General features: G+C 35.9%; 2 protein-coding genes across 3 annotated transcripts; both read left to right on the top strand.

Annotated features, from left to right (window-relative positions):
- Positions 1-86,199: 86,199 nt before the first annotated feature.
- Positions 86,200-92,562, top strand: LOC148947282 (zinc finger MYM-type protein 1-like). The gene is made up of 2 exons (XM_089096552.1): positions 86,200-86,384; positions 91,827-92,562. The coding sequence occupies exons 1-2, from the start codon at positions 86,200-86,202 to the stop codon at positions 92,560-92,562; spliced, it is 921 nt and encodes a 306-aa protein (XP_088952678.1).
- A 4,299-nt stretch (positions 92,563-96,861) lies between these two features.
- LOC148947281 (protein jim lovell-like) lies at positions 96,862-142,683 on the top strand. Of its 2 annotated transcripts, XM_089097364.1 has the most exons (8): positions 96,862-96,934; positions 109,813-110,026; positions 116,285-116,470; positions 124,653-124,931; positions 130,941-131,142; positions 137,928-138,025; positions 139,881-140,090; positions 141,808-142,683. In XM_089097364.1, exons 2-8 carry the CDS (start codon positions 109,835-109,837, stop codon positions 141,988-141,990), a joined length of 1,350 nt encoding a protein of 449 aa, XP_088953490.1. In that variant the 5' UTR covers positions 96,862-96,934; positions 109,813-109,834; the 3' UTR covers positions 141,991-142,683. The 2 variants fall into 2 exon arrangements, with proteins under 2 accessions (XP_088953490.1, XP_088953491.1); XM_089097365.1 differs by lacking the exon at positions 116,285-116,470.
- Positions 142,684-144,179: the final 1,496 nt, after the last annotated feature.

Raw genomic sequence — 144,179 nt, 5'->3', positions numbered from 1 at the left:
CACAGAGTAACTCCTCTCCCCCATGTCCCTCTCATTGAATTTATCGAGCGAGGATGATCAGTTTCTATTTAGATGTGAGCGAGTTGACATTGGAAACTGAAAAATTTTCTATACATGTCCATTGTGCATGTACACTCTTGGCAGTTGGACTCAGTGTGAGAATTGCACAGTTATTGATGACCAAAACGAAAAGTGTAAATTATATAATCCTTGCAAATTACATAGAGGCTATGCAGTACAAATTCGAGGATGTAATTCATGTCTTGAGGAGGTGTGTGACTCGCATTTTGGAGGGCACCAGTGCTCCAATTGTCACTATGATAAATGTGATCAGTGGGAGTATACTTACCCTGCTATGATTGGAAAGAATCCCAAACGTGATTTTAGTTTATTTCTACGAGATTGGTATCGTCGTGGATTTAAATTATTCTGGGAAGAGGAATCGGGTCTACTATTCAAATGTTGGGGTAACAAGGCAATTTGGTTTCTACGTCATTGTTGTGATGACACTACCTACTATGACTATAAACCAAGTGATTTTTATTTGGCTGTGACGGAATGTGATTCACCATTTGAAAACATTTTATGTGATATTTCTTCAAATAGAAAGATTGAAACTCGTGAATTTCATAATATGAGTGCAAATTGTATCATTGACTATACAAAGAGATATGACAAGAGTGAAGTTACATTGTACTGTTGAAAATGTGACCCTGACTTTGCAGTCAATCAAGATCAATATACAGTGAATCCAGATGATTTACCAGCATTAGTGGTTCACGACAGTTGCCTATACATCAAAGATGAAGAAATCTAAAGTGAACATTTAGAAACATTCTTGTATATATGCATTTTATTAATAAACAAATTCACAATCATTTTTTAAGCAGTTTACTCTTAGGGCACCGAAATCAATACTATATAGGTCAGAGAGGATATTTTCCACTAGAAAGTCATTCAGACGTGGATTGTCAACATAAATGTGGAGAAACTGCTTGTAAGTATAGCCACGACATCGGAACACAAAATATAGTAGTGCATGGAAGCCGCAGCTTTTAGTCGTTAAATCCTGAACCCTCTTCCGATTTTGAATAATAGTTTTCCGACTACTCTCAATATAGTTGCTGATGTGAGGTGTGTAGAATGTATAGGGTAGACCAAGAGGATCAAAATATTCAATCGTCTTCATTGTTTGAAAGATGCACAGCTAATGACCCGTCAGTACAGTCGACGGACTGCTATTAACAATAATCAAGGTTTTGTTGACACTTTGAATTTTTCCAAGAAAGTCCGAGGGCAGACAATAGGATTTGTACTGGGACATGTAGGGGTCCATATTAAATACATTGATTATTTGACTGGTGTTAATGGCGCCTAGTCTAGTAGAACACTGCCTTCGTGAGTGATTTCCCAATAGGTTTCATATTGATTTAGTGAGATTAGTGCAATACTCTCAGCCAATGAGTCGGCAAATGTACACTCTAAACGCACACTCCCCGTACGTACTATACTCATATCCTGTGTACCTGACAAATCCAGTACAATGATACCATGTGTTTTAGCATACATATCTTCGGTTATACCATTTTCAAATAGTTGAGAATTATGATCTAGGGTTTGCATGATCAACTCGCACAATGTTCTACAGGATTTATCAAAAGATAGATTGTAGAGTGGGATGCTGTTTACTTTGCACACAAGAGATGAAAGTCCAAACATCTCGACTTTATGTGGGCATTCAGTCCATGATCCTATTTCACTAGCGCTTTTTACAAAGCCCAAAGCCAATTTTGAGGGGATTTCGCCATTGATAAAGGATGAATCTGTGAAGGTGCGTGAGCCCATTGAAATATGACGCTGATTGGTGATTGTATGAGGAACAAGTAGTTTAATATTGTTGCCATTGGCTCTCAGTTTTTCCACGGCCAAAGCAAGAGAACTCATGACCTGTTGTTTGCGTACATGAAGTATTGCCGTAGTGAGGGAGAGACTTACATCAGGATTGGCAGCAAGTTCTTTTCTCAATATGAAATTGGAGGGTGCAAGCGTTAGTTTTATATCCACTTTAATATTGGGCGGCATCCATTGGGGTATATTAAATATTTCATGATATATTTTTCCAACTAGATGTAATTCACTAGTTGTAGCATTTTTAAGTGCATCTGTACTATCAGTATTAGTAATATATTCATAACCATTGGAGGTGCCTCTCAATTCCTTGTATGACTTGGGTGTCATCAGCATGAATTGCATTTAGCTTGTATAATTTGAGAGATTGTTGCTCGTGCTCACCAGCGTGAAATTGATACAGACAATGATTTGAAGAAATGGATTATGTAATATAAAATTTTCCTAGGATATCCTTTCAGCTCGAAATAGCATTGCATCATCAGTTTTACAGACTTTCATTTGCAAATCTATAAATGTAGAAAAGAAATCCATAAAGTAGTCTTCAATGAAATAAATTTGAAAGTGGATATTATCGGGGAGGGGTTGTTGTGGATAAAATTGTTCATAGTAGCCATGCTTGACACTCACATCAACATTTTCAGCATTGAATAGATTCAATGAGGCGGTGATTGAGGGTTGTAAGTCCTGTTGCGGTAGGTAGGAAATCTTGGGAGAAAACATCGGGGGTTTATCTGAAAATTTTCTTTCCTGAATTTCTAGTTACAGATTTCGATGACTATTTCCGTCTGGTCTTCTCCACAAGTGGTGATGTTGTTCACTTCCAAACGGAGTAGACACTGATGAGTGGTTCGTTGTTTCTTGTCCTTTTTATGAATCTACCACTCTGTTTTATTCGTTCGCCAAGGGTTCGTGCACTGGACCTAAGATTTTCCGAAACACTATTTTTTAAATCCTTGCCTGAGCTCCAATCGTATAGTGTAGAGGATGCAAAATCTGTTGCAGCCGGTACAATATATTTTCTAGCCAGAGGTAGTGAAGAGCGAAATAGCTTAGCAAACCAACTGCCAAGACCGTAGCCAGACATTGACTAGTGACCCTTGTAGTAGTCCATTCCATTGCCCTGTTGTCTTGGGCCAAGAGTATTAACATAGCAGTCAATATCAGGACAAGTGAATACCACTTTTTTATTAAACATCTTGCTTTTGAACGATGGGTCGAAAATGGCATGTAATCAGAGCCAAACCTTTTGAAATTGCTATGGGATCACCCAATTCGGTTCTTAGTGTTAACTGACAGAGTTCCAAATAGGAAGTGTTTACGGGAATATACTGAAGATGCTTTATATTTTAGTGGTGAATATGTTCTTGATTGGTTTTTCGTTCAAGAACTCATAGGAGGGAAACATTAGAATTACAAACCCGAGATGTTTCCACAAATGAAGCGTAGAGAAATATACAAGTGTCTGTGGTGAAGGCAGGAGGGTTGTCAGCAAAAATGAAATTAGTGTTTCCGGCACTTTTACCATTGATTATATTGAGCTTAAAGCCAAGAACATCCTTTAGGTTATCGTTGAGAATAACCTTTTCATTGGCAATAGGTGAACTAATATAGATCTTACCCTCCTGCTTTGAATAGTTGAAATGAAAAGCTCCTTTTTTATGAGCGGAAATTCTTTTATTAATAGAACGACATAATTCGTTCATACAGGTGAGTTCCTCATAGGGTAATTCAATGTATGGATAATCCATCCAATTGATTTTATGAATTTGTTCTTGATCACTTGAGGATGGTGGAGGCAGCCAATCATAGGGTCTAATTTTTATTTCATATTTACGATCTTTTCTCAGGATGTCATAAGTATTTTTGAGAATACATTCAACAAGAGCCACTTCATACTTTCCATTGTCGTCGAATTTTATGGTGGGGGAGAGTTTCGTCCAAAAATCACTTGTTCTATTCAAGTCATTGTAGAGATGATCGGAAACATTGGACATGAAAGTCACATAGAAATCATTGGGCATTGTCAATATCTTCAGCACTGACCCAAGAATCAAAATCTGAGTTGTATCTTAGCCAGCGAACAAGCAACTGTCACTTGCCCCTACGAGTACGACTCTTTAATATCTTTTCAATTTGATACATTTCGCTAGTGTTTCTAACTTTTTGCAGTTCATATTCATAAAAACCACCGAGAATCTCGTCATCTTTGGTATCTCGCATTCGATATGTCGTGGGCTCGGTGTCCAGGATTTTGGATACTTTAAAAAGTTCTGTGCTCCATAAATAATTCCCCTTTTCAAAAATATTGGTGGTTCTATTAATTCGAACAGTATCACCAACATTGAATTTCTTCTTTTTTTTCTCTTTTTCACCATTGGATTTTTGCTATAGAAAAGCATCAAATGTATTTTCATTGTAGTGAACATCCTGAGGGCATGAGTTGGACAGACATCGATGGGTTCGATGGTTGTATATCTGCATGATTTTATCTAAATCATGAATAAAAGCCGATGTATTTTTCAGGGTACAATATCTTGAAATTAATAGACGAATCGTTCTTATTAATCGTTCAGCCAATGCAGCCTTTATCGGGCTGTGACTATGATAAAGTATTGTATTACATTTCAAAAGAACCTTTCGCACATGGGAATTAACAAATTCACTGCCACGATCCGATTGAATTTTTCTATATGAATCCTGTTCTAGAATACTTTCAATGGACCGAGCAACTTCAACACCTCTCTTTGACTGCAGTGGAATGGCATAGGCATAGCGACTAAAGACACTGATTGCCACCAGAATATATTTGTGGGGTGCATTGTGACGCCGTTGAACTGTGTCTAAAGTTAATAGATCCATTTGCATTATATGCAGAGGGAAAAAGGCTTTAGTTTGTCGATATTGTTTGGTGCGAAGCCTGTAATTCCGATGCAGTGTGTAACTCGGTTCATTCTCTAGATACTCTTTTGCATTTTTCATTGCGGTGCCGGAGACTTTGGAAAGCGTTTTGGGAGAACTTAAACTTCCCACTTCACCAGTATTTTCATAGACACCTTTCAGAACTTCATCCATTTTGAGCGTAGACACGTAGTGTAATGTCCACTCCCCTTTTGCACACTGGAGGGTGAATCAATTCGTCTTCGCTTTTGACTAGCAGCCACAGGTGTTGTAAAATCAATGATGCTGCTAGTATCTTTCAAATTCTGAATCTTCTTCTTCTTTTTTAAATGGTGTTGTTGGAGGACTATATTCTCTTAGTTTCCTTAGAATTTACTTATTGCCAATAAGACTTTTTGGGAAGTTTAATATACTTAGAAAAATGTATAGATTATCGTCAAAGGATAAGAGTCCTTTACGATTCGTTACCATTTCACAAATTAAATCAACTAGATTATAACTTTTTCCCCGTATTATAATTCGTTTCCCTGTGCTGTCGACTTGAACCTGATGTTCATCCGTTTCCAACATGAGATAAGATAATACTCTTTTATTCTGTTCTCGATACGACAGTGGCAATAGATTTCCAATTTTCAATACAATTGAATTCAATTCCTTCTCCTTTGATTGCGCAGAATCTTGAGATGTTTCCTGTTTAGAGGGATCGGCGACGGGTCTCTCACGATAAGGTTTATGTTTGTCCATACGTCGCAATGCATCCTGAAGTAAAAGCAGTTTTTTATCATCGGCAATATTCTCATCATTAATGAATTTGCTTAGATTGTCTTCAAAATGCTCGACGGGCGAGAGTACAAGTTCATATGGTGGCAATTTACAGGGTTTTGCCATTCTCAAGAGAAAACTGTTTACAAGTCCTGCAATTATCGGTAGTAATAGTGTGAAAAAGCTACCACCTGCTTGAAGGAGCCTTGTTCTTTAAATATTTTTGAACTTTTTTTTAAAAGCCAAGGCGCGGACACTGGAAACCGGTTTGGTATTATGTTTTGAAAAACCTTATTACAGTTTAAAAATTCCCTCAGTTAAATTTAAAAAAAGTTCAGATATTAGATTAATTACATCACTGTCAACACCATGTTTGAGCATAGCCTTCCTAAGCACTGGTTTTGAAGTGCTTAAAACGGAAAATAAATGCCGTTAATCATGTAGTTTCTTCAGTGTCATAATGACGACGAGTAATAGCCTTTTTTACTGTTCACCGGAAGATATACTGTAATTTCTTTGTTGAAAATGTCGGTGACTACACGTAGATCCTCGGGCGTGCTCTGATTAAGATCCAGTAAAATGTACCCATAGGGCTGGCTTGGGGCGTTAGTGTCCGTTGAAAACATAATTTTAGGGATGCGGGGTTATATGGGATTTTTGAGCTTTTGGAGTGCGCTAGAATACCTAACGACTCGATAGATAAAATAGATGGTGCAATTCAAAGCAAGGGTTCGCATACATTTGCCCTGATGAAACAGATTGTTTAGGACCAGAGTAACGGAAATGTGTTCATGATGGGAGCGAATGGTGAACAGTTGTAACATTTCCTGCGAGAACTGTTCAATGGATTCAGCCAAATCATCAATAATCAACCCCGAGTTCGATTCAATACTATTGAAAACATCAAGTCCCCGTATGAATTGTATTGTTATGGTTGTGGCAATCGCTTTTATTTTATCATAGGACTCCTGCCAAATACTATAGCAATAGTAGATTTGTTTCGGCTTTTCCAAAAACATTTTATCGCAATTTTGAATTATTCTAGCTAAAAGCGTTGTTTTCCCCGAAATCGAGGGACCACACAGAAACGATCTGAAGGGTGTTTTAAATTGACACATTCTGTTGATAATACTCGGACAATGACTAACTGTAAATCATATGTGCTCAATAAATAAGTAGTAATTTCCCCATAGATCTATCTATTCAAGAACAACAAAAACAATATTTCATGGCAACATTTATTTCGGCATTGCATGAAAACAAATATTTGTTCAACATGAACTGCAACGATAAAAATAACACTTGTTCAACAAAAACAGCTGACATAATTTCAAGTTCAAAATGAAAACTCTATTTGTTCAGCATGAACACGGCAATTATAACACTCTATGTACAATAAAAAAAAACACTTTTGTCCCTCATAAGAAATTATTGTCTTTAAACACTTTTCGGTACATCAACAACAGCAACACTTATTGTATAATTAAAAACATTTCTGTACAAAAAAAAACAAAACACTTTCATATACAACAACAACAAAAAACAGAAAACAGAAAACACCCATGAAAATACACGAACAATAGCAGCACACTTGAACATTACGGTTAATTTAAAGGTGGGACCCCCCCCCCCCCAACCCCGGGGACCGCGGGGCCGAAGGCCGGCCGGCCGCGGGCGGGACCCCCCCCCCCCTGGGCGGCCGCGGGAAGGGACCCCCCCCGGGAGTCGCGATGGAAAAAACACTACAATAGTTGTCCGGTCACTGCGGCAGGTTAGGTGAGTGGTTGGGTTAGTGATGGTTAGTGCTTGGGTTAGATGAGGTTGAGTTAAGGTGGTTAGATTGTCAGGTTAGATGAGGTTGAGTTAAGGTTGGAGCATTTAATTTATGAATGGGTTGGTGGTTAGTGGTTGGGTTAGTTAGTCAGATTAGGTTAATTTATCCAGACCAAGTTGATTGCGATAGTCTATGCATTCAACTCGGTCTGAAATACGGTAGTGGCCATGAGGTAGGACACTCACACCATTCTCGAGCACATAGACTTTGTCGGATATACACGACATTGCATTCTTTTCCACTCTCACAGTAATTTCTGTACTGTAGAGAGCGAATTGCAAGCACTTGTGCTCTCGGCACTAGGCTACTTTTTACACAGTCTCTGTACACACTCATGTTAAAATTGCTCTTTAAAAAGTGTGTAGGCACCCCCCTTTACACGCCTTCTTTTCTTCCCCACTATGAGTTTCAACGCAATAGACTTTGGGGCCCGGGAACACCCCCCGGGATATCAAATCAATCCCCATCTCTGATTTTAACATTAATAGTTGGTTGGGGGCTTGACGTTTCACCAGCTCGGGGTAGAGAGATGGATTCCAGTTGTTGAAATCCATCCGCGAGATGATGTGCGCCCCCTTTTCTAAATCACCCAATAAATCTTCAGACCCATTTACCTTTAACAGCAGAGAATCTGTATCACCATAGTAAACATGAACCTCCCCCTCCCGTGGCCAGTGAATCTTGCACACATTGTAATAGAACAATTACATTAGCTTTTTTTAAATTTCCAGTACTGAACAGCTACCTGCGATATTTTTGTTCAGTACCACATTTTGCCTTCGCCTGTGTAGAAGAACCGTGCCAGTCTCTATGCTCGTGAAAGATGTAAAATTGGAGTCGGCAATAATTCGTGCACACTCTAGAGGGTCAGTCACGACGTCGCAGCAAGATCTATTACGATCGCTTTCACACATTTTGCCAAACGCTGAATTTAGAATGAGCTTATACATTTCCTTCTCCACCTTTGAATTTGCCCTAGAGCGTTTATCGACAAAGGTGTCGATAAACGTTTTCAAATATGGTCGCTGATTGAACTGCAGGACCCTGTGTATTTTGGTGATCTTGAAACCATTGCTCACCATCCAGTGCAAAAGCACATGGTGAACAACAATATTCTCCTTAGGGTCCAAATAAGCAATCAGCAAATTTGGAGGGAGTCCAGTGTTTCCCCATATCCTCAACCAATGATCGATTGTAGGGGCTCAGAGAGTCCCTGCTCACCGGCCGATTGATACAGAGAAAGACAAACTCTTTGACTGAGTCGTGAAGCGCCAGTGGAATGTGACCGTCAATTTCAAAGAAACATCCTGGTGGCCCGTTGTCCTCGACGGTGTTACTGTCGGGGACCTCACAAGGATTCTCAAGCCATTGATAGTTCCCTCACGGCAAAGAGTAGTGTGACATTGCCGAGGGATACAATGAGTTCATGTCCAAGAACACTGCATTTGACTTTGCACCGGTGTTTTGTCCGCTCGGATCGGTTGATAAGACGCGATCCCCATGAAAAACATACCCTCCCCTCTTTGAACGCTCTACAAAAAGGTGCTGATCTACATCGGTGATTAGGCCTATTTCCTCCCTGCTAATTTTTAAAATTAAATCCATCACTAAATGGGGTGTGGAGAAATAATATCCTATATCTAACCCGAACTCTGAATAGATTTGGTCTGTGTTCTTACAGACTATATCCAACAGAGCTAGAACGTCACTGGCCAAGTACAGTCTACAATAATCCCCCCCATTTTTACAGTCCCCCTTAGACCACACCTTCTTGGCAAACTCATACTCCTCGGCTGTACATTCACTGTTGGTCAGTGAATTGTAAAAAGCTTCAATTGGAGGTAGTTTCACCTCACTTAAGCGTGCGCCAGAACAGTAATAGTCTTATGCGTATATACCTTTACAGGTCAACAGATCATACATTTCACCGTCTGGAAAGTGCTGTTTAAGCAATGGAAAGCTATCAAAATTGTCGCTTTTTTGCACTTGAATCAATTGACTCAATGCCTTGGGAAAAAATCTAAAGGAATCTAAAAACCTGATTTTATTCCAGCACGTATGTCCATTATCCACTGCCTGCCATTTCAGTTCGAGAAGCAATAACTTCTCGGCCGATTTGGGAATTATGTTATTGGTAAATGAACTATTTACCCATGGACAATCTACTCCCCCTCCCTCCCTATGCATACGTGCCAGTGCCGGTAAAATAAATTTTAAGTCCTAATTAGAGTGGTGAATAAAAACAGGGTTAAAAACTGCTGGCTAACATTTAAATTACACGATTGATGCGCAACCCCCCTAAAATTACTACCCCCCGAGGCTATTTCCTGCCACAAGTGATGATGGTCTCTGACTTTCACCCTCCCCCTCTTTTCCCTTTAGTCCCCTTATCCCTCTCCTCTGCAAACTCCCCCTTACAAACCCACCATATTTTTTTATTATTAATCGCGAGAGGATCCTCTGAGGACAACACCATTGGATAATGGGTATTTCTCAAACGATAAATATCACCATTAGCCGTGCCAATCAGTTTAGTCAGTGCCTTGACCATGCAATCGGACCCCTCATCCAATGTTTCTACTATTTGTAACAACCGCATGGTTTTAGAACTGTCTCTTTGCGCGTGGGCATAGGACACTGCAATAGCCTGATATTCTTTGACCCGATTTTGAAACTGGGGATCGTTCACCTCCACCAGCTTAGCTTCACAGTCCAAGGATATTTTGTTGCACTGGAGACGTGTGTTTTGAAAATTTTTGAATCGTAAAATAGCCCTATCCCCAGAAACTGTCTCCACTGTCTGATAGTCATGCCGTCTACAATACTTCATATGATTCCGTAGTTTTATATCACTAAGGAATTCTGAGAGGCATGTTGGACAGTAGAAACGTTCCCCCCTATGCTTACCACCCCCCAGAACTCTACTAATGTCGGTAATCGGATTAAAATGACCAATTGAATTGGCAGGGTCACTAAGTGGTGTGTATAATAACCAAACCCAGTTTCTGACCAAATCAACTGACGGGCCCCTTATAGGGAAGACCACCCCCTTCTTTTTTAAACGAATCCCATCTTCAAATTCAGTTTCATACTGAACCACAGTAACGCCAATATTTAAATGGATATTAGCCCTTTGAAAATTATCAATGGATTATTGTGCTTATGGATAGTTCCCCTCTCCGCATGAGAAATCTACAATTGGGAAATCAGACCCTTCCTTGCCATGCATCCTCAACTGGTCCACATTATTTATACTAGCGACACGTGCTCGAAACTTGTAAGGTGAGATGATGAAAGCATATTGGAAACACATTTGACCTGTTTCAAAACAGATCTGCTGGACACCCTTACAACCTACTAGATCTGGATTATAATTTAAAACTATCTCCCTTTCCCCACCCTCTCTTAAAATAAAATCTTTCTTAAATGTAAATATGTTAACACTTAAATTTTCAACAAAAAGAACTAGAGACCCACTACCGTTTTCATTAAAGTTCTCAAGATTCGTTATAATTTGATCGACCCAATCTATGAAAACTCCCTCAAAATTTTCCAAATTCGAATAAACCAAACGCATCTCGGAATGTACATAATGATAGTAAACTTCACTTTTCCCCTCATTTAAATAGAACACCTTTAGAACAATAGAGACCTTAATTGATTCCCTCCCCCACAATTGAATTTGATTCTCCAGAAGTGCACGAATTTTATCTACATAGGCATGCACAATTTCTACAGGGTCAAAAACAAATTTTCCCCCCATAAGAGTATTAAAGGGATCACCAAACGTCGCAGTGTAAACAACTATTGCATTTAAAATTCTGTTGGTTAATTGAAAATCGGGGAGAGTTGTACCCCCCTCCCCCTCTTGTATATTATCCCCTCCACCAAGTTGTTCAACAATATCTGGCGAATGCTCCACTTCAGTTGTTTGAAGTGAAGTCGTTAGGGTATCGAAGGATGGAGGAGGAGGGTTCCCTGTGAAATCAATTAAAGGCTGTCAGTGTATTTTGGCTCAAGTCTACCAGCTCAACTGTGCTAGCTTCTACATTAAAAAAATCAGCTAAAAACTCATCAATATCGAAAGGTACTTCAATGCTATCGTCCCATGTTTCATTATCTTGAAACTCCGCTGGTGGTTCCTCCCCTTCTTCACTCGATGGAGAATATGGAACCAATGGTCCTCCAATCTATAAATGGAAAAAATAGCTTATTTCAAAGTGTTCAAATCACCCATACTGTTTTTAAAATTTAAATTATTGCTTGATAACATTTGGTTAATTCAACTTAAAGTTCCAACTTAAGAAAATCTGAGATATGACATAGAAGCGCATCCTGCAGCGCTTTTCGGTCCCGCAGCGCATCCTGCGGTGCTTTTCTGGCCCTCGGCACATCCTGTGGCGCTTCCCTGGCCCACGGCACCTTTTGGACCTGTAGCGCTTCATGCAACGCCTCCCACAGCTCTTCCCAGCCCCCTTTACATAATGCCCTTCAAAAGTTGAAATATTTCTAATTCCATATTTCTAATTCTCGCACGAGTGTTCCAGGATTGAACCGTTAACTCGCTTTCCCCTTCACTAAAATCTTTGGCAAGGGTTTGTAAGATTGAAAGCTATTTTAAAAATATCCTTGCGCAAATTACAGGATCCATATGTGACAGATAGATAAATGGGAATAATCTCTCAGTTCCCTCTCTTAAAACTTTGTGATATTCAATTGTGAAAAATAGGAGATTTTGAGTTTCAAATGGTGAGCATTAATTGACTAGAAATTACCCATGAAAAATATTCGCTTATGAGATAGCGGCGAAGAGATAGGGGTGAATGCATAGAAAATAGCTAAGATTAGAAAAAGAGGAGCGGTTTCTTAGCAAAAAATTACATTTAGATATGTAATAGGGGTTAATATCACGCTGCGATAAGTTTATATTGGGATTGAAAAGGACTAAAACATTGGAAGCAATAGATAGGTAGGAAAAAAATGCTTACATTTGCATAATCCGTCTGGGCTTGGGTGCCTGAAGGCCCAGGCGAAGCATGCTGTACCATAAGCGGACCTTGTGTTGGTGGGACATCGACTTTACCAGGAGCGGAACTCGCCATTGTGTAGGAAGCTGCCCATTCACTTTTGAATTTCCTGCTAGTGGATGGACCATCGATGTCACAATCCTGCGAAGATTGGGCTGCGGCTTGGTCAGGTAACACATGTTTAGGAGGCTTCGGCCAGCGACCATATTGGACAACTGTCGCCTTCGCAGGGGGCGTATTATTGGCCCTCGCTTTCTTAGCGGGTGGCGGCGACAAGCATTCTTCGCTATTTGCGCCAGTCATAGGTCTCATCGATGTAGGGTCCACAAATTCTTCATAATTTGCCTTAAAGAAGAGAAAAAAGTTAGTAGGGAAAATAATTTCTCCCTTTTTAAAGAAAGAAAGTTAGTACGCTCATCCATATAATTTTGTCTAGAAAAGCATTTATCACTAAGAAAGCACAACGTAAAAAAAATTTCGTGAAATATACTAGTCGCATCCTTTTGAATCTGAGAAAGAAGAATTACGGCTCACTGAGCCGTTCAAAATTCAGTCTATATAAGTCGGCCTAATTTCTTATTTTTAGGTGTTTCTGTTCTTTTCTGGTTTTAATCTGCATTGTGCATGAATTGTTTGATGCATTTAAAGTATTAGCGGTTTTTTTTTTATCTTTCCTTATCCTTTTTCGGTAGCTGGTATTTACTCCCCCCCCAGAAAAAACAGCCCGAGGAAAATATTACACACGGACAATATCCCTGCGACAAGACATGGAAAAATACCCCCTCCCCCCCACCGGAAGATATCGCATCCTTTTGAATCTGAGAATTACAGCTCACTGAGCCGTTCAAAAGCCGGCCTAGTTTGTTTGAACAAAGTCCCCCCTAATTCTAAACGTTGAAAATGTGAATATTTAGTCAAATATCGAAGCATTGATCCGAGCTATGGTTCTTTTTCAGTTATCCAATAAATAAAAACATGTTTTTAGTCGCATCCTTTTGAATCTGTGAAATCTTTGGAAACTAAACTGCTAATGAGCAGGAAGTGCTTTAAAAAGGGTCAGAGCTAATTATATGCCTCGCGTAGAGCATTATGTCAAAACCAGAGCGGCATTTTCATTAAAAATTGACAGAAGTCAGTGATCGCTTTAGCTGGAAATATAGAAGGAAGGAATTTAACGAAAGGATAATTATTTCTTTTTGCAAGCGTTTTGTTGTAAAACAGTGAGGGGGGGGGTGAGGTTTTGAGGGTAAAAGAAAATATTTTATGTTTTTAATTTTGACGGAGAAACAGGTCCTTTGGACTTTGGCTGCCGCGTTCGTAAACACATAGGAAAAGGGTGACAGCTAATTTTAACCTCGCGCTGGAGCATTATGTCAAAACAGAGCGGCATTTTCATTAAAAATTGACAGAAGTCAGTGATCGCTTTAGCTGGAAATATAGAAGGAAGGAATTTAACGAAAGGATAATTATTTCTTTTTGCGAGAATTTGATTGTAAAACAATGGTGGGGGGGGGGATTAGGTTTTGAGGGTAAAAGAAAATATTTTATGTTTTCCATTGATTATAATGATGTTTGTATGGTTTGGGGGGGGGTTTGGGGATAAAGGAATATATTTACGTTTTAGCTGAATATACTGGAAGATGTCCAAGGAAAATTCGTTTGAAAATAAAAATGCATTTACATTGCTAATTGCGGCTGCCAAGGCCTCAAGCTCATCAATTATGTTAATTGTTTTATCCATTGTCTCACAATACTTTCTGATAATTGAATCGCATTGCATGCCCGTTATATACGAAATCTCAAGGTCAAATTGTTATGTAAACAAAGCCCTCTGATTGGCTGAGAAGGAAACACGTGATCTAACTGTTTCCGGGAAACTCATAACATTGCCTAGAGCAACAACAACAAATACTATTTCTGGATCATAAAATTCGCCTCGAGCAACAACAAGAAGGAAGTGTCATTGACCTGCCCCCATTAGACTCAATAATCCATGAACGGGACAAAGTTTCTGTTTTTCAAATTCTCACTGACAAAATCCATAAGAACATCAAATAAATCGATCAACACACATAACCATCCATGAAAACAGACATAAATGTGACAAAGTTCCTGTTTTTTCAAGTGAGAAAATTCCTGTTTTTTCATTCTCAGTGAGAAAACCATAAACCACGTGGTCCTGTTCGGAGTAGCGCCCCCCTCTCTACTTGTTGGTGCAATGAATTATTTATTATTTTTTCCTTTAGGAAAGGCACTTCGTATCAGAGAAGTTGTCGTAGAAATTTCAAAAAGGGATCATTCAATTCGAAATTAAAGTGGTTTGTGCCCTTTTTAATAGTCGAAAATGATTGAAGGGCAACTAGCCCCCTCCCCCCTACGCCTGCCATTCCCCCAAACACATCCAATCAAAATTTTGAGATAGCTATTTGTTCGCCGTAGTTGATTTCCAGGTATAAATTAAGTCTTGGAGGAGGACACTCACCCAAAGCCCTCAGGGCAAGGGTTGTAAGTTATGCCCTGAGCGAATATAAGGTTTTTATAGAAAGCATTGTCGTAGGAACTTCAAAAAGGGCTAATTCGCTTGGAAATTCAAAGGACTAGTGCCCTTTTTAATAGTCGAAAGTGATTAGAGGGTAACTAATCCCACTCTCAGGACAGCCTTTTCCACAAACACAGCCAATCCAAATTTTGAGATAGCCATTTTATTCAACGTAGTTTTAAGTTCTGGAAATTAGTCTTTGAGGATGGCAACCCCCCCAAAGCCCTCAGGTTTGTAAGTTATACCCTGGGGGATAATAAAGTTTTTATTGAACGCATTGCCATAGGAACTTCAAAAAGGGCTAATTCGTTTGAAAATTGAAATGGCTAGTGCCCTTTTCATAGTCAAAAGTGATTGGAAGGTAACTAACACCCCTTCCATGCCTACCATAGTAGTAAGCTTGTATAAGATTCGAAAAATACATGAAAAAATACATGGAATTGCACAAGAAAACCCACGGCTGAGACACTATATTTACACGTGAACATTCTAAAAAGCTGTCAACGCATGGTATTTGGAAGATTTCCTTAAATTGAGAGTAGTTTATTATTAAAAAAATGGGTGTTGCAATCATAATTGTTTGATTGACATATGCAAAAAAGGGGTAATGGATTCGTGGAATAGGAGTTTTACTAGACAGTAGTTTGTTATTAAAAAATTGGATGATGCAATCAGAATTGTTTGATTGACATTTGCAAAAAAGGGGTAAGGGATTTGCGGATTGGAGTGTAACTAGAGAGTAGTTTGTTATTAAAAAAGTAGACGCTACAATCAGATTTGTTAGATTGACATTTGCAAAAAAAAGGGGTAAGGGATTTGCGGATTGGAGTCTAACTCGAGAGTAATTTGTTATTAAAAAATTGGATGCTACAATCAGAATTGTTTGATTGACATTTGCAAAAATGGGGTAATGGGATTTGCGAATTGGAGTGTAGGATTTGCGAATTTGATCCTATTAAGGTGGGAAAAAAAGGGGTTTAGCATTTGCGAATACTTCGATGTGTACTGTATAATACACAAGTGATGTTTGAACAGCGTTGTCAATTTAAAATAGTTTAATGTTATACTATACGAAGAAGTTGATACTGAGAGAGGTGTAGATGCCAAGAAAATAATTGTAGTAACGAATAGCTTTACTTCTTCAATATGTTCCGTATAATACATAAGTGGTGTGGTGATGGCAGAAGGATCTCTTAGAGTACTTATAGTGCTGTACTGTGGGCCGACTTGCTAGCGAAAAACCCGTGTGATTGACTTGAAATAAAAATTTTTAACAAGAAATGGCTGAAAAGTGTTTTGGGGGAGATGGGATGATTGTGTACTGTATAAAAGCAAGTGAAGTTTGGATAGTGTTGTCAATTTAAAATAGTTTAACGTTATACTATACGAAGAAGTTGATACTAAGAACGGTATAGATGACCAGAAAAGAAGTGTAATAACGGATGGCTTTACTTCTTCTATAGGTTCCGTATAATATATAAGCGGTGGGGTGATGGCAGAAGGATCTCTTAGAGCACTTATAGTGGTGTACTGTGGGCCGACTTGCTAGCGAAAAACGCGTGTGATTGACTTGAAATAAAAATTTTTAACAAGAAATGGCTGATTGGATGGGATGGGACGTCTGTGTACTGTATAATACACAAGTGATGTTTGGACAGTGTTACTAATTTAAAATAGTTTAACGCTATACTGGAAAAAAAAGTTGATGCTCAAAAGGGTATAAATGACCAGATAAGAATTGTAATATCGAATAACTTTAATTCTTCAATAGGTTCCGTATAATACATAGGTGGTTGGGTGATGGCAGAAGGATCTCTTAGAGCACTTATAGTGGTGTACTGTGGGCCAACTTGCTAGTGAAAAACCCGTGTGATTGACTTGAAATAAAAAATTTTAGCAAGAAATGGCTGAAAAGTGTTTTGGGGGAGATGGGATGATTGTGTACTGTATAATACACAAGTGATGTTTGGACAGTGTTGTCAATTTAAAATAGTTTAACGTTATACTATTCGAAGAAGTTAATACTAAGAGGGATGTAGATGACAAGAAAAGAATTGTAATAGCGGATAGCTTTAATTTTTCAACAGGTTCCGTATAATATATAAGTGGTTTGGTGAAGGCAGAAGAGTCTCTTAGAGTACTTATAGCGGTGCGCTGTGGGCCGAATTTCTAACGAAAACTCCGTGTGATTAACATGAAATAAAAATTTTTAACAAGAAATGGCTGAAAAGTGTTTTGGGGGAGAAGGCATGATTGTGTACTGTATAATGCACAAGTGATGTTTGGACAGTGTTGTCAATTTAAAATAGTTTAACGTTATACTATACGAAGAAGTTGATACTAAGAGGGGTGTAGATGACAAGAAAAGAATTGTAATAACGGATAGCTTTACTTCTTCGATGTGTTCTGTATAATGCATAAGTGGTGGGGTGATGGCAGAAGAATCTCTTAGAGTACTTATAGTGGTGCGCTGTGGGCCGAATTTCTAACGAAAAATCCTTGTGATTAATTTGAAATAAAAATGTTTAAGAAAAAGTTATTTTGATGGGTTTTTAGGGATGTGGGATATTTGTGTACTTTATAATAAACATCTGGTACTGTGACCGTTCAGCTCATACATAATAGTATTACGCTATACCGTACAAAAAATTTGATGTTAAGAACGATATAAATTACCATATAAGATATGTTATATCGGATAGCTTTACTTCTTCGATGTGTTCCGTATAATACATAAGTGGTGGGGTGATGACAGAAGGATCTCTTAGAGGATCTTTTAGGTTTTATTTTCTTGTCCCAAAAACTATTTTTTTATCATGAACCACTTAGAGACCAATTTGATCAACTTGGAGAAAGTTCAAATAGAATTCCAACAACCCCCTGCTCTGAGTGTTGAAAATGATTTCACGACATTATTTTAGGTTTTTTTCTTGTCCCAAACTATTTTTTTTATCATGAACTCTTTAGAGACCAATTTGATCAACTTGGAGAAAGTTCAAATAGAATCGTTACTGATATTGATATTAGTGCGTAAACTACAAACTGACAAAAATATCCAGAACTTTTTTTTCTTATAGCCTTGACTTTAAAGACATTTCTTCATCTTAATTGGCTTTAGAAATATCATGCAAAATAAACTAGCCAAACCGTCGTTGCTTTGTCGAATTTTGAGCAAACAAAAGGATTGTAACGCCTGATTAGCTCGTTTGTATGCAATTTCAAGCCAGTGAAAAGAATGAAACGTCTTTGAGTCACATTTAAAAAAAAAGTAAATTCGTTGTTTCTCTATGATTCAATCCTATTAGTGCGTAAACTACAAACTGACTCAAAACTAGAGTTTACGGTCAAAAACCCTTATTAGCTTAGATTTTTCGCTAGCAACTCGCCCTGCACTATAACTTCGCTAATACATCCTTCTGTCGGTCGACTCATACACCAAAGAGATACCTGAAGTCCAAAGAGACACAAACAGCCGAAAGAGACATACACAGTCGACAGAGACACAAATAGCCCAAAGAGACACATACAGACCAAAAAAACTCAAACACCCCAAAATGACACACAGTCCAAAGAGACACCCACAGACTAAAGAGAAATACACATCACAAAGAGACACCCACAACTCAAAGAGACACATACAGCCCAAAGAGACGCACACGGCCCAAAATAAAAGCACACATCCAACAGAGACACACAAAGCCCAAAACGACACAAACATCTAAAAGAGAAACACACAGACCAAAAATATTCAAACTGCCCAAAGAGACACACAGCCTAAAGAGACACAAACAGCCCAAAGAGACACACACAACCCAAAGAGACAAACACAGACCAAAAAAACTCAAACAGCCTAAAGAGACTAAAATTTTTTATTTCAACTCATCCACACGGGGTTTTCGCTAGCAGCTCGGCCCATAGTACAGCACTATAAGTACTTTAAGAGATCCTTCTGTCAACGACCCACCACTTGTGTATTATACGGAACACATCGAAGAAGTAAAGCTATCCGTTATTACAATTCTTTTCTTGTCATCTACACCCCTCTTAGTATCAACTTCTTCGTATAGTATAATGTTAAACTATTTTAAATTGACAACGCTGTCAAAACACCACTTGTGTATTACACAGTACACAAACATCCCATCTCCCCCAAAATACTTTTCAGCCATTTCTTGTTAAAATTTTTCATTTCAAGTCAATCACACGGATTTTTCACTAGCAAGTCGGCCCAGAGTACAGCTCTATAAGTACTCTAAAAGATCCTTCTGCCATCACCCCACCACTTAAGTATTATACGGAACATATCAAAGAAGTAAAGCTATCCGTTATTGCAATTCTTTTCTTGTCATCTACACCCCTTTTAGTATCAACTTCTTCGTATAGTATAACGTTAAACTATTTTAAATTGACAACACTGTCCAAACATCACTTGTGTATTATACAGTACACAATCATCCCATCTCCCACAAAATACTTTTCAGCCATCTCTTGTTAAAATTTTTTATTTCAAGTCAATCACACGGGTTTTTCGCTAGCAAGTTGGCCCACAGTACACCACTATAAGTGCTCTAAGAGATCCTTCTGCCATCACCCCACCACTTATGTATTATACGGAACCTATCAAAGAAGTAAAGCTATCCGTTATTACAATTCTTTTCTTGTCATCTACACCCCTCTTAGTATCAACTTCTTCGTATAGTATAACGTTAAACTATTTTAAATTGACAACACGGTCCAAACACCATATGTTAATTATATAGCACACAAATCGGAATTATCCTTAAGACTAAATTACAATAATGTTTCGCAAAAATTTTTTATTTTCTATCCATAACACTAATTTTTTGTTAGAAGGTCGGCCTACCGTGCACCACTGTAACTTACATCAGAGATCCTGATCTCGTCCCCCAACTACTTATGTATTATACGGAACCCATCGAAGATGTAAAGCTATCCGTTATTAAAATTCTTTTCTTGTCATCTACACCCCTCTTAGTATCAACTTCTTCGTATAATATAACGTTAAACTATTTTAAATTGACAACACTATCCAAACATCACTTGTGTATTATACAGTACACAATCATCCCATCTCCTCCAATACACTTTTCAGTCACCTCTTGCTACTTCGGTATATTCAAACCATTTTAAAAATTGCGATACAATTAATTATTTTATGTATTTTACCTCTTGATTTTGTTCTATGCAGCTTAATACGCCTATCCAATTCTTCTTGAAGGGAAAAGAGAGGGAAAAGTTTTCAGAACATTAAGACTGAAGACATTTTTTCTAAAGTGTCCTATTGTCAGGACATACCTACAACCCTCACCGAAAAGGGGTCGGCTGAATTCTCTCTTCAACCACACAAATGTAACTGATCAGTGTTGCCTGAAGTTGAAACAAAAAATAAGCCAGAGCCTTCAAAAAAACACCAAAAATACGACAGAATCTAGTCTCATGTAGCCTTTTGCTACGTAGAGAGAATTAACGTAATAATTGATTAAGACTAATTCAAAAACAGAAAAAATGGGGACAAAACTGGGGATAAAAAAAGAAATGGGGAATATGATTCATCAATACTTGGTGCACATTATAAAGTAAGAATTCCATATTTTGTTTGATTATTTTCCCTGGGGACTTTGCCCTGGGGACAAAGAAGTTTTTATTGAAAGCGTTGTCGTAGAAACTTCAAAAGGGCTCATTAAATTGGAAATTGAAAGGGCTAGTGCCTTTTTTAATAGTTGAAAGTGATTGGAGAGTGACTGACACCCCTCTCATGCCCACCATTTTCCCAAACAAATCCAATCAAATTTTTGAGATATCCATTTTGTTCAACGTAGTTGAAAGTTCTGGAAATTAGGTCCTTTTAGGATGATAACACCCTCAATACCCTCAGTGCAAGGTTTGTAAGTTATGCCCTGGGGGAATATAAGGTTTATATACAAAGATGTTGTACAAATTTCAAAAAGGGCTCATTTGATTGGAAATTGAAATTGCCCTTTTTAATAGTCGAAAGTGAGTGGAGAGTAATTAACCCCTTCTCACGCCCAACATTTCCCCAAAAATATTCAATTAAAGTTTAGAGATAGCCATTTTGTTCAAAGTAGTTGAAAGTTCTGGAAATTATGTATTTAAGGATGACAAACCCCCCCCAGAGCTCCCAGGGTAAAGGTTGTAAGTTATGCCCTGGGGGAATATAAGGTTTTGATAGATAGGATTATCGTTAAACGGAAAAAAGGGCTGATTCAATTGGAAATTGAAAGGGTTAGTGCCCTTTTTAATAGTCAAAAGTGATTGGAGGGTAACTAACCCACCCCCCCTCCCTCACTCCCCCCCATTCCTCCAAACACATCCAATCAAAATGTCAGATAGCTATTTTGTTCAACGTATTAGAAAGTTCTGGAAATTAGATCTTTGAGAATGACAACCCCCCTTCAGCCCTCAGGGTAAGGGTTGTAAGTTATGCCCTGGGGGCATATAAGGTGTTTATTGAAAATTTTGTCGTAGAAACCTCAAAAGGGCTCATTTGATTGGAAATTGCAAGGGCTAGTGCCATTTTTAATAGTTGAAAGTGATTGGAGAGTGACTAACGCCCCTCTCACGCCCACCATTTCCCCAAACACATCCAATCAAAATTTTGAGATAGCCATTTTGTTTCACGTAGTTGAAAGTTCTGGAAAATAGGTCTTAGAGGATGACAACCACCCTAACAGCCCCTTAGGATAAGGGTTGTAATTTATGCCCTGGGGGTATATAAGGTTATTTATAGAAAAATTTGTCGTTTCAAAAAGGGCTCATTCGATTGGAAATTGAAATACCTAGTGCCCTTTTTAATAGTTCAAAGTGATTGGAAGGCTTGAAATCTTTATAGTAAACATCGATGTGGGTAAAATGTATAATTTTTTGTTGTTGTTGTTGTTTAGACCAGGGCACTTTGTATAGAAGGAGTTGTCTGGGTAACTTCGAAAAGGGCTTATTCAATTGAATTTAAAATGAGCTGATGCCCTTTTTAATAGTCAAAAGTGATTGGAGGGCAACTAATCCCCTCCCCCGCCCAACCTCCCACTTGCCCATTATGTTTAAAAACTAAATGTTGCCTTAAGATTAAATCAAAATTTACTGTGTTAATTATAATTCCCAATAAGGCATCTCAGTAGTATCCCAGGAACGACTGAGAGTATTATGTTCAAACTGCCGGCGCTACTTCTGCTCTTAAAATTTAACCAAATCAAAATAGCGTATCCGAGTGTATCCAAGCTATCAAAGAAAGTAACCAGATTTTTTGCGAATGATATCAAGTTTTCGATTTCAGGTCAACTAGAGGAAGTATTAAACTAAATTAAACACTACTATTTGTGTCCAGATTTTTAAAAGGGTGTATATTTTTAAAAATTACTGAAAATTTGTCTCCAGCATACAAACAGCAGGTCAAACTATATGGTCTTAAAAAACGAAAAAATTTAAAGTATTATTTTCTTTTTCCCTGAAAAGACTATGTCAATATAAAACAAACAGAAACTAATTAAAAAAACTTTTTCCAAAAAATAAGTTTATCAAAGAAAAGTAAAGAACTCCATTAAACAAAAATACGCAAAAATAAAATAAAATAATCTACCAAGCGTGAAACTGCCACAAATCAGCATCAATAAATAAATGAAACCCAAAACGAACAGAAATTACAATAAATGACCTAGTCAAACTCCAAACGAGCAGAAATTAACATAAGTAGGGCTCAAAACCCCTATGCCTTCCCAAGGGCAGAACAAAATTTGCACTTTACTGATAAAAATACAAATGAATGTGCATTGTCAGTTGAATATACATATTCCCCTCCCCATTTAGAATCCCTGGATCTCTGGACAACGGCATCTGCAAAGGGCTGCCTCGACCCTTTCGGGGTACTTGCAAGACTACGGACCTTGCGGTCAACTCTATATTCCCACTTGAGTAGTGGCGCCCCTCGGAGGAAATTATAGCCTAGTAAAGGACACAGCACTCGCACGGGATTCTGACTAATGGACAATTCTTCTGGGCTTGGTATTCTTTGACGGGCGTCTTCGGGCTGCAAAACCTCTTCCTACCTAATTTATTTGTTATGGGCTGCCTCCCCGTAGTAGCATAATATTTGTAGGCATGAATATATAATGAGTCGTAGGCAATAGGCTTGAGATTGTCTGTGCAGGATTTTGACTCTTGTTGATAGAAGAGCATCGCCAAGTGCTGAAAACCATGTTGTGACCAAAATGGGCCCAGGATTGCACAAAACCTCCATTCATGGAGGTCCCAGGGACTTCTTACTGTCCGGTTCTAAACCGTCTTAAGCACTTCGGTGTAGACTTGAGAAGATATGTGATCCCCGTCTGCACTGGTATCCGGGATCATTGCTTTTACTGAGGCGACAATAATTTCAATGATTTAAAGAACATGAAAATTGGAACTTGGAATGTTACGACGTTAAAAAATGACTATCGTATCGACATTTTGACTGACGAATTCAGACACCTCGAACTGGATTTATTAGGAGTTTCAGAAATTCATATCCCAGGGGTAGGAAGCATGAAATTAGGTGATATAGAATTTGTTTACTCAGGTAGGAAGGATGGGGTAAATAAACAGGGAGTAGGGCTCATGATGAATAAGGAAGCTGCTAAGTCTTGTTTAGGCTTGGAAGGTATTAATAATAGAACACTAATTGCTCAATTTATGACTAAAAAGTTCAGGGTATCAGTTATAGTAGTATACGCCCCCGTAAAACCGAAAGACGGAGATACTAGTGACTCAGATGAATTTTACTTACAGTTAAAGGAGCAATAGACAGGGTCCCAGGTAGGAATATGATGTTATTACTGGGAGATTTTAACGCTCAGGTCAGTAGAAATAGGGATAGATGGTATCCTAGTCTAGGTAAATTTGGTGTAGGAAAAGAAAACAGTAATGGCTACAGACTTTTGCAATTTTGTAGGTAAAACGATCTAGTTATAACCAATACGGTGTTTGGTCATAAAACTGCTCATAAGTTGCCATTTGCTCATAAAATGGCTCAAGCAGCTGACCCCCCTCACACCCCCACCTATTCCCCAAACACATCTAATATAACTATTAATATTGCCATTTTATTCAAGACAGTTGAAAATTCAGGGAATTAAGTCTTTGAAAATGACAACCCCACAGCCGTCAGGGCAAGGAGTATAAGTTATGCTCTCGAGGCATTTACGCCTCTTTTAGAAAGCTTTGTCGCAGAAACTTCAAAAAGGGCTCATTCGATTGAAAATTGAAATGGCCCTTTTTAATAGTCGAAAGCGATTGGAAGGTAAATAACACCGCTTCCACGCCTATCACTTTTGACTATTAAATAGGGCACAAGCCACTCCAATTTCCAATTGAATGAGCCGTTTGCGAAGTTTCTACGACAACTTCTTCGATATAAAGTTTCCTGGTCTAAAGGAAAAAAAAATTTATTTTTTGCCAACATCGTTCTTATATGCCCCAGGGTATAACTTATAATCCTTGCCCTGAGGGTTGTGGGGGAGTGTCCTCCTCAAAAACATATTTTCTATCTGGAAATCAACTACGCTGAACAAAATGGCTATCTCAAAATTTTGATTGGATGTATTTGGGGAAATGATGGGCGTGGGGGGGGGGGCGAGTTGCCAGCCAATCACTTTTGACTATTATAAAGGGCAGTAGATGTTCCAATTTTCAATCAAATGAGCCATTTCAAGTTTCTACGGCAACTCCTTCGATACGAAGTACTCTGGTATGGAAAATTTAATACTTACTAAGGGCAAAAGTAATTTCTAATATTATTATCTGGCAGAAAGATAAGTGTGTATAGGTATTGCATTCACTTATAACGTCATACATGGTTATAATATATGAATATATCCGAATATATCATTCTTATCCATCCTAATCTATTCAAAGCCTCCCTCTTAAGAGCCTCCAAAGAAATACCCACTTCCCCTAAATCTTTCCTTACGACATCCTCCCGCCCCATTCAGGGACGATCTTCTTTTGTCTGGCCCTAGATGGTTGGTCGAAAAGGATGATCTTTGGCAAGCTGTCAGCCATCATCCGCAGCCATCTCAGCCTTTCTCTTATTATGCCACGAAACCTATAACCTTAACAACACCTTTCTCTCATATTTGTAGGATACATTGCCGTAATTGAATGTCTACCAAATGACTACCGTATGCATTTGCGGATCCAGGTGGGGCAAGGGGACGCCCCCCCCCTCGCATAGTCTAAAGTAGTTTTATTTACTTAATTAACTCAAGGTTGCGTTTATTAAACTTGCTCCTAACGCAAGTTTATTGGATTAACTTATTTTTTGCCTATTTTTGGATCACCTATACGGATATATCGTCATTCATCAAGCTTGTACACGAAAATGCAGTTTTTGTAAAAAATGATTCTATTTTTAAAACTATTTTATTTTTAACCAAAAAAGGCACTAGATATAGAAATTCCTTTAAAGAGAGCCATTATACAGGTCTCTATGTATTTCTAGTGCCCAGCTAATATAGGAGGAAAAGAGCGGAAAAAACAAAAAAAGATGCCGTTTACGCAAAATATCGTAGTAGCTGGCACTTTTCTTGATTTTCAAGCCAATATATTTTCCTTGTTGTTCAAGCCAAGGGACAGTAAGTTTCCTATATAGAGGTTTCGGACAAGGCGGTTCTAATGGTTAGCTTTTTGTTTTGATCTGACTCCATTTTTAGGAGCTATGGGCTATTATATATCTTAGCATTGAATGTGGTCGTCTCTTACTAGGTTGCTAGCTACCGCTGCAACCCAGACTATGTATTCTAAGACCCTCTTTATACAATCGTTTATGAAAGCATAGGCGTCTTGTCATTCTTTACTATATGAAAACTACAAAATTAGTTTTGGTTTTGTTAGGTTCAAGCAATTCGAAACGTGATTTTATAAGTAGCGTAGACCAAATACAACTGATTTCATCGATATATGCTAGCAAAACGTTTTTTAAGTCTAATGAAGATTTAACTGATGTGTCAAAAGTAAGGTTGCAAGTCAACGATTTTGTTTTGACCTTATTATAATTGGTATGATGAAATAATAATATGCATATGGTTCTTAAATCAGGCTGTTTTATAGTCCCATATGGTGTAGCGGATAGGATAGCTGGCTTTCATCTAGCAGGCCCGGGTTCGATTCCCGGTACTGGAAAATTTTTAACACTATAATCTTCGAACATTAGAAGCTCTAAACGTTTTCTAATTTATAATGAACCACATCGATCCTTTATGTAAATGCAACCCGGATTACCCCTGGAACCACCTTATATCAGTTACTATGGGGGAGAGATCGTTCTTTACTCTAATTAAATAAAAAAAAACAGGTTTTTTTAACTGAAAGTAAGGAACGACGTTAAAACTTAAAACGAACAGAAATTATTCCGTATATGAAGGGGGCTGTCCCCTCCTCAACGCCTCGCTCTTTACGCTAAAGTTTTTTTATTGTTAAAAAATAGAGTTGTGAGAAAGTCAAACTTTAGCGTAAAGAGCGAGGCGTTGAGGAGGGGACAGCCCCCTTCATATACGGAATAATTTCTGTTCGTTTTAAGTTTTAACGTCGTTCCTTACTTTCAGCTAAAAAAATTTGTTTTTTTTATTTAATTTTTGAACGTTTTTGAATTAATGCAGGTTTTGATTTTGGCTTCCCATTCATTAATAATTAAAACAAAATTTGTAAATTAATTTTCACGAAACTTGTTTATTTTTATTTACGAACGTTTTTATTAGTAATAAATATACGTAACTTAAAAGTAACTTACGTAACGGACTTTTATATTCATAAATAAATTTTTAACACATATATTAGGGGGTTCGCCCCCTAGTCAATACCCTGCTCTTTAAACTATGTTCGAATTTTTTCCAGTTCTTTAAAAATGACCTCTTAATCACAATCAGTTGATCAGTTGAAAAACTTGTTTTTTTTAATTTAATTCCTGATCTTTTTCTTTAATAATGCTGGGAAATCCGGCGCCCCCTGCCTCGCACTGTCCCTGCCCCCATGACAACTTCCTTCATGGCAAGATCCTTCCATATAGCCCCCAACCCTCTCCTTCCCCCACCTACCAGAAAAAATCTCCTCTGAAAAAGTCTGTATACATCCCAATAACCAATACTATATGTTAACATTGAGTAAAGTTCATAACTTTCAGCCCTCCCCCTGGGGACTTTGGGGATCAAGTCATCCTAAAAGACAATTTTATCATATTTTCGACCATGCTGAACAAAATGGATATCTCAAAATATTAATCGGGTGACTTTGGGAAAAAAATGAGTGTGGGACGGGGCCTAGTTGCCCTCCATTTTTTTTGATCACTTAAAAAGGGCCCTAGAACTTTTCATTTTCGTTCGAATGAATCCTCCTGCGACATTCTAGGACCGCTGGGTCGATACGATCACCCCTGGAAAAAAAAACAACAAAAAACAAACAAATAAACAAACAAATAAACACGCACCCGTGATCTTTCTTCTGGCAAAAAATTCAAAATTCCACACTTGTGTAGATAGGACCTTGAAATCTCTACAGTAGGGTTCTGTGACACACTGAATAAGATGGTGTGATTTTCATTAAGGTTATATGACTTTTAGTGGGTCTTTCCCCCTTCTTTCAAAAATCAGGCAAATTTTCTCAGGCACGTAACTTTTGATGGGTTAGATTAAACTTAATGAAACTTATATATTTGAAATCAGAATTAAAATCTGATTCTTTTGATGTATCTATTGGTATCAAAATCCCGTTTTTTAGAGTTTCGGTTACCATTGAGCCGGGTCGCTCCTTACTTACAGTTCGTTACCACGAACTGTTTGAAAAATATAAATACTGTAATCTTAACTATAGGGAAGTTGCGTATGCAAGTTAGTATAGGGAAGAGTTTGATCTTTATTATAATCGTTTTTTATTGTAATATTCCAACGATTGTCTTTTAATGTGACTACCATTGCAACCCGGAATATATTAAAGATTTGAGTTAGTATAAGCAAGGGTTCGTTCTTTATTATAAAATCTATATCGTTATCATACCGTTCCTTGCTCTTTTGTTTGGCTGTCTCAATTTTCCCTTCTCGATACCCCTGATCCGTAACATACCTCTGTTTTGCTCTGTCATATTTCATTTTCTTAAATTCTGGATCACAAGAAATCTTAGTAGCAATCCTTACGCGTTCTCGAGCTTTATTGCGTTTGGTGGCATTTTTATCTCTTTTAAATAAACTTTTCTTATATTTCAGGATGTTAGCTTTATTTTTTGTGTAGTAAAGATTTCTGTTAGTAGAAATTTGGATTGCTCTATTTTGATAGTTTTTTTGGTTATTCTTTCTTTTTTTCCACTCGCGTGAGACCATACTTTTTCAAGGTTTAAAATTATTAAGTACACAATACCCCGTGTCGTGTATCTAAAACCTAGCATAAAAAAAAACTAATTTTTAAATTTTCAAGTGTTTATCTTGTTTGAATTACAAAATTAGTATTATTGGTTAGACACCATAAATATTTTTGCAGTTTACATAATAAGTTTAGCGATTCTGGACTGAAAACTAAAATAATTGCAATTATAAGACAATAATACGGAGATACGTACTTTACGGGTTACAAACCAAAAAAAGTTTGGTTCCAGGATACAATAATAACTTTGAACTGAGATAAAAAAAAATTTCTTCCAGGAGACAAAAAGTAAAACTAATTATAAAATTTTCATGTATTTTTGTTGTTTAAATTAAGAAATTACTATTACTGATTAGGCATCATAGATATTTTTGCAATTTACATAATAATTTTAGCGATTAAGCCAAAAAAGAAAATTTTGGTTCCATGAGTTTCGGTTACTATTGAGACAAGTAGCTATTATTACTATAGAGTTCATTACCATGAACTGTTTGATTGCTTCAAAATTGAAATATCTTTGAAAAGACTGCATCATGAAAATACATCAAAAATGCAATTTTTTTGAAAAAATTTGTTTCTACTTTAAAAAGTATTTTATTTTTAATTACAAAAGTGACTAGATGTTGCAATTTCCTTTAAAATGAGCTATTATACAGCTCTCTATGATTTTCCAGTGCCCAGCTAGCTGAGAAGAAAAATCAAGTGGAAAGAAAAAAATATCCCGTTTGTGGAGAATAACGTGGTAAAAGTCAATTTTCTTGATTTTCAAGCCAATATATTTTCTTTGTTATTCAAGCAAAAGGGCGGTAAGTTTTCTTAATAGGGGTTTCGGACAAGGTGGTTCTAATGGTATACTTTTTGTTTTGATCTGACTCTTTTTTTAGGAGTTGGGGGGTTTTATATTTCTTTACATTGGAGGTGATCGTCTCTTACTAGGTTGGTAGCGACCGCTGCAACCCGGATGATTACAAACAGAAAAAAGCCTACGGCTTTTTCTTCTTTGAAATAGTAAGAGACGAACCTCAAACAATCAAGCAGCTAACTAAGTCCAATGTATGCAAGGGTTTGGTATTGCAATGATCGTCCCTTGATGTAATCTCTTACTAGGTTGCTAGCTACCGCTGCAACCCGGATAAAGTTAAGTGGCCTATGAAATTTAGTATAGGCTAAAGGTCGTTCTTTATTATACAAATTTGACATAATTCAATATCCGTCGGATAGAGCTTGCAGATATCAGGGTGACATTGCCAAGTAACCTGCTGCCCAATTTTTGGTTTTGAATGTTTACTCAGATTGTTATAGGTGACTTCAGCCATCATAATTTCCTTGTCAGATCTAGTTTTAGAGCATTTTTTCAATAGTTGTCTCGTACTTTTCAGGACAGTTTGTTCTACTATACAGAGAATTTTTTGCCAAATATTCAGTAGAACTAAACGAACTGTTTAAAACACAGTTAGAAATGCTTTTTTCTTGAGTCGGTGTTCTAGGATTTTATTCTAAATCATTAGTCTTACAAACACATTTACTAATAACCCTAACAGGCTCGTTTTCGCCATAATTGAAAAACATTGCATTTCCTTCGCTGTTGATAGGTATGCTTGTATATATATTTTTATTGCTGCTACATAAACTGCAATTGCTCCTTCCAAAATTAATATACGAATTTTCTAAGAAGTACGCCTCCGTATATTCACTGTGTTGTCGAACATTTTCCATTGCATCTATAAACTGTTCCGCAGTTGCCAATCCATACCTTGGAAGCTTTTCGTTAAACTGACAAAATTTCTTTTGGATATTGCTATGAAGCTTTGCCAAAGCATTTCTAGCCAACTTTTCAGCAGCATCCGCTCTTTCAAAGAGAATTTTAATCTGTAATTTCGAATACTTTTCGTGATCCCGATAAAACATGCGTAATATGTTTCTCAATTTACAAAGATCAGCCTGCATTTTTGCCATCTTCTTGTATTTCTGAATGTAATTTTTCCCTTTGTCCTTATGCGTTCTTCGGTACAACCTCGCAGAGAATTTAATTTTTTCATTATAGCTTTTGTCACCCCAGTATCTACCCATTATTCTGGTAGCAACTTTTTTCTTATGTTTGTTTCGGTAATCTATATCGTTATCATACCGTTCCTTGCTCTTTTGTTTGGCTGTCTCAATTTTCCCTTCTCGATACCCCTGATCCGTAAGATACCTCTGTTTTGCTCTGTCATATTTCATTTTCTTAAAACCTGGATCACAAGACATCTTAGTAGCAATTCTTACGCGTGCTCGAGCTTTATTGCGTTCGGTGGCATTTTTATCTCTTTTAAATAAACTTTTCTGTTATTTCAGGATGTTATTTTTATTTTTTGTGTAGTAAAGTTTTTTATTAGTAGAAATTTGGATTGCTCTATTTTGATATTGTTTTTGGTTATTCTTTCTTTTTTTCCACTCGCGTGAAACCATATTTTTTCAAGGTTTAAAATTATTAAGTACACAATACCCCGTGTCGAGTATCTAAAACCTAGCATAAAAAAAAACTAATTTTTAAATTTTCAGGTATTTATCTTGTTTAAATTACAAAATTAGTATTATTGGTTAGACACAATAAATATTTTTGCAGTTTACATAATAAGTTTAGCGATTCTGGACTGAAAACTAAAATAATTGGAATTATAAGACAATAATATGGCTTACGGGTTACAAACCAAAAAAAGTTTGGTTCCAGGATACAATAATAACTTTGAATTGAGATGAAAAAAATTTTTCTTCCAGGAGACAAAAAGTAAAACTAATTATAAAATTTTCATGTATTTTTATTGTTTAAATTAAGAACTTACTATTACTGATTAGGGATCATAAATATTTTTGCAGTTTACATAATAATTTTAGCGATTAGGCCAAAAAAGAAAATTTTGGTTCCAGGAGTTTCGGTTACTATTGCGACAAGTAGCTATTATTACTATAGAGTTCATTACCATGAACTGTTTGATTGCTTCAAAATTCAAATATCTTTGAAAAGACTGCAGTAGGAAAATACATCAAAAATGCAATTTTTTTGACAAAATTTATTCTACTTTAAAAAGTATTTTATTTTTACTTACAAAAGTGACTAGATGTTGCAATTTCCTTTAAAATGAGCTATTATACAGCTCTCTATGATTTTCCAGTGCCCAGCTAGCTGAGGAGGAAAAAAAAGCGGAAAGAAAAAAATATCCCGTTTGTGGAGAATAATTTGGTAAAAGTCAATTTTCTTGATTTTCAAGCCAATATATTTTCTTTGTTATTCAAGCCAAAGGGCGGTAAGTTTCCTTTATAGAGGAATTGGACAAGGCGGTTTTAATGGTGTACTTTTTATTATGATCTGACTCTTTTTTTAGGAGTTGGGGGGTTTTATATTTCTTAACATTGGAGGTGATCGTCTCTTACTAGGTTGCTAGCTACCGCTGCAACCCGGATTTTTACGTCATATATGGTTATTAGTAGATAATCGGTAAAATATTCGTTCTTTATTATAACTACCACTGCAACCCGGATCAATGCTACGAATAGACTTCGGTCCTTACTGTAATGTACTTTTTGTTTTGATCTGACTCCTTTTTTAGGAACTGTGGGTTTTTATATTTCTTAACATTGGGACGTGATCGTCTCTTACTAGGTTGCTAGCTATCGCTGCAACCCGGATTAGAAGGAAATAAGTTTTTTATATTTTAAGTACATATTACATATTACTCACGGTACAAAAAGTTTACTTTAGAACCGCCTTGTCCGATACCCTTACACAGGATTTCCTATAATTAACAAAATAAACCATATTACAAACAGGGAAAAAGCCTACGGCTTTTTCTTCTTTGAAATTGTAAGAGACGAATCTTAACACATCCAGTAGCTAACTAAGTTCAATGTATCTTACTAGGTTGCTAGCTACCGCTGCAACCCAGACTAGTTTTCAGCCATCTCTACAGCCATGATACTGAGGGAAATTACATAATCCCTATTTATGTTTCAGTTAATATGGGCTAGGTGTCGTTCTTTATTGTATGATCTGACTCTATTTTCAGGAATTTTGGGTTTTTATATTTCTTAGAATGGGACTGATCGTCTCGTGCTAGGTTGCTAGCTATGCTGCAACCCAAATTATAAGAGGCAGCCTGGCCGGGTGGTCCAAGGCACTGGTGTTAGCCACCAGTCTCTTCGGAGGCGTGGGTTCAAATCTTACCGCTGGTATACGATTATGTTTGAAAGACTGCAGTGTGAAAAGACATCGAAAATGCAGTTTTTGGTGGAAAAATTTAGTTCTTTTAGAAATAATTTATTTTAGTTACAAAAGGTTTTTAACCCAATTAATTTCCTTTAAAATGAGCTATTGAACAACTCTCTACGATGTTCCAGTGCCAAGCTATCTCTGGAAACAAAGAAAAGAGAAAAAAAGAAAAAAATATCCCGTTTAGGCAGAATATTGTAATAGCTGCCACTTTTCTTGATTTTCAAGCCAATATATTTCCCTTGCTATTCAAGCCAAGGGACAGAAGGTTCCCTTTACAGGGGTTTCTGACAAGGCGGTTCTAATGGTGTACTTTTTGTTTTGATCTGACTCCTTTTTTAGGAACTATGGGTTTTTATATTTCTTTACATTGGACGTGATCGTCTCTTACTAGGTTGCTAGCTACCGCTGCAACCCGGATGACTACAAACAGGAAAAAGCATACGGCTTTTTCTTCTTTGGAATAGTAAGAGACGATCGTCAGGCTGCTAACTAAGTCCAATATATGCAATGATTTGATTTGATTTGAAAAAATTGATTTGATTAAAATTAAAAAAAAATTATATTACAAATGGCACTATATCTAGTAATTTTCTGTAAAATGAGCCATTCAAAAACTCTCCATGATATTCCAGTGCCAAGCTATGTGTGGAAAAGAAAAAAAGAAAAAAAGATGCCGTTTGGGCAGAATGCTGTAGTGGCTGCAACTTTTCTTGATTTTCAGGCCAATATATTTCCCTTGCTGTTAAAGCCAAATGACAGAAAGTGTCCTATATAGGGGTTTTGGACAAGGCGGTTCTAATGGTGTAGCCTTTGTTTTGATCTGACTTTATTTTTAGAAGTTATGGGTTATAATATTTCTTAACATTGGACTTTATCGTCTCTTACTAGGTTGCTAGCTACCGCTGCATGCCGGATTCGAATCCCCGTCGGAAAGAATATATTAATATTTTGAATTTACAGCAATATCAGTTAAATTTAAAGTTTAAAAACGAAACTCAGTTTAGCTGTCTCCTATCTAAACATAATAATTTTAGTATAAATTAATATAGGCAAGAGGTTTTTCTTTATTATATTTCGTGTGAACTTTTTCTTCATCTGTGCCAATTTTTTCCAGTTCCTTTTTTAATATCTGCCGGCTTTTTCATTCATCTGAATCTATTTTTTGGGTATCTGCCTGATTTTCCCCTTATCTGAGTCCATTTTGTCAAGTTCGAAAACTTCTTCAGCTTTTTTTTGTTCAGAACCTCAGTTTCTTTATTGACTGACACTGCATGACTGTCTTGACTGTCTATGACTTCTTCTCTGCCTTCATCATCGTAACTATAATTTTCAGCATCTTTCGATTCAGCTTTGATAATCTGCCTCCTTTTCTCTGCCTGCTTTTTTTAGGCTCTGAAAAAATGGTCGCGGAAGCTTTGAAGCCTTCTTTGACTTTCTCCCAAAGAAATTCAAAAGAACCTAGAATAGCGTAGCCTTCTTCCTTTCAAAATAATAAAGGGCGACAATCGAAGCAGTAGAACTCACTAGTGCTAGACTTATATATTTCAATTTTACTAGACAATCCATAATGTAAAACATTAAATCACGTATCAAGTAGCTAAAACGTAACAAAAAAACTAATTAGAATTTTGTAGGTATTTCTCTAGTTTGAATTAGTTTGTGATACCTTGGATGTGAAGGAAGATTTGTTTTGTGAGGAGGAATTAGCAACAGTACTAAAAGGATTAAAAAATAATACGGTTCCAGGTGCTGATAGGGTGGTAAATGAGTTTCTTAAATATGGTGGCTCTGAGGTTAGAAATATGTTATTGAAAATTATGAATATGATTTTTGAAAAACGGGAAGTACTTAACGATTTGAGGAAAACGTTAATTAAGCCACTTTATAAGAAAGGTGATAAAAGTGAGTGTGGTAATTATCGAGGCATTAGTCTGGTTTCTGTAGGTAGCAAATTGCTTAGTAATATGATATTTTTTAGACTGAGAGATGCCGTAGACAAAGTTTTAAGAGATGAGCACTGCGATTTTAGAAAAGGTAGAGGATGTGTCGACACATGTTCACTCTTAGGCTAATAATTGAGAAGTGCCTGAGTTTTCAAACACCTTTGGTCCTCAGTTTTATAGATTATGACCAAGCGTTCGATTATATTGATAGAGGGGTTTTAGTAAGGGTTTTATCTTTGTATGATATACCAGACAAATACATTAAAGTGATTTGTACTATCTATGAGAATAACACTGCTGCAGTAAAAGTAGGAAATGAGAGTGGCAGCTGGTTTTTTATTAAATCAAGGGTTAAGCAGGGCTGTGTTCTATCTCCCTTTATATGGATTATTTTGATGTACTTTGTTTTAAGGAGCACAGGAAAGGCAATGGGAGATCACGGAATCAAATGGTGAGGAAAAAGTCTCCTGGACTTGGATTATGCTGATGATTTAAGCATCCTAGATGAAAGTGTGAAAAAAATGAATGAAGTTTTGGAGGTTTTGCGAGTTCATGGTGCCAGAATAGGTTTGAAAATTAATGTTAGGAAGACTAAGTCACCAAGGCTAGAAATAACTGAAAATAAAAAGGTGACATTGGGTAATAAAAAGATTGATCAGGTGGGCACCTTCACTTACCTTGGTAGCATTATTAGTAAAGATGGTGGGAGCAGTGAATGTGTTAAAAATAGAATAGCTAAGGCTCAGGGTGTTTTTTCACAGTTAAAAAAAGTCTGGAAGAATAGGAAAATAAGTCTGCAAACCAAGATTAGACTATTAGAAGCTACAGTGATGACAGTGGTCAAATATGGCTCTGAAGCATGGATGCTCCGAAAAAGGGATGAAGATTTTCTAGATGTTTTCCAGAGAAATTGCCTAAGGATTGTTGTGGGTACCCGGCTGACTGACCGTATTTCAAACAATAGGCTATACAGAAAATGTGGTTCAATACCGCTCTCTAGGTCTATAATGAAAAAAAGGTTGAGGTGGTTAGGGCATGTTGTGCGGATGAAGGATGACAGTTTGCCGAAGATTGTTCTTTTCGGCCAACTATCTAGGGCGAAACGGAAAGCAGGTCGCCCCCGTCTGGGATGGGAGTACGTCATAAAGTAAGATTTAAAGGATATGGGAACTTATGGGACGGATATAAAAAGGGAGTCTTTGAACAGAGTGGGGTGGAGGAGGAGCGTGCTTAGCTGTGTTGGCCTCAGGGGGCTTGGTGCTGCGGTGAGTTGTTAGTAGTTGAATTACAAAATTAGTATTATTGGCTAGACACCATAAATATTTTTGCATTTTACATAATAACTTTAGCGATTCTGATCTGGAAACTAAAATAAATTAAAAATTATTTTTTCTTTGATAATATAGAGCAAATTTATTGAGATATGTACTTTAAGGGTTAAGCCGAACAAAATTTGGTGTCAGGAGACAAAAAACAAAACTAACTTTAAAATTTTCAGGTATTTTTCTGGTTTGAATAAAAAATTAGTTTCATTGGTTAGACACCATAAATATTTTTTCAGTTTATACAATAACTTTAGCGAATCTGAACTGAAAACAAAAATAACAAAAAAGATTTTTTTTTCTTTGGAAATATAGGACAACGCTATAGAGATAGGTACATTATAGGTTAATCCAAACTATTATTGTGTTTCCGAAAGATAACCGTACATAAATGTTACAGTCACTTATTACCTCATATATGGTTACAACCTACGCGATTATAACGTCATTCATCAAGCTTGTACACGAACATGCAGTTTTTTGTCAAAATTGATTCTATTTTAAAAACCATTTTATTATTAATAAAAAGAGGAACTAGATGTAGCAATTTCCTTAAAAATGAGCCATTATACAAATCTCTATGATTTTCCATCGGAAAAAGCTGAAACCTAGTAAATGAAAATTATGCAGTGAGTAGAGATGACCCTAAAGGTCCGAAAAGGACCACGTGGTTTATGGTTTTTGTCAGTGAGAATGGAAAAACAGTATTTTTCTCACTTGAAAAAACAGGAATTTTATCACATTTATGTCTGTTTTATGGTTTTTGTCAGTGAGAATTTGAAAAACAGGAACTTTCTCACTTTAATGGATGTTAACAGCAATTTATGTCTGTTTTATGGTTTTTGTCAGTGAGAATGGAAAAACAGGAACTTTCTCACTTTAATGGATTATTGAGTCTAATGGGGACAGGGTCAATGACAGTTCCTTCAAGATCTTGTTGTTGTTTTGGTCATGTACATAATCGACGCGAATGTTATGAGTTTCCAGGAAACAGTTAGATCCCGTGTTTCCTTCTCAGCCAATCAGCGAGTCGGATACATATTAGCGGCGGAGGGAATATGAGGAAAGGATTTTTGCTATAGTTTTATTAGTCTGTGAATAGAATTCAAAGGAGTGAGAAGAACAGTATTGACTTTACTCATTTGGATATATATTTGTGACGGCGATGAGTGGAATGTTTACCCTATTAGAATTTGATAGTGGAGTTGATGGCAATAATACAAGAGCACCAAACATTGCGGTGGAAATCACGAAAGGATCACGGCTTTGTCTGGAATGGGATGAAGTATATGCAAGATATGTGATATCCTTGAGCAAATTTAAAATGGAGGATCAAATATGTTTCGCCGCATAAGTTGATATAGCACATGTGAATAGACTTCAATGTGCTTTAAGTGCATTAGTGAAACATATTGAAGACAATAAACACTATCGCTAATTGTATATGCTTTTCTGGTTAGGGCTGACGAATCTGGGTCAGTCTAGAGTCAGCAGTCAGAGTGAAAGGACAGAAAAATGAATACATTTGAGAAAGAGAGAATTAGATCAAATCTAGTGTTTATGGAAAAACATTTGATTTTGGATGATGATTTTCTCGAGTTATATCTTCAACGCAGGATATTCTCTTCTCAGGGAACACTTAACATTATAATTAAAACTGATTCCCCCCCGTTAGACTCATTTTTTAAACTTTTGAAATATGGTTCAAATGCACATAGTCATTTTATTGATATATTAATTGGAACAAGGCAGAATCATATTGTGAACGCATTTTTGAAATCAATGCACATGTATTCAATGTAGATGGCCCCCCACCTAAAAGAGGTGGTATCCCAGTGTTACTCCTCGCCCCATTCCTGTCACTGAATTTATCGAGCAAGGACGATAAGTTTCGCTTTACCTTTGAGACAGTGGACATCGGAAACCAAAAATGCTCTATATATGGCCATTGTGCATGTACACTCTTGGCCATCGGACTAAATATGAAAATTGTACAATTATTGATGACTATAGTGAAAAGTGTAAATTATTTAATCCTTGTAAATTAAATAGAGGCTAAGCAATACATATTAAAGATGTAATTCATGTTTTGAAGAGATTTACGACTCTCACCCTAGAGGACATCTGTGCTCCAATTGTCACTATGATAAATGTGATCAGTGGGAGAATACTTACCCCGCTATGATTGGAAAGAATCCTAAACGTGATTTTAGTATATTTCTACGAGATTGGTATCGTCGTGGATTTAAATTATTCTAGGAAGAGGAATCTGGTCTACGATTCAACTGTTGGGGTAACAAGACAATTTGGTTTCTATGTCATTGCTGTGACGACACTGCCTACTATGACTATAAACCAAGTGATTTTTATTTGGCAGTTACCGAATGTGATTCACCACTTGAAAATACTGTATGTGATATTGCTTCAAATAGACAGATTGAAACTCGTGAATTTCATAATATGAATGCAAATAGTATCATTGACTATACAAAGAGATATGACAAGAGTGAAGTTACATTGTACTGCAGAAAATGTGAACCTGACTTTGCAGTCAATCAAGATCATTATACAGTGAAACCAAATGATTTACCAGCATTAGATGTTCACGACAGTTGCCTATACACCGATGAAGAAATCTAAAGTGAAGATTTAAAGACATAGTTGTATATATACATTTTATTAATAAACGAATTCACAAACATTTTTTAAGCACTTTACTCTTAGGGCACTGAAATCAATGCTGTATAGGTCTGAGAGGATATTTTCCACTAGAAATTCGTTCAGACGTGGATTGTCACTATAAATGTGGAGAAACTGCTCGTAAGTATAGCCGCGACATCGGAACACAAAATATAGTAGTACATGGAAGCCACAGCTTTTAGTCGTTAGATCCTGCACCCTCTTTCGATTTTGAATAATAGTTTTCCCACTGCTCTCAATATAGTTGCTGATGTGGGGTGTGTAAAATGTATAGGGCAGACCAAGAGGATCAAAAAATTCAATATTCTTCATTGTTTGAAAGATGCACAGCCAATGACCTGTCAACACAGTCGACGGACTGCTATTAAAAATAATCAAATTATTGTTGACACTTTGAATTTTTCCAAGATAGTCTGAGGGTAGACAATAGGATTTGTACTGGGACATGTAGGGATCCATAGTAAATACATTGATTATTTGACTGGTGTTCATGGCGCCAAGTCTAGTAGAACACTGCCTTCGGGAGTGATTTCCCAATAGGTTTCATATTGATTTAGTGAGATTAGTGCAATACTCTCAGCCAATGGGTCGGCAAATGTACACTCAAAACGCACATTCCCCGTACGTACTATACTCATATCCTGTGTGCCAGACAAATCCAATGCAATGATACCATGTGTTTTAGCAAACATTTCTTCGGTTATACCATTTTAAAATAGTTGCGAATCATGATCTAGGGTTTGCATGGTCAACTCATGCAATGTTCTATAGGATCTATCAAAAGATAGATTGTAGAGTGGGATACTGTTTACTTTGCACACAAGAGATGAAAGTCCAAACATCTCGAATTTATGTGGACATTCAGTCCACGATCCTATTGCACTGGCGCTTTTTAGAAATGCCATTGCAAGTTTCGAGGGGATTTCACCATTGATAAAGGATGAATCGGTGAAGGTGTGTGACCCCATGGCAATATGACGTTGATTGGTGATCGTATGAGGAACAAGTAGTTTAATAGTATTTCCATTGGCTCTCAGTTTGTCCACTGCCAAAGCAACAGAACTCATAACCTGTTGTTTGCGTATATGAAGTATTGCCGAGGTGAGGGAGAGACTTACATCGGGATTGGCAGCAAGTTCTTTTCTCAATATGAAATTGGATGGTGCAAGCGTCAATTTTATATACACTTTAACATTGGGCGGCAGCCTTTGGGTTATATTAAATATTTCATGATATATTTTTCCAACTAGATGTAATTCACTAGTTGTAGCATTTTTAAGTGCATCTGTACTATCAGTATTAGTAATATATTCATATCCATTGGAGGTGCCCTCAATTCCTTGTATGACTTTGGTGTCATCAGCATGAATTGTATGTAGCTTGCATAGTTTGAGAGATTGTTGCTTGTGCTCACCAGCGTGCCATTAATGTAGACACTGATTTGACGAAATAAATTATGTAGTATACAATTTTCATAGGATATCCCATCCGCCCGAATTGGCTTTGTATTATCGGATTTCCGGACTTTCATTTGCAAATCTATAAATGTTGAAGACATGTCCATAAAGTAGTCTTCATTGGAATAAATTTGAAAGTGGATATTATCAGAGAGGGGTTGTTGAGAATAAAATTGGATAAATGAAAGCATTCATAATATCCATGCTTGACACTCACATCAACATTTTCTGCATTGAAGATTAAATGAGGCGGTGATTGAGGGTTGAGAATCCTTATGTGGCTGGTAGGATATCTTAGGAAAAAAAATCTAGTTTCTATCTAACAATTCTTTTCCTGGGACTTCTGGTTACACTACGTGTCGGCTCTTTCTTTCTTTTCTTTGACAAGAGGGATGATGTCTTTCGTTTCCGACCTGAGTGGAGACTGATGAGTGATGCATTGTTTCTTGACCTTTTTAAGCCTTTACCATTTTGTTTTAATCTCTCGCCAAGGGTTCGCGCACTGGACCTAAGATTTTCCGTAGCACTTTTTTTTAAAATCCTTGCCAGAGCCCCAATCGTATAGTGTAGAGGATGCAAAATCTGTCGCAGCCGGTACAAGATATTTTCTAGCCAGTGGTAGTGAAGAGCGAAACAGCTTAGCAAGGCAGCTGCCAAGACCATAGCCAGACATTGACGAGCGACCCTTGTTATAGTCCATTCCATTGCCCTGTTGTCTTGGGCCAAGAGTATTAACATAGCAGTCAATATCAGGACAAATGAATACCACTTTTCTATTAGACATCTTGCTGTTGAACGATGGTTTGAAAATGGCATGTAATCACAGCCAAACCTTTTGAAATTGCTATGGGATCACCTAATTTAGTTCATAGTGTTAACTGACAGAGTTCCAAATAGGAAGTGATTACAGTAAGATACTGAAGATTTTATGTATTGTAGTGGTGAATATGTTCTCGGTTGTTTTTTCATTCAAGAAGTCGTAGGTGGGGAACATTTGAATTCCCAACCCGAGATGTTTCCACAAATGAGGCGTAGAGAAATATACAAGTGTCTGTGGAGAAGGCAGGCGGGTAGTCAGCAAAAATGAAACTAGTGTTTCCGGCACTTTTACCGTTGATTATATTAAGCTTAAAGCCAAGAACATCCCTTAGGTTATCATTTAGAATAACCTTTTCGCTGGCAATAGGTGAACTAATGTAGATATTGCCCTCCTCCTTTGAACAGTTGAAATGAAAAGCTCCCTTTTTACGAGCGGAAATTCTTTTATTAATAGTACGACATAAATCATTCATACAGGTGAGTTCCTCGTAGGGTAATTCAATATATGGATAATCCATCCAATTGATTTTTTGAATTTGTTCTTGATCACCTGACGGTGGTGGCCAATCATAGTGTCTAATTTTTATTTCATATTTACGATCCTTTCCCAGGATGTCATAGGTATTTTTGAGAATACAGTCGACAAGAGCCACTTCATACTTTCCGTTAAATTTAATGGTGGGGGAGAGTTTCGTCCAAAAATCACTTGTTTTATTTAGATCATTGTAGAGAGGATCAGAAACATTGGACATAAAAGTCACATAGAAATCATTAGGCATTGTCAATGTCTTCAGAACTGACCCAAGAATCAAAATATTAGTGTTATCTTAGCCAGCCAACAAATATATGTTTCTTGCCCCTACGAGTACGACTCTTTAATATCTTTTCAATTTGGTAACTTCCGCTTGTGTTCTTAACTTTATACAGTTCTTATTCATAAAAACCGCCGAGAATCTCGTCATCTTTGGTGTCTCGTAGTCGATAAGTCGTGGGTTCGGTGTCCAGGATTTTGGACACTTTAAAAAGTTCGGTGCTCCATAAATAATTCCCCTTTTCAAAAATATTTGTGGTTCTATTAATTCGAACAGTATCAATAACATTGAATTTCTTCTTTTTCTTCTCATTGCCATTGGAATATTGCTTTAGAAAAGCATCAAATGTATTTTCACTGTAATGAACATCCCGAGGGCTAGAGTTGGACAGAGATCGATGTGGTCGATGGTTGTATATCTGCATGATTTTATCTAAATCATGAATAAAAGCCGGTGTATTTTTCAGGCTACAATATCTTGAAATTAATAGACAAATCGTCACTATTAACCGTTCAGCCAATGCAGTCTTTAGTGGACTGTGACTATGATATAGTGTTGTATTATATTTCATAAAAACCTCTTGCATATGAGGATTAACAAATTCACTGCCACGATCTGAATGAATATTTCTATACGAATCCTATCCAAGAACACTTTCAATGGCCCAAGCAACTTTAACACCTCTCTTTGACCGTAATGGAGTAGCATATGCATAGCGACTAAAGATACTGATTGCCACCAGAATATATTTGTAGGGTGCATTGTGATGCCGTTGAATTGCGTCTAGAGTTAGGAGATCAATTTGCATTATATGCAGAGGGAAAAAGGCTTTAGTTTGTCGATATTGTTTACTGAGAAGTCTATGATTCCGATGTAGTTTGTAACTCGGTTCATTTTCTAAATACTCTTTTGCATTTTTTAATCTGGTACCGGAGACAACTTTAGACAGCGTTTTGGGAGAACTTAAACTTCCCGCTTCACCAATATTTTCATAAACACCTTTCAGAGCTTAATCCATTTCGAACGCAAACACATAGTGTAATGCCCACTCCCCTTTTGCAAACTGGAGGATGAATCAATTCATCTTCGCTTTTGATTAGCAGCCACAGGTGTTGTAAAATCAGTGCTGCTAGTATATTCTAATATTTAATCTTTTTCTTTTTTATATGGTGCTGACGTTATTGGAGGACTATATTCTCTTAGTTTCTTTAGAATTTTCTTATTGCCAGTAAGACTTTTGGGAAAGTTTGATACATTTAGAAAAGTGTAGAGATTATTGTCAAATGATAAAAGTCCTTTACGATTCGTCACCATATCACAAATTAAATACACTAGATTATAACTTTTTCCCTGAATTATAATTCGTTTCCCTCTGCTGTAGACTTGAAATTGATCGCCAGTTTCCAGCACGAGATAAGATAATAATCTTTTACTCTGTTCCCAATTGGTGAGTAGCAAAAGATTTTCAATTTTCAGTACAATTGAATTCAATTTCATCTCCTTTGATTGTACAGGATCTTGAGATGTTTCATGTTTAGAGGGATCAGTGGCGGCGGTGGCTCTCTCACGATTAGGTTTATGTTTGTCCACACGTCGCAATGCATCTTGGAGTAAAAGCAGTTTTTTGTCATTGGCAGTATTGTCATCATTAATGAAATTGTTTGGATTGTCTTCAAAATGTTCAACGGGCGAGAGGACAAGTTCAAATGGTGTCAATTTATAGGGTTTTGCCATCTAGAGAAAACTGTTTACAAGACCTGCAATTATTGGCAGTAAAAGTGTGAAAAAGCTACCGCCTGCTTGAAGGAGCCGTTTTCTTTTAAATTGGTTTACCTTGTTTTTTCAAGCCAAAGCACGTACAGTGGAACGTTGTTGCTTTGTATGTTGTCTAAAACCTTCTGGCAGTTGAATATTGCCCACGGTCAAATTTAAACTGATCTTAGACATTATATTAATGAAATCAATTTCGACCCCATATTTTAGTAAAATTTTTCTAAGCGAGGGTTTGATACGCTTAAAATAGACAATAAATGCCACTGTGCGTGTAGCTTTTTCTGTGTCATGATGGCTACTAATAGCCTTTTCTATTGTTCACCGGAAGATATACTGTAATTTCATTGTCGAAAATGTCGGTGACTACACGTAGATCTTCGGGCGTTCTCTGATTAAGATCCAGCAAAATGTAACCATAGGGCTTGCTAGTCGCCTGAGTGTACGCTGACAATAGAAATTTAGGGGCGCCTGGGTATATCTGTTTATTGAGAGTTATGAGCGAGATAGAATCACGAACGACTCGATAGATAATATAGATAGTGCAATTCAAAGCAAGGGTTCGCATACATTTGCTCTGATGAAACAGATTTAGTAGAACTAGGGTTGTGGAAATGTGTTCATGATGAGATCGGACAGTGAACAGTTGTAGCATTTCCTGTGAGAACTGTTCAATGGATTCAGCCAAATCATCAATAATCAGCCACGAGTTCGGTTCAATACTATTGAAAACATCAAGTCCTCGTATGAATTGTATTGGTATGGTTGTGGCAATAGCTTTTATTTGATCATAGGACTCCTGCCAAATACTATAGCAATATTAGATTTTTTTCGGTTTTTCCAAAAAACATTTTATCGCAATTTTGAATTATTTTAGCTAAAAGTGTTGTTTTCCCCGACATTGAGGGCCCACACAGAAACGATCTGAAGGGTGTTTTAAATTGATACATGCTGTTGACAACAGTCGGACTATAACTAATTGTAAATCATACTTGTCCAATGAATAAGTAGTAGCAATAATTTCCCCATGGATCTATCTTTTCAAGAACAACAAAAAAAACAATATTTCATGGCAGCATTTATTACTACACTGCATAAAAACTCTTATTTGTTCAACATGAAAAACGATGAAAATATGAATTGTTCAACAAAAACCTGACAATATTTCATGGTCGACATGAAAGCTCTATTTGCTCAACATGAACTGCAGCGATAACAAATTTTGAACAATATAAATAAAAACACTTTTTGTCCATCTATAACACTTATTGTCTCTAAACACTTTTCTGTACAATACTTTTGTCCATCAGCAGCACTTATTGTCTTTAAACACTTTTTGTACAACAACACTTTTCTATACAAAAAACACTTGGAACATGAACTAGCACAGTTGAACATTACAGTGAATTTAAAGGTGCCCCCCCCCATGGAGCCGGCCGCGGGAAGGCCCCCCCCCGGGAGCCGCGATGGCAAAATCAATACCATAGTTGTCATCACTGCTACAGGTGAGTGGTTGGGTTAATTGAGGTTAGATTAGTTAAGTTATGAACAGGTTGGTGGTTAGTTAATTTATGAGCAGGTTAGTGCTTGGGTTAGTCAGATTAGGTTAATTTATCCAGACCAAGTTGATTACGATAGTCTACGCATTCAACTCGGTCTGAAATATAGTATTGGCCACGAGGCAAGACACTTACACCATTCTCGAGCACATATACTTTGTCAGATATACATGACATTGCATTTTTTTCCACTCTCACAGTATAATTTCTATACTGTGGAGAGCGAATTGCAAGTACTTGTGCTCTCGGAACTAGGCTACTTTCTACACAGTCTCTGTACACGCTCATGTTGAAATTGCTCTTTACAAAGTGTGTAGGCACCCCTTTACACGCCTTCTTTTCATCCCCATTATGTGTTTTAACGCAATAAACTTTGGGGCCCGGGAACACCCCCCTGGATATCAAATCACTCCCTGTCTCTGATTTTAACATTAATAGTTGGTTGGGGGCTTGACGTTTCACCAACTCGGGGTAGAGGGATGGATTCCAGTTGGTGAAATCCATCCGCGAGCTGATGTGTTCCCCCTTTTCTAAATCACCCAATAAATTTTCAGTCCCATTTACCTTTAACAGCATAGAATCTGTATCCCCATAGTAAACTTGAACCTCCCCCTCCCGTGGCCATTGCACCTTGCACACATTGTAAAAAAACGACAACATGAGCTTTTTGGAAATTTCTAGTACTGAACTACCGCCTGCTATATTCTTGTTCAGTACCACATTTCGCTTTTTCCTGTGTAGAAGAACTATGCTAGCCTCAATGCTTGTGACCGATGTAAATTTGGGATCGGTAATAATTCGTGCACACTCTAGAGGGTCAGTCACGACGTCGCAGCGAGATCTGTTACGTACGCTTTCACACATTTTGCCAAACGCTGAATTTAGAATGAGTTTGTACAATTCCTTCTCCACCTTGGAGTTTGCCCTAGAGCGTTTATCGACAGAAGTGTCGATAAACGTTTTCAAATAAGGTTTCTGATTGAACTGCAGGACCCTATGTATTTTGGTGATTTTGAAACCATTGTTCACCATCCAGTGCAAAAGCACTTGGTGAACAACGATATTCTTCTTAGGGTCCAAATCAGCAATCAGTTTTTGCTTAGAGGGAGTCCAGTGCATCCCCATATCCTCAACCAATGATCGATTATAGGGGCTAAGCGAGTCCCTGGTCACTGGTCGATTGATACAGGGAAAAACAAAATCTTTGACTGAGTCGTGAAGCGCCAACGGAATGTGACCGTCAATTTCAAAGAACCATCCTTGTGGCCCATTGTCCTCGACGGTGGTAATGTCGGGGAACTCACAAGGATTCTCATGCCATTGATATTTCCCACACGGCAAAGAGTAGTGAGACATTGCCAAGGGGTACAATGAGCTTATGTCCAAGAACGCTGCATTTTACTTTACAAAGGTGTTTTATCCACTTTGATTGGTTGACAAGACACGATCCTCATGAAAAATGTACCCTCCCCTCATTGAACGCTCTACAAAAAGGTGTTGATCTACATGTGTGATTAGGCCTAGTTCCTCCCAACTAAATTTTAAAATGAAATCCAACACCAAATAGGGTATAGAAAAGTAGTAGCCTATATCCAGCACAAAATATGAATTGATTTGTTATGTATTCTTAAAAAATATAACTAGTAAAATCAAAACACCACTGAAGAAGTACATTCTGAACAAATCCTATGCATTTTTACAATTCCCCTCGGCTCCAAACTATCGTGTACACTAATACTCAGCTAACGTATATTTACGGCTTGTCATCTACTTGTGAAAGACACCAATTGGCGGAAGTTTCAATTCGCTTAAGCGAGTTCCAGAACAATAATAGTGATATGGGTATATAACTTTGCTTGTCAATAAATCATACATTTCACCGTCTGGAAAGTGCTATTTAAGCAAGGGAAAGCTATCAAAATTGTCGCTTTTCTGCACTTGAATCAATTGACTCTATGCCTTGGGAAAAAAACTAAAAAAATCTAAAAACCTGATTTTATTCCAGCACGTATGTCCATTATCCACTACCTGCCATTTCAGTTCGACAAGCAACAACTTCTCAGCCAATTTGGGAATAATGCTATAGATAAATGAATTGTTCACAAATGGTCTGTTTACTCCCGCGCCCTTCCGGTGCATACGTTCCAATGCCTGAACAATAAATTTTCAGTCATAGTTAGAATTGTGAATAAAAACTGGAAAAAAACGGTTGGCTAACGTTTAAATTGAACGATTTATGTGCTACCCCCCTAAAATTACTACCCCCAGATGATATTTTCTGCCACAAGTGATCATGGTCTCTGACTTTTCCCCTCCCCCTCTTTTCCCTTTAGTCCCCTTATCCTCCTCTTCAAACTCCCAATTACAAACCCAACATATTTTTTGATTTTTGATCGCGAGACGATCCTCTGCAGACAGCACCATAGGATAATGGGTATTTCTCAAACGAGAAATAGCGCCATTAGCCGTGCCAATTAGTTTAGTCAGTGCCTTACCATGCACTCGTCCCCCTCATCCATTGTTTCTACTATTTCTAACAACCGCATGGTGTTAGAACTGTCTCTTTGCGCATGAGCATAGAACACTGCAATAGCTTGGTGTTCTTTGATTCGGTTTGGAAATCGTGGATCATTCACCTCCACCAGCTTAGCTTCACAGTCTAAAGATATTTTGTTGCATTGGAGGAGGGTGTTCTGGAAATTTTTAAAGCGTAAAATAGCCCCATCCCCTGAAACTGTTTCCACTGTCTGGTAGCCATGTCGGCTACAATGCCTTATATGATTTTGCAACTTTAATTCAGTCCAAAATCTAGAGAGGCATGTCGGACAGTAGAAACGTGTCCCCCTAGTCTTACCCTCCCCCAGAACTCTACTAATGTCGGTGATAGGGTTAAAATGGCCAATTGCATTCGGTTCACTAGGTGGTGTGTATAACAACCAAACCCAGTGTTTAACCAAATCAATTGACGGGCCCCTTACGCGGAATACCATCCCCTACTTTTTTGAACGAGCCCCATCTTCAATTTCAGTTTCGTATTGTACCACAGTGACGCCGATAAGTAAATTGACATTAGACCGTTCAAACTTGTCAATGGATTGTAGCGTTACTGGGTATTTTCCTTCTAAGCAAGAGATATCTACAACGGGAAAATCGGACCATTCCTTCACATGTACAGCCCAAGGATCTAAAATCGTCTTGGTAGCGTCACGTGCTAGAGGCTCGAATGCTGATATGAGGAAAGCATACCTGAAACATTTTTGACCTGTTTCAAAACAGATCTGCTGGACACCTTGACAATCTTCTATATCTGGATTATATTTTAAAACCATATCCCTTTCCCCACCCCCTCTTAAAATAAAATCTTTTTTAAATTTACAAATATTAACGCTTAAGTTTTTAATAAATAAAACCACAGAGCCGCTCCCATTTTCGTTAAAGTTCTCGAGATGCGCAATAATTTGTCCTACCCACTCTGATAAAGCACCCTCAAAATTTTTTAAATTTGGATAAACCACGTACATCTCGGAATACATAAAATAATAGTCATCCTCGACTTCGCCGGCATTCAGTCGGTATACCTTTAAAACACTGGAAACTAGTACTGAATCACAAACCCCCAATACTAGACTTAGGTTCGACGGCAGTTGACACTTTTTATTTCAAGCGTCAAGATTAATTTCTTTAGGGTCAAAAACAAAATTTCCCTCCATAAGTGAATTAAATGGGTCTCCAAACGTCGCAGTGTAAACAACTATTGCATTTAAAATTGTGTTGGACAATTGAAAATCGGGAAAAGTTGTACCCCCCTCGGGTATATTACCCCCTCCCCCAAGTTGTTCAACAATATTTGGGGGCTGCTCCACTTCAGTTGTTTGAAGTGGAAGTAGGTAATCAGTGGGGGATAGAGGAGGGTTCCCAGTTAATTCGTTTGTAAAATCCTCTAAAATTTGTAAGGTGTTTGGACTCAGCACTGGCAAGTCCGCCTCTGAACTAGGAAAATTACCTTGCTCAACTGTGCTAGGTTCTACATTGAAATAATTACTTAGAAAAGCATCAATATTAAAAGGTATTTCATTGGAATTAACAATACCATCCCATTCATTGATATGTGAATTGTCCTGAATGACACGAAATTCCGTAGACGCGAGTTCTTCCTCTCCTTCACCCGATGACGATGGTGAATAAGGGACCAATGCTCCAACCTATAACTGAAAAAAAATGGTTTATTTTCAAAGTTTTCAAATCATCCCTACTGTTTTTAAAATTTGGATTATTATTTAAATTCATCGCTTAGTAGTATGCACATGGTAGCATTTGGTTAATTCACTGCTTCCCCCACAACTATTGATATTCTGAAAGCAGTCAATTTCCAACTTAATATAATATATTTACAATCTAAAAAATCGCTTTACATAGAAGGCGGCATTTTTTTCAAAAAATAGTTTATTTTCAATGTGTTCAAATCAGCAATGTTTTTTTGCGGCGCTTTTTGGGCCCGCATCGCATCCTGCAGCGCTTCTCGGGCCCGCGGCGCACCCCGCAGTGCTTCCCGCGACGCTTCTCGGGCCCGCATCGCTTCCCACGGCGCTTCCCGGGCCCGCACCACGTGGCTCCCAGCCGCCTTTACATAATGCCCGTCAAAAGTTGAAATATTCGCTTAGACTGCATAAGTCGCTATTTCTCTCTAATTCCATACTGGTTCGGTGTACTCATCACTAGCCCACAATTATTGCAACCTGTCGCGCGCGAGTGTTCTGATTTCCAAGACTGAACTTCAGACGAGGAAAATACAACAATTAAATGTCGAAAACCGTTAACTTGGTTTCCCCTCGCTAAAATCTTTGGCACGATTGAAAGCTATTTAAAAATATTCAGTGTAAATTAGAACACCAATATGTGCAATAGATAAATGGAATAATCTCTCTCTCTTAAAACTATGTGATATTCAATTGTGAAAAAATAGCATTCACAGAGTTTCAAAGTCGCCTAAAAATATTATTATGTGATAGCGGCGAAGAGATAGGGGGAATGCATAGAAAATAGTATAGATTAGAAAAAAAGAGCAGTTTGACAAGCAAAAAAATTTTATTTAGATATCTATGTGTGGATGGAAATGTTAAATTTAAAATAGGGTGTTGGGGGGGGGGAGGATGGGAATTATAGTGAAAAGAACATTTTAATGTCTTTGAAAAGCTTGTATTAGGTTGAAAAATCGGTTTGTTTTGATATTTCTTGGTCTTGGATAATAGAAAAAAGTGAAAAGACAAAAGTAAAGAGTAAAAGACTCTCTAACAGCTAAAAAATAGCTTATTTGTTTGAAAAAAAAATACTCACGTCTTCAAATTGATCAATCACTTGACAGGAAGCTGGAGGCTTGGCCATTACATGATAGGTAGCCATTGGTTGGTCTATGACTTGCCTGAAGGAGCCAACCCTTCTATCTTGCATGGAAGGCTCAGGACTTGACGGAGACAGTTGAGGAAAGTGCACTGGCGCTTGACGGGGAGCTGATAGCTCAGATATTATGCGAGAAGGAGTCGATGTTTGGCCTATGGCTTGTCTTAAAGGCCCAGGCATTGTATCTTGTCCTGAAAGCCCTGCCGTATGACTGGGGTTCAAATGAATCATATCTTGTCCATTACGATCTTTTTCAGCTGGGCTAGCGATTCACTGGGCTCGTGCAGCCGAGGCTGCAACTTGACGAGGCAGCATTGAGGCTCGATTAAGAGGGGCTTGCACAGATGGCTGCACTTGGGCAGGCAGCGTGGAGCTGGGGGGTTTCGGCCAACGGCCATATTGAACAACTGTTGCAGAAGTTATACCTTGACCCTGTGCTTTCTTACTGGGAGGTGGGGCACATTCTTCACCATTGTCCTTAAAAAAGAGAAAAAAGTTAGTATGATAAATAATTTCTCCCTTTATTTACAGAATGAAAATTAGTACCCCCTTCTACAGAATTTATTGTCAGACATAATTTGTCTAGAAAAGCATTTATCTCAAAGAAGCCCCCTCCTCCACCCTTTTTCAGCAAAGCAAAAAGTAAAAATGCATATAGGTTTACCCTCTCATTGAGTTAATCTTGTGATATATTCAAGCTAAAGGCATATCAATAAAGAATATATCTTACTGCCTTTTATTCAAATGCTATACTTAAAATCGCTAAAATATCAAAGAGAAATGGTTTGACACTGAAATAGAAAACAATTAGGATAAAAACAATTATCTTTTCTATTTTGTCACCATTAAAAAAGTTAACCCATTCCCCAACAAAAATCCTGGATTCACGCCCCCTCCCCTAAATTTAGAAAAATTAACCCGCCCTAGGTCTACCCTCTCATTGAGTTAATCTTGCGATATATTCAAGCGAAAGGCATATCAATAGAGAACATATCTTTCTGCCTTTTATTCAAATGTTATAGCTAAAATCACTAAATGTCGAAGAGAAATGGTTAGACACTGAAGTAAGAAACAATTATCTTTTCATTTCTATTTTGTCACTATTAAAAGTGCTAACCCCCTCCCCAACAAAAATCGTGGATTCACGCCCCCTCCCAGGAATATAAACGAAACTTTATCGAAAGAAAGCTTGAAATAGTCCCGTTTCACTCTTACATGGAATTCCAGTGTCCTTAAATATCTCTCGGTAATTTTTCAGAAAAAATTGGCTATCCGCTATTTTCAGACCAACACAGAATTATGTAAAATCACTGAAAACCTAGTTTGCCTAAAACCAGCTAATGTATACAAGCAGGAAAGGGTTGACATCTAATTTTAGGCCTCGCACTGGAGCCTTGTGTCAAAACCAGTGCGGGTTAATAACAACAGCGACGGATGTCTCAGTTAGAGAAAAGAATACAATAGAGAAAAGTCAAACTTTAACGAAAAGAGAATTATTTCTATTTGCGAGGATTTCGATTGTTAAAACAATGAGAGAGGGGGTTAGGTTTTGAGGGTAAAAAGAACATATTTTATGTTTTCTATCGAGTATAAATATTGTATGGTGATGTTTGTACTAGAGTGGGAGGGGGGGGGATTTACCTGAATATACTGGAGGGTGACCATGTAAAATAATTTTATTTTGAAAATAAAAAATGTGCTAAATCTGAACTTACATGGTAAATTGAAGTTGGCATGGCTTCAAGCTCATCAATATTATCCATTCTAGTTGTTTGCACTGTGTCAAAATAGTTTCTGATAATTTAATCACATTGCATGCCCGTTATATACGAAATATCAAGGGCGAATTGTTATGTAAGCAAGCCCTCTGATTGGCTGAGAAGGAAACACGGGATCTAACTGTTTCCTGGAAACTCATAACATTCGCGTCGAGCATGTACATGACCAAAACAACAACAAGATCTTGAAGGAAGTGTCATTGACCCTGTCCCCATTAGACTCAATAATCCATTAAAGTGAGAAAGTTCCTGTTTTTCCATTCTCACTGACAAAAACCATAAAACAGACATAAATTGCTGTTAACATCCATTAAAGTGAGAAAGTTCCTGTTTTTCAAATTCTCACTGACAAAAACCATAAAACAGACATAAAAGTGAGAAAATTCCTGTTTTTTCAAGTGAGAAAAATACTGTTTTTCCATTCTCACTGACAAAAACCATAAACCACGTGGTCCTGTTCAGACCTTTAGGGTCATCTCTCTCTACTGCAGGGGTATCATTGCATATATTGGACTGAGTTAGCTGCCTCATAAACGGCATCTTTATTTGACGATATTTTGCATAAACGGCATCTTTTTTTTCCACAGATAGCTTAGAAATGGAACATCGTAGAGAGTTGTTCAATGTCTCCTTTTAAAGGAAATTGATGGAATTAAAAACCTTTTGTAATTAAAACATATTATTTTAAAAAAAGAATCACATTTTCCACTAAAAACTGCATTTTTATGGCCAATCAGAGGCAACGCTGTAGCGTTGCCTATAGTAATGGCCATAAGGCTCCAATGTTTTATTAATTTTTTTTTCCCAGAAGCACTTCATATGGAAGGGATCGTCGTAGAAACTTCAAAGGGGGCTCATTCGATTGGATATCCAGAGTTCTAGTGCCTATTTTAATAGTCAAAAATGATTGGAGGGCAACTAGCCCCCCCCACCCCCAACGCCCATCATTCCCCCAAACACATCCAATAAAAAATTTGAGATAGACATTTTGTTCAGCGTAGTTGATTTCCAGATAGAAAATATACTTTTGAGGAGGACACTCCCCCACAACCCTCAGGGCAAGGGTTTTAACTTATGCCCTGGAGGCATATAAGATTTTTATAGAAGGCGGTGTCGTAGAAACTTCAAAAAAGGCTCATTCGATTGGAAATTCAAAGGGCTAGTGCCCTTTTTAACACATCCAATAAAAATTTTGAGACTGCCATTTTATTAAACGTAGTTTTAAGTTCTGGAAATTAAGTCTTTGAGGATGACAACTCCCCCACAGCCCTCAGGGCAAGAGTTGTAATTTAAGGATTCTCTGAATCCTCCCCATTATTTCTTATGGAAGGGATGCTCGTATAAAATTAAGAGAGGGCTCATTTGACTGAAAATTGAAAGTTCTTGTTCACTTTTTAAGAGTCAAAAGAGATTGGAGGGTAACTAGCCCGGCCCCCTCCTCCTCCACGCCCTAAATGCATCAGATAAAAATTTTGAGATAGAAATTTTTTTAAAATGGTTCAAAAATCTGATAACTAAAAACTCCGGTGTCGACACAGCCCATCAGGGCCCGGGGGTAGGCGTTTTAAGTTATGCCCTGGGGCATAACTTATTAAGGGGGGTTTATAACCTATGGGAAGGGGTTTTGTATGGAAAGAACACATAGGAAATCTATTATAATTATCCAATTATATGGTTAAAATACTCTGAGATAGATGTAAAATTGCTTTGGCTCACAAAATCCTATTAAGGTCAATTCTAAACAGTCGTGATCCCTTTGTGTCAGCAAGTGAAATGGTCTAAATCCCCTTAATGGAACTATTTTTTCAATCCAATCACTGTTGTTTCAATCGCTGTCCATAAGTTATGCAAGCTGTTCATTGTTCATATATAAGGTTTTTATCAAAGAGGTTATCGTATAGACTTTGAAAAAAGCCTCATTCGATTTAAATAGAAAGTTCTAGATCCATTTTTTAAATTCAAGAATAATCGGATAGTAAGCAACGCCCCCCCCCTGCCATAAAAACTTTAAAATTTTTGAAATCAAAAACGAACAAAAATTAATTAAAAAAACTTTCCGAAAAATAATTTTTACAAAGAAATTTCAAGGCAATTTTAAACATAAGCTCATAAGATAAAAATAGATTCTAAAATTCAAACTAAACACGACCAGAAATTACTATTAAAGAATACAGGAAACCCAAAACGAACAGAAATTAAATAAACAATCATAGGAAAACACATACAACAACTAATAATATAAATGAATAAATAGATCTTAAAGCGAGTAATGTTTAGATTGAATATGAAAATCAAGCTTAAAACGAAAACAAATATTTTGCTATTAAAGTATAAATGAAACTTAAAACGAACAGAAATTAAATAAACAATCAATGCGAACAAACATACAATATATATTCATGTAAATGAATAAATAAATTTAAAAACGAGTGAAACTTAAATTGAATATGCAAATCAAGTTTGAATCGAATAAAAATAACTACAAACAAGAGTTTGGGTATCACCTCACTGCAGAAGCCTAAAACCGACTGCATCATTTGCACTTTACTGAAAACGAATTATATTACAAATGTTTTCTTTTGTACTTAATATTAAAAATAAATATTAAAACTACTGTAAAATTTTGAACTGATGAGCTTTTAGCAATTAATATCATTATGCATCAAATATTCAGTTTAATTTATTAGTTCTTTTCAAGATTAGTCAAGACAAATATAGTTTCACTACAAACAAAATTTGGATACTGCCCCCTTCTTTAACTGTAAAAACCTAAAGCCTTCTGCGTCAATGGTGCTTCACTGAAAACGAATTACTCATATATTACAAATTTATTCTTTTCCGGTTGTTACAGCATGGAAAATGAAAATAAAAATTACAGTGAAAAAAAAAATCTTGAACTAATGGGTCTTTCAACAATTAATATCATTATATACTTAATATTCAATTTGATTTTCTTTTTACTTTCCAAGACTTTTAAAGACTCATATAGTCTTACCATTTTTTTAACTCTGCCATTTTTTCTAACTAATCGTGCTGGTTTGTTATGAAAACATTCTATGGCTTCTAAGCATTTCTATTTGAGCGGAAAACTGCACCTCAAACTTTGTGGAACATGCATTTTCTTGCATGAAACACCAAAATATAACAAAATGTCAAGTTTCGGAGTGTTCCACCACTCGCAAGCTAGTGCCATTGGTATTTTTGAATCTGCATGGTTATGGGTTATAATATTTCTTAACATTGGACGTTATCGTCTCTTACTAGGTTGCTAGCTACCGCTTAATGCCGGATTCAAATCCCCGTCGGAAAGAATATATTAATATTTTGAATTTACAGCAATATCAGTTAAATTTAAAGTTTAAAAACGAAACTCAGTTTAGCTGTCTCCTATCTAAACATAATAATTTTAGTATAAATTAATATAGGCAAGAGGTTTTTCTTTATTATATTTCGTGTGAACTTTTTCTTCATCTGTGCCAATTTTTTCCCAGTTCCTTTTTTAATATCTGCCGGCTTTTTCATTCATCTGAATCTCTTTTTTTGGTATCTCCCTGCTTTTCTCCTTATCTTAATCCATTTTGTCAAGGTCAAAAGCTTCGTCAGCTTTTTTTTGTTCCATAACCTCAGTTTCTTTCTTGACTGACATTACTTGACTGTGTTGACTGTCTATGACTTCTTTTCTGCCTTCATCATTGTAACTATAATTTTCAGCATCTTTCGATTCAGCTTTGATAATCTGCCTCCTTTTCTCTGCCTGCTTTTTTTAGACTCTGAAAAAATGGTCGCGGAAGCTTTGAAGCCTTATTTGACTTTCTCCCAAAGAAATTCAATAGAACCTAGAATAGCGTAGCCTTTCTTCCTTTCAAAATAATAAAGGTCGGCAATCGAAGCAGTAGAACTCACTAGTGCTAGACTTATATATTTCAATTTTACTTGACAATCCATAATGTAAAACATTAAATCACGTATCAAGTAGCTAAAACGTAACAAAAAAACTAGTTAGAATTTTGTAGGTATTTCTCTAGTTTGAATTAGTTTGTGATACCTTGGATGTGAAGGAAGATTTGTTTTGTGAGGAGGAATTAGCAACAGTACTAAAAGGATTAAAGAATAATAAGGCTCCAGGTGCCTATAGGGTGGTAAATGAGTTTCTTAAATATGGTGGCCCGGAGGTTAGAAATCAGTTATTGAAGATTATGAATATGATTTTTGAAAAAGGGGAAGTACCTAACGATTTTAGGAACACCTTAATTAAGACACTTTATAAGAAAGGTGATAAAAGTGAGTGTGGTAATTATCGAGGCATTAGTCTGGTCTCTTTAGGTAGTAAATTGCTTAGTAATATGATACTTTTTAGAATGAGAGATGCCGTAGACAAAGTTTTAAGAGAAGAGCAGTGCGGTTTTAGAAAAGGTAGAGGATGTGTCGACCAAATGTTCACTCTTAGGCTAATAATTGAGAAGTGCCTGAGTTTTCAAACACCTTTGGTCCTCAGTTTTATAGATTATGAGCAAGCGTTCGATTCTATTGAAAGAGAAGCTTTAGTAAAGGTTTTATCCTTGTATGGCATACCAGATAAATATATTAAAGTGGTTAGTGCTATGTAAGAGAATAACACTGCTGCGGTTAAGGTAGGAAATGAGGTTGGTAGCTGGTTTCGTATTAAATCAGGAGTTAAGCTGGGTTGTGTGCTATCCCCCTTTATATAGATCGTTTTGATGGACTTTGTCTTAAGGAGCACAGGAAAGGCAATGGGAGATCACGGAATCGAATTGGGAGGAAAAAGTCTCCTGGACTTGGATTATGCTGATGATTTAAGCATCCTAGATGAAAGTGTGAGCAAAATGAATGAAGTTTTAGAGGTTTTGCGAGTTAAGGGTGCTAGAATAGGTGTGAAAATTAATGTTAGGAAGACTAAGTCACTAAGGCTAGGAATAAGTGAAGATGAAAAGGTGACGTTTGGTAATGAAAAGATTGATCAGGTGGGCAGCTTCACTTACCTTGGTAGTATTATTAGTAAAGATGGTGGGAGCAGTGAAGATTTTAAAAATAGAATAGCCAAGGTTCAGGGTGTTCTTTCACAGTTAAAAAAAAACTAGAAGAATAGGAAGCTAAGTCTGCAAGCCAAGATCAGATTATTGGAACCTACAGTGATGACAGTGGTAAAATATGGTTCTGAAGAATTGACGCTCCGAAAAGCAGAGAAAGATTTACTAGATGTTTTCCAGAGAAATTGCCTATGAATTGTTTTGGGTTACCCGACTGACTGATCGTATTTCAAACAATAGGCTATACGGAAAATTTGGTTCAATACCGCTCTCTAGGTCTATACTGAAAGAAAGGTTGAGGTGGTTAGGGCATGTTGTGCGGATGAAGGATGACAGATTGCCGAAGATTATTCTTTTCGGCCAACCATCTAGGGCTAAACAGAAAGCAGGTTGCCCCCGTCTGGGGTGGGAGGACGTCATAAAGAAAGATTTAAAGGAAATGGGAACTTCGTGGGCGGATGTAAAAAGGGAGGCTTTGAATAGATTGGGGTGGAGGAGGAGCGTGCGTAGCTGTGTTGGCCTCATGCGTCTTGGTGCTGCGGTGAGTTGTGAGTTGTTAGTAGTTGAATTACAAAATTAGTATTATTGGCTAGACACCATAAATATTTTTGCATTTTACATAATAACTTTAGCGATTCTGATCTGAAAACTAAAATTAATTAAAAATTATTTTTTCTTTGATAATATAGAGCAAATTTATTGAGATATGTACTTTAAGGGTTAAGCCGAACAAAATTTGGTGTCAGGAGACAAAAAACAAAACTAACTTTAAAATATTCAGGTATTTTTCTGGTTTGAATAAAAAATTAGTATTATTGGTTAGACACCATAAATATTTTTTCAGTTTATACAATAACTTTAGCGAATCTGAAGTGAAAACAAAAATAAAAAAAAAGATTTTTTTTTCTTATCGTAGAGATTTGTTCAATGTCTCCTTTTAAAGGAAATTGATGGAATTAAAAACCTTTTGTAATTAAAACATATTATTTTAAAAAAAGAATCACATTTTCCACTAAAAACTGCATTTTTATGGCCAATCAGAGGCAACGCTGTATCTTTGCCTATAGTAAAGGCCATACAACTCCAATGTTTTATTATTTTTTTTTCCCCAGAGACAATTCATATGGAAGGGATCGTCGTAGAAACTTCAAAGGGGGCTCATTCGATTGGAAATCGATAGTTCTAGTGCCCATTTTAATAGTCGAAAGTGATTGGAGGGCAACTAGCCCCCCCCCCACCCCCAACGCCCATCATTCCCCCAAACACATCCAATAAAAAATTTGAGATAGCCATTTTGTTCAGCGTAGTTGATTTCCGGATAGAAAATATACTTTTGAGGAGGACACTCCCCCACAACCCTCAGGGCAAGGGTTTTAACTTATGCCCTAGAGGCATATAAGGTTTTTATAGAAGGCGTTGTCGTAGAAGCTTCGAAAGGGGCTCATGCCATTGAAAATTCAAAGGCGCAGTGCCCCTTTAATAGTCGGAAGGGTTCGAGGACAACTAACCCCCCTCTCACGCCCAACATTTCCCGGAACGCAGCCAATCAAATTTTTGAGACAGCCATTTAATTAAACGTAGTTTTAAGTTCTGGAAATTAGGTCTTTGAGGATGAAAACTCCCCCACAACCCTCAGGGCAAGGGTTGTAATTTAAAGATTCTCCGAATCCTTCCCATTATTTCTTATGGAAGGGATGCTCGTATAAATTTTAGAGAGGGCTCATTTGACTGAAAATTGAAAGTTCTTGTTCACTTTTTAAGAGTCAAAAGAGATTGGAGGGTAACTAGCCCGGCCCCCTCCTCCTCCACGCCCTAAATGCATCAGATAAAAATTTTGAGATAGAAATTTTTTTTAAAATAGTTCAAAAATCTGATAACTAAAAACTCCGGTGTCGACACAGCCCATCAGGGCCCGGGGGTAGGCGTTGTAAGTTATGCCCTGGGGCATAACTTATTAAGGGGGGTTTATAACCTATGGGAAGGGATTTTGTATGGGAAGAACACATAGTAAATCTATTATAATTATCCAATTATAAGGTTAAAATACTCTGAGATAGATGTAAAATTGCTTTGGCTCACAAAATCCTATTAAGGTCAATTCCAAACAGTCGTGATCCCTTTCTGTCAGCAAGTGAAATGGTCTAAACCCCCTTATTGGAGCTATTTTTTCAATCCATTCATTGTTGTCAGTCGCTGTCCATAAGTTATGCAAGCTGTCTATTGTTCATATATAAGGTTTTTATCAAAGAGGTAATCGTATAGACTTTGAAAAAAGCCTCATTCGATTTCAATAGAAAGTTCTAGATCCGTTTTTTAAAGTCAAGAATAATTAGACATTAGGAAACGCCCCCCCCATGCAATACAAAATTTAGACTCTTTGCAATCAAAAGCGAACAAAAATTAATTAAAAGAACTTTCTGAAAAATAAGTTTTCCAAAAAAAAGTAAAGTCCATTTTAAACTTAAGCTCAGTAGATACAAATACCTGCTAAAATTCAAATCAAAACGACCAGAAATTACTATTAAAGAATAAATGAAACCAAAAACGAACAGAAAGTAAATAAACAATCATAGCAAAACACATACACCAACTAATAATATAAATGAATAAATAGATCTTAAAACGAGTAATGCTTAGATTGAATATGAAACCCAAGCTTAAAACAAAAACAAATATTTTGCTATTAATGTATAAATGAAACTTAAAACGAACAGAAATTAAATAAACAATCTATGCGAACAAACATACAATATATATTAATGTAAATTAGTAAATAAATCTAAGAACGAGTGAAACTTAAACTGAATATGCAAATCAAGTTTGAATCGAATAAAAATAACTACAAACAAGAGTTTGGGTATCACCTCACTGCAGAAGCCTAAAACCGACTGCACCATTTGCGCCTTACTGAAAACGAATTATATTACAAATGTTTTCTTTTGTGCTTAATATTGAAAATAAATATTAAAACTACTGTAAAATTTTGAACTGATGAGCTTTTAGCAATTAATATCATTATGCATCAAATATTCAGTTTAATTTATTAGTTCTTTTCAAGATTAGTCAAGACAAATATAGTTTCACTACAAACAAAATTTGGATACTGCCCCCTTCTTTAACTGTAAAAACCTCAAGCCTTCTGCGTCAATGGTGCTTCACTGAAAACGAACTACTCATATATTACAAATTTATTATTTTCCAGTTCTTACAGCATTGAAAATGAAAATAAAAATTACAGTGAAAAAAAAATCTTGGAACTGATGGATCTTTCAACAATTAATATCATTATATATCTAATATTCAATTTGATTTTGTTTATACTTTCCAAGACTGTTCAAGACTCATATAGTTTTGCCATTTTTTCAACTCTGCCATTTTTTCTAACTAATCGTGCTGGTTTGTTATGAAAACATTCTATGGCTTCTAAGCATTTCTATTTGAGCGGAAAACTGCACCTCAAACTTTGTGGAACATGCATTTTCTTGCATGAAACACCAAAATATAATAAAATGTCAAGTTTCGGAGTGTTCCACCACTCGCAAGCTAGTGCCATTGGTATTTTTGAATCTGCATGGTTATGGGTTATAATATTTCTTAACATGGGACGTTATCGTCTCTTACTAGGTTGCTAGCTACCGCTTCATGCCGGATTCAAATCCCCGTCGGAAAAAAATATATTAATATTTTGAATTTACAGCAATATCAGTTAAATTTAAAGTTTAAAAACGAAACTCAGTTTAGCTGTCTCCTATCTAAACATAATAATTTTAGTATAAATTAATATAGGCAAGAGGTTTCTCTTTATTATATTTCGTGTGAACTTTTTTTTCATTTGTGAAAATTTTTTCCAGTTCCTTTTTTAATATCTGCCGGCTTTTTCATTCATCTGCATCTCTTTTTTGGGTATCTGCCTGCTTTTCCCCTCATCTGAATCCTTTTTGTCAAGGTCAAAAGCTTCGTCAGCTTTTTTTTGTTCCATAACCTCAGTGTCTTTCTTGACTGACATTACTTGACTGTGTTGACTGTCTATGACTTCTTCTCTGCCTTCATCATCGTAACTATAATTTTCAGCATCTTTCGATTCAGCTTTGATAATCTGCCTCCTTTTCTCTGCCTGCTTTTTTTAGGCTCTGAAAAAATGGTCGCGGAAGCTTTGAAGCCTTCTTTGACTTTCTCCCAAAGAAATTCAATAGAACCTAGAATAGCGTAGCCTTTCTTCCTTTCAAAATAATAAAGGGTGGCAATCGAAGCAGTAGAACTCACTAGTGCTAGTATTATATATTTCAATTTTACTTGACAATCCATAATGTAAAACATTAAATCACGTATCAAGTAGCTAAAACGTAACAAAAAAACTAATTAGAATTTTGTAGGTATTTCTCTAGTTTGAATTAGTTTGTGATACCTTGGATGTGAAGGAAGATCTGTTTCGTGAGGAAGTATGAGCAACATTTCTAAAAGGAATAAAAAATAAAAATACTCCAGGTGCTTATAGCGTGGTAATCGAGTTTCTTAAATATTGTGGCTCTGAGGTTAGAAAAAAGTTACTGAAGATTATGAATATTATTTTTGAAAAAGGGGAAGTACCTAACCATTTTAGGAAAACCTTAATTAAGCCACTTTATAAGAAAGGTGATAAAAGTGAGTGTGGTAATTATCGAGGCATTAGTCTGGTCTCTGTAAGTAGCAAATTGCTTAGTAATATGATACTTTTTAGACTGAGAGATGCCGTAGACAAAATTTTAAGAGAAGTGCAGTGCGGTTTTAGAAAAGGTAGAGGATGTGTCGACCAAATGTTCACTCTTAGGCTAATAATTGAGAAGTGCCTGAGTTTTCAAACACCTTTGGTCCTCAGTTTTATAGATTATGAGCAAGCGTTCGATTCTATTGAAAGAGAAGCTTTAGTAAAGGTTTTATCCTTGTATGGCATACCAGACAAATACATTAAAGTGATTAGTGCTATGTACGAGAATAACACTGCTGTGGTTAAGGTAAGAAATGAGGTTAGCAGCTGGTTTTGTATTAAATCAGTAGTTAAGCAGGGCTGTGGTCTATCCCTTTTTATATGGATTATTTTGGTCGACATTGTTTTAAAGAGCACAGGAAGGGCAATGGGAGATCACGGAATTAAATTGGGAGGAAAAAGTCTCCTGAACTTGGATTATGCTGATAATTTAAGCATCCTAGATGAAAGTATGAGCAAAATGAATGAAGTTTTGGAGGTTTTGCGAGTTCAGGGTGCTAGAATTGGTTTGAAAATTAATGTTAGGAAGACTAAGTCACTCAGGCTAGGAATAAGTGAAGATGAAAAGGTGACGCTGGGTAATGAAAAGATTGATCAGGTGGGCAGCTTCACTTACCTTGGTAATCTTATTAGTAAAGATGGTGGGAGCAGTGAAGATGTTAAAAATAGAATAGCCAAGGCTCAGGGTGTTTTTTCACAGTTAAAAAAAGTCTGGAAGAATAGGAAGATAAGTCTGCAAACCAAGATTAGAATATTAGAAGCTACAATGATGACAGTGGTCAAATATGGCTCTGAAGGATGGACGCTCCGAAAAAGGGATGAAGATTTACTAGATGTTTTCCAGAGAAATTGCTTAAGGATTGTTCTGGGTACCCGGCTGACTGACCGTATTTCAAACAATAGGCTATACGGAAAATTTGGTTCAATACCGCTCTCTAGGTCTATAATGAAAGAAAGGTTGAGGTGGTTAGGGCATGTTGTGCGGATGAAGGAAGACAGATTGCCGAAGATTATTCTTTTCGGCCAACCATCTAGGGCTAAACGGAAAGCAGGTTGCCCCCGTCTGGGGTGGGAGGACGTCATAAAGAAAGATTTAAAGGAAATGGGAACTTCGTGGGCGGATGTAAAAAGGGAGGCTTTGAATAGATTGGGGTGGAGGAGGAGCGTGCGTAGCTGTGTTGGCCTCAGGCGGCTTGGTGCTGCGGTGAGTTGTGAGTTGTTAGTAGTTGAATTACAAAATTAGTATTATTGGCTAGACACCATAAATATTTTTGCATTTTACATAATAACTTTAGCGATTCTGATCTGAAAACTAAAATTAATTAAAAATTATTTTTTCTTTGATAATATAGAGCAAATTTATTGAGATATGTACTTTAAAGGTTAAGCCGAACAAAATTTGGTGTCAGGAGACAAAAAACAAAACTAACTTTAAAATTTTCAGGTATTTTTCTGGTTTGAATAAAAAATTAGTTTCATTGGTTAGACACCATAAATATTTTTTAGTTTATACAATAACTTTAGCGAATCTGGACTGAAAACAAGAATAAAAAAAAAGATTTTTTTCTTTGGAAATATAGGACAACGCAATAGAGATAGGTACATTATAGGTTAAGCCAAACTATTATTGTGTTTCCGAAAGATAACCGTGCATAAATGTTACAGTCACTTATTACCTCATATATGGTTACAACCTACACGATTATAACGTCATTCATCAAGCATGTACACGAACATGCAGTTTTTTGTCAAAATTGATTCTATTTTAAAAACCATTTTATTATTAATAAAAAGAGGAACTAGATGTAGCAATTTCCTTAAAAATGAGCCATTATACAAATTTCGATGATTTTCCATCGGAAAAAGCTGAAACCTAGTAAAGGACAATTAGGCAGTGGTATCATTGCATATATTGGACTGAATTAGCTGCCTCATAAACGGCATCTTTATTTGACGATATTTTGCATAAACGGCATCTTTTTTTTCCACAGATAGCTTAGAAATGGAACATCGTAGAGAGTTGTTCAATGTCTCCTTTTAAAGGAAATTGATGGAATTAAAAACCTTTTGTAATTAAAACAAATTATTTTCAAAACGAATCAAATTTTCCACTAAAAACTGCATTTTTATGGCCAATCAGAGGCAACGCTGTAGCGTTGCCTATAGTAAAGGCCATACGACTCCAATGTTTTATTATTTATTATTTTTTTTCCCAGAGGCACTTCATATGGAAGGGTTCGTCGTAGAAACTTCAACGGGGGCTCATTCAATTGGAAATCGAGAGTTCTAGTGCCCATTTTAATAGTCGAAAATGATTGGAGGGCAACTAGCCCCCCCCCCTCTCAACGCCCATCATTCCCCCAAACACATCCAATAAAAATTTTGAGATAGCCATTTTGTTCAGCGTAGTTGATTTCCAGATTGAAAATACATTTTTGAGGAGGACACTCCCCCACAACCCTCAGGGCAAGGGTTTTAACTTATGCCCTGGAGGCATATAAGATTTTTATAGAAGACGGTGTCGTCGAAACTTTGAAAAAGGCTCATTCGATTGGAAATTCAAAGGGTACTGCTCTTCTTAATAGTCGAAGGTGATTTGAAGCCAACTAAGCCCCCTCACACCTCCACCTTTTCCTCGAATACATCCAATCAAAATTTTAAGACTGCCATTTTATTAAACGTAGTTTTAAGTTCTGGAAATTATCTCTTTGAGGATGACAACTCCCCCACAGCCCTCAGGGCAAGAGTTGTAATTTAAGGATTCTCTGAATCCTCCCCATTATTTCTTATGGAAGGGATGCTCGTATAAAATTAAGAGAGGGCTCATTTGACTGAAAATTGAAAGTTCTTGTTCACTTTTTAAGAGTCAAAAGAGATTGGAGGGTAACTAGCCCGGCCCCCTCCTCCTCCACGCCCTGAATGCATCAGATAAAAATTTTGAGATATAAATTTTTTTAAAATAGTTCAAAAATCTGATAACTAAAAACTCCAGTGTCAACACAGCCCATCAGGGCCCGGGGGTAGGCGTTGTAAGTTATGCCCTTGGGCATAACTTATTAAGGGGGGTATATAACCTATGGGAAGGGGTTTTGTATGGGAAGAACACATAGGAAATCTATTATAATTATCCAATTATAAGGTTAAAATACTCTGAGATAGATGTAAAATTGCTTTGGCTCACAAAATCCTACTAAGGTCAATTCCAAACAGTCGTGACCCCTTTGTGTCAGCAAATGAAATGGTCTAAACCCCTTTATTGGAGCTATTTTTTCAATCCATTCATTGTTGTCAATCGCTGTCCAAAGTTATGCAAGCTGTCTATTGTTCATATATAAGGTTTTGATCAAAGAGGTAATCGTATAGACTTTGAAAAAAGCCTCATTCGATTTAAATAGAAAGTTCTAGATCCATTTTTTAAAGTCAAGAATAATCGGATAGTAAGCAACCCCCCCCATGCCGTACAAACTTGGAACTTTTTGCAATCAAAAACGAACAAAAATTAATTAAAAAAACTTTCCGAAAAATAAGTTTTTAAAATAAAAGTAAAGGTCATTTTAAACTTAAGCTCAGTAGATACAAATACCTGTTAAAATTCAAACTCAAAACGACCAGAAATTACTATTAAAGAATAAATGAAACCAAAAACGAACATAAATTAAATAAACAATCATAGGAAAACACATACAACAACTAATAATATAAATGAATAAATAGATCTTAAAGCGAGTAATGCTTAGATTTAATATGAAAATCAAGCTTAAAACGAAAAAAATATATTTTGCTATTAAAGTATACATGAAACTTAAAACGGACAGAAATTATATAATCAATAAATACGAACAAACATACAATATATATTCATGTAAATGAATAAATTAATCTTAAAACGAGTGAAACTTAAATTGAATATGCAAATCAAGTTTGAATCTAATAAAAATAACTACAAACAAGAGTTTGGGTATCGCCTCACTGCAGAAGCCTAAAACCTACTGCGTCATTGCCACTTTACTGAACACGAATTATATTACAAATGTTTTCTTTTGTGCTTAATATTGAAAATAAATATTAAAACTACGGTAAAATTTTGAACTGATGAGCTTCTATCAACTAGTATCATTATGCATCAGATATTCAGTTTAAATTATTAGTTCTTTTCAAGATTGGTCAAGACAAATATAGTTTCACTACAAACAAAATTTTGATACTGCCCCCTTCTTTAACTGTAAAAACCTAATGCCTTCTGCGTCATTGGTGCTTCACTGAAAACGAATTACTCGTATATTAAAAATTTGTTATTTTATAGTTTTTACACTATTGAAAAGGAAAATAAAAATTACAGTGAAAAAAAAAAATATGGAACTTATGGATCTTTCAACAATCAATATAATTATATATTTAATTTTCAGTCTGATTTTTTTTATGCTTTCCAAGACTGTTCAAGACTCATATAGTATTGCCAATTTTTTAACTCTGCCATTTTTTCTAACTAATCGTGCTGGTTTGTTATGGAAACATTCTTTGGCTTCTAGGCATTTCTATTTGAGTGGAAAACTGCACCTCAAACTTTGTGGAACATGCATTTTCTTGCATGAAACACCAAAATATAATAAAATGTCAAGTTTCGGAGTGTTCCACTACTCGCAAGCTAGTGCCATTGGTATTTTTGAATCCGCATGGTCAATTTAGGGGGTGGAGGGTAGGCTAATTCTCGCAGCAGCCCCATTCCGTCGTGGCATGATTCACACTTTCAACACCTGGCGTCCGGACTATCATATAATCTACCAAGCATACAGCTACACCAAATCAGAATCAATAAATAAATGAAACCCAAAACGGACAAAAATTAAAATAAATATTAGAGTCAAACTCAAAACGGAGCATAAATTAGTATGAGTAGGGTTCAAAACCCCTATGCCTTCTAAAAGCCAGAATATAATTTGTACTTTACTGAAAAAAAATTCAAATGAGTTTACTGAAAAAAAATGTGCTTTGTAAATTTAATATACATATGCTGATATTTATTCCCTAAAATCTTAATTAATGAAAGATTTGTTTTCAGTAAAGAACCAATGACGCAGTAGGTTTTAGGCTTCTGCTGTGAGGCGATACCCAAACTCTTGTTTGCGGTTATTTTTATTCAATTCAAGCTTGATTTGCATATTCAATTTAAGTTTCACTCGTTTTAAGATTTATTTATTCATTAACATTAATATATATTGTATGTTTGTTCGCATGGATTGTTTATTTAATTTCTCTTCGTTTTGGGTTTCATTTATTCTTTAATAGAAATATCTGGTAATTTTGAGTTTGAATTTTAACAGGTATTTGTATCTCCTGAGGTTAAGTTTAAAATGGCCTTTACTTTTCTTTAAAAAACTTATTTTTCGGAAAGTTTTTTTTTAATTAATCTTGATCAATGACGTAATAATCGTAGGTTGTAGCCAGGTTTATGTTAGCTGCCTGATCATTTGAGGATCGGCTCTTGCTATTCCAAAGAATAAAAAGCCGTAGGCTTTTCCTGTTTGTAATCAAACATTTTGTGGTATTCAAGGTCGTTTTACTTGTTGTTTCTATGTGTAATGACTCCAGGACGAAGTTTGCACATGCGCATTGAATTCTAACGGTACAATGTATTGGTTCACTCGAGGGGAACTAAATTTCTGAGAAACTGATTGAATAATCTGAAGGTGAATTATTGATCCACGAAAGGGGACAGATTTCTGAGAAATTGATTGCATAATAGACTAGGACAAGAGGGGAAGTATATTTCTGGGAAATTGATTGCATAATTGGCGGGGAATTATTGATTCACAAAAGGGGAATTAGAAATGACATCACTTGTTTCCTAGGAATTAAACGGGACTCTAAAGAGATAAAAATTCCATTTTTAAATATGGTTTCTCTGGGCTTTAGGTCTGAGAGATAAAAATAATATTCTATCGAAGCCATAATAGAGTAAGTAGGAACACCTATGAGATGAAGAAATTAACGCAGGAAATGGTTTCCTAGGAATTTCAAATGTGACAGTGCAGGGATGCCGAAACAAAGGAGCACGCAGAAATTACTTTTAGGGGATTTTTGGGCGAAACAATTGAGACATTTTAGAAGATGATTTGGGCGAAACGGTTTGAGACATTTTAGAAGATGATTTAGGCGAAACAGTTAGAGACATTTTAGAAGATGATTTGGGGTGAAACTCTGCGGTCGTTATAATACACAAGTTCCATTTGAACAATTTTGTGAGGTCCCCATACCCCAACCCCAAAGGGCCCCCTCCCCCCGGGACACTCCAAGCCTCCAAAAGGGCCCCCGGGGCCCCATCCATCCAGGGTCCCCAAAGGGTCACCCGGGCGCCCGGAGCCCCCAAAGGGCCCCCCAACGTTTCCCCCCCCATTTTTTTAATACTTTTTTTTGTGCTGATGTTTCAAAGTTCATTTTGGATTTTTTTCGTTGAAATGCAAGTTGGAATATTTCAGCTGTGTTTTGACGTGGTTTACCTTGTCACTGTTACATTCTCTTGATTTTTCAAAGTTCATTTTGGATTTCTTTGGTTGAAATGCAAGAGTTGGAATATTTCAGTAGTGTTTTGTCGTGGTTTACCTTGTCACTGTTACATTCTCTTGATTTTTCAAAGTTCATTTTGGATTTCTTTCGTTGAATTGCAAGAGTTGGAATATTTCAGTAGTGTTTTGTCATTGTTTACCTTGTCACAGTTACATTCCTTGATTTTTCAAAGTTCATTTTGAATTACTTTAATTGAAATGCAAGAGTTGGAATATTTCAGTAGTGTTTTGTCGTGGTTTACATTGTCACAATTACATTCTCTTGATGTTTCAAAGTTCATTTTGGATTTCTTTCGTTGAAATGCAAGAGTTGGAATATTTCAGTAGTGTTTTGTTGTAGTTTACCTTGTCACAGCTACATTCTCATGATTTTTCAAAGTTCACTTTTGGATTTCTTTCGTTTAAATGCAAGAGTTGGAATACTTCAGTAGTGTTTTGTCCTAGTTTACCTAGTCACAGTTACATTCTCTTGATTTTTCAAAGTTCATTTTGGATTTCTTTCCTTGAAATGAAAGAGTTGGAATATTTTAGTAGTGTTTTGTTATGGTTTACCTTATCACAGTTACATTCTCTTGGTTTTTTAAAGTTCATTTTGAATTTCTTTCGTTGAAATGCAAGAGTTGGAATATTTCAGTAGGGGTTTGTCGTGGTTTACCTTGTCATAGTTACATTCTCTTGATTTTTCAAAGTTCATTTTGGATTTCTTCGTTGAAATGCAAAAGTTGGAATATTTCAGTAGTGTTTTGTTGCGGTTTACCTTGTCACGGTTACATTCTCTTGTTTTTTCAAAGTTCAATATGGATTTCTTTCATTGAAATGCAAGAGTTTGAATACTTCAGTAGTGTCTTGTCGTGGTTTACCTTGTCACAGTTACATTCCTTGATTTTTCAAAGTTCATTTTTGATTTCTTTCGTTGAAATAGAAGAGTTGGAATATTTCATTAGTGTTTTTACGTGATTTACCTTGTCACAGTTACATTCTCTTGATTTTTCAAAGTTCATTTTGGATTTCTTTCGTTGAAATGCAAGAGTTGCAGTATTTCAGTAGTGTTTTGTCGTGGTCTGCCTTGTCACAGTTACATTCTCTTGATTTTTCAAAGTTCATTTTGGATTTTTTTCGTTGAAAAGCAAGAGTTGGAATATTTCAGTAGTGTTTTGTCGTGTTTTACCTTGTCACAGTTACATTCTTACAATACAAACATTTCATTCAAGAAATTATGACAAAATTCTAAGTATGTAACAAAATCTTTCTTAAATTCACCGTTTGGATGCAGAATACAAAAATTTAATTCAGGAATTTATGAAAAAACTGTAAACAAACCCTTTCTTGAATTCGCTTCCTGGACAGACAATATAGCAATTTCACTCAAGAAATTATGAAAAATTGTAAGTAAGTAAGTAACAAACTCTTTCTTTAATTCTCCTCCTCGATACACAATACAGAAATTTAATTCTGGAATTTATAAAAAGAATTGTAAACAAACTCTCTTGAATTCGCTTCCTGGACATACAATACAGCTATTCTGTTCAAGAAATTATGAAAAAATCACAAGTAAGTAACAAACTCTTTCTTGAATTCTCCTTCTGGATACACAATACAGACATTTCATTCAAGAAATGATAAAAAAAATTGTAAGTAAGTAACAAACTCTTTATTGATTTCATCTCTTGGATACACAATACAGAAATTTCAATCATGAAGTCATGAAAAAATTGTAAGTAAGTAACCAACTCATTCTTGAATTCACCTCTATGATACTAAACACAGAATTTTCAATCGTGAAGTTATGAAAAAAATTGTAATTAAACAACAAACTCTTTTTGAATTCCCCACTTTCATAAAAGGTACGTTAGCTTATATTATGAAACTATGAAAAAAAAACTGTAAGTAAGTACGTAAGTAACAAACTCTTTCTTGAATTCGCTCCAGGTGGCTTAGTGAGAGAGACACGCAAAAAGCTAGGTTCATTTTTTTTTACTAAAGCAAGTGCTACCATCTATTACAATTAAGGGTTAAGATGGTGGCACAACTGATTTGTCCTTCAGCCGGGACACCTGCAGCCAACCTACAATACCACACTTTTTTTTCAAAAAACTACATTCACGTTAGGTTCATTTAGGTTCACTTAGCGTGTCGTGCCACGCTGAGTGAACCTAAATGAACCTAGCGTGAATTTTGTCATAATTTCTATTCTAAATGAACCTAGAATTTTGTCATAATTTCTTGAATGAAATGTTTGTATTGTAAGAATGTAACTGTGAAACTGTAAAACACGACAAAACACTACTGAAATATTCCAACTCTTGCATTTCAACGAAAAAAATCCAAAATGAACTTTGAAAAATCAAGAGAATGTAACTGTGACAAGGTAGACCACGTCAAAACACTACTGAAATATTCCAACTCTTGCATTTCAACGAAAGAAATCCAAAATGAACTTTGAAAAATCAAGGAATGTAACTGTGACAAGGTAAACCATTACAAAACACTACTGAAATATTCCAACTCTTGCATTTCAATTAAATAAATCCATAATGAACTTTGAAAAAACAAGAGAATGTAACTGTGACAAGGTAAACAACGACAAAACACTACTGAAATATTCCAACTCTTGCAATTCAACGAAAGAAATCCAAAATGAACTTTGAAAAATCAAGAGAATGTAACTATGACAAGGTAAACCACGACAAAACACTACTGAAATATTCCAACTCTTGCATTTCAACGAATGAAATGCAAAATAAACCTTGAAAAATAAGAGAATGTAACTATGACAAGGTAAATCACGACAAAACACTACTGAAATGTTCCAACTCTTGCATTTCAACGAAAGAAATCCAAAATGAACTTTGAAAAAAATCAAGACAATCTAACTGTGACAAGGTAAACCATGACAAAACATAACTGTGACAAGGTAAACCACAACAAAACACAACTGAAATATTCCAACTCTTGCATTTCAATGAAAGAAATCCATAATGAACTTTGAAAAATCAAGAGAATATAACTACGTATGACAAGGTAAAACACGACAAAACACTACTGAAATATTCCAACTCTTGCATTTCAACGAATGAAATTGAAAATGAACTTTGAACATCAAGAGAATGTAACTGTGACAGGGTAAACCACGACAAAACACTACTGAAATATTCCAACTTGCGTTTCAACGAAAAAGATCCAAAATGAACTTTGAAAAATCTAGAGAATGTAACTGTGACAAGGTAAACCATGACAAAACACTACTGAAATATTCCAACTCTTGCATTTCAACGAAAAAGATCCAAAATGATCTTTGAAAAATCTAGAGAATGTAACTGTGACAAGGTAAACCATGACAGAACACTACTGAAATATTCCAACTCTTGCATTTCAACGAAAAAGATCCAAAATGAACTTTGAAAAATCAAGAGAATGTAACTGTGACAAGGTAAACCATGACAAAACACTACTGAAATATTCCAACTCTTGTATTTCAACGAAATAAATCCAAAATGAACTTTGAAAAACCAAGAGAATGTAACAGTGACAAGGTAAACCACGACAAAACACTACTTAAATATTTTAACTCTTGCATTTCAACGAAAAAGATCCAAAATGAACTTTAAAAAATCAAGAGAATGTAACTGTGACAAGATAAACCAGGACGAAACACTACTGAAATATTCCAACTCTTACATTTCAACGAAAAAATATTCAAAATGAACTTTGAATGATCAAGAGAATGTAACAGTGACAAAGTAAATCATGATAAAACACTAATGGTGGGAGGCGGATCAAAAAGTTGGGGGGAGGGGTCCTTCTGTGTCTCAAGTGCGCAAAAAAACGTATTAGAAAAATGGGGGACAAAAAAGTTGAGGGGCCCTTTGGGGGCCCAGGGGGCCCCGGGAGGGGCCTTTGGGATGCTTGTAGGGCCCGGGAGGGGGAGGGGACCCTTTGGGGTCCAGGGGATGGGGCCCTTTGGATATGGGGTATGGGGACCGCATAACATTGTTCAAATGGAACTTGTGTATTATAATGACCACAGAGTTTCACCCCAAATCTTCTTTTAAAAGGTCTCAAACTGTTTCTCCCAAATCATCTTCTAAAATATCTCAAACCGTTTCTCCCAAATAATCCCCTAAAAGTAATTTCTGCGTGTTCCTTTGTTTCGGCATTCCTGCGCTGTCACATTTGAAATTCCTAGCAAACCATTTAGTACGTTAATTTCTTCATCTCATAGGTGTTCCTACTTACACTATTATGGCTTCGATAGAATATTAATTCTATCTCTCAGACCTAAAGCCCAGAGAAGCCATTTAAAAAAAATGAAATTTCTATTTCTTTAGAGTCCCGTATAATTCCTAGGAAACAAGTGATGTCATTTCTAATTTCCCTTTGGTGGATCAATGATTCCCTGCCAATTATGCAATCAATTTCCCAGAAATCTACTTCCCCTCTTGTCCTAGTCAATTATGCAATCAATTTCTCAGAAATCTGTCCCCCTTGTGGCTCAATAATTCCCCGTCAGATAATGTAATCAATTTCTCAGAAATCCAGTTCCCCTCGAGTGGATCATTACATTGTCCCGTTAGAACTCAATGCGCATGTGCAAACTTCGTCCCGGAGTCATTACACCTAGAAACAACAAATAAAACGACCTTGAAAAAGGGACATTGACCCCACTAGACTCGATCAATAATCCTTGAATAAATTATGTTAGCCTAGCGTTAGACTCAATTATAGATGGCAGCATGGTGTTAGCCCGGGAGTCAAAAGGGCTTCCCCACTTCCGTGATCTTTCGTCCCGCTATAAATACAAAATTCTACATTTTTGTAGATAGGAGCTTGAAACCCCTAAATTTATAATAAAGTTATTGATCCTTTTTGTATACTTTTTTGTAAATCGAAACCACAAACTGTTTCATCACAAACAGGAAAAGCCTACGGCTTTTCATTCTTTTGAATAGCAAGAGCCGATCTTCAAATGATCAGGCAGCTAACATAAACCTGGCTACAACCTACGATTATTACGGAATTAATCAAGATTGGCCATAAAAATGCAGTTTTTCACAGAAAATGGATTTTTTTTTTAAATAAAATGTTTTAATTACAAAAGGCTTTTAATCCCCTAAATTTCCTTTAAAATGAGCCATTGAACAACTCTCTACGATGTTTCATTTCTAAGCTATCTGTGGAAAAAAAGAAGAAAAAGATGCCGTTTATGCAAAATATCGTCAAATAAAGATGCCGTTTATGAGGCAGCTAATTCAGTCCAATATATTCAATGATACCACTGCATAATGGTCCTTTACTAGGTTTCAGCTTTTTCTGATGGAAAATCATAGATATTTGTATAATGGCTCATTTTTAAGGAAATTGCTACATCTAGTTCTGTTGTGAAGTATTTTTCTATGGTATTTGGGTATTTTAGTCATAGGTGCCTTTATTATCTCTTTACAAGGGTGATAAACTCTAGTCTTAGGGTAGTGAAACTTTGGTAGCGTGCCTTAGGCTTTGACCGAACTAATGAGGCGTACCAGCTGGGTATGTTCGAGGGGCTAAAGGTAGATTGTAGAGAGGTAGTCTAAAATACAATACTTTTGTTCATTTAACATCTAATATAATCGGATATATTCTTTCTACTGGGACTGGCTGTCCCAAGTTGACCACAAGTCTCAGAAACTACAATAATATATAATAAGATACAGACATTTACAATGATCCGACAAAATCCCAAGGTATTTCTAATGAGAAAATAAATGGGCAGAGGTTCACCCTACAAGTAAAAAAGTCTGCCTTCAGTCTCAAAAGTCGGGGTATATATATGAAAAACTAACCACCTCCTTCCGGTACATTGACGCATTTATCCAGGAAATTGGTTATTGAGCAAGTTACCTCCAAGCCCACACATTCCACGATTTGTATCTTTATCTTAAAAAGTGGTATTTTGAAACGTTGTTTTTGCGTCTTAATATATTTTTACTCAATTAATAATTAAATAAATTAGAAAGCTTTACCACAATACTCCCCATTTAAAGAAGAATTGATCCAATTCTCAATATTTTACTTTTAAAACAACTTAATTTCGTTTACAGCTATTATGCTGCCATCTTTGGGTCATTATGTGCATCTACCCTCAATGGGTTTCCCTAGGGTTATGTTTCTAGTCCAATATAGGCCATGTTCTTTTTTTTGTCGAAGGATTTCAATTTGAAATTCATCCTTGTTTCTCTTTTTCTCTGTCTCTAGGACTGACAATTCTCTTTTACCCTCTTCATATCCATCTTCTGTTCTAACTTGACCCCAAGCGGCTTAAAAATAATATCAGTGGTTTTGCTTAAATTAGATTTCAAGTTATATTAGACAAGTTTATGAATTATTTGAGTTTAAATTTAATTCCCCTTAATAATTTAATTTATCTGTGTGATATGGTTGATCTACTGTTTATTTTTGTTTTAGAATTACCTTGGATAAATTATATATAACATTATTGATTTTTAAATTTTCACATATTTTTCCAGCACAAAGCATTTTTATATATTTCAATAACATAAGCTATTTGGGCTATGTAGCACAATACCTATGCCTAAATTAAGTTCTGATTTTATCTCAAATTTGATGAATTTGTAGTAAAGTCAGTATTTCTGTTCTAGTTTCCAAACAGCAGCTGATCAAGTATGGTTTGGCATTTGATGGTATGAGATGATATTGTCAGAATATAGTTGGACTGGATTTTAAATTTTCTAATTTCAAAAAAGCAGTCCAATAAAAGATTGAGAAATGGCTTCAAAAGTTTGTAATGAAAAATCTAATTTCCAAAAAAAAATAGCTAAGTCTGTATGCAAAATAATTATTAACATAAGAATACATATAAAGCATAAAGTTTTACATACATAGCAGAAAGAAACACTCAACTTCGTAAGGTTTAATAACTTTTATGCACTTTTCTCTCTTTTCATTACCCCAAAAATACTCTCTCCTTTAAGGCGAAACATAATGTTTCTTGCTGGATTATTCTTTCAAACTTAATACTAAACAGATTATTTTACAATAGAAATTATTAATACGTTGACTCGAGGTCAAACATTTACATATAACATTAAATCACTTGTTAAAACTTAAAGTTGATAAAAACATAGTATATATATATATATATATATATATATATATATATATATATATATATATATATATATATATATATATATATATATATATATATATATATATATATATATATATATATATATATATATAAGCATTGTGTAATAGCTTACATAAGTTTTTTTTTTCATTCGCAAAACTAGATAGGATATTTAACAACTGTTTAAAACTTAAAGCATTAAAAAAATAATACACGGTATAGATAAGCATTGGAATTAATTCCAATTATCGTTTTGTTAATTGTTTATGAAGTATTAATGTAGAATACTTCTTGAGTGATATAAAATAAAAAAACAAAAATACTCAACATTTAATTCACTATATATACATGGATAGTTTAGGATATATATATGTATATATATATATATATATATATATATATATATATATATATATATATATATATATATATATATATATATATATATATATATATATATATATATATATATATATATATATATATATATATATATATATATATATATATATATATATGTATGTATATATATATTAACAAAAGTTACGTTGATACATAACTTCATTGTTAAAAACTAATTAATAATTATGTAATTTTATAATTTATTTAATCGCTGCAACATTTATTCTTTGTACAAATTTTAAATAGGTCAGTCAGGTCTTTTATTTTACAAGTCATAACTTCTACTAAAATACTTACAAAACAAAAACAACTCCAACAAATAGATTTATGCAATATAATTGATAACTGGTATTAGCCTCTATATAATGGTTTGGCAATAGTTTATACAGCATCACTTTTCTATTTACATTTCTATAATTTTTTTTATAATACAATTTTCTGTTTATAAAAGGTTTTCGAAATATATTTATAACAGTATATATTTTCTCAATTACATTTGTTACAACTATATAACTTTTCCCATATAAGACTATATACATTTTGTTTTAAAACTTTGGTTCTATTTTGAACCCACTTGTGTCATTAACTGTCATTAGCTTATAAGCCTGTTTGTTTATTCAGACTTTTAATCTTTCTAATTCTTTTCGAATTTTTTTGGTAATTGAGAAAGTTTTATAACGTTTTTGTCTGTAATCTCTCTTTTTTTTCAGCTTTAATTTCCTTTTGGTTTAAGGCTTTATTTACAGATTATATCTGATAAGCTAAAAATTTTTGCTGTTCACCTTATAACTGTTATGCCATTATCAAATGGCTCTTGCCTTTACTCTGAAGGTTTGCTTACCAGGACTGCCTTCTGATAGCTCCTTATAATGTTTCCAGGTCCTCTTGTCATGGGCTACAACAAAAAGGACTGTTATGAACCTGCACACAGAATAATTAATAATTTATAGTATTGCCACACTTTTTCATTTGTTGCCAAAATTTTCTCTTGGGCTATTCTTTTATCAGAAAATTAGCCCTTCTGCAGAAAAAATACCTGGTCTTCATGGCACACAGTAATTTGTAACACACATAACACACAGTAATCATGGCACACAGCTCTGTAGTATTAATGCTACTCATTTTGTACTTATTTAGTACATTTTTCGTACTAGTTTCGTTCAGCAAGCTCAATAAGTGCGTATAACAGAGTTTAACTGACTCCATTCAGTTTCTTTTCCTTGTTAATTTCGTCTGGCTATATTTTCAACTTGAACCCTTCTCTTTTTTTTGGATTCGTTATTTCAATGGAGCCTAAGGGTTTTTTCAAGTCTTTTCTGCTTTTTCAGTAAAAGAGGTCTTTCCTAAGCCCATATTTATATGTTTCATGTTTTATTCAATAACTTTTACAAGTTATTATGCTAATTGCCCTTCTAAGGTCAAATTCATTATCCCTTTATTTTTAAGAGGTGGGGGGGAGGGGTCTAATTTTTGCAACCTGTATTTTTTTCAAGCTGATTTTAGAACATTTTTAATGAAGCTTTGCCCCGCATTTGCTAGTTCTCATTTATTCATAAAAATGTACGTTTTTACGATATCCTGATTCCCACAAAATTGTGTGGTTTTCATCACAGACACATATTCCTTATCTGTGGTATTTTACCAAAATATAGTGCCTATGTCCTGCCAAAAGTTGTTTTGAGATAGGTTTTATGTATTGTGGTTTCGCTATAATCTTTTATATTATTCGCGTCTGGTATTATCCTCAGTTTAATTTGTGCCTTAGTTTTATACAGTCATTGAGCGTAATTTGTCCCTTTCGTGATATTTGACTATTTTGACTATTACCCTGTTCTCCAGGTTTATCGGTTTAGTACCCTGGAAGCGCGACTACGTCCCATTTATTTATTTATTTCTAGGACGTAGGACCCTTCCAGAACATTCAGCTCAAATCTCCTCCCAAGTTTGACTTTTATTCCTGATATACATTTGGTTAGCTTGGTGGATCCCCCCAATAACAAGACGCTTAGCAGTTTTCGTTTTTAAATGCAAAAGGTCCTGTCATTGGTGTTTTTCACCTGCAATGTCCTCGCCCTGTCATTTCTGTTAATGGTGTGTTGTGAATTTATTTAATATGTGAAATTAATTATACCCGAGAAAACTTTGTTTTACACGGTGCTATACTTTTTAAATTGTGACCCATTTTATCTACGGTTTCTTGTTTATATACACCGTCCTTATTGGTAAGTGTTTAATTTATCATATTTTCTACCATTTATAACAAGATTACAGCTAGCTTGTACATGTAGTGGCCACCTAATGTAAACTCATACTGCCTTTCCCATTATAATTATTTTTAAATTTCTCCAAAACAATTTTTTTTCAAATTTAAGTGAAAGTGTCACCTCAAAGAGTCAAAGGTCAGTAGATGCATTGCATGTACTTAACAACGAGAGACCAGCAGTGATTGAGCTCATTCCAAATTTGCTAGCTTCCAATGACCCTATTTCAGTAGACTAACCTCCTTCGTTTTTTTTTTCTTTTTTTGTTTTTTTTTAATTATCTTCCCAAAATATATTTTTCCAATATACATATCAAAAGAATTGCCTTTTAATGCTGATTCTAAACATGTATAACTTAATTAGGTTCACTACACCCATTTAAAAGTTATATGGCCTTACTTATTTTCTTTTATTGAAGGTTACTCTTTTTGACAAGTCTTGTCAGTAGACTACACGATTTGCTAAATTTTATCTCGTCTCGGAAACAAAATTTTTGCAGGAACCTATGATGTCACTTCAGATCGGAGCTAATAATTTAGCGTTAGAACGTGACGGTAATAATTTTTACTGGCGATATATATATTTGAAGGAAAACTTGATGTTATTTATATGCCGATTAAAAAATAATATATAGATATTTCTTTAGAGGCTTTTTATGCTCGTTTTATTTTTATTTAATATTTTTTTTATAATTGTTTTATTCAAATATTAATCTGCTGGAGGCTGCGCTTGTCCTGCCTTTCTCCGTTTCCTGGTCCGAGTTTTGGACCCCAAATTTTGCTTTTCTTCCTTATAAAATTTGCAAGTTTTTCTGTGGTCTCTATAGTGTGGTTTACAAGTCTCTGAGTCCGAGTGCTGTTTTGTTGCCTCTTCAAATATCTTTAATCTTTGTTTCTCCTGATGTTTGTCCTTTTTCATAAGTGTTTTGGCTACTTGTGCTGCTGACAATGGAACTTGTTGCTTCTCCTTTGGTTTTTTTTACTGTTCTACATAATTTTTCTCTTAAGGAGGGTTTTGTTGAGGATGGCCCAGGTTTAGTTATATCGGTTTCTGTAGAAAAATTTTCAGTGTCACATTCTGTTAGCTTGCGTCTGGTAGATGGCGTTTATTCCAAAAGCCATTTTTGTGTTAAGACTGTAGGTGAGTCTAATGTATGGAAATCAGATAATTCATTGGTTCCTTCCAATTTTTCTTCCTCTGTGAATTTTACCCTTGGTTTATCACATTTTAAACCCTTATGTTGTGTTTGATGTTCTTCCTTACTTGTTTCTAAGAAGCAGAAAATATTACTTCTTTTCTCTTGCTTGTGGTGGAGATTTTGTAGCCAAGACTGGGCTAAATTCTCCTTACTCTCTTCTCAACTGTTTTGGTCCTTTACAAAGTCAAAAAGTTCATATGGTCTTCTGATATATACTAGTGAAATCGTGTCCTCTATTTCTTCTTCTGAAAGTATAGGCTCTGTTTTCCACTGTTTTGAAAAATATCCCTTTTTCATTCTATTATGGTGTACTACTTCTTCCTTTTCCTTATACTGATGATTTAGAACATATGTTAAGTTATTTGGTAGAATTTTTATAATTCTGTAGGGTCCATCCCATTTTGGTTTTAACTTTTTTGTTCCTTCCAGATTCATTTTGTAAACATAAACCAAATCTCCTAAACAGTAACTCGTTTTATTTTTGCTTGTTCTGTCATATTTTTCTTTTTGTTCTGTTTTCGCATCTTCCAGATTTTCTTTAACTTGTTCCATAGCTTTTTTATTCGCATCACCATCTCTTGCTTATATTGGTCTAGGTTGTAAAATATTCTGTCATTTTGTATTTCATCTAAACAAATTCTGGGATCTCTTATATGTTGCAGAAAAATGGCGTTTCTTTTAAGGAATGTGAAAAAGCCGTATTTATTGCAAAGACTACAAATGGTAAATATTCATCCCAATTTTCAGTTTCCTCTCTTGCATGTATTCCCAGCATGTAAGCTAATTCCCTATGCTTACGTTCAACTTTCCCATTAGCTGCTGCCATGTAAGACGAGGTAAACCTTCGTCTAACATCCAGATATTCTGTAATTTCGTCTAATGTTTTGGCTCTAAAACAAGGCCCATTGTCGCTAAGTAAAACTCTAGGGAAAATCCCGTGTTCCAGAAATAGGCGATTGACCAAAACTTTCGCAATGGTTTTTGTCTTTTCGTCTTTAATTGGAAAAGCGTATAAATATGAGTTAAAATGATCGACTATGGTTAGTACGCACCTGTTTTCTTTCCTGGAAACTGGTAAACTTCCTCCTGTTCCCCAAATGTCTATTTACATTAATTCTCCTACCCCTGAAGGGCTGGGGTATTGACCTAATTCAGCCCTAGGGGTCCTTGGTGGCGACTTTTGTTTGGTGCACTCTTGGCAGCTTTGTATAATAGCTTTTACTTTTGAGTACATTTTTGGAAAATAAAAATTTCCTTTCAGTCTCCCCATAGTTTTTGCTTCTCCCATGTGACAGCCAATCGTCGCATGTGCCATCTGTAAAACTTCTCCTTCCAGAGATTTTGGAATTACTGGAATAATTTTTAAGTCATTTTTTCTATATTCTTGCGATGGTCTATGATATCTTACCAAAAGATTTTTACTTTCGTCAAGATCGAAATGATCTAAGTCCTTTCAAAAATGTTTAAAGTGCTCTGGCAGTTCCATTCCTTTTGATAAAAAGGATTTCATCGCTACACAAAAATCGTCTTTATCTTGATGATTCGAAATATTTTCATTAGACAGTACTTCTAGCTCTTCCAGTTCGTTCTGGATAGTTGCTACAAAATTTCCTTCCGATCTTGATTTCAGTACAAATAGTCTGTTAAAATGTGTGTACAGTCCTTTATATATATATTGGGGTATTTGAATATGTTTGCACATGCAGTATCAACCGCGTCAGTCGGGCTGAAGTATTTCGCATCGTATATAGCCAAATAAATGATTTTTGTCCTACTCGTAAAATGAATTTTTTTCCAAGTAAAAATTGTCAAAAATATTCTGTACAAACTATAACTGCTAAACACTCCCTTTCAACTGTCGAGTATTATTTTTCTGCCTCCGACAGTGACCTGCTCGCGTATTGGACTATTGATTCTACTCCTTCAGAATTTATGTTTAATAATATGGCCCCGATACCGTACCCCGAAGCATCGGTTTGAAAACAGAAGTCTTGTGCCAAATCTGGTAGTTTTAGTATTGGTGCCAGTAATAATTGCCTTTTTATTTCATTTAGCGCTTGTTTTGCTTCCGCTGGACATTCGAATTTACCTGATTTCTTCAAAAGGTTTGTCAAAGATTATGCTATTGTGGCATAATTTTCAATATATTGTCTTAAATAGCTTAACAAACCACAAACTGATCTGCAGCTTTTTTGATCTTTAGGTGGCTGTAAATTTTCTATGACTGTAAATTTTTCTGGATTTGGTGAAATAGTACCTTGGTTTATCAGGTGTCCAAGAAAAACTAATTTTATTGCTATTGTTTTTAACTTTTTTGGTTTTCATTTTTAGCCTGTTTTTTCAACCTTCTCTATTATTTTTATAAGTCCGACCAAGTAGTCTTCCAGATTTTCATTAAACAAAATTACATCATCTAAATGAGCCAAGGTATCTTTTTTCCTTCCTGGTTCGTTATCTTTTGACAACAAATTCATTAGTCGAATAAAACAATTTGGACTAAATGATAAGCAAAACGGCATACGTTCAAATGTGATCGTTCTTCCATCATCTATGATTACTGTAGCCTTATGCTTTGTTTCTGCATCTAAAGCAATTTGCCAATATCCTGCTATTAAGTCAAAACTAGTGTAATATTTTGAACCCCTCACAAATATAAAATCGCATCGATTCCCGATAACTTCCTAACGTCTTTTACCGTGAAGGACTTTAATGATCTAAAATCTGTACCTAATCACCAAGTGTTTTCTCTTTTTCTGACTATTACTAGTGGAAAGCACCACTCTCTAACACCCTCTTTAATTATTCCCTGATCTTCCATTTCTTTTATTGGGCTTTCTAGCCATGGCTTTAAATGATAAGGTGTTTTATACGGTGACTTTTTGATTGGAGAGCCCTCTCTTGATATCTTGTGCGTGATTAAGTGAGTTAATCCGTAATCCGCTTTGTGTTTTGCAAAAGTCCATTTAAAATCCCAAAGAATATTTTCCACCCTAGTTTTTACGTTTTCCGGTAAATGTTTTAAATCAAATTGTTGCAAAAAAAAATCCGTTTCCGACATTCCATACTTTTCTTGTGGTTGCGGTTTTAATGAGGATAAATGTTCATGACTTGTGAAGTTTATGCTTAATTCCGGACTGTCTAGATATTTTATTGACAATTTTAAAATCTCCTCCACTGATCCAAGTTTTACCTGGTTCAGTTTTATTTTATTACTACTTAGATTTGATAGTTTTAAGTATGTTATACCATTTTCAATGTTTATAACTTAATCTTCCACAAACACTATCGGGTATTCTTTTACGGTGTACCCTCCTATCATGGCATCCATTGTTTTAACCTTTCCTTCTTTTGCATTTAATGTCGCTAGAACTTGAGCTGTCGTTCCCCCTTTCTATGGTGATTTATCCGCTTATTTTTAGGTTATAATTCGAATCTTCACTTTCGTTATTTGTTGTTACGCAAATTTGCCTATTATTTTCATTTGCCTGGTTTATGGTTATTGTATCGGATATGGGTTCCCATACAATCCCATATTTTCTGATGGCATCTACTCCTAGAATACAAGTAAATGGTAGCTGCTTGCATATTATTACTGTTACTGTTATTTCTTTATCCCCTGCACTAAATTTCAGTGGACATTCTCCCAAAATTGTCAGCTTGTGCCCTGTCACTGATGTCAGGGTATTCTGGCATCTGCTTACGCGAATTTTGACACTAGGAGGAAACCTCTTAAAAACTTCTTCTCGAATAAATTATTTAGATGCGCCTGTATCTAGTAAACATGGTAAATTTTGAAAAGACTCAATTTTAAAACAACGCAGAATCGGTAGATTATTATTATTTGCATTTATATCACAACATTCTAAACTATATAGGGGTCTTTGTAAGGAAACAGCTCTGTCGACCCTTACAGGCTGGTTTCTCCGTTTAAATGCCCACTGTTTGGCCAAAAGTTCCTGGGATTATCCCAGTTTTCTTCAGCGCTGCTACTTTGACCCTGGGTATTGTTAACCGTTTGCCTCCTAGGCCTAAATTCAGGAATATTATTAGGTGTTTACCAAGTATTATTGGTTCCCTGCCTTCCTAAATTTCTGCCCCCCTGCGTTCTGAACTGGTGTCTTGTCTTGTACGTCTGGCCTTCTTTGCGTATTCTATGCCAGCAATCTGCTGCATAGTGGCTTCGTTTGCCACAATAATAACAATTAAATTTTCTCTTAAATTGTTTGTTTTTTCCTGGTTATTTCTAAATATTTTTGATCTGTCCTTGTTGGTTCCCCAACTATCTGTCTTTGGTGGGGGAGGGTGCCCATATTTTCTATAGTTATCAGCTGCTAATCTTTCAAGGTCGTGGAGTCTGCCAGCTCTTTCCCTAGACGGCGACCCTCGGCCTCCGTCGCGCCTTTTTGGTTCACGATTCGGCTCCTCAGCGCTCACCCTTTTCTGTCCCCTTTCATGTTTTATACTTTTTGGGCTCCTGTGTTATTTATTGACATCTGATCAAACTTTTTCATAGCCTCGTCAATTTTTACCTCTGTTTCGACTAGTATTATAGCCTGCTGTAAATTTTCAGGTTTCCGCGATAATATTAGTCTTTATAACTTTTTTGGTAACCCTTGGGTAAAAGTATGTAGTTGTACTTTCTGTACTGTCTCGTCATTTCCGTCTTTCTCTAATTGTAAACACACGGATCTACAAATTTTTTTTACATATTCCCTGATAATAGTTAAGGTATTGAATGTGACTACCTCTGTTCTTAACCTCCCGGAGATACTTGTTTCTATGAATCTTGTTTTAAAACATTCAATTAGAGTACTGATATTCTTGGGTTCTTTTTCCTTAATTGACTCAAAATGTTTAAGGATGCTTCCCTTTAATCTGGCTGCAACGCATTGTTCTTTGACCTTATCCTCAAACGATTCAGTTAGTTCGTCGATAATTTTTAATTTTTCGATAAACTCATCTACATCAGATGATTTAGTTTATAAATAAAAGAACCTGAACCTGAACCTGAATCTACATCTGAATTTCCCGCGTATTCTGGTATAATTTTTGCAATATCAAGTACTGTTGATAGGGAAGTAATTTTTTCCTCTGGTAAAGCCATTTTATTTAAATTTACTATTTTTATCTAGCCTTCTCAACCCAGTTTTTCCAGTGACCACCAGTTGTTGTGAAGCGTATATTTCGGGTATTTGGGTGTTTTAGTCGTAGATGCCTTTATTCTTCCTTTATAGGGGAGATAAACTCTGGCCCTAAGGTAATTAAACTTTGGTAGCGTGCCTTAGGCTATGACCGAACTAATGAGGCGTACCGACTGGTTATATTCGAGGGGCTAAAGGTAGATCGTAGAAAGGTTGTCTAAAATACAATACTTTTACTCATTTAACATAAAATATAATCGGATATATTCTTTCTACTGGGACTGGCTGTCCCAAGTAGACCACAAGTCTCAAAAACTACAATAATATATAATAAGATACAGACACTTACAATGGTCCGACAAGATCCCAAGGTATTTCTAATGAGAAAATAAACGGGCAGAGGTTCACCCGGCAGGTCAAAAGGTCTGCCTCCAGTCTCAAAAATTGGGGTATATATATGAAAACCTAACCACCTCCTTCCAGTACATTGACGGATCTAGCCAGGAAATTGGTTATTGAGCAAGTTCCCTCCAAGCCCACACATTCCACGATTTGTATCTTTATCTTAAAAAGTGGTATTTTGAAACTTTGTTTTTGCGTCTTAATATATTTTTACTCAATTAATAATTAACTAAATTAGAAAGCTTTACCACAGTTCCTCTTTTTATTAATAATAAAATAATTTTATTGATCAATTAAGAATCAATTTTGACAAAAAACTGCATGTTCGTGTACAAGCTTGATGAATGACGTTATAATCGTATAGGTTGTAACCATATATGAGGTAATAAGTGACTGTAACATTTATGCACGCTTATCTTTCGGAAAGATAATAATATTTGGCTTAACCTATAATGTACCTATCTCTATAGCGTTGTCTTATATTTCCAAAGAAAAAAAATTAATTTTTTAATTTTTGTTTTCAGTTCAGATTCGTTAAAGTTATGGTGTAAACCGAAAAAATATTTGTGGTGTCTAACCAATGATACTAATTTTTTATTCAAACCAGAAAAATACCTGAAAATTTTAAAGTTAGTTTTTTTTGTCTCCTGACACCAAATTTTGTTCGGTTTAGCCCTTAAAATACATATCTCTATAAATTTGCTCTATATTATCAAAGAAAAAATAATTTTTTATTTATTTTAGTTTTCAGTTCAGAATCGCTAAAGTTATTATGCAAAATACAAAAATATTTATGATGTCTAGCCAATAATACTAATTTTTTAATTCAAACTAGAGAAATACCTACAAAAGTCTAATTAGTTTATTTTGTTACGTTTTAGCTACTTGATACGTGATTTAATGTTTTACATTATGGATTGTCTAGTAAAAATTAAATATATAAGTCTAGCACTAGTGAGTTCTACTGCTTCGATTGCTGGCCTTTATTATTTTGAAAGGAAGAAAGGCTACGCTATTCTAGGTTCTATTGAATTTCTTTGGGAGAAAGTCAAAGAAGGCTTCAAAGCTTCCGCGACCATTTTTTCAGAGCCTAAAACAAGCAGGCAGAGAAAAGCAGGCAGATGATCAAAGTTGAATCGAAGGATGCTGAAAATCAAAGTTACAATGATGAGGACAGAGAAGAAGTCATAGACAGTCAACACGGTCACGAAATGTCAGTCAAGAAAGAAATTGAAGTTATGATCAAAAACAAAACTGAAGAAGCTTTCGACCTTGACAAAATGGATTCAGATGAGGAGAAAAGCAGGCAGATACCAAAAAAGAAGTTCAGATGAATGAAAAAGCCGGCAGATATTAAAAAAGGAACTGGAAAGAATTGGCACAGATGAAGAAAAAGTTCACACGAAATATAATAAAGAAAAACCTCGTGCCTATATTAATTTATACAAAAATTATTATGTTTAGATAGGAGACAGCTAAACTGAGTTTCGTTTTTAAACTTTAAATTTAACTGATATTGCTGTAAATTCAAAATATTAATATATTCTTTCCGACGGGGATTCGAATCCGGGTTGCAGCGGTAGCTAGCAACCTAGTAAGAGACGATAAAGTCCAATGTTAAGAAATATTATAACCCATAACTCCTAAAAATAGAGTCAGATCAAAACAAAAACTACACCATTAGAACAGCCTTGCCCAAAACCCCTGTATAGGACAATTTCTGTCATTTGGCTTTAACAGCAAGGGAAATATATTGGCTTGAAAATCAAGAAAAGTGGCAGCTACTACAGCATTCTGCCGAAAGAATATTTTTTTTCTGTTTTCTTCTTTTCCACACATAGCTTGGCACTGGAAAATCATGGAGAGTTTTTCAATGGCTCATTTTAAAGAAAATTACTAGATCTAGTGCCATTTGTAATATAATTTTTTTAATTTTAAATCAAATCAATTTTTTCAAATCAAATCAAATCATTGCATATATTGGACTTGTTAGCAGCCAGAGGATCGTCTCTTACTATTCCAAAGAAGAAAAGCCGTATGCTTTTTCCCGTTTGTAGTCATATAGTAAAGAATGACAAGACACCTATGCTTTCATAAACGATTTATAAAGACGGTGTTAGAATACATAGTCTGGGTTGCAGCGGTAGCTAGCAACCTAGTAAGAGACGATCACATTCAATGCTAAGATATATAATAACCCATAACTCCTAAAAATGGAGTCAGATCAAAACAAAAAGCACACCTTTAGAACCACCTTGTCCAAAACCTCTGTATAGAAAACTTTCCGTCCCTTGGCTTCAACAACAAGGGAAATATATTGGCTTGAAAATCAAGAAAAATGACAGCTGCTACGATATTTTGCGTAAACGGCATCTTTTTTTGTTTTTTCCGCTTTTTTCCTCCTCAATTAGCTGGGCACTAGAAATACATAGACCTGTATAATGGCTCATTTTAAAGGAATTGCTATATCTAGTGCCTTTTGTAGTTAGAAATAAAATCGTTTCAAAAATAGAATCATTTTTTACAAAAAACTGCATTTTCGTGTACAAGCTTGATGAATGACGATATTTTCACATAGGTGATCCAAAAATAGGCATAAAATAAGTTAATCCAATAAACTTGCGTTAGGAGCAAGTTTAATAAATGCAAACTTGAGTTAATTAAGTAAATAACGCTACTTTAGACTACGCTAGGGGGGGCCCCTTGTCCCCCCTGAATCCACCACTGCATACTGTAGTCATTTGGTAGACATTAAATTACGGCAACGTATTCTACAAATATGAGGAAAAGGTGTTGTTAAGGTTATAGGTTTCGTGGCATAATAAGAGAAAGGCTGAGATGGCTGCGGATGATGACTGACAGCTTGCCAAAGATCGTCCTTTTCGACCAACCATCTAGGGCCAGACAAAAGGAGATCGTCCCTGAATGCGGCGGGAGGATGTCATAAAGAAAGATTTAGGGGAAGTTGGTATTTCTTTGGAGGCTCTTAAGAGGGAGGCTTTTAATAGATTGGGATGGATAAGAATGATATATTCGGATATATTCGTATATTATAACCATATATGACGTTATAAGTGAATGCAATATCTATACACACTTATCTTTCTGCCAGATAATAATATTAGAAATTACTTTTGCCCTTAGTAAGTATTAAATTTTCCATGCCAGGGTACTTCGTATCGAAGGAGTTGTCCTAGAAACTTGAAATGGCTCATTTGATTGAAAATTGGAACATCTACTGCCCTTTTTAATGGTCAAAAGTGATCGGAGGGCAAATATCCCCCCCTCGCCCATCATTTCCCTAAACACATCCAATCAAAATTTTGAAATAGCCATTTTGTTCAGCGTAGTTGATTTCCAGATAGAAAATATATTTTTGAGGAGGACACTCCCCCAAAGCCGTCAGGGCAAGGATTTTAAGTTATGCCCTGGGGGCATATAAGAACGATATTGGCAAAAAAAATTTTTTTTCCTTTAGACCAGAAAACTTTATATCGAAGAGGTTGTCGTAGAAACTTCGCAAAGGGCTAAATCAATTGGAAATTGGAGTGGCTTGTGCCCTATTTAATAGTCGAAAGTGATAGGCGTGGAAGCGGTGTTAGTTGCCTTCCAATCACTTTCGACTATTAAAAAGGGCACTAGCCATTTCAATTTCCAATCGAATGAGCCCTTTTCGAAGTTTCTACGACAATACTTTCTATAAAAAGCTTATATGCCCCCAGGACATAACTTACAACCCTTGCCCTGAGGGTTGGGGTGGGGTGTCATCCTCAAAGACTTAATTTCCAGAACTTTAAACTACGTTGAACAAAATGGCTATCTCAAAATTTTGATTGGATGTGTTTGGGGGAAAGGTGGGTGTGTGAGGGGGGTCAGCTGCTTGAGCCATTTTATGAGCAAATGGCAACTTATGAGCAGTTTTATGACCAAACACCGTATTGGTTATAACTAGATTGTTACCTACAAAATCGCAAGAGTCTGTATCCATTACTGTTTTCTTTTCCTACACCAAATTTACCTAGACAAGGATACCATCTATCCTTATTTCTACTGACCTGGGCGTTAAAATCTCCCAGTAATAACATCATATTTCTACCTGGGACCCTGTCTATTTGCTTCTGTGTATATTAGTAGGTTATTTACCCCAGTAAGTAAAATTCCTCTGAGTCACTAGTATCTCCGTCATTCGGTTTTACGGGGGCGTATACTACTATAACTGATACCCCGAACTTTTTAGTCATAAATTGAGCAATTAGTGTTCTATTATTAATACCTTCCAAGCCTAAACAAGACTTAGCAGCTTCCTTATTCATCATGTGCCCTGCTCCCTATTTATTTACCCCATCCTTCCTACCTGAGTAAACAAATTCTATATCACCTAATTTCATGCTTCCCACCCGTGGGATATGAATTTCTGAAACTCCTAATAAATCCAGTTCGAATCGTCTGAATTCGTCAGCCAAAATGTCGATACGATAGTCATTTTTTAACTTCGTAACATTCCAAGTTCCAATTTTCATGTTCTTTAAATCATTGAAATTATATTTGCCTCAGGAAAAGCACTGATCCCGGATACCAGTGCAGGACGGGGATCACATATCTTCTCAAGTCTACACCGAAGTGCTTAAGCCGACTTAGAACCGGACAGCAAGAAGTCCCTGGGACCTCCATGAATGGGGGCTTTGTGCAATCATTGACCCATCTTGGTCACAACATGGTTTTCAGCACTTGGCGATGCTCTTCTATCAAAAAGAGTCAAAATCCTGCACAGACAATCTCAAGCCTATTACCTCCGACTCATTATATATTCATGCCTACAAATATTATGCTACTACGGGGAGGCAGCCCATAATAGATAAATTAGCTAGGAAGAGGTTTTTCAGCCTGAAGACGCCCGTCAAAGAATACCAAGCCCAGAAGAATTATCTATTAGTCAGAAGCCCGTGCGAATGCTGTGTCGTTTACTAGGCTATAATATCCTTCGAGGGGCGCCACTACTCAAGTGGGAATAGAGTTGACCGCAAGGTCCGCAGTCTTGCAAGTACCCCGAAAGGGTCGAGGCAGCCCTTTGCAGATGCCGTTGTCCAGAGATCCAGGGGTTTTAAATGGGGAGGGGAATATGTATATTCAACTGACAATGCACATTCATTTGTATTTTTTTCAGTAAAGTGCAAATTTTGTTCTGGCCTTGGGAAGGCTTAGGGGTTTTGAGCCCAACTTATGTTAATTTCTGCTCGTTTGGAGTTTGACTAGGTCATTTATTGTAATTTCTGTTCGTTTTGGGTTTCATTTATTTATTGATGCTGATTTGTGCAAGTTTCACGCTTGGTAGATTATTTGATTTTATTTTTGTGTATTTTTTGTTTAATGGAGTTCTTTACTTTTCTTTGATAAACTTATTTTTTGGAAAAGTTTTTTTAATTAGTTTCTGTTCGTTTTATATTGACATAGTCTTTTCAGGGAAAAAGAAAATAATATTTTAAATCTTTTCGTTTTTTAAGACATTATAGTTTGAACTGCTATTTGTATGCTGGAGACAAATTTTCAGCAATTTTTAACAACATACACCCTTTTAAAAATCTGGACACAAATAGTAGTGTTTAATTTAGTTTAATACTTCCTCTAGTTGACCTGAAATAGAAAACTTGATATCATTCGCAAAAAATCTGTTTACTTTCTTTGATAGCTTGCATACACTTCCGCTATTTTGATATGGTTAAATTTTAAGAGCAGAAGTAGCCCCGACAGTTTGAACATAATACTCTCAGTCGTTTCTGGGATACTGCTGAGATGCCTTATTGGGAATTAGAATTAACACAGTGAATTTTGATTTAATCTTAAGGCAACATTTAGTTTTTAAACATAATGGGCAAGTGGGAGGGTGGGCGTGTGAGGGGATTAGTTGCCCTCCAATCACTTTTGACTATTGAAAAGGGAATCAGCCCTTTTTAAATTCAGTTGAATAAGCCCTTTTCGAAGTTACCCAGACAACCTTCTATACAAAGTGCCCAGGTCTAAACAACAACAACAACAAAAAATAATATATTATACCCACATCGATGTTCACTATAAAGATTTCAAGCATTCCAATCACTCTGAACTAATGAAAAGGGCACTAGGTCTTTCAATTTCCAATCGAATGAGCCCTTTTTGTAACGACAACTCTTTCTATAAATAACCTTATATACCCCCAGGGCATAAATTACGACCCTTACCCTAAGGGGATGTTAGAGTGGTTGTCATCCTCTAAGACCTATTTTCGAGATTTTTCAACTAGGTTAAACAGAATGGCTATCTCAAGATTTTGATTGGATGTTTTTTTCCAATCGAATGAGCCTCTTTTGAAGTTTTTACGACAAGGCCTTTTATAAAAATCTTATATGCCCCCAGAGCATAAGTTATAACCCTTGCCCTGAGGTTTGTGGGGGAGTGTCCTCCTCAAAAATATACTTTCTATCTGGAAATCAACTACGCTGAACAAAATGGTTGTATCAAAATTTTGATTGGATGTGTTTGGGGGAAAGATGCTAGTTGCCCTCCAGTCATTTTCGATTATTAAAAAAGGCACTAGAACTCTCTATTTCCAATCAAATGAGCCCCTTTTGAAGCTTCTACGAGGACCCCTTCCATATGAAGTGCCTCTGGGAAAAAAATAATAATAATAAAACATTGGAGCCGTATGGCCTTTACTATAGGCAACGCTACAGCGTTGCCTCTGATACTGCCCTCTTTTTGTAACTGGGGCTAGCGGGGGTTCAAATAGACAGGTTGCCCTACAAAAGCTGGTTACAAAGCCTGTCATTAAATTTGCTAAGCTACTGGGAAAAGAAGGAGACCTGGTAGTACATGATTCTTCCCAGTACCATTGTGACGCAGTAGAAGCTGGGAAGTCGTTTTTAAGAACCTACAATTCTGCGCAGGAATCTGTAAATAACCGCGTTAACGAAGAGCGAATGAAGCAAGCAGCAGGAAACAGAGAGAGGCTTACGCCGATTCTAGAATCAATCATATTTATAAGAAGGCAGAATATTCCACTGAGGGGCCATCCGGATGATGGCAGCTTAAACCGTGATGACATACCGCTTTCCAACGAAGGAAACTTCCGAGAACTACTGTGTTATCATGTTAAAAGGTGTGACAGTAGCTTAAAGGAACGACTGAAAACATCGGGAAAAAATGCTACCTATAGCAGCAAAATAACTCAAAACCAGTTGATTGAGTTTTGTGCGGAAGAAGTCATAGGTGTCATTCTAGAAAGAATAAAGTCAGCAAGGTATTATAGCATAATTTTTGATGAGACAAAAGATGTGTCACATTCATCGCAACTTAGTATAGCTCTCTGCCATGCCTTCGATAACCATAGACGCGAGGACTTCGTAGGTTTTGTTGACGTTCATCATGCCACCTTTGAAAGTTCTGCTGCAGACAAAGAGCCGACTGCCAACAGAAAAGTGATTGGCCATCTAGTTCTAAGCCACTTGTAAGAAATGGATTTGAATCTACTTGACTGTGTTAGAATCGGGACGGATTGGTGCACAATGATAGTACCAAATAACTGTGGTGCTGTAGTGGAAATTCAGAAATAAGCTAAAAACGCGTCTCGTTGTCCCTGCTTTAACCATACCCTGAACCTTTCCTTGTCAAGAAGCTCAGCTGTTTCAAGCATCAGAAATACCATAGAAATACTTCTTATAAAAGAAGTTGTTGCATTTTTTAATGTCTGTGAAGAGAAATTACGTCTTGAATAAGGTTCTGAAAGCTAAGCTCACGGGTATGTGCGAGACGTTGTGGATCGAGCGGCAAGAGTCACTTATGCAGCTTGTGTCTGACCTTCCAAAAATCATCCAGTCTTTGGAACGCATCAGTCACTGGAGTGAATCAGTAACCACTCCGAAGGCAAAGACGCTTGTGACAGCGTTACATATTCCGGAATTCGTGGTTTCACTTCAGTGTCTACGCAGCATTTTCGCTGTAGCCTTGCCTATTAGTTGGCTATTTCAGAAGAAGATTTTGGACTTGGGTGCTGCCGATGGTCACGTTTACGATCTTTTAGATGTCCTGGAAAAGCGACTGGAAACGTGTGACGAAGAGTTCGCATTAGTATTTGAGCAAGTAAAAGAATTGTCAGATGAAATCCAATTGTCTGTTGAAGTTACAAGGATTACACAAAAACATGCTCATCGTAATAATCCTCCTCATACTACGCCTGAAGAATATTATCGACGTGATGTTTTCTACCTATGCTCGACTCAGTCATAAGTGACTTAAAGAGCCGATTCTCAAGAGACACGCTGAACTCTTTTCGGTTAACCGTACTGCTGCCATCAGATATTGCGAATTGTACTGACGATTTGCTGCAATTTTCTATCAAAGAGATCTCTAGCATGTATGGACAACTTCTTGGCTTAACCGTGCTGACTACCAGCGCAACGCTTGTTTTGACAGAAGCTCAAATGTGGATAAGTAGATGGGTTTGGGTTAAAGGAGAAAGAGGTGTTTTCCCTTGTTCAGCGGAAGAAACTACCAAGGAATGTGACACAGACCTATATCCTCATGTCAGCTCACTTCTTGCTATTTTCATATCTCTTCCAATGAACGTGGCAAATGCCAAGCATAGTTTCTCAACTTTACGCAAACTGAAAACCTGGCTCAGAGCCCGGATGGGGCAAACTAGACTCAGTGGTTTGGCCTTCCTCAATCTGCACCGTGACATCGATATAAGCACTGACAGGCTAATCGACAGGTTTGCGAACAGTGGAGCCAGGAAGCTTGAATTTTTGTTGTAAACGGTTGTCAGTTGATCAATTACAGTTTTTCTAAGTATTATTGTAATATATAAAAACTGCATTTTCGTTAAATAAGAGACCGACAGGGACACTTAAAACGAAAAAAAAATTAGCCTTGTTTGGCCGACATAAAGAACACTACCCCCACTCTTTTCGGTAACCCCCCCCCCCCTAGAAGGAAAGGCTGGATCCGCCCCTGGTTAGACCGTTTTCGTTTTCAAGGCGTATGGGCTATGTGCTTCTACTGAATCGTGCCTTCACTGCAAATAAGAGTATGGTTACTGTTAGTTTCTCTAATGGTAAAAGCATAAGGCCTACTGCGAAATTGGCGCTTTACTAAAAGGAATTATATTACAAATATTTCTTTTGTTCTCATTACATAAATGAAAAAATGAACAGTGAAACCAGACCAGGATTGACCCAATAGGCCCACTAGGAACTGCAGTTTTTACTATTCCTGAAGTTTTCGAGATTTCCCCGAAAATCTTGCAAAAACATAGCAGCAAAAACACTTGAGCCTAGAGGCGTTCAAATCAGGATTGGGTGAAACAATTCTTGAGCTGGTGATGTTTCAGCAATTAACATCATTACATATCCAATGTTAAGTCTAATTTATAAGTTCTTACCAAAACTGTTAATTTATTTGGAAGAAAAAAAATATTTTGAAATAGGGAATTTTGAAAAACTTGAAACTTTGGCAATCAAAAACGAACAGAAATTAATTAAAAAAAAAACTTTCCAAAAAAGAAGTTTTCCAAAAAAAAAGTAAAGGTCATATTCAACTTAAGATCAGAAGAAATAAAAACCTACACTAACTCAAACACAAAACAATCAGAAATTACTATTAAAAAATAAATAAAACCCAAAACGAACAAAAATCAAATGGACAGCCATAGCAAACAAACATACAACAGGTACGAATATAAATGAACAAATAAATCTCAAAACGAGTAGAGCTTAAGTTGAATATACAAATCAAGATTAAAACGAACAAAATTATTTTGCTACTGAGGAAAAATGAAACCCAAAACGAACAGAAATTAGATAAACAATCATAGCAAACAAACAAACAATAGTTACTAATATACTTGAGTAAATAAATCTTAAACGAGTGAAACTTAAATTGAATATGCAAACCCAGCTTGAAAGGAACATAATCTTTACAAAGTAGAGTTTGGGTTTTGCCTCCTGCTTTCACTGTAAAAGTCTAAAACCTACTGCGTCATTGGCGCTTTACTGAAAACGAATTATATTACAAATATTTTATTTGCTACTTATTAAAACATTGAAAATAAACACAAAATTACAGTAAAATCAAATTTTGAGCTGATGAGCTTTCAGTAATTAATATCATTATATATTAAATATTTAGCTTAATTCTATAAGTTCTTCCCAAGACTGTTTAAGACAAATATAACTTCGCTACAAAAAAGAGTGTGGATACTGCCCCTTTCCCCATATGTAAAAGTCTAAGGCTCGTTATGTTATCTACGCACGACAAAAAATGGTATATGATACAAATATTTTCTTTTTTATTAGTTGCTGTGTAGAATCCAAAAGTGAAACTGTGCCAAAGTAGAAATTTGACTTGGTAACTACCTAACGGTTGAAATTAGCTTATGCTAAATATTCAAGGTGAGCTTATTTGCAATATTCAATATAGTTAAAACGAAAAGAGTTTTTCAGTATAGCGCAAATGATCCAGCTGATTGTTAACTTTTACAGCTAAAGAAGGAGGCAAAACCCAAACTCTTCTTTGTAGAGATTTTAGTTCGTTTCAAGCTGGGTTTGCATGTTCAATTTAAGTTTCACTCGTTTTAAGATTTATTTACTCATTTGTGTTAGTAATTATTGTTTGTTTGTTTGCTCTGATTGTTTATTTAATTTTTGATCGTTTTAGGTATCATTTATGCCTCAACAACCAAATTTTTTTTTCGTTTTAAGCTTTATTTTCATATTTAACTTAAGCTTTAAGCGTTTTAAGATTTATTTGTTCAATTACATTAGTACCTATTGTATGTTTTTTTACTATGATTGTTTGTTTAATTTCTGTTCGTTTTGGTTTTTATTTATTCTTTAATAGTAATTTCTGGTTATTTGAGTTTCAGCTATTGTAGGTTTCTATATCTTTTGATCTTTAGTTTAATATGGCCTTTACCTTTCTTTAGAAAACTTTAAATTAGTTTTTTTTAATTAATCTAAGTAAAAAGATAGTTTTAGTCAGGAACGACCATATCTTGCAGACTGAATCAAGATTCTCTTGAGAAAATGCATATTTATTAGCATTTTTCTTACAAATGTGGCAAAAATACACCACAGCAAATAACAAATTAAACCACGCCTTGGTGGTGTTTGAAAAAAGCACAAACCTAATACAGATGCAACCTGGTTTATTTCATTCTTCTATTTTCTTTGGATCTTTGTTTGAAAAAGACGAACAAAGACCAACTTAAAGAGGAGTACTTTCCATTTTGAAGTACTGTAACACTGTGAATCATAAATGTTCTGAAAAAAAGTCAAATTGCAACCAAATAAATTTGGAATACTGGATGTTATAAAGACTCTTTCTGGTGATGTTGCTGAACAACACTGTTGATCAATAGTTTGTTTTGGGGATGTATTTTTTTTTTTATCAACAATCGTGTACTAACTACAAACGACCAACAAAGATATGTTAATCAATTTTGAGGATGAAAACGAACCACATTTGAAATCGTTGTCTGTCAAACTTGTTGGTCAAATTCAGGTGGAAAATTTTAAGTTGTAAAACCAAAATAAACTGAAAATAATAAAACAATGTTTGATGGATTTTAAATCAATTTATTTCTAACGATATTTGTGATCTTGTGAGAATTATTGATGATCTACAATTGCTGGTAAACAAAGTTTTCATGATTGTTCGTCAACATTTGTTCGCCAGAAACAGCCTTCCATATTGCAGTCGAGAAATTCAAATTTTTTCGAAGAAATCGAATTTATTCCTTGCTTTCTCTCCTTGGAATGATGCCTCAATAAGCCTTAACTAAATTAAACCACTTCCTTTTCTGTGATGCTGATTTTTTTGTGATATGTACTGATACTAAAGATGTTCACCAATTTCTGTTAATAATCATGATTGTAATGCCTTAAGTTTAGTTAGGCCTAGTGCTCCCACAACTTCCCTCACCAATTGTATAACTTTAAGAAAATAGAGTAGGCTACTCAGATAGGCTAGCTAATAGATAAACTTACCTTCACAATCATAATTTCATCCTGAATCTAAGTATGGTATTCTTATCATTGCAAATTTACTTTTAAGTTAAGGGCTGTTTTTTAGCAATAAGATCTTACATCTAAGATCATGCATCTTTCTGCAATGATTAGCCTAGGCCTATAATTTTTTAACTTGTCTTTGTTCTGAGATTTTACATCTCACTGATTTTAGCAAAAAGTGTGAAGAACACCACTGTTCTGCCATATAGAACAATGATGAGAGAACTTTGATGATAGGCCTATAGTCATCATTGTTCTCAGACTGCTGATCAGAGCAGAATGATGAAAAACATTTGCATAAAAACAACAAAAGATGTAAGATATTAGTTCAAAGATTTCACTTTTAAGCATTTTCTGACAAAAGATGTAAGATCTTAGGCTAGCACATTGATGAGTAAAAAACAGGCCTTTATTTAAAGACCCTCAAAGAGGATAGCCTATCTTTAACTCTTATTTTGGTCAATATCTACCAAATCATATTATTGAGTTAGGAATAAAGTGAATACACCATTCGATGCCTTTTTTTATGATGATTACGAATATAATAAGCATTTATATCGAAAATGAATTTCAGCACCCCCCCCAATATCGGATATACCGAAACTAACCCTGAATTGGCATATATAGGGGGGGGGGCTGAAATTCATTTACAATAGAAATGCTGATTTTATTTATAATCAGCATAAAAAAGGCATCAAATGGTGTATTCACTTTAGTCCAAACTCAATAATATGATTTGGTAGATATTGACCTGTATTTTAGATAAATCTTAGCCTCTATGCATGTGTTAGTGTCATTCTTGTTAAAACCAACCTACCTGTGAATTGAATTGGTGATAAAAAACAAGAATCAATAAATGCATAGAAAATAGCCTAGCCTATATAATATATGCTATATATTTAGATAAGTTTAGAAAGGATAGGTATGCTAGGTCTCATTTTTTGTGCTAACACTTTCATTTAGGATGCTTAAATCATCAGTATAGCCTAATCTAAGTCCAAGAAAGCATTACTTCCCCATTTGATTCCATGTTCTCCCAATGCCTTTAAAATACAATTCTGCTTAACTCCTGATTTATTGCAAAACCAGCTGCTGCTCTCATTTCTTACCTTAGCTGCAGCAGTGTTATTATCATACATAGCACTAATCACTAATGTATTTATCTGGTATACCATACAAGGTATACCAGACTAAAGCCTTTACCTTCACTAAAGCTCTTCTATCATCAGAATTGAATGCTTGCTCATAATCTATAAAAATGAGGACTGAAGGTGTTTGATGATTCAGGCACTTTTTAATTATGTATCTAAGAGGGAAAATTTGGTCAAACCACATCCTCTACCCTTTCTAAAACTGCCCTGTTCTTACTTTATTTATTTTAAACAAAAGGAAAAAATGGTGTAAGCCATACAACTATCTTGCTACAAATAGACAATAAACAACAAAAACACACACAAAAAAAGAATTGGACCTCTGGCATTCAGTGGTACCACATTAATGAATAAATTCCATAGGTTGAACATAATATGGAGATAAAAAAAATACAACAGAATGCACAAAGAGACAAAAGCATGGCACTCATCTTAGAGGCACTGAGTCAAACATATCATACAAATGCCATAAATATTACTGTTCTATATAGCCTACTGCCTTTCATAAAAATTGGTTCCAACCAAAGCAGTTTTAAAAGCTGTAACATTATTTCTTATAACCACATGGTCAAGTGACATGTTCCATGATTTAATTGACCAATTTGCAAAACCCTTGCAATTGCAATTTGCAATTGCAGAAACCTGTCAAGCCTTTCTTAATATACCTTTCTTAAAGCCCTTTTTTGGTACAATTTTAATGAGTTCTGTTGAGTGGGTGAATAATGACTGAACTGAAATAAATCACTAGAAGATCAATTATCAATACCTTTAACATTTCAAAATGTATTAACTAGGTCTAATCTATCCCTCTTGAATTGCAGAGATGGTAGGTCCAACACCATAGCCTACACTCATAAGGCAAATAATTCAAATAAGAAATAAATGTTCATGCCTGGTTTTGTACTTTTTCCATAAGCTGTGAATCTAGATTTTCTTGTTGGATACCACATAGATATGCAATATTCAACTATTGGTCATGTCATTATCTTATACAGCATGGTAAAGCTCTGCAGGTTAAACCTTCTAAACATTCTTTTCTTTTTCTTCTCTTAAAACTTTGTCTACACTATCTGTAAGTTGAAAAAATATCATCATACTAAGTAATTTACTACCTACAGGAATCAGGCTAATGCATCTATAATTACTAAACTTACTCTTTTCACTTTTCTGACAGAGGGGTTTAATTAGAGTTTTCCTAAAATTTCTAGGTACTTTAGCCTTTTTTGGAGTTTTATTCACAATCTTCAGTAACTTACTTCTAACCTCACAACCACCATATTTATGAGACTCATTTACCACACTATCAGCACCTAGGGCCTTAATCCTTTTAGGACTCTGACTAATTCTTCCTTGCAAAATATATCTTCCATCACATCCAAGGTTTCAGAATCTTTTATTCTTCTTCTTATTTGGATTAATGTGGAGACTTTTATTCTCTTCTATATTTTTTCATGTATCTCTATAATGACTTAGCATATCCTCAAAATGTTCTGAGATCTCTCTTTAACTCTATATATTAGCCCATAGGTTATGTGCAAGATTTAGCTGATTTTTGTTCATTCAGTTTTATGTGGCATGTTGAACCAACTGTTGATAAGAAATAATTAAAAACAAAACAGTCCAATGCCAACCTAAAAGACAAAGTTTTACAGAACTCTATAATAGAAAAAAGATATTATTTTATTACAGATATTATGTTATTATTTTGAAAGTTTATATTATACATTATAAAAGATTATATAAAGATTAAAAAAATATATATTATTGTTACCTTAAATTGCATCTTCTGGCAACTAAGGTTGAAGAGCCTGTAAATGTTGCCAGATAAGGTTGATTTGATATTCATGTCACAGTTCACAAGTGGATCATCACTATTCACATATATACAGGACAGTTTGGTTTCATCTTTGGGCATCACAAGATGTATTGCCATCCAGGCATGTTTGAGGGCTAAAAGGGGCAGGTAGTAAGTAATAGACCCTGCTGGATGATACTGGTTTGTCCCACTGTGTCTTCAATGACTTGCAGCTACAATCATGATCAACACCAATCTTGAAGCTGTCAACTGATCTGGCTGACATGGTAGATTTCCTGAGTGAATTCCACAGTTGGACAATGCAATTGGTGAAGAAGTTTAACTTCTCATGCTTTCTGCTAAATTTTTGATGCAGTTTTATGGGATTTCCTTGTGTTCTTGTGTATTAACTCTGATCAAAAACTGGCTTAATGGTATCACTGGTCATCATCTTAAATGCAAGGATGACATCTCCTCTCTTTCTACAGTATGTTAGGGTAGGCAGGTCAAGTTTTTCTTGACTATGAAATTTAAGCTTATTGTCAATGATTACCCCAAGGTCACACTCTTCCTTAGCACTCTGAATGGGCATATTGGCACATGCAAAGCCAACCATGTGATAAGTATGGCAGGGGTTGTTTGGACCAAGATGTAGGACTTTGCATTTGTAAGGGTTGAACTTAAGCATCCAGGTTGTTGCCCACAGGCAGAGGCTGTTGAGATTATTGTTATAAAAGCTATTATATTATTTTTTTATAATAGAAAAAAGAAATACCTACCACCTTACTGCCCTTATCCTCTAATGAGGGCAGATATAACCCTCATTAGAGGATCCAAACCATGGTTTTCAAGGTTTCTAATATTGTGGTGGCCAGACCTTGTCTGGTTAAATCTGATACAAGAACAAACCCAAGAAAATCTTTGCCCAAAGCTTTGTTTAAAACATACCAAACACAAATGGACAGCTGCTCTGTGTTTCTTATGTTAGATGTTTAATCAGCTAAAACCGAATAGCACACACTTTCGTTTACACTTTCAACAATATCAGCTTGAATCATCTTTCCACTTTCAAGTGTTTGATCTAGAATAATTTTAGTAATAACTATATTAATGCATAGCTTAGATTCCTAGCTATTCATTGATATATACAATTCTTCTCAATTCCTCTTTGGTAACAAGATGTAAGGGTTTTAGTTTTACATAATTTTGCTCAATTGGATACTGGTCTTTAACCCTAACGTACCTGTTCTGAGATTTGCATTCTGGCTCTGTTTGCCAGGTATCAATGCTTTCTTTTGCGGGCTGTTACCCTTGAAAGTATCAAAATATCTGCTTGTTGCTTCCTCATTGTTTCAGTGTTAGATACACACTGACCAGGGATTGGATTGCACCAGCTAAGAGAAGGCTGAGCTGAAGAAGAAGATATGCTGCTTAATCCTAATAATTGACTCTATTGTTCACTCAACAGCAACTAATTGAACATAAGCTGGTAATTATAGTGATCTTTTGATTTGGTAAGCTTAAAATATTCGGGTTTCATAAAAAGGCCGAAGTATTGGAAAAAGCAATTTTCTCGGACATTTCCGCCCCCCCCCCCCAGATACGGCCTTGGTTCAAGTGGTAGTGAAGAAAAGAACTATTTAACAAATACGCTACTTGGTGAATCTAAAAACATTATAAACGCAATACATTATAAACAATAAACACACATTTAACAGTCATAAATATAAGTGCTGGTCCTTGGCTTTTACTAAAATTGACAGCAATGAGCTGCTGCAGACGACATTAGTATAGCGTAAACAAACTTTTTGGTGGGCAAAGGTGAATGTTGTATATACTCGGTTTTTTTTTCAGCCAGATTCACCACTAATGCTGCAGTATATATCCCCCTCCACTTTCCACAACCCCATGCCCAGTACATGATACTCAATCACATAATTGAACCAAGATCTTTTGTAATAGCCCTGTGTTTTGTGCTATTCATTTGCTCGAAATTTTGAATGGATTTTGACTCTGTAAGATTTAATTGGTTGTACTAAACTTATAACATATGTGCCTTATTGAAATATTATTTATGATTTTTTTTTACTAAATTGATTTTTTTGTGAGTTCGCCAATTTATATTAATACGTAGCTTTGGTATAGGTGGCCTACATTAAGCTGAAACAAAAATAATAGGCTGTGCAATAGCGCTGTCTAAGTAAAGATACAGGATAAGCCAAAGTATTACCACAGATTGTAGCATCATATTGTGACATATTCCCCACATTTAAATAGCAACCGTATTTTAAATTTGAAAGTATTCGAAAAATAAAGCCAGAATTATTAACTTATTCATTGGGTATTGTTTGACAAGGAATATCCAGGAAATTTCAAAAATTCTTGTCTGCATTGTGGCAGAAACCGTGAATTCATTAAAAATTGCCAGGGATGCCAACTGGAAGGAAATTAACTCCCAGAGTTAGAAAATTTCCTGCCCCTTTGTATCTTTGTTTAAAAAAACGAATTCTATAAAAATTACTCAAAAGTTTTTCTGGTGTAAATTAGGGTATGAGGGGGGTGGGGGTACACTTCTAGAAGGGGTTAAACTGAATATCGTTTTTAGGTCTATAATTCCCTTCAGAAGCAAAGCACTGTCTCCTAGTGCTGCTTTATAAAACTGATAACAACAGAAAAAGATAAAGCGTTGGTACCTCTTATATGTACACACATTTTCTAAATTGTGTGAAAAATATATGTTTTGTTTAAGTTCACTTTATTCTATTCTTAGCAGCCATTTCGTACAGCATGCTGATGCAGAGATAAATGTCCCGTTAGTAGTGCTGGTGTTTTGTGAAATGCAACTAATTATAGTTATAATTCTTAGCACTTTTATGTCAGTTCTGTTTTTGGAGCTAGTTAAAAGAAATATCTAGAAAAGCAAAAACAGCAAGAAGTCAGCACGGTATTGTACATATAGGCAGTTCAATATTTATGCGTTAGTATGCAAATCCAAAACGCAAGGAATAGGACGTTATCAGCACTTATTAGGTATTTCAATTACAAATCAGAGTTTCAAGAGAATTGGAGTTTCAATTAAAAACTGGAAATAAAAATTAAAACAATTAAATGGATCCTGGAGCAGATACACTTCTACCTAATCCATGACCAAACTACAACATATTTGGCCTATCTAATTATAGTGCAAATATCATTATAAAAGCACTTAGTCTTATTTTCTTTTTCAATGATTTTTTTTTTTCCTTCAGGAAATTATATTCACTGTATATCTCCCTTCTTATTCTTCAATGATCCTATTTCTGTCCTATTTGCAGATGTAGAGGGTGTATTAATTTCCATTTTTGAAAGTCCTAAAACAAGAGAATCTAATCTTGAACTGATAGATTTTAGGAAGTAAAAGCACCTAAAATATCAGAAAAAAATTTGACATGAGCAAATGTGGCAAAACAGCAAGCATAGAACATTTTTCAATTTTGCTATTAACTAGGTTCACATTTTACTTCTTGATAATGTTCCAAAGACTGTATATTTGGAAAAATATTAATGTGGAACATATTATGAAATGTAATAGAATGCTATTTTTCTAGTTTTCCTTATGTCGCAAATGGTCATAGATTAATAAAAAAAATTATCTGCTCAAAATAAAGAGCGAATTTGACACTTAAATGAGCGGCAGTTTTAAAGCTACTTAATAAATTATAATTTTTTTTCGAATTATTTGTGGGGTAACTACCCCCCTTCCCTCAACGACGCGACTGACTAGCACAATATAAGCAGGTGATAGTATTGACAAAAAAAAAGCCTCAATTTAGTGCCCCCTCAGAGGCTGCCCTTGGTGACAGCTATCCCCCATGCTCCTTCCCCTTAGCTATGCCACTGGAGCCTTTCAAAGAAGTTTCTTGGGAGGGGGTAAGGCAAGTGCTATCAGAAGCTTTGTTTTCAGCAATTTAAAATGGTAATATTTCTCTTTTCCTATTTATATACAATGTTTCAATGTATTTAAACGTATGTATATAATGAGTTAAACATCAGAGAACCCTATTGTAGAGGTTTTGGTTGCTCCAGGTACATAGAAGATGAAAAGCCACACAGAATTTCCATCCTTATAAACAATAAAATCCCTTTCCATGCATCCAAAATTTGGTAGTGAAAATATTATTAAGGACTTATTTAACAAAACTACTATTCATTGGAAATTTTGATCAAATATTCAAAAATTTTTCCAAAATTTTTGCTATAATCCAAAACTTTAATTCTTAAGCAAAAAAATAAAAAGTGGAATACTAGCAATTAATCTACAATTATTGATATATACAATTTAATGGCAAGAGACCAGGGTGGAATATGGGACCAGTAGCCCAAATCATAACTTGGTTAGGCCTGAGCATGATTGAAAGAAATTGAATATATAAAAAATCAGAAATTAAATATTTAAAAATCAGAAATTAAACATAAAAAACATTTTTAAAAAAAATTGAAAGTAAGGAGCAACATTGAAACTTAAAACGAACAGAAATTGTACCATACCGTGTGAGGGGGGCTACCCCCTCCCCCCTCAATCCCTTACTCTTTATGCTAGTTTGACTTTTTGTCCCAACTCTTTAAGAATAACTGCTGAAACACAAGTACTGTTTAATTGGAATAAATAGCTTTTTACAGGATTAAAAATTTCAGTGTAACATTTGAAGAGTTGAGGAGGAGGTATCCCCCTAATATATGAAATAACTTGTGTTTGTTTTAAGTTTCAATGTTGCTCCTTACTGTCAGTCGAAAAAAAAAACGTTTTTATATTTAATTATTCAAGAAACAAGCTATTTTTCACCATTTTTTTTAACAAAGACTGTTTATATCAAGATGTGGAAGCTTATACCCCCAAATACTAACGAAATCATTAGCAACACTAGAACTTATAGTATAGTATATAGTTGGTATTTCTCCAGTATGATCATACAATTTTTTTTTGGTTAATTAAAATAAATTCCTATGGAATATACTTGTGTATAGCAGAAAAGGGTTCCTCAAAACCTCAAAGGGCTTTTTGCTTGCTGTTATCTGTATTAATACTACAGATTATTACAAGATGGTTATCTCTAGAACAGAACTCTGAAAAATGATAGTTGATGAATTTCCTACTTTGCAATTTTTTATTTTGTAGTTTCACAATCACATTTGGCCTGTTACAAATAATCTTTGTTTTCATGAGCTCACCATGATCTATTCCACTTGCAGCCACTAGTTAACAGATCATTCAATTTTTATTTACTAATAGCAAATGTGGTAAGCTCTAAAATATTTGGTTTTTTGGCATGTTTTCTTCACTTTTAAGACTCTGTTTTCAAAAAACATACTTCTGGTAACACTTAACACAACAATACAATTTTTTTTTTAATTTAAAACTAAAATCAAAACAGTCCAAGATTCTTTACTTCAAGGAAGTTTCTCCAGGATAGTCCCATGATAGTACCATGGATCTACCATGGATATCCCAGGATAGTACCATGATAGTCCATTATATAAAAACTCCTTCCCTATACTTGTTGATGGGTCAAAAATAAGCATTAAGTTTGCCCCAGATGCTTAATTTTTCTCCATAGCCACAGATGATGCCCAAGTAATTTTTTAACAACTTAAATATAATGTCTGCCAAAATCAATGCTATAACTATTGTTCTTGACTTTGTTATTAATTCCACCCATTAGTCCAAGACTCCAAAAGATTACAATTTATGTCTGCTTTAAATCTAATCTTGAACTCCCTGTTTCAGGCCTACAAACAAAACATGATATCGATAACTACTCTGCTTTATGACACAAAAATATACTGGCTCCTTATGACATAAAACATACCTCCAATATATTCTATGCCACAAAAACATATTTAGCAATCACCATGCTGATAACAATATAAAAAAATCCATGCAGGCAAGAATAAATAAGTGGAAGGCCCATGCCCATAAACAAAACTCCACTAAAATACAATTATCAAAACTCCTCTAAAATATTTCCCACTTCCCTCCTAAATCTGCTCACAAATACATCTTAGGCTCTACACACACACTACTGGTCTATGCCTCCAGGCTTTTTGGTTCCAAATACCTACGTTCATGATCCCCCCCTTCTCTCTATGCTGCAGATGAACAAGGAAACACTTTCTTAAAGAGTAAGCACATAAGGTTTTAAAATGTCTATAAAACAAAGTAATAACATATGAACTAGATTATTTTATTAAATTTAAAATATATCTTTAAATTCATTTTAAACGAATTTAAACATTTAAATTCTTTTAAATGTTTTCACTTTTATATCTTTAAGAAATCAAAAATTAATTAAGATTTTAAGGAATAAATATCAGCATATGTATATTAAACTGACAATGCACATTCATTTGAATTTTCTTCAGCACAGTACAAGTTATATTCTGGCTTTTAAAAAGCACAGGAGGTTTTGAACCCTACTCATGCTCGTTTTGAGTTTGACTCTGGTATTTATTTTAATTTCTGTTTGTTTTGTGTTTCGTTTGTTTATTGATACTGATTTGTGGAAGTTGTATGCCTGAAAGATTATTTGATTCTATTTTTTTCATTTTTGGTTTAATGGAGTTCTTTAATTTTTTTTTAAAACTTATTTTGTGGGAATTGTTTTTTTTTTTTAATTAATCTAGAAAAACGAGAGAGAGAGCAATCTTTTTGGCAATATCCTTTTTATGAACTAAATACTAAAATAATAACACATCAGTATGATTCTATGCCCTATTCAACATTCTTTTCAAATATACTAGGTACTACTACAGCAATTCCATCCTAGTCTACCTCCTCCTATCCTCATTTCTAGATGTAGATCCAGATTAGAGATACAAGTTTGCCAAGCTGTTGCTTTTATTCAAACTAGCATTAAGAGCCTACTGTTAATGATAAATAAGAACAGGAAATAATAAAATCCAGCAAACTTTTGTTTATAGCCAGGGCTATATCTGGACATTATGGGGGGACAAGGGGCTAATGCACAGTTTAACTGAAATGGAAATCTAAAATTCTGAGAAATAGAGACCTCCTGAATCTAATGGAATAAGAAATTTGGTATTATAGTATTTAGTTCATAAGAGGCCATGGATAAGAATGTTACCAAATTTATTATAAATGTTATGGGTGACAATTGTGCTATTTAGCAGATATTAAGGGTCATAGTACTGAGCCATATGTAATTTTTTTTCATATTTTCTTCTTTCTATGAGTCTGATTAAATTTTACAAAAGTAAGCTACAGGCCAAAATGCAGTAGCCCTATATAAGACATAGTGCAGTAGCACTTACAGGACAAATATCAGATAGGGAAAAAGCACTGTTAGATTTCTCTTTCAATACTCTTTCCAAAAACTCAGTCATGAAAACCTGTTTTGGGACAATATCTCTGATCTACAACTTTTTTGGCTCATCCCCCTCCCTTAACCAGGTACTCAAAGACAGAATTTGACAATGCATGCTAGAATATAGAAAAACTACTCTCATTATCCTTTGTGAAACACGGTGGGTGGAGAGGCACGATGCCGTTAACTGCCTTGTGGACCTCTATAAGCCAATTTTAGGAAGAGCTTCAAGAAGGAAACGCGAATGCTGAGACTTCTACAAAGGCCCATCAGTTAGCAAGCTCAATGGAGCAAGGACAGTTTCTGACCAGTTTATTCCTAGCAAAAGAACTCTTTGGTCTTACGTTGCCGCTGTGTAAAGTTCTTCAGGCTGTTGACTGCAACTTGGCGCTTGCATGCGACCACGTTGAAACTGTAGTGCAGACAGTTGTGGGCCTACGCGAAGACGCAGATTCTTCGTTCGACTCGTTGTATTCAAAAATTGAAGATTTTGCCAGAGATCTGAAGATATAATTGACGTTTCCAAGAGTTGGTCGTCGTCGAAACGACCACTATGACATCAGTTCGCCGAAAGAAGCGTACAGAGCTTCCATTCATGGACTACTTCATGTCAGAACTCAAGGAGAGATTTGTACAATTTTGACAACTTTAAGTGGCTTCACACCTGCGAACTTAGACAAAAGAAACTCGTCTGACGCAGAAATCAGTGAGAATACTGATATTTACTCCGACTTTTTACCAGAGCCAGATGCCCTAAGCCACGATCTGTAATTGTGGAAAACAAAGTGGCAGAACTTTAACAACAAAGAAGGACCCGTCTCGGCTTTGACCGCACTTGATATGTGCAATGCTGATTTCTTTCCAAGCATCAGCCGCCTTCTTACAATTGTAACTACTTGGCCTGTTTCAACTGCTACACCAGAAAGGACTTTCTCTATCTTGCGACGGCTTAAGACATGGCTACGAAATGCAACCGGTGAAGAACGTGTGACAGGTCTAGCGTTACTGTCAGGGCACAGGGATGTTGCCAGTGACACTGATACAGTTATTGACATGTTCACATCTCAAAAAACACATCAAATTGATTTTGTTCTGTGAATTCATTTTGTAACTATTATGTCTCTTAACTTCAATATACAGTATTTTATGTTCCTATCTATTGTTGTCTTTTACTGTTAGACATGGATTATGTCCAACCCAAGGAGACCCCCCCCCCCCCCAATAATTTCCTGGATACGGCCTTGACTTGAATAGCACCTACTTCAATAGCATCCCCTCTTGCCCTCCTCGATAACTTACTGTAAATATGCCACTGGTGCTAGTGATGGTGTGTGTGAGGGGGGGGGAGCAGAAATCAACATAGCCCCTGGATGCTGACAACTTTAGCAACAGCTGTGCAAGGCTCATGAGGCATTGCTTCACCTTGCCCCCTTGTGTTATTAGGTATGTGGATGTTTGACATCCACAGTGAAAAATATTTCTGCATTTGGAGGGGCACTATTACACCCTACCCCCGTTAGCACCCATAATAAAGGTATAGACCAACATTTTTCTGGGAATCAATAGGAATTAGATACCAATCCCTTTCACTTTGTCAAAGCATATTCTGTATTTATCTGAAGGCTCAATGACCATTAAGATATTTGGACATTAAAATGCACTCTTTGAAGCGTCTCCCTCCCCTCCAGGTACGAAATGACCCACTGCCCCTCCTTCATAATAGATGATGCTTCTAAATGGATTGGCTATCTGGGAATGTTCAATTGATAGTAACTTCATTCTTTTTTAGACAAAATTGTAGTGTGCCAGAAAATGGCAGGAAACACCACTTCCTCATGGCAAAATCTTTTTGGTTTCTTAAAAAAAAGCACAATATAATTTTTAATTTTCGTTCAAATGAGCCCTCTCTTGATCTTCCAGGTCCGTTGGTTTGGTATGACTACCCCTGGGGAGATTAAAAAAACAAACAAAAAATAAATGAACATACATTGTGATCTTTCTTCTGGTAAAATAATTCCACATTTTTGTAGATAGGAGCTTGAAAACTATATAATAGTGTTCTCTGATATGCTGAATCTGATTGTGTCATTTTTATTAAAATTACTTGACTTTTTGGGGATGTTTCCCCCTTTTTTTGAAAGTCAGGCAAATTTTTTAGGCTTGTTGCTTTTGATGGGTAACAGTAAACTTAATGAGTTTTGTATATTTAGAATGAGTATAAAAACCCCTATTGTTTTGATATATTGATCGCTATGAAACACTCTTTTTTAGAGTTTTGGTTACAATTAGGCTAAGCTGCTCCCTACTTACAGTTCGTTGCCATAAACTGTTTGATTAGCACAAGTAATTAGTAAGTAATTGAATAATCAATATAAATTAAATATTCTAGCTATCAATGAACAGAGGAGAGAATGTCAGTAAATGATAGCCAGCAGTTTTGTTTACGTTGGAATAATTTCCAAAGTGCAGTTGTTTGTCAAGTGGCAGACCTGCTAGACTTAGGACTTTTGACAGATGTCACCCTAACTGCTGAAGGAAGGAATCTGAAAGCACATAGGATAGTTCTTTCAGCATGCAGTTCTTACTTCAAAGATCTTTTCAAGGTAATTTTTCACCCTTTTCACATTGATAACCAAAAGTACTGAAAGTGCAATACTTTCTAAAATTAGTAGAAGTATGATGCTTTTTCTGCAAAAAAGGAAATTTTTTTTTGGACGTTTAAAGGAATGTTTTTCTTTTAAATTGAAAGGGGTGAAGATAGTAAAGCATGGGAACTCCGAAAAGCGGATGAAGATTTGCTAGATGCTTTCCAGAGAAATTGCCTACAGATTGTTCTGGGTACACGGCTGACCAACCGTATTTCAAGCAATGGGCTGTACGGAAAATGTTGTCCAATCCCGCTTTCTAGGGCTATAATTAAAGAAGGTTGAGACGGTCAGGAAACGTTGTGCGGATGAAGGATGACAGATTGCCGAAGATTGTCTTTTTCGGCCAACCATCAAGGGCTAAACGGAAAGCAGGTCGTCCTCGCCTGGGGTGGGAGGACGTCATAAAGAAATATTTAAAGGAAATGGGACCCTCCTGGGAGGGTGTCAAAAGGAAGGCTTTGAATAGATTGGGATGGAGGATGAGCGTGCATAGTTGTGTTGGCCTCAGGCGGCTTGGTGCTGCTGTGAATTGTTAGTAGTAGTCGTAGATTTTCAATGAGTGACTTAAAAAAACTCTTCTTCCAGTCTATTGTTTTACTTCAAAGATTTATCAAGGTGTATTTTAATCTTTTCCCCATTGATAACCAAAAATGCAGAAAATTGCAATACTTTATAATATTGGGGAGAGGAAATTTTTTTTAGATAAAAAAAAGTTCTTCTGGTTAAAGAATGAAGCATTCTCCCTTTTAAAAAAATGGCTGCCCACAAGGGGTGGAGGTAAACCTAGAATTGGCCCTTGAAAAAAATTTACAAGAAGAAAAATAATGTGGTATTCAGCAAAGATAAAACACTTTACTGGACGAAACTCATTTTTGAATATTTAGCCCCCTTGGAGATTTTCTTTAGACTTGTAAAAAGTTCCACAAACCTGGCGGTATCAATGGGAGGGGGGCAGTGACCTCTCTAAAAAAAAACTTTGCCTCCCGGTAGATTTTTAAATAACCCTTTTTCCAGTATTTCATTGAAAAATGACATTTATAGTACTTTCGCTGACAAAAAATTAAAAAAACCCATCCCCTCTATTCTGGAACTGACGCCATTGCACAATTCCTGGTTTGCGCTTGAAATGGACAATCAATCAGTTTAGGGTAATGAACTAAGTAAGGAGCAATGCGGCTCAATAGTAACCGAAACTTTCTGAAACAGAGTCTTGACAGCAATAGATACATCAAAAGAATCAAATTTTGATGTTTATTCAAAATGTGTAAAATTTATCCAATTTAATGGTACCCATCAAAAGTTACGAGCCCGAGAAAATTTACCCAGTTTTTGAAAAGGGTTTGGGGGGGGGGCATACTCCCAAAACATCAAGTGATCTTAATGAAAATCCATTCATCAGATTCAGCATAGCAGAGCACCATATTGTAGAGATTTCAAACTCTTATGTTAGGAAATGTATAGATGGCTCTCGCGCCGTTGAGGCTGCAAGTCATTCTATCCTAGTTTAACTTGTTCAGTGCCTTGAAATACTCCTCCCTTTGCGATGAAAGTGGTATTAATCAAAACTGTATTTATAGTGCTATTCTTTGTGACTGAGGCTGCTGCTGAAAACTGGATTGATCAATGCAAAAAAGGCACTTTCATTTCTTTTGCTGTTTTGGTGCCATCTGTCATAGCCACACTTGTCACACTGATAGTTTATAAAAATATAGATGACGTTCCCTTTGTTTGCAAGCGAACAAAAAGAGGATGCAGAGGTTGCAGAAAGAAATTTAAGATTGATGTGTTAGTCACCTACGGACGATTGGCCAGCCAAAAGCCTAAGCATGAGAGTTGTTTAGTCTCAATCCCGAGCGTGAGCCTACCGCCCCGGCTGATTCCTGACAACAATGCTCCTACCAATGATTTCGGGTCTGATTGTCATCCAGTATTACCACCGCAGGTTGTCTCTTGTAAACACCAACTTCCAAACTTCCTTCTGAGCAACGTCCGCTCACTAACGAATAAAGTAGATGAGTTAGATGTCATTCTACGTCAGAATAACATCCATATCACCGCAATTACCGAAACATGGCAGCTCGACGAAACAAGTGGAAGGATGGCTGGTTACAAGGTTTTCTTGAACACTAGAACAGACAGGATTGGCGGAGGTGTTGCCCTGTATGTATGCGATGATATCCCCTGCAAATATTTAGATAACGTCAATGACCCTGACCATGAAGCGATCTGGGCATTATGCAAGGCAAAACATTTACCACGAGATGTCTCTTGCATCACTTTCACAAGTATCTACTATCCTGAAAGCGCCAATAACAGACGGCTGCTGGTATCCTACCTTCAGTCTACGTTAGACACATTACGTCAGCGGTATAGCCGCCCGGGCTTCATAATAGCTGGTGACTTCAACCAAACAAAGAAACAATGGCTTGCTAATACGCTGGGTATGTCACAAGTGGTGAAGATACCCACCCATGTGACCGGGAGCACCCTTGACCTTATTCTTACAAACCTTGCTCCATATTACAAAGACGTGTCTTCGAACGGGCCATTGGGCAAATCGGACCATCACACTCTGCTTATGAAGGCAAAAAGTGAAATCAGGAAGCTTAAGAAAATAAAAGTACTCAGGAGACCTATCACGAAGTCTGCTATTAATACGTACGGAATGTGGGTCGGTACTCACTGCTTCAGCAAAGTATACAATGAAAGTGATGTCAACAGGAAAGCAGAAATATTTCAGTCCCTACTCTATGACAAATACTTGGAAGTTTTCCCGGAAAAGCAATTTGTCATGAGCGAATCGACAAGCCCTGGATCACTCCAAAAATAAAACAGCTGATTCGTGAAAAAACCACTGCAAGGCAGTCAAGTGGTGACGCAACGTCGTTACGATTATTAAGAAACAAAATCGTTAGCCTTTGTCGCAAGGCAAGAAAGTCCTTTGGAAAATCCCTTTCGGACCCAGAAATAAAAAAGGATCCCCGCAAATGGCACCGTCTAGTAAGGCAGATTGCTGGAAAAACAGTATCATCCAGTGTCCGTATTCTGAACGATGATGGGTCCCTCGTGAGTGCAAATGACGTCAACAATTACTTTACTGACATTTGTACATCCTTTCCTGCCCCAACTAACACTGAAATATGAGAATCTACTGTCAATATGCCCTGACGAAGGTGAAATCGAAATAGTTGAGTATCAAGTTTTCAAAGAGCTGAACAAGTTGTGTCCATCCAGTAGCTCTTTTCCTGAAGAGGTGCCTATAAGGTTAATACGAGAGTTCTCTCTTTTCCTGGCCAAGCCACTTGGACACATCATCAGAGAATGTTTCGCCCAGTCAACTTTCCCGTCGTGCTGGAAACGCACATTTGTGCGTGTTATACCGAAGATTAAAACACCCAAATCTTGCAACGAGTTACGACCGATATCAATCACATCTACCTTTGCAAAAGTCACCGAGTCATTCATCCTGCGTGAATTGCTCAAGCAAACGCGGGAAAACATAGACCGTTACCAGTATGGCGGCCTCAAAGGTTGCAATACCTCGATATACCTCGTGCGCCTAGTTGACATTATCTTTAAGTGGCTTGACAAGGGCAGTACCTTCATCGACCTAGCTCTCGCCGATTTCAGGAAGGCATTTGACCTGATTTGTCATCTTAAGGCAGCAAAAAATATGCGAGCAATGGGCGCACAGAAGCGGTCTCTTGCATTAGTGATGAGCTTCCTTCAGGACAGAATGCAGTGTGTATTTCCATTGTTTGAAGGTGACTTGATCTCATACTGGTCTAAACTTACCTGTGGAGCTCAGGGTACAAGACTTGCTGGTTTCATATTTATCTCCCTCATCAACTTCCTCCTTCAGAATTTCGAAGAGCGACTCAAATTCGTCGACGATTTATCATTTTTCCTCAAATACCTCGTGAGAGAAGGTGTAATCGAACGTCAGTTCAGCGAGACCCTTCTGGCATCCTTCTCTGAGGACTGTGAACGTTACAAGCTGACACTGAATGCAGATAAATCAAAGATCCTCTGGTTTTGCCCCTTGAAACGTGATCTGGAATTCCCGCAAGTCCCTTTCCCTGTTGTTCCATCTGCAAAAATCCTCGGAGCCACATTATCGATGGACTGCACATTCACTGAACACGTGGAGAAGGTTATTAAGGCTGGCAATGCATCACTTCAGACCCTAGTCCTGATGCGCAGGTTTGGCTGCGACACTCAAAGCCTAAAAAATGCCTATATTACGTATGTGAGACCTCTACTCGAATATGCCGTCGCTGTCAGGGTACCTTTTGTCCAGAGCACCCTTGTCCAGAACTACCTTTGCGATGACCTTGAATCTTTGCAGAAACAAGCTGTTAACATAATCGTTGGTAACAGAAGTGACGACTACAACAAACTCTTGCAAGAACTGAACCTTGAATCTCTCAGCGACAGAAGATTATCACTGATCATGTCCCTCAGCAAGTCACTGCTATCTTCGCCCCATCACAGACTGATCCTCCCACCCGCTGCTCCTGTTAACCAAAGAACCAGATCCCAGTCGAAGCTACAACCCCCGGTCTACAGGACCAACCGCTACAAAAACACGTTTGTCCCCTTTTTCGTAGAAGCATACAACAAGACTTAGTGTTATTTGTATTCACGTGTTAGTGTTCTTATAGTGTTATTTTTTTTTTTTTTTTCATATTGTTGTAAAGACGACATAAATTAGCCATGGCTACGCTGTTCGATCTTAATAAACCTATGTCTATGTCTAAAATGTGGAATTTTGCATTTTTATCAGAAGAAAGATCATGGATGTATGTTTATTTGTTGTTGTTTTTTTGCCCAGGGGTGATCATATCGAACTAGTGATCGTAGAAGATTGGGAGAGGGTTCATTTGATTGAAAATCAAAAGTTCTAGTGCCCTTTTAAGTGACCAAAAATATTGGAGGGCAGCTACCACCTCCATGTTTATTTTTTCCCCAAAGTCACCCGATCAATAGTTTAAGATAGCCATTTTGTTCATCATAGTCAAAAATCTAATAACTTTGTCTTTGAGGATGACTTAACCCCCCACAGTTCCGGGAGGAAGGGCTACAATTTATGAATTCTGGCAATTCTTTACATAGAGTATTGGTTACTGGGAAGTATACAGACGTTTTCAGGGGGACTTTTCTGGTGGGGGGGGGTTTACGCGGGAGGGTTTTTCCATGGAGGAAGGAAATTTTCCACGGGAGGGGGAGCATCATTTAAAAAAAATGATCAGAAATTAAATAAAAACAATAATTTTTTTAAGCTAAAAGTAAGAAACAACATTAAAACTTAAAACAAACAGAAACTATTACGTAATACCTCGGTCTTTACGCTAAAGTTATCTTAAGTTCTTTTAAAAGAGCCATTTATTCTAATTAAAAGGCCTTTGTGGTTCAGGAGCCATTCTTAAAGAATTGGGACAAATTTAGAACTTTAGCGTAAAGAGCGAGGCATTGACGAGGGGGCAACCTCCCTCATATACCTAGTAATTTCTGTTCGTTTTATGTTTTAATGCTGCTCCTTACCTTCAGTTGAAAAAAAACTTGTTTTTTATTTAATTATCTTAAAGAAGAAGCATAAAACGATGAAATTTTGGGAAAACTCAATATGAAAGGATACAAAATTTTGCTAAGGTATATGTGTACATGTGACAAAACATCCACAGAGAAGCGTACAATGTTATTGAATAATTATTCCTGCATATTGCTGCTTATTCCAGCTCATTTTGCTTCTTTTGTGTTTTCCAGCTGTCTCTTCTAGTTTTGCCTGCACTTTGTAAATATTACCTGTGCTGCCTTCTTCTGTTAGTGAACAGTTAGTGAACTTTTTAAGTGAATTGACTGGTATCTTGCTTTGACCCTGAAGTTATTATTCTGTTTAGTCTAAGTATAGTTTATTCTAATTTTGATACGTTAGTAACTCTACTGATGATGATGACCGACTGTGTCATCGAAATGTCTAGAGCCTTTGTTTATATTTTTGTTTCACTGTCTAATATAAGGAACTGTCCCTATTTGAAACTCTTATTTATTTCGTCATAGAAAATGCAGTGTGGTCATGGAAAAAAATACTAAAAATACTTAAAAGGCTATTAAAAAAACGTAAGTGATCAAGACAAGCTTTTTTCTATTTTATATTGTGTTCTTGCTAGTTCGATAAAGCAAAAATTAATTACTTATTATTATGACAACCAGGATCTGTTGATATCCCAACATCCCGTGGTGATTGTTCAGGATGCAACCTATGAAGATCTATCAGCACTGGTTAGCTTTATGTATAAAGGTGAAGTACAAATATGCCAAAGTCAACTACCTAGTCTCTTAAGAACTGCTCAGATACTAGCAGTTAGGGGTCTTGGTCAGGTGCCTCCTAAATCGGATGTAAGTATAACAATTATATATAACATATAATAAACATATAATAATATATATGTATAATATAATAATGCAGTCATAAATAACCATTATGATTCTCATAAATGCATATATAGTCTAGACCTCTTAGAGCGATCATAAATATTTTTAAGTACTGGGAGGAGTTACACCAAACATAGAAAAGGATTATTTTTTGTCGGTGAAGGGGGCAAAATTATCAAACAGAAAAAGGTTAATCAACTGGCAACTATAGATGAATATTGAAAAAGCAAGGTGGGCACAGAGCCTACAAACAATCATTTATTTCAGAACAGCGTCTTTGATAAGAAATTTGAAGCTAAATGGCCTAGCCCTTGTCGAGGGTTAAAGGCATTAGTAAAAACAACACGAATGAATTGTTAAAGCAGTTACTATGCAAGGTGCTGACATTTATTTGTTCTTCTTCCTTGTGTTAACAACTGAGTTTGCAGCAGAGAGTCTGTGTGTGCATCATTGAGCATCTTCCGACAACGTTACAACACTGCCATCTCATAATCTTTTTAAGTCCGAATCATTGGAATCTAAATGACCCCCCCCCCCCTGAAAAAAAAATGCTGGATACGGCTAGCTTGGTCAAATAAATTTTTATATTGTATTGTATCGGATTAACGCCGCCTCTTGGCTACTAAGGTCCTTGCGCCAGTCCTGCAGTGTGTTGCTACAGATGGGTTCGAACTCTGGGCCCTGCATTACCTGGCTGAGGTCAAATCCACTGCGCACCCACAGGATTAAAAATTTTGTCAGTTGTAGTATACGAACCCACGGCCCCATATAAGGACCAGAAAGCCAAATAAATTTCACGCCCATGGCCTTTTTAAATGTTTGCCAAAACGACGCTGTCTTTTGTGTGAAAAAGTCACATATCGTTTGTGTACGTACGCTACCTTAAAAGAAACAATTTTTGTTGCAAGTTGAGTGGCAACCTTCTCTGGTGCTGCAATATCTCCTCTTAGAAAGGGAATAGTTTAACTAGGGGAGGGGGGGACGTGGGAATAGTTTAACTAGCTTTAAATTGTTTAATTTGGTTTTGGCTTGTATTTAGTGTTCAGTTACTGAGAACAAAGAACTATTAGCGTTTGTATGCATTTCGAATATAAACTATACATTCATCAATACTATATAATGGTATATTAAAATAAATTAAAACAAGAATAATAAAAAGGAAAGGAATAAAAACCATGAATAAATTATAATTTGAAAAAAAAATTATATAGGGGATTATCACTAACAAAAAGAAAACTATACACTGAAACACAGGGTCGTATCCAGGATTTTCGTGTCCCCCCCCCCTCCAAACGCATCAGAAACTTGTTTATAATCATTTTTGTTACGTTTTTACGAGTCAGACAAACATTGGGGGGGGGGGGGTGCAAAAAAAAATTTAAGAAACGCATCAAACATTTTTTTACATTCATTTTTGTTACTTTTTTAAAAAAAGAGAAAAAATAGAAGAAAGTAAAAAAAATATAATGATAAAGAAATGGAAAAGCGGAAGAACTGCTTCCTATTTTGAAGCCAGTACAACCACGTACTTGAGTAAGGACATATCCTGTATTAGTAAGGGCAGTATTAGTAATCCTGTGTATCCTGTATGGATATATCCTGTATTATTAAGGGCAGTATTAGTAATCCTATTTATCCTGTATGGGCATATCCTGTATTAGTAAGGGCAGTATTAGTAATCCTGTATATCCTGTATTAGTAAGGGCAGTATTAGTAATCCTATATATCCTGTATGGGCATATCCTGTATTAGCAAGGGCAGTATTAGTAATCCTGTAAAACTTGTATGTAAATATCCTGTATTAGTAAGGGCATACCCTTTAAATATCCTTTTATTAGTTTAATTGGGTGCAAAAAAAAAAAAAAAAAAAAAAACACCCAAAAACAAGCACAATATTCACAAAACTGCGAAGAGTTGGGGAGGCCATGGTTGATAAGTGCCAACTTCAAGCAATAGAAAGTTGGATATGGAAATATTCTCCCACAAGGCCATATGAATATATTATGTAGAAAATGCTGTCGAATCAAAAGCGCAGTTCAAGAGCTGTCCTAAACTTTGATTTCAAATTAAACGGAATTTGTGCAGTAGTCATGTTGAACATAATCAAAGACAAACGCTTAGATCAGGTTATGCACCTTAAGAATGTAAACTAGAATCTTGTATTTTAATTTTTAAGCAGAAAACCTGAAAAACTGGAAAAATATTCCTAGCATTGATCAACAACAAAACTTTGATTTCAACAATTATCTCACTGTAAAAGTCTAAAACCTACTGCGTCATTAACGCTTTACTGAAAATGAGATGTGTCTTGAACAGTTTTGGAAAGTATAAACAAAATCAAATGAAGGAGAGAAGTAAGTGATACCCAAACTCTTGTTTGTAGGGATTTTTGTTCGTTTCAAGCTTGATTTGCAGATTCAAATTAAGTTTCACTCGTTTTAAGATTTATTTATTCATTTAAATTAGTATCTATTTTATGTTAGTTTGCATTGGTTGTTTATTTAATTTCTGTTCATTTTGGGTTTCATTTATTCTTCTCTAGCAAAATATTTTTTTTTTCGTTTTAAGCTTGATTTACATATTCAATTTAAGCATTACTCGCTTTAAGATTTATTTATTCATTTTTATTATTGCTTGTTGTGTTTTTTTTTGCTATGAGGGTTAATTTAACTTCTGTTAGTTTAAAATGGCCTTTATTTTTCTTTGAAAAACTTCTTGCTGGGAAAGTTTTTTAAATTAATTTTTGTTCGTACTTGATGGCAAAAAGCTTAAGTTTAAAAAAATTCCTTATTTCAAAATCAATTTTTTTTTTTAAAAATCAAATGTTCATCAAAGTATCAAAACTAGTATCAAAATAAAAAGAAAATGGGTTTACGTCAACCTCGGAGTTTTTATTATCTGATGCTTGAACTATTTTTAGTTCAAGGGGGGGGGGATAATTGCCCTTCGATCAATTTTGACTCTTTAAAATTGAATTAGAACCTTCCATTTTCAAGCAAATTAGCCCTTTCTGAAGTTTATACAAGCATCCGTTCTATAAGAATCATATATGCCCCTAGGGCATAACTTACAACGCCTGTCCCCGGGCTCTGGGGGGTTGTAAGTTATGACCCCGGAGTCTTAACATCTGATGTTTGAACTATTTTAAAAAAAATGGTCACCACAAAATTTTCATCGGATGGGTTTGGGGAAGAAGAAGGCGTTTAGGGGCTTGTTGCCTTCTGATCTCTTTTGGCTCTGAGAAAGTGAACTAGAACTTTTAATTTCCAATCAAATGAGCCCTCCTTGAAGTGTATACGAGCATCCCTTTCATAAGAACCATATAAGGCCCCAGGACACAACTTAAAATGCCTGTCCGCAGGGCCCTGGGGGGTTGTGTCGACACCGGAGTTTTTGTTATCTGACCTTTGAACTATTTAAAAAAAAATTGTATGGGATGGGTTTGGGGAAAAAAGGGCGTGGGGTGGGGCTAGTTCCCCTCCAATCTCTTTTGACCCTTAAAAATTTAAAAAGAACTTCCGATTTCCATTCAAATGAGCCCTCTCTGAAGTTGCTACGAGCATCCCTTCCATAAGAACCATATTTGCCCCCAGGAAATAACTTGCAACGCCTGCCCCCCCCCCTGACCTTTGAACTATGTTTAACAAAATGGTTATTTCAAAATTTTTATCGGATGCATTTGGGGAAAAAGGGGCGTGAGGGGGCATAGTTGCTCTCGGATATCTTGATTCTTAAAAAGTGAACTAGATCTTTTAATTTCCAATCAAATGATCTCTCTCTGAAGTTTATACAAGCATCCCTTTCATAAGAACCATATACGCACCCAGGACAACAGTTACAACGCCTACCCCCTGGGCCCTAGGGGTTTGTTTCGACACAAGAGTTTTTGTTATCTAATTTTTTTAAACTATTGTTATAAAAATGGCTATCTCAAAATTTGTAGCGGATGGGTATGGGGGAAAAGGGTGCAGAGGAGGGGTTGGGGGGCTAGTTGCCCTCCAATCTCTTGGACTTGTACAAGAATTATAAGAAAGGACTGTACAAGAAAGGACTTGTACAAGAATTATCTGAGTGATAGATCGCATGAAAACAAAAGAAATGTAAAGAAAGTGGAGAAAGCATTGAAATATGAACTAAGGAGGTGTGAAGTGGAGGCCATGGATAAACTTGCCGAAGATTTAGAAGATGCAGCTAGACGGCATAATAGTAAAATATTGTACTGGCACGTTAACAAATTGAGAGGTAGTAGTCAATCCGGACTTGTCCCAGTAATATAGGAATATGGGGTGGCAATTAGCGATAAGGAAAATGCTAAAGTGAGATGGGCCGAACATTTTGAGGATTTGCTTAACCGAGATAGAGTTGCAGGAAAAAATATAGAGGAAAATGAAAAAGTTTGTGATACCTTGGATGGGAAGGAAGATTTGTTTTGTGAGGTGGAATTATCAACAGTACTAAAGGGATTAAAGAATAATAAGGCTCCAGGTGCTGATAGGGTAGTAAATGAGTTGCTTAAATATGGTGGCTCTGAGGTTAGAAATAAGTTGTTGGAGATTATGAATATGATTTTTGAAAAAGGGGAAGTACCTAACGATTTTATGAAAACCTTAATTAAGCCAATTTATAAGAAAGGTGATAAAAGTGAGTGTGGTAATTATCGTGGCATTAGTCTGGTCTCTGTAGGTAGCAAATTGCTTAGTAAAATGATACTTTTTAGACTGAGAGATGCCGTAGACAAAGTTTTAAGAGAAGAGCAGTGCGGTTTTAGAAAAGGTAGAGGATGTGTTGACCAAATTTTCACTCTTAGGTTAATAATTGAGAAGTGCCTAAGTTTTCAAACACCTTTGGTCCTCAGTTTTATAGATTATGAGCAAGCGTTCGATTCTGTTGATAGAGGAGCTTTAGTAAAGGTTTTATCCTTGTATGGTATACCAGACAAATACATTAAAGTGATTAGTGCTATGTACGAGAATAACACTGCTGCGGTTAAGGTAGGAAATGAGGTTAGCAGCTGGTTTTTTATTAAATCAGGATTTACGCAGGATTGTGGTCGATACCACTGTATATTTATTAAGTTGATCTACTTCGTTTTCATGATCCCAGGAAAGGCACTGAGAGACCTCTTAATCATATGTGTATGAAAAAGTTTCATGGACTTGAATTACAATGATGATTTAATCATCATCGAAGAAAGATTGAGCACAATGAATAAAATTTAAGAGGTTTTGCGAGTTCAGTGGGCTAGAATTTGTTTGAAAATTAATGTTAGAAAGACTAAGTCACTAAGGCTAGGAATAAGTGAAGATGAAAAGGTGACGTTGGGTAATGAAAAGATTGATCAGGTGGGCAGTTTCACTTACCTTGGTAGTATTATCGGTAAAGATGGTAGGAGCAGTGAAGATGTTAAATGTAGAATAGCCAAGGCTCAGGGTGTTTTTTCACATTTAAAAAAAGTCTGGAAGAATAGGAAGATAAGTCTGCAAACCAAGATTAGAATCTTAGAAGCTACAGTGATGACAGTGGTCAAATATGGCTCTGAAGCATGGACGCTCCGAAAAGCGGATGAAGATCTGCTAGATGTTTTCCAGAGAAATTGCTTAAGGATTGTTCTGGGTACCCGGCTGACTGACCGTATTTCAAACAATAGGCTATACGAAAAATGTGGTTCAATACCGCTTTCTAGGTCTATAATGAAAGAAAGGTTGAGGTGGTTAGGGCATGTTGTGTGGATGAAGGATGACAGATTGCCAAAGATTGTTCTTTTTGGCCAACCGTCTAGGGCGAAACAAAAAGCAGGTCGCCCCCGTCTGGGGTGGGAGGACGTCATAAAGAAAGATTTAAAAGAAATGGGAACTTCGGGGGCGGATGTTAAGAGGGACGCTGTGAATAGATTGGGTTGGAGGAGGAGCGTACGTAGCTGTGTTGGCCTCAGGTGGCTTGGTGCTGCGGTGAGTTGTTAGTAGTTAGTAGTAGTCTCTTGATTCTTAAAAAGTGAACTAGAACTTTCAATTTCCAATCAAATGAGCCCTCTACGAAGTTTATACGAACATCCCTTTCATAAGAACCATACATGCCCTCAAGCCATAACTTAGAACGTCTGCCCCCGGGCACTGGGGGGTTTTATTGACACCGGAGTTTTTCTTATCCGACCTTTGAACTATTTTAACAAAATGGCTATCTCAAAATTTTCATCGGATGGGTTTGGAAAAATTGTGGGGTGGGGCTAGTTGCCTTCGGATCTCTTTCGACTCTTAAAAAGTGAACTCGAAACTTTCAATTTCCAATCAAATGAGTCTTCTCTGAAGTTTATACGAGCATCCCTTTCCCACACAACCTCGGGGGGTTGTGTCGACACCTGAGTTTTTGTTATATGACTTTTGAAAAATTTCTAACAAAATGGCTATCTCAAAATTTTTATTGGATGGATTTGGGGGGGGGGGAGCGTGGAGGGAGGGGTTAGATGCCCACCAATCTCTTTTGACTATTAAAAAGTTAATTACAACTTTCAATTTCCAATCAAATGAGCCCTCTCTGTTTTACGCGCATCCCTTCCATAAGAACCATATAGTCCACCAGGGCATAACTTACAATGCCTGCCCTCAGGCCCTGAGGGTTGTGTCGACCCCGGAGTTTTCGTTTTATGATGTTCGAACTATTAAAAAAATGGCTATCTCAAAGTTCTTATCGGACAGGTTTGAAGAAAAAAGGACATGAAGGGGGGGGGCTAGTTGCCCTCCGATCTCTTTTGAATCTTAAAATGGGAACTTTAACTTCCAATTTTCGATCAAATGAGCCCTCTTTGAAGTTTGTACGGGCATCCTTTCCATAAGAATATATGACCCCAGGGCATAACTTAAAACACCTGCCCCCGGGCCCTGGAGGTCGTGTCGACACCAGAGTTTTTGTTATATGGTCTCTGAACTATTTTTAACAAAATGGCTACCTCAAAATTTTTATTTGATATTTTTTGGGGGAAAGGGGCGTGGAGGAGGGGGGGGGGCTAGTTGCCCTCCGATCAATTTGGCTCTTAAAGGGCACTAGAACTCTAGATTTTCAATTGAATGAGCCCCCTTTGAAGTTTATACAACGACCCCTTCCATATGAAGTGCCTCTGGAAAAAAATAATAGCAATAAAATGGCTTTACTATATAAAGGCCGTATGGCCTTTACTATAGACAACGCTATAGTGTTGCCTCTGACAAGGTTGCTTATATAATTTAATACCGCAAATGGGCAATAACGTATCTGAATGGTTGGGGGGAGGGGTAAGAGCTGGTACGTACAGAAAGGAGAGAATATGAATCTCGGAAATCTCAAGATGTTTCGTACGATTTCTTGTACTTCCCATATAATTTTCCCATTCGTTTTTCTATTGTAGTTTTCCAACTGTAATATCTCCACTTTTCCTTGTAATTACAAAATTGTATAAATGTAAGTTCTGGCAAGCATTGTGTTATTTTAGTATTTAATTAGAAAAAGAACGTTGCATCAAGCCTCTCGAAAATATTAGGACTATTGTAGCAATAAATTCGTATAATCTTCCTCCTTGGCCAACAAAAAGTATGCAAGAACAAAAAAATCTCTAGCTACAAACTTGATCAGAAATAGATTTGAAAAAAATATAAGCCAGTTGAGAACAGCCCGGCTTGAGTTATAACTTGAATATAACAAAATTTCTGTATAGGATTTTAGGTAATTATCTTGGAAATCACTACTTTTATTAATTATAGATAACTTGTACAGAGAACATAGCTTTAAGATCGGACTCAAAAAGGGCTAAGCTTGTTATTTTGAAAGCTAGGGTTTCTAGTCCCTTTTGTTCCGTTTGCCTCAGTAATATCAATTAGGGGTCCCGGGAGGGGGGGGGGTATTTGGCCCCTTTCCCTGCTAGATTTGAAAAATATCTTAATTTTTGTATTTTTATTGAAAAATTTTTTCCCTTCATATTTTCATTGAAAGAAATTCAATAAACAACAAAATACCCTCTCCCTGATTAAAAATAATTCATTTTGATCCCCATCCTACCCATCCCCACCGTGAATTGGTGTTACTGATTAACCCATGGACACGACAGTTTTAGGCAACAGAAACCTAATTAGTCAGTCAACATAATTTGGCGAACAAACATAATTGGTCTGTTATTTAGGATAGCTCACCTCCTCGTATCAAAAGTCCCCATGGCGTTGAAATTCACACTGAGACATCTATCCCAGCCAGTCAGCTGCAGCCAGCAGCACATTCATCAGATCCTGGTGTACCATCGCTAATAAAGCCTTCATATTCTCCTCCGTCCCCTCCGTTGCTGAGTGTGCAAGTCAAGAAAAGGCGTGTGGAAGAAACTTATGACGGTTCTTATCCGGTTCAGGGTGTAATCTCAGAAGGAGGTGAGCAGGCTAATGTGGAGAAAGAAATTCCTGAATGTCAGGTAGAGGCTACATTATTTTAAACTAGTTTCTTTCAATATATTTTATTTTTTAAGGATTACCCTCAACTACCACTCCCCTATAAATATTTTTACAGTTTTAGAATTTGCCAGTCTTTTTTTTCTAAAGAAATCTTCTGTGTTTTTTTCTCAACTTTATCCTCCTAAAATTTTGGCATTTTTTCACTTCTTGTTAAAAAAAAAATCAGTATCTTTACGCATTTTTCCAGGTTCTTTTAGTTTTTGGAATTCTAAATATATTGTAATTTTAGAACACTATCCCCCCACCCCGAATTTCTTTTACACTCTCTGCTAACATCTCTTGTGTTCTTCATGTTATATATATATATATATATATATATATATATATATATATATATATATATATATATATATATAGCATTTTTACAGGTGACTTACATCTTTATATTCTTACTTGCTCTTGCTGGCTTGAGTGACAGCAAGACCACTCTTATTTGGTAAATTTATGTTCGTGTTGAGGTTGACTTTTATGCTCATTGTAATTCTTTTTGTTTTGAATTTAATTTCTTCCTTCATCGCGGTACCTTGCTGGGTCAGATTTGTTATCTCGTATAAGCCAATTTCTGGTCGTTTTTAAGTTTTAAATTTGTGCTCTCTGCTTTTCATTGAAAACTTCGTTTTATTTTAAAATTAAGGGTTTATAATGTAAATTGTGGTTTTACTGAAAACGAATTATACCTCTTAATGATCAACATTTAATCACTTTAATCATTTAATCATTTAAACATTTAAAATGTTTAATTATTTAAACATTGAATCACTTAGGACCATCCCCTAAATAGTGCGTTAACGTTAGTGAGTCATAAGAAGTACCGTGTTCACTTCTTAACTTAGAAGCAAAGTTGAAGATGGGGCAAGGATTGGGGTTGAAGGGGGCACGGGCCTGGGAGCGCTATTCTGAGTACACTAGCCTTACAGATTGGAGTTTTTTGTATAACTCTGATTCTTAACAAGGTATAACATTTCAACCATTCGTGAAATTTGCATAATTTTTTTGAGTTTGGGCTTCCCTATTGAAATAATAGTTTCAAATCTGTAATTATGAAGTTCAGAAGTACCAATTTCGGCAGAATCAACCAACAATTGTTTAGTATGTACTTAGCATGTTTTGGTCTAAGACAGTCATACTCAGATAGTTAACAATGAAAATTTTAACTTTTAGGACCGTGCCCTAAAAATACCTTATTGATGATGAGTGCAAAATAGTTCATCATGTCCGTATGGGTGAGGTTAGGGTGAAGGGAGGGGGTATTGACGGGGCAGGTACTCAAGGGACCAACTTTTAGTCCTGAAAATTCTTTGCCGACTCAGATTTCTGTAAACCCTTAAATGACCACGATTTATGGCATATATACCTGACCTGTTTTCGTGCCAATTAATCATACAGGTGAAAAATTATTGTGTAATTCTGATCTCAACAAGGTGTAATATGGCCATCTTTTCATTAAAATCTATCTATAAAGCTTCTGTTTTATATCGGTTATTTCGTGGAAACCTTATTTCTGGAAACAATAAGTCTTATTTTGGAATTCTGGAAACAATCTTATTCTGGAAACAGTCTTATTCTGGAAACAATGAGGCTTATTTCTGGAAACCGTAAGTCATTTTGATTAAAATGCTTATCTTAAAATTTTACCGCCAAACAATTTGAGGCTATAGAGGACCATAAGATATAGAAAGGGTTGGTATCTCGCATTTCGATCGGTATTGGCCTTGAATACTAGGATCCGCGATTGAATGAGTCCTCCTGCAAGTCCCTACGACCCTCCATTCTGTATGATAAGGCACATCAAATAAGAAAAAACATGGGAGACATATCGCTCATTACTCAGTCAACGCTAGTACATTTGCCACTACAATGAGAATCGATCTAGAGTTTTATATTTCAAATAAGGGGTTTTAATTTGGGATTCCTAATATTCTTATTTTGCACTTAGATAAGATATTCCTTATCCATTGCGGGCCCCGGAATTTCATTAGTCTATATGGCTCAAAAGCTCGTAATGTAGTCCTGTATATACCCTCGGTTCTTACAGGTGTGTAACGCAGAATAGATTACGCATTTCGAAGAGAAACCGATATATCTTTGCGCAAACTTTTTTCGTTTTAATTACATCGAGCTCAAATTTAGTATTTTAGCTTTTTCTATTATTTTTGCAAAGAGCGGTGAATTTTTAGCTCTCCGTCAATAATTATGCCTACTTATGAACCGAATTAAGACAACATGAAGATAATCAAATTCGGGAATAATTTTCTTTTCAAATTGGCCATAATTTTTTTAAATTATTGTTTCTGCATTATCGATTGAAATTTCTTAATTCATTTCTTCTCTGAAATCGTGCAAACATTTTTTTAAAATAGAAATGCTTGACTCAAAACACTTCCTTGAAGTGCAAAACAAGTCACATTAAAAAAATGGGTGATCATCGATGTTTACAAAATTTTGCGGGGAGGGGGATGAATTTTGTGCTCTCTTCGTTCTGGACTGGAGAGAACTGAATCAAGCGATGTCGGTATGTTAGTTATATTGATTGAAAGTGCAATTCCCTGAAGTCTTCCCAAAAAATTCCTCGCAAAAAAGAAGATTTTTAACCCAAGATTTATGTAAAAATACTTAGATACTTTAAGTGATTTGAAATCACTTAAAATTTGAAATGTAAACAAATGAAGATATTATGGAATCTCAAATTCTGGAAACTTGGAGGAAATCTCGTTAGAAAAATGTCAAATTTTAGAAAATCCGTGTCTTGAGGGTTCAAGATAAAAGTTTCAAGTTGGAATCTTTAGTCTTCACCTTTAGAAAATACTTCCTCATCTGGAAGACCTATTGAAAAAAGAATAACAGTCGTAGATTTTGCTATTCTTGTGGTTTCAGCTTCTTTTTTTTTGCCTTCAACATCTTTTCTCATCTTTTTCCTTTTTTCGTTCTTCTTCAATAATAGAAATTTTGACCTTTTGAGAAAAATAATAGTCGTAGATTTTGCTATTGTTGTGGTTTCAGCTTCTTTTTTTGCCTTCAACCTCTTTTCTCTTCTTTTTCCTTTTTTTTCGCTTTACGATCAATAAGAGAAATTTTGACCTATTGAAAAAAGAATAAGAGTCGTAAATTTTGCTATTGTTGTGGTTTTAGCTTTCTTCTTCTTCTATTTCACTGCAGGCGGGCTTTTCAGTTGATACTATTTAACCCTTTTCCTTTTGCTTCACTCTGTGGGCTACAGAGCTACTGGCTTGGTTGTCTCTTATTTATTTGATATTCTCAGATATCTTTCAGTAGATCTTTCGACTCAAGGAGTTCAAATATAAGATGATAGATATCGATTTCTATGCTCTGTGTGCAGGTATAGTCGGCTAGGCTCTTGGCTGATGGTGAGATTTTATGGTGTTTGAAGCACTTTAACAGTTTACAATGCAAAGTATGCTGTGCAGACGTTAGCATATTACATTCAAATAGGCAGTGGTCAATTGTTTAATTATTCATAATACAATACCTGCAAAGAGGAGACAGGGGAACTGAACCACTTGTATTAGGAAACTGATACGAGAATGCAAGAAAGTTTAGTCCATTTGTTCCAGAACGAATTCTATGATAAATTTTAGAAAAATACTTATTGGGAAAGGGGGAAAGAGTAGGATTTTTCTTATTAAACATAATATCTGGTGGTCTCCATTGGCAAACATCAGTAATGGGGATTGGTCTCCCACTTGGCTGGTCAATATTTATAGTATTTTTTCTATTTCATCAACCTGATGATTACCACATATACCAGAGTGGCTGGGAATATACTGAAAATAAGTTCTTATGCCACTTGAAGCAAGATTATCTATAATACTAAGACAATAATAAGTGTCAATATCCAGCTTATACTGAGGAGCTGAAGACAGTAACTCAAGGCTTGATAAAGAGTCAGAATAAACTATAATGTTATTTGAATTAACAATCAAGGGTTTATTTTCCATAAGGTGTTCTAATGCCATGATTATGGAATTTAACTCTGCAGACATTATAGATACATTATTATACAGTCTCTCACCCATTGCAATTTTCAGGTGAGGAAGGAAGGCACCACATGCTACCTTCTCATTCATTTTGGACCCATCAATCAAGATTTGGAAATGGTTTTTATAAGTAATTGTATTAAGTTCAGCAAATTTTTTCTGGACAAAAGCGATGGGGGTTAAATCTTTAGTCCACTTTGAAAAAAAAAATTTTAACCTATTGAAAAAAGAATAACAGTCGTAAATTTTGCTATTGTTGTGGTTTTAGCTTTTTTTTTTTTTGCCTTGAACCTCTTTTCTCTTCTTCTTCCTTTTTTCGTTTTATGTTCAATAACAGAAATTTTGCGGCTTTTATAATCGAAATGTAACCCGATTGGATGACAAAAGAAGGTACGGAAATCATAACCGTAGTGGGTACTATATTGGTGACATGCCAGCTCTACGCCTGGTGTCACTAAACAAGGTCTTTTCGGGAGGGGAGAGGGCAGTAAGTTTCACTAACTTTCTGGCCATTTTTTACCGACTGATTTCATTAATCAATTATCATAATGCTCATTTCTTTTATGCCTTACCACAGTTGCAGACCCTTTTGGATTTTCAATTGATGTTGTAGGGCTGTTGTCAATAATTACGTATGTACAGCACCATATAGGGTTGCCATTAGGTTAAAAAAATAATATTACTAATATCTTGAATATAATTTTAGTTTTTTAGTAAAAGGTGATTTAATGTTTTATAATTGGATAATGGTCATAAATATCGAATTAATGTATTCTTTTACAATGTTTCTACTGTTGTCAGGCTATGAGGAACAGAGCTCTTCGGGTAGTTTAATTCACCACAATTTTTATTTATGTTCGCTGGTGAAATAATGCATGCCAAGTTCGTAGCTAGAAAAAAAGAAGAAAAAATCATGTTTATTCAATGAGACCCCTGTGGCTAATGCCACTCATTAAGCTCCATTAGGTTTGGCTCCATTGGTATTAACGGTAATTGAAGATCATTCCTTTCACAACGTCAAGTTTATTGCATATTTTCGGTAATATATGAGAAACACTGTATTTGGTGTGTAGATTTGGGGAGTAGAGAGGGGTAAGGAAGTTGGTACACAAACAACCAGACACAAACATAACAGCAAACAATCAGACGATTTATGAAGAGATTAAAGACGATTTCGAGATGTTTTCTTGGTGATCAAGCCCAAAAAGTAGTGGAACTTTCGCAAGTGTCAAAAAAGCCTAACGTTTGGCATCTCTTGGCAGTTTTTTCATCCTTAACGATTGTGTTTTTTCTACAAAAACTGAGATCAGACCCTTATTATTTCACTAGTTTTGACAATTACATTAATTGCACTAATTTTGCCTTACTAATACATTGAATAAAAGCCAAGAAACACAAACGCTAGATGGAGCTGGTGTTGTTTTATTATTGACAGTCTTGAATGGGGAAAATGAGCGTCCAGCATCTGAAACTGAGATCAGACACTTATTACTACACTAAATTTTTGGAAAATAATCTCTGAGACCACACTGGCTAGTCATGGCAAAACATAAAATCTCGAAGAAGAGAGAAAACGAGGACAATATTTTTGTGTTTTTTTTTTAAGTTTTAGTTTTTTATATTTTATCAGTTTTATTCTGCACTGAGGACGGTCAAACCGAGGTCTTGACCGAAATATTTACATAATCTTTTAATTTTTCACTGGCTGTTATTGTCCTCGTTTTCTCTCTTCTTCACGATTTGTTGTTTTGTAAATTTTCGGAGGAAATGGAGGAAATAGCCAATAGGGTTGGGATAACTAAGGCTAGAAATACTGGCCGTTCTTATTCTTGTTTAGAGAACCCTGTACGATACTTTTACACACAACAGAAACTACAACTAGATTTATTATATTTTAACGATTTTAAATTATAGGCCAAGGCCTCGGCCTTCCACTTTTACATGACTGTGTATGAACGTCGTGTTTTTTTCTAGGCTATAAGACGAAGTGATGTGGAACCTCTATATTCTAGTCTTTGGAATACTTTGAATGAAAGGCCATCCTACGATCAGTCCCCATTGCCAGTAGGCCTGCCAGGACCCTTTGGTCTCCCCTCAAACAGTGGCCCTGAAGACCTTTCCGTAAGAACTAGCCTGAAGAGTCCTATCTATGATTTGAATAAAAATAAATTATCAAGTAAGTTTCCTATATATATATATATATATATATTACTGAGACCGCAAGACCTTAGACTATGATAAATATACTTACACTAACTTAGCTACTTAACTTACTTTTTGCTTAGATTGTCTTAAATAAGACCATAAAGGCCGTCTTAATTAGTATAATAATTTATTAGGTTTCCACACCTTTGGAAGCTTATGAATAAATTGTAGGGAGCAGATTTTGCCTCGCCTTAAGTCATGTATAAAGTGATTAGAACAACCACGCTATCCTCTCCTTTATCAGTCTCCCTGATTGTATATAGGCTTATTAGAAGAGAACACACCTTCCTCTCCTGAATCCGAATCTGCAACCTTGTGAGGGTGTGTTGTATCTGTGTTTTTCGTGTTTTAAAGGAAGTTGAAAAGTACTGATTTTTTATATCCTTTTGTTGAATTGTAGAAATATATGAATTGCGTGAATATTTTTTTCGAGGGTTCATTTCTTTCCGTCTTTGCCGCCCAATTTCGTGCAGAACGTAGATATGAATATTTTTTTTAATTCTAGTATGTATGTAGTAGTTTTTGACTGCAATACCAGTGAAGTCAGTTTTTATCCCCTTTAGATAAAAGGTCATGAAAGTCTAGTAGATTCAAAAATTCTGCCATGTCGGGGTCAGAAGAGGTCCACCCTTAGACCAAATCGAATTTTTGTGTAGATACTACGAGTGTGTTCCAGGTGGAAATTGCAATTTAATTCGAATTTATTTCATATTTAATACGAATCAACTGCCAACATGGAACAGTTTATTAACGGATACCTCAATATGCATTGTAATTTATTATTAAAACACGAGTAATCTTAATGAGCAGTGAGTAAAATTTGAAAAATATGAGTTTTGATCCCTTAACACACATTGATTACTATTAGATTGGTCTTTTGCCTCCATTTTTCCTACTTTGATGATGAATGTACAGAAGTTAATTTATTAAATACGTTAGTTAACCGTGGGCGTGTTCCCGGTACGTTGAAAAGTTAATAATGTTTAATAAAAATTTAATATTTCGTTCCAGGTAAGAGCGAATTAAAAGCTAGAACGATCGAAAATTAAATTCGTATTAAATTTTGTATCAATTTTTTGTGAAAACGGTTAACTAGCGTCTTTAGTGAATTCATTTCTGTATATTCATCATCAACGCGGGAAAAATGGAGTCAAATGACCAACGTAATAGTAATTAAAGAGTGTTAAGGAATCAAAACTCATATTTTTCATACTTTACTCACTCCTCATGAAAATTACTTCTGTTTTAGTAATAAATTAGAATTTATATTGAATCATCAGTTAATAAACTTTTCCATATTGGCAGTTAATTTGTATTAAATTTGAAATAAATACGAATAAAATTGCTATTTCCACCTGGAACACACTCCGTATTCACAAAATTTTAATACGAATTTAATTTTCGATCGTTCCAGCTGTTAATTCGCTCTTACCTGGAACGAAATATTAAACTTTTATTAAATGTTATTAACTTTTCATCGGACCGGGAACACGCCCTGCGTTTTGGAATTTGACAACCGTTTTCATAACGTGTCTTTGTTTTTCACCTACTAAGAGGACTGGTAGTGCGATTATTCAGAGGAGGAGGGGTTGTAAGCCTCCGGGTAAGGGTTTTTGATTTGTTACGCTTCCCAGCCCTTCCTTTCCAGAAATGGTACCAAGAATATCATATGGCATGTTACGTCGGTGAATTTATAAGCATTAATGACATAAGCATTTAGTTTTCGGTGACACCTTAAACTGTTCTCTACGATGTTTCAGTGCCCCATTAACCCCAGAAAAAAAGAACACTTAGTAATACATACACAGGCAAAAATGTGATTTTCTCGGGTTTTCAAATGGGGAGCTGAAAACCTCCGATTAGTGGTTTTCGACCATTGTGGTTCCATTGCCTTGCTTTTCGTTTCGATCAAACGCCGTTTTTGAGGTAGTTTAAACTCCTTTCCAAACTCCTCCAAAAATTTTTACTATTAAGGTAATCTTAAATGAACAGTTGCTATTCCTCAATCACATTTAAATGACTTCTTTTTTCAGAGTATTTTTTTAAGCTTTTGGTTAATATGGGACGTGGTCTACTCTTTACTAGGTTGCTCTGATGTCAAAGAATTAATAATACGAACTGTAAGTTAAGAGTGTCCTGTGTAAATAGTAACCGAACCTGCTAAAAAAGGAATTTTTTTATAGTAATATGATCATATGATATATCCAGCAGCGCAATTAGGATGAGTGCCGCCCCCTTTTTGAGTCTAATGAATACCTCCCGGCCCCTCGGAAAAACTACAAAGGAGACACATCTAGTGCTTCCCATAAAAAAGTAATTTCATTGTTGTTAAATGTAGAGGACTGTAATTCTCTTTTACAGGATTTTGACCTTGTTGATTCCAATTCCATTTCAAACTGATGCTATTTTCGAGAAGTTTTAGATTCTTTTTCGAAATTCCCATAAATCTGTTTTCACAATAAGCTTTTACTGTTAAGATTACTGAAATAAATTTACCATTCAATTTGCAATTCTTTCTCATTAGGCAGTTTTTTTTCAAAAGGCCTTTTTAAACTTCTGGTTACTTCGGGCTATGCTTCACTCTTTACTAGTTTACAACCATCACTGCTGAGGTTTTTATTGGCCATTGTCCAACATTCTTCAGGTCCTCAAGGTTCGACGGTCCTTCGTTTCCTTCAACTTCGAACTCTGGAGCTGTATTTCGATTAGCAGGTGGTTTTAGTTTCTCAGTTCCACAATTTCCACTTTTGAATCCAGACAACGCTTTTAACTGTTGTTTCACTGTCCTCACAAATTGGAGTGCGATCCTCCTTGGTCGCATTATACCTTAGAAGTGTTTTTCCACTCTTTCTGTTCCCTCTTCTCTCCCCTACCCCGGAAATTGCCTCCTGGAGTGGTTTGCACACCCATAGTTTCACCGCTTGATATATCATGTGAACATATTATATGACATCAAGAGGATTTGCCTTTCACGGTTATTCTAAATACATACATACATGCGTGTATTTAAAAACCAGTGGCCATATACGCAAAAACAAATAAACAAATAAGGAAAAAACAATAACACTCAACAAATTTAAACTACAGCTTCTTTCCGTGCCATCAGACTATTCTCTATAAAACAACATAACGCAATAATTAGGTCCTCGTAGTAGTCCCCAAAACACCCGGTAGCAGAGGTACATCCCCATGAAAAAATGTATTCCTAAAATTCGCCAAACTTTGGTATCTACTCAGAAAATGGTCCATCCCATCCCCAAACTCCCCACAGAGGGAACAGGCACGCCTACTTACCGAGCCATCCTCATCATAAGACTCCCAGTAGCCTTTACGCAGTGGTATGCAATTTGCCCGCGCCTGCAACCAATACTTAAGGGTTCTCAACGGTAGGTTCAGCTTCAAATAAAACTTCTCCCCATACACATCTTTAATCTGTCTTTAAAAATGCAGGCTACTAGACTTTTCCAGACCCGTTAGCCAAACCTGAACCTCTTGGTCCCGAAGGCGCTATGCAAAGTTACCGAGGAAATCTTCAGGTTTAGCTAGAGGACCCTGCCCCTCATTCCATGCCCATGATAAACCAGCATTATCCAACAGGGCTTTAACCTTGTTGGGCCATGCTGCCTTTTTGGTAAAACTCAACATCTCTATGTAGGCCGTTTTGGCCAGGCGGTTATCAGGCAAGCGCGTAACCTGTAACCATAACTTAATCCTTTGTATAGTCCGCATATGACGTAGATCCTGCAAACCCAAATCACACTTTAGGACCAAACTACTAAATTTATTTTGGAGGTCTATAACTCTTTTAAAATACATAAACTGCAGAGATTCCAGTTGTTTTACCGTAGTAGTCCCCCACAGCTCACATCCATAATGGGCAACAGGTAGGACTTTGTCATAAAAAGGTACTTATGCATCTTCATATTTTTTATTCCCATGATATTTTTTTGCCGAAGTAGAGCACAAGCAGCTGCTTTACGACGTGAAATCATCAATTTAATGTGTTCGGTCCAATTCCCATTTGCTGCGACCACAAATCCCAGATATTCATACTTTGGAGTCACTTTTATTGCCTCATCTTTATAAGTAAGGGAGTAATCCTGAGGTCCATTGGGCTTCCTACTTTGGAAGATGACAATCTCTGTCTTAGATGCGTTCAGCTTCAACTTCTTCGATTTTAGGTAATATTCAGTTGAATTCAGAAGAGTTTGGGGCTCCTCGGCTGATTTGGCCACTAAAGCTGTGTGTCAAAGGACAGCAAAAAAGAAAATAGGGTATTCGCTAGTGATACAACTGGGGCCCACTTCATTTCAAGGTACTCTGCAAAATCATTGATATACAGACTAAAAAGTTTCGGTGACAACGTGCATTTTTGGCGAACCTCTGAAGGGCCTATCTTAAGAAGGTAACGGAATAAAATAGGTCTATCAATACTATCAAATGCCTTTTGAAAGTCCAATAACGCGACAAAAAGCCTACCATTTCCCCTGCAATATTTTCTAATAAGAGCCTGGAGTATAAATACACGATCTGTAGTTGAATAATCCTTCCGGTATTTTCCTTAAGTTTTACTAAAAATAATTTCCTTCCCTAGCCACAGCCCTAATCTACCGTGAAGAAATTTTCCCAAATATCTACTAGTTTCTGTTACTAGACAAAAACAACGATGGTTACCATGCTTCATCCGGTCACCCTTTTTAAATAACTGCATAATAACCGACATATTCCATGCTGTTGGCCAACTACATGAAACCAGGACTGCATTATACAAAGTTAATAGAACTGGCAACAGGGGACAGATTGATTTCTTATACATTGTTGACGGAATTCCATCAATACCCGGCGAGGATCCTCCACGGTGGCTCTTGATGGATTGTTTTAGCTTACTCTCTGATATTTCCTGAATTAGTTGGTAAGAATGCTCTGGGAGGGGGAGTTCAGTGATTTATTTTGATGAATACTGCACCCTAAAATTCAGCATTTCAGAGAACTCTATTGTATAGGTTTAATCCGTTTTCTACAAAAATTTGGAATTTCGAAATGTTTCTCTCAGTGGCAACAGTTGGGGTATTCTATTGGACTCTCTAAATTTTTAATAACATTTTTTGTATACTAATTGGAAATAATCCTTTTTTAGTATTTTCATTGGAAAAAAACTAAACAAAATTGACCGAAATAATGGAAAAACAAAAAAGTTTGCCCTAAATTTTAAATACAAATTTTTCTTGTATGATTCCAATGTTCCAATGTTCTTGTCAACAATGTTGACCTTGTTGATTTTAATGTTCCAATTCCATTTCAAACTGATGCTATTTTAGAGAAGTTTTAGATTCTTTTTCGAAATTCCCATAAATCTGTTTTCACAATAAGCTTTTGCTATTAAGATTAATGAAATAAATTTACCATTCAATTTGCAATTCTTTCTCATTAGGCAGTTTTTTTTCAAAAGGCCTTTTTAAACTTCTGGTTACTTCGGGCTATGCTTCACTCTTCACTAGTTTACAGCCATCACTGCTGAGGTTTTTATTGGCTATTGTCGAACATTTTTCAGGTCCTCAAGGTTCGACGGTCCTTCGTTTCCTTCAACTTCGAACTCTGGAGCTGTATTTCGATTAGCAGGCGGTTTTAGTTTCTCAGTTCCACAATTTCCACTTTTGAATCCAGACCACGCTCTATTACAACGCTTTTAACCGTTGTTTCACTGTCCTCACAAGTTGGAGTTCGATTCCCCGTGGTCGTATTATACCTTAGAAGTGTTTTTCCACTCTTTTTGTTCCCTCTTCTCTCCCCTACCCCGGAAATTGCCACCTGGAGTGGTCTGCACACCCATAGTTACACCGCTTGATATATCGTGTGAACATATTATATGAAATCAAGAGGATTTGCCTTTCATGGCTATTCTAAATATGTAAAATTCGTCAAATAGGGAATATGAATATCAAAGGTTATTGATGTGAGAAAATTCGCGAAATTTAAAAGGAGGGAAACTGTCTTACAGAGGAGGGTGATATTGATGAAGTTTACACCGTCATTTTCAACTTGTCCAAGACCTTCTATTTTTCCCAGGAAGGAAGGGAGGTTGGGTGGGTGTTTATTTGTTCGTTTTTTTTTCAAATCAAGCGATCATATTGAATTAATTGTTGTTGAGTGTAGGAAAAGTGGCTATTGAAGCGGGTCATTAATAATAACAAAAATTTTATTAAAAAAGAATAAAAAGTCTAAAAGGGTTTTCACATTAAAGAAAATGTCTTTCTAGAACAAAGTGGATTTCAGCCACTTTGCTACAAAACAACATTTTTGACCCGGATAGGGCCAACACGCTACCAGCCAAAATTTTAATTTTGGCTTGGTAGAATTTAATTTAAAATTCTATTAGTTCATAGAATTTCTATAGGATTTAATTTAATAGTTCAATAATTTAAAAATTTAATAATTCAAAATTCTATTGTTTTAATTTCTATAGAATATAATTTAATAGAATTTAATTTAAAATTCTATTAGTTTAATTTCTACAGAATTTAATTTAATAGAATTCAATTTAAAATTTTATTAATTTAATTTCTATAGAATTTACTTTAAAATTCAAAATTCAAAATTTGTAAATTCGGCTATAGCCGTAGGTTTAAAACTACCGAACGGCTAGTTAAACGCGTGAATGGCACCTTGATGATGACTCTAACAATTATGGTGACTCGTACTCGTGTGCGAATCCAAGGTTTTTTTTTTTTTTTTTTTTTTTTTTTTTTTTTTTTACAGAGAAATTACGGAGAGACTTGTCCTTGAGTACATCGACTCTATGTATTTCATCCAAGAAGCCATCAGTTGCCTCAATTGCGTGCCCAGTTTGTTTCAAGGTAAGTTTTGATTTATTTCTTTTTTTAACTTGAAGTAGTATTTCCAAAGATGTTTAGAAATGCCTACATTGTGTTTGAGCTTATATTACCATCATGAGCGCGAATTTGTAGTCTCAATACTAATTATAAAGTAATTTTTAACTATAATCCAACATTGTTCATAAAGCATGTCAAAAACGGGAGGAGGGGTCGTGTTCTTATGGGAGCCCCTCCAATCTCCGACAGGTGAGCATATAAATCTCATCATTGTTTTTATACTCAAAATGATTGTGAAGTGAGAGAGAAAGTGTACCCCTTTCAGCACCCACAATGCATATAATTCGGAATGAAATAGGACTAGAGTATAAACTCCTCCGCCAGTTCATATTTATCTGAGGCATCTGAAGGACTCAAATTTAGAATATCAGGGCCTAAAAATGTACTTTTTGAAGCCTCAAGAGCTTTGGGTGACCTCAATGCCCCACCGTGAGTCATTATGGCCTCTGAAACTGGAAGGTTTGATCTGGACGGAAGTTTTATTTATTTATTGATAGTGATTTGTGGTAGTTTTACGCTTGGACGATTATTTCACTTTATTTCTGCTCATTTTTGGCTTAATGGAGCTCTTTACTTTTCTTTGAAAAAGTTGCTCTGCGGAAAACGTTTTTTTAAATTAATCCATGTAAACGATGTGTGGTATGTATTAGGTACTAGTATGTTTATTGTAAACTGTGCTTGCGGAGTGTTTGCGAATGCTGTCTCCTACTGTATTTTTAGAAAATACTGCTGTTAGTCACATTGCCTATGCTGATGATGTTCTGCTAGTTAGTCATACTAGGTCAGGTCTCACAAAAAATCTAAAAGTTCTCATTAATGCTTTGAGTATGATTGGACTTTCTATAAATACTTAAAAATGCGAGTTTCTGTGTTTTAATACTTCTAACCCTGCTCCTTCTTTACATGGGGGTGCAATGCCACTGAAATGTGTCTCAAAGTTGAAATGGCTTGGAATTGCCTTCTCTGTTAAACTTTCGACAAAATTCCTGTCTTTGACTCATAGTGGCATTTAATTTATTTAATTCTTGTATAGTGCAGTATTACCTGAGAGGGGGAGGCACAGCCCCTGAAACTTTCGTATATTTCACCATAGTTTTTGTTCTCGTGCAATTCTTTTTCTTTCATGATTGCCGACATTGATGAGCAAAAAAGACCGTCTTCAGCTAAGGAGAGGCTATTTTAAATATTGTAAATTCGTGCTATATTTGCCAAGGTGGTACAGAAATCACAAGATTAATTATCATTTTGGGCTTATCGGCCCTCTAGTGCTGCTTGACAACATCGCTAAGGACCTGAGGACCAATACTCCAAGAAAGATATGTGCCAGTGGCCCCCTCATATATATTTTTCCAGATTAGAGATTTATAAATATTGTTATGTTATTTATTTTGTGTATTTCTTGTTATTTCCTTGTTGATTATATTATTTTGTCTTTTCTTTTTTACTCCGCATTTATTTATCTTGCGGGTTATAAATAAACTTACTTACTTACTTATACTTAGTGAGATGGTAAACAACCAATTTAATCTATTCATGTAATACATATATGGTATTTTCCAAGTGGTAAACAATCAATATAACCTATTCATGTAATAGATCTATGGTATGTACTAGGTACTTATATCCTTATTGTAATGTTTTGTCAGAGAGTAAGCAAACCAATATAATCTCTTCATGTAATAAATCTATGGTGTGAAATAGGTTATAATATGTTTACTTTAATGCTTTGTAAGATGGTAAGCAACCAATATTACCTATTCATGTGATATATTTATGGTATGTACTAGATGCTAATATACTTATTGTAATGCTTTTTCAGATGGTAAGCAACCAGTACAATCTTCGTGTTCATATGGACCTGCACAACGAAAATAACTATTTATGCCCATTGTGTCGACACGAATCAAGGTCAAAAGATGCCCTTAGGAAGCATTTAGCATACAGACATTTGCTAGGACCACATGAACGAAAAAGCCTGGAAATTGCTACTGCCTCAAGTCACCATCCTATAATGAGCAAAGAAGAAATGGTAAGTTCCCTCCTTGAATCTATTGTGCATGTTTCATCTTTTTCGTTTCTATTTATCCAAGATCTTCCTTGTGGATATTTTAAATGAATTTCTTTTTTCTACATGAGCTGTTGAAACGTCCAGTTGATTAAGTTCATCAAGTTTACGATGGAGAGAATTAAAAACGAAAGTAGTTTTCTCTTTAAGAAACAGTCCCTTCATAGTGAGAATCATGGTGTAATTTTTGGTTGAAAAAAAATTCATAATAAAGAAAATGGAAACAGAAAGAAAGTTATATTTTCGGCTAAAATGGTTGCAACACTGTGAATACCAAATAATAATAAAAGTGCAAATACCTTCTACCTTCGATAGATCTCGAAAAACACGAAAAAATAAAAAATAAAACTGAGATTCAGAAAAAATTGCGGTGATAATGTTTATTTAGATGAAATATGCACGTTTTCAAGCACATAGCGCACACATACACGCAACATACTATACCCCCCACAAGGCCCTATGAACGAGGAAGCATGAGAATAAAAAGGATAATGAAAGGGGGTCAGCGAGGGAAAGCCTGTTAGATGTTTACCTCTGTAATTGTCTGTTAGTATTTAAGTTATTCCTTTGAGTGACTGTGTCTCCAATAGGAAGACATGACGAAACGAAAACGGAAAAAACAAGTTAGGGGTGGCAGAATATTACTTTCATACTTTCTGACGTGGGTAACACAAAGGGTAATCTCCAGAAAAATAATAACAGGGTAACATTACCCCGGAATCCTCGCCCCCAGGGTAAAAAGATTGATTGAAAGCACTTCTGTAATTTAAAAACAGTTTCGTCAACAAAATTTGAAGAACGAACCTAAAACATAGAACAATATGAAAATATAGTTCTGGGTCTTACTATCCAAGGCCGTCCTTGAATAAAGTTAAGATGGTTAGATTACGTTTTACATATGAATAAGTTATCGAAAGTGGTCAGGTTAAAAAATCCAGTTGGGACCAGACCAGATGCAAACGGAACCTCTTCGAATGGGACGAAAAAACGCTATAAGAAAAGATTGAAGGAAGTGGAAAATTCGTGACAGGGCTTAAAGGACGAAACTGTGAATAGAGGGGGAGGTAGGAGGAGCTTGGGCAATTATGTTAGCCTTGGGAGGATTGATGTTGAATGAATTATTAGTAGCAGTAGCAGATACGGGCCTGAGATGAGCAGAAACTCTTATATATTACAGTTTTCTTTTGAAAAGGATAAGAATTACAAAGAAACGATGCTGCTATCACAATACACATCGAAAAAATTAATAATTATCAAGTATTCCGCTGACTTTTCAAGAACTATTCAAGTAGGGCTCAATAGAAGTGTATAATTATGATGAATCTGGTGCAAAAAAAAATTAGTTTGTGATAACTTACATAGATGCATAAAGATCCTCTGTGGAGGGGAAAGGCTTAGAGGATCATCTCCAGAAGTTCTTTTTAAGGTTGTATCCTTGTTAACCCATGCAATTTGCTCTGTGTTTTTTTTTCACCCTCCAAGCATTCTTTATCGCACACAGTGTTGCCTGAATACCTGGCTATGTTTCCAAGTCTCTGTTTTGCAAAATTTAAGGATTTAGGCAATCTAAGAAAAGGTATTTCGTGACAAAAACGGAAAAATTTACAAGAAAAAAAAAATAGACGGAGATTAAACAAAGATATAAAAAAGAAAAAGAAGTATTTCTTTTTTTCTTTTTTAGATACACCGGATGAAAACAATTCAACCCGGTGACGTGAATCCTGACCCACGCCAGGCTCATAAAAATCTTAACGATAACGGAAATGATTCAGGACAAAGCAACGAAGAAAGCTCAAATGATGAATGTGACGTAGACCCTAGAATTCCAGTTCCAGTGGAGAACGCACCCCTTGCTGTGAAGTAAATTCCCATTTGCGGAGAGCTCAAGTAATATCTACCCGGCCAGTTTATTTTAGTGAAATTTGGTAAAATGAAGTGACAGTTACTTATTCTTATAGAAATTGCCCGTATTAAGTGTTATTTCAGCTGGGTTCAAATGATTTTCAAATGCAGGTGTAGATTGCCAGGGTCGTATCCTGGATTTTGGCGAATACGACCAAATGATGAATAAGCAGAATAAGTCATCCCTTTGTATTTACATATTAGCACCTGCTTAAGCTTGCTTCGGATATTCGTTTGAGCCCAGCTTTTTCTATCATTCCATTTTAGTTTATATTTAATTGTATGTATAATTGTGTCTGATAAGTAGCCGTGATTGATCAGATTTGTGTTATAACGCTGCATTATCTTCGATTAGAACGTTGGGGATGAAAATTTTTATGTTTTACTTCGACTGGATGATTCTCGTGGGATTTGTTTATCTCAAATTAGTCTAATTTGTTTTGATTATTCGTGGTTTTCGTGAAATAATTTTTTTAAAGATTTTTTTTTGTGGGAGGTGTAGATTTTTGCGTTTGAGATTTTTTGAAAGATATCTGACGCACACTCTCCCTCCTATGGTTTTTGCGCAATAATACCCTTCAGCGTTTTACACCTGAACTTTAACCTGGGGAAACTTCAAAAATCAATATGAGAAAACTGTTTGGGTAAGAAGATATTCAGGTATATTTTACAATTGCCCCCCCCCCCGCCTAGATTTTGGAAAATACCTTTTTGAGGGATATTTTCAAGGGCGTATCCAGGGGCTTGTACCTCCCCCCCCCCCAAAAAAAAAAAAAATCTTTTTTAAACCTCACCCCCATCCGAAAACAAATCCTGGGTACGGCCAGGATTTTCATTAAAAAATGCTATGTTTTGGTATTTTAATTGCAACCATTCAAAATAAAACATGACTTTAGTTACAAATTATATATAATTTGCAAAGTATTCTAAATATTATTTATTCTACAATACAAAATTTATGTCATATACATAAATTATAATTTAGCATTATCAAAAACTTTCTAAGCATTTATTTTTAATTTCAAGTAAAAAAAAAACAGGTTTCTAAAAGAAAACTTGAGAAAGTTGTTATAAGAAACTATGAGTGATGGATTAATTCCCTAGACGTTCAAATTTAGAATTCTGAAAACTAAAAATCGGAAATAGGGTTCTGAAAATAGCGTAAAAATTCTGGTTAATTCTAAAAACAGCGTAAAATTTGGTACGAATCATCTACTCATTGAAGTCAATTGTATTGTTCCCCATTGATTATTACCTTGGTACGTTTGGAATACGTTAATATAATATTGTGACGCTAATTTCCGTCCGTTTGTTGGGTTTCAGTACGTGAAGAAATTGCACTAATTACTAAGATTCATTGACAATTCAGCCGCCCTAAATTAAAGCATAAAACATAAACAGAATATAGAACCAAAATCTGTTATTAACACTATAAGAATATATATATTAATTATTAAGTTAACTTTTAGTATATTGTGTTTTAAAGTGTAACAAATGAAATAATAAAGGCACATTGTATTTCTTATATTAACAATAGTAATATGAAATCTTATTAAAATATAAAAATTGTTGTATGCTCCCCTAGTATCTGGCTGAATTAATATTCACCTGAATTTAAAAAAAATACCCCTAAATTAAAGCATAAAACATAAACAGAATATAGAACCAAGATCTGTTATTAACACTATGAGAATATATTTATTAATTATTAATTTAACATGTATTATAGTTTTTCTTAAATTGTAACAAATGAAATAATAACTACCCAGTGGATTTTGGATATTGCCAATTGACATAGGAAATCTTATGAAAATATAACACTTGTTGCATGCTATCCTCGTATCTGGCTGAATTAATATTAAACTGAATTAAAAAAAAACCCTAAATAAGAGAATAAAAAAAAAGAAAAATATAGAAAAAAAATCTGTTATTAACGCTATGAGAAGCTATATATTAATTATTAAGTTAACAGGAAGTATATTGTGTTTTAAATTGTAACAAATTGAATAAGAAATACCCAGCAGCTTTTAGATATTAACAATTTTAGATATGTGATCCTTGAAAATAATAAAAATAAAATAAGGGTGTGCTGATTTCCGACGGCTGAATTTATTTTAATATCTGAATGTCTCATTCCAATCATCCAAAATA

Source organism: Artemia sp. Qi Xiang Cuo, chromosome 11 (genome assembly GCF_049724085.1).
Source record: "Artemia sp. Qi Xiang Cuo chromosome 11, ASM4972408v1, whole genome shotgun sequence".
Lineage (NCBI taxonomy): Eukaryota > Metazoa > Arthropoda > Branchiopoda > Anostraca > Artemiidae > Artemia > Artemia sp. Qi Xiang Cuo.
This window is presented reverse-complemented; position numbering and strand designations above follow the sequence as displayed.

Coding starts and splice junctions, on each gene's coding strand:
- LOC148947282 (XM_089096552.1), top strand. CDS start 86,200: ATGATCAAAGTTGAATCGAAGGATGCTGAAAATCAAAGTTACAATGAT. Junction 86,385..91,826: donor TCAGATGAGGAGAAAAGCAG/GCAGATACCAAA, acceptor AACTGGGGCTAG/CGGGGGTTCAAATAGACAGG.
- LOC148947281 (XM_089097364.1), top strand. CDS start 109,835: ATGTCAGTAAATGATAGCCAGCAGTTTTGTTTACGTTGGAATAATTTC. Junction 131,143..137,927: donor GAATAAAAATAAATTATCAA/GTAAGTTTCCTA, acceptor TTTTTTTTACAG/AGAAATTACGGAGAGACTTG. Junction 140,091..141,807: donor TAATGAGCAAAGAAGAAATG/GTAAGTTCCCTC, acceptor TTTCTTTTTTAG/ATACACCGGATGAAAACAAT.